Here is a 144,179-nt window from a genome sequence, read left to right on the forward strand (position 1 = left end):
CCAAATAAACAACAAATCACTTAAAGCAAACCGCTCAACCATAAGCTAGACCAACAGCTCAAAATAAGTCTTGCACCACAATTTCAAAAACCATGGAACTATATGATAGTTCCAAAACAAAGCTGTTCTTAGTTTAGACACAAACTAAAGTAATTTCATACATAATTCTTCATTATGGAATTTGGTGAGGATTGTGAGCATACTCTGAGGCCTGAACCTCATATTTCACTTGCATGTCCCTTTCGTCTTAAAAGTAGACAATACTATTTGCAAGAGACTTCTGTGCTGTAAATTAAAGATATTTATCATGAGTGAATGTTCACAAATATGTAATCATGTTAATTTATTTTAGTGAAATGTTTTACAGCTTTTTATTGTTGAAAAGTAAAAGACACTAACCATATTAATTAAAAAATTGCCCTTTTAAGACTTTATTTCATTTGTTTATAAAATTTATGTAGTGTATGTAAACTTATGTGGAACACTTATTTAAATTAATACCTGGTATTTCCTTGCCATCTACAAGCCTCTTGTTTTTGCCTCTATTTAAGTTCAGGTTTGTTTTCTTTTTTTCTTTTTGTTTTCGTTCCCTGAAAGTATGGATAAACACGTTCACCTTCGCATTGTATTAACTATTAATTTAACAAAGTTAGTTATGGTGTGAAAATATAATAAAAAAGATGAATGACTGGTATAGTTTATCGTGACAAAGATTAACCAGATTTGGGATGAACCTGGGTTCTTAAAATGAACATAATGAACCAGTAAGCATTTCCTTGTGGCGATTTATCTCGAAGTCTGGCTATCTGCAATCGGATAACAATAACAATACTATCACTGCCCAAAACAAGGTATCTGATTAGGTTTGCACAAATGAAAATGGTACTAAATCGAAGTTTTGAAGAATAAAGTGCATTGAGTAAGTCGGTAAGCCTACTAAGAACGTGTATTTATTTCACGAGATATTTTAATATAGACATAATTTTGATCTAAAACAAGCGTTATTGTAAACAAACAATTACTCATCATTCGGTACACAAGGTCTTTAATAAATAAATATATCGTTGAAACATATAGAAAACAGTGTTAATATCGAGGACGTTTTTCAACCAAAACAATGTACCAGGAAACCTGGACGCACCTGACATTACTGCCTTTGTATGACATATGGGGGGGGGGGTACTGCACACCTAGTGTAACAGGGTCCGTTTGGACCTGGCTTTCGATAAACTGTCGGTGACTCAGATAAAGAGGCGACATTGTTCAATACTTTTATTTAACTGTAACTAACAAATAAGTTTCATAAGTATTTAATGTCTTTGGAAGCGATTATTCCAAGTAGTTCGTAGTTAATATCAAACAGTCCATAACGTTTCCCCCTAAATGGCTAACACAGTTCTTAGCATATATCGCCACAGTGACGTCTGTTGCGTTGGTGTGCCCATGTGCGGTTGACTTATATCAGGTTGCGATAGAACCCGTCCTGGTCGTAAGTGCTGATATCGTACAGTGTTCCTTTATTGTCCAATGATAATATATATGTATGTAGGGCCGGCTTATGAGTGGTCTATCAGATCAGGTTAGATTTGATAAACGATGAAATACACCAGATCTGGTAAGGGTTGAAGATTCCAGATCTGGTAAACAGCTAGGTGGTTGGCAGTTAATTTGATTACACTATGTTGTAGATAGTACTGATCTGTTAACAATGTTTAGTTGTCATTTACTAGGTATGGTAAAAGCACTTATAACGTTGAAAAACACTGTTATTGATAAGTAATCCACTTCACTGTAGGTTTGGTATGACAATTACCAGATTTGGTCATTACACTAAAACACTGTTATATAGCAGTTTCCAGATTTGGTTATAACACGTAGACACCGTGGTATGATATTTACCATTCACATATGTGGTTATTACACTAAAACAGTGTTAGTATAGCAATTACCAGATGTGGTACTTTGTCTTCACTAGATATGAAGAAGTTACCATATTTGGTTATTACACATAGACACCGGGGTATGATATTTACCAGATGTGGTGATAACACTTTAAAAACACTGTAAGTATAGCATATACCTGATATGTTTATAAGCACTTTGTCTTCACGAATAATGAGAAAGTTATCAGATTTGGTTATTACCAAGTTAGATAAAACGTCAGTCAGTTGGTTTTATCTTTTGAGATTTAGATCAATATGGTATTCTCAGGAGATGGGTACTCGGTTATTGGTTAATGAAACCAAAATGGTTTTCGACAAAGAACTGGCACTGGGGATGGAGGGGTGCTGACGTAATACCATGTTTATTGCTGGATTTCTTCACTAACTTTGTCAGATAAGTTCGATGAATTATTGGAACATATTCAGTAGTGATTTTAGTTAATTTAAGGATAGTTATTTAAATCCAAATAAACTATGTGGGGTTGTTATTCGCTGATCGTACTGATCATGTTGTAAACCACGATGCCTTATCATATTTTGTTTATATATGATTTCACATTTTCTTCCATAAAACGCAAAAATAGGTATTTGTCATCTGGCCAAACAGGTTACTTTGAAATGCGATAACAACATTATTTGTACTGAAGTCATACTTCATATGGTTAATTCCCTGCTTTTATAATTTGGTACTTAACTTTATTCTACGAAATGTACTTGTTAACATATAACTCTTATGAGTGTTTAGCATTATTTAATATCATAACTGAGGATGTTACCATATGGTTAAATGGTTTGAAAAATACAACTTGATAAATGTTTCATAATGCTACGACAGTAATAATCCACAAAATGCTATTATTTTATTACTGTTTGACATCATTTGTTAGATCGAATTGATTTATGTCACCAGCAGGTTTGGCGAGACTTTTCAGAAATCAGTTTTCTATCTGTAAGTAGAGCTTTGTTCTAAATGCATGTTAAAACATAACTAGCTTAAAGACACAAACAGGAGATGAAACCTAATTTATTGACAACCTGATCGAAAAAACAACAAAAGGGAGTCTTACTTAAAACATAAATCGCGTCGTGTTAAGAACTTTAAAATTTACCACCTTCAAGACGTCCGGCCGATAGGATAGACATTGGACTATATATATCTGGGACTTTACATGCGTCTCCCTGTATGACAAACATTTGTCCTTTTTACAGTTCAAAATTTGGATATACATTGAACTCTATACAGTTAAATTGGACAAACATTGGACTCGAAACAGCTACCAAAATTTGACAAACATTAGACACTATTAGTACAGCTTCAAATTTACATTAGATACTGACCGTTCCAAGTGGTACCTAACAATCCTTTGAGTTTAATATGTCATTGGCGTTGACCCTTTGCTATTAAAGGGACTGTACACCAGAATGGCACCAAATGGTAACGAATCTCAGGACAATTATCCAATAAAATGTGTTATGCTTTAATATCATTATTGTACCAAAATGTGAAGAAATAATTGTGTCGGAGACCGGGTTCGAACCCGTGTCGCTAAAATGGCAGTCCAGCGTCGTATCCACTGAGCCAAGGTGGCTTACTCTAAACGGGTGACATATTTAAGCTATAAACCTACCTCGGTAATATCACGTGATAACACCGACTAGCCAATCACGCATAAGGAATGAATTCTACCTGGTAGACATACCCAGTAATCTTTTTTTAATGGAAAAATACGAAATAACTTCTAAACAAAAATAAATTGTAAACTATATGGTACTTCAGTTAGTAAGTATTAATGCATTGTACACATCGATGCCAAGTTGATGTCAGTTTTCGACAATTCTGTTTTTTCGCTATTTATCATACGGAGTACAGCCCCTTTAAACGGGTTGTTTAAACTTTCGACTACTGAACTATAATGTTTCTGTAAGTTTTTATATAAAGATTGGACATAATTGGACTATATGCTATTTCAAATTCGACAGACATTTGACTATATATTGTTACAAATTGGACAAACAATGCACTCTATACAGCTACAAAGTTGGACAACATTGGACTTAAATTTATACTGCTATAAATGGACATATATTGGACTCTATACTGTTTCGAAATCGACAGATATTGGATTCTATACTATTACGAATTTGACTAACATTGGAGTCTACACAGCAACAATTAATATTGGACAAACATTGGACTCTATACTGTTTCAATTACGACAGACATTGGACTTTATTCTATTTTAAATTCGGCTGACATTGCATTGGACTCTTTACAGTATATGGCGTCATTCACAGAAAATGAATTAGTTGCAGCCATTTACAACGATTACTGGTACATCGGCAAAGTAGTTAAATACAATCCTTCCGATGATGAACTTCCCTTACTATCTTACTTTATGGAACAAGGGAAGGGCAAAGCATGTCCAACATTCAAATGGCCAACAAAGATGACTTAATGTTGAAGAGTTTTGATGACATTCTTTGATTTGTCGATGAACCAATGCCTTTCGGTTCTAGAAAAATGCACATTAGCGGAGTCTGACATTATAACAGTGATGCAGTTGTTTGACGAGTTTCATAAACGAATTTAGATATTTATGAACAAAGACTATCATTATGAATATAGAATAATGTTTGAAGAACATTTTACGAGAATTTAGTTTAGTTCAGTTTACTCATAATGTGAATTACGTTACCAATAAACAATTGTGTGTATATTGCCACCATTATAGTTGCAATTGACTGTTTGAATTTTGAACGTGTGTTTGCGTCATTATTCTACTATGATTTTCTTAAATAACAAATTAAATTTTTATGAATTGGAATTAAAGCAAATTGTTTAATACATTACATGGTGTTACTTTTAATGTATATGCTTTAAATATACTGCTCATGATTATGAAATTAATTCATTTGTGAATAACGTTACCGGCAAAAGGCGTGATGTGTGAGTAAATTTAGCAAAGCTTTAACGATTTTTTTGTCAACATTCATGTAAAGTTAAGCCATTTATCTATTAGATAGTTAATTTAACTTGGTATTGCAAGATTGAATATGAAACAATGTAGTTTTTATCTCTTTACATTTCGGCTTCAGAATTGAAAAACGACCTATATATCATCTATCTGTGATTCATTATGTCTGTTCAGAAATGTTCTATACAGTTCACTGTTTTCTAAATGTATGCTGTTTAATAAAACTAAATGTTATAAATATGTGTTTTTCATGATACAATTATTCATTAAACTTTAATAACAATTGATTATACCATAAAAGTAACGTACATCACGAGGCAAAATCAGCAGGTACTTTAGAGAAATGATGAAATTATGAAAAAATGGTTTTCTTTTACCAATTATGTTGTTAACAGTGCCTAGACATATTGGAGAAATAACATAACAAGTAAATATGTAATTGTAATATGTAAATATCATGACACAATTTTTGGCAACAATTGTTAACAGTTTACTCGTTTTGGCTGTTCACATTTATTTCAGAAAAACATAATAATTTTAAATAAAAATACCTAAAATACAAAGAAATGCGTATTTTTAATGGCCGTCAACATGTCTTTTGACGGTTTTGTTCAACTACTGCAGACTCGTGAAAGGGAAACGTAAGAAAGGTCAAAAATAAAAAAGTACCCCTGATCGTTCATTATGTAGCTAGGAAATGATCCGGACCAGCAAGTCTTTTAAAATATACCCTACCGAAATTCCGAAGACTTCCATACGAACCTCCAGGTTTTATACCCGCTTATTCCCACTTGCCGCAAGTCCGCAGTCAACAGCTCAAAGGTCTGCTACACGATTAACTTTCTAGCTGTACTGTATAGAGTCCAAATGTCAGTGCGTGAGTTTGTATAGATTTGAACGCTGAACTTATAACCGCTCATTTGCGACATCATACACGACTTATTTACGGCAGGTCACGAAATTGAAGAATTATTTTAACCTGTTTTCATATTTTTTCGCTTAACTAATTCATTCAGTTACTTTCTCTGAGCTACCCTTTGCAGGAAGTCACACGTTGCGTAAGTCTTCGAGTATTGCCTGTTTTCATATTTTTTTCGCTAAACTTATTCATTCATTCTTTCTTCTCTAAGCTACTCGTGGTATAGCTAAGAACTTCAGCGAACACGTTATATTATCTTTTTGGACGTGTTAATGTTTTGTAAACATAAAAAAAAATAATATCAACATTAAAGTTATAGAAGCCAGAACTACTCGTGGAAGGAAGACACACGTTGCGCTAGTCTTCGAGTCTCCGTAAATGTAGCATAATCAACATAATATAACCTTTCTAAGTCGACTTTGCTAGTACAAGTGTTTGACTTCATCAGTTCATGAAGTTCATAAAGCGTGACGTTTTGATAAAAAGAAAGATGTTAGTCTATACTTGTCACAAAGACAATTACAGTAATGATATGTTTAAGTGCTGGGTTGGACTGTGATGATGGTAACTTAAACTCGGCTTGTAATTGAGACTATATGGTTTGCCAGTAAAGTTTGAATCATCAAGTTGTATATGATATTTATACCTCCAATATCACAGGCACCTGGCTCATTTGTTTGTGTCTAAAATGATAATTTTGTTTGATTTTTGATACCAATTTTAAGGGCGTTGACTCCTATTTTAGTGGCAACTCGGTACAAATGGATTGTTTCTTTGTTGATTAAGAAATTTGAAAAAACAACAACTGAACTACTGTGAAATATGGTAAGTTTGAGTTACATACCTTGTTTCTTTCTTGTTTATTAAAGGCATTAACTGTAAGAGTACACTCCACGCGGAACTACCACTTTCCTCGGTCACTCTGAGTTATTTTTCATTTATCGCGGACATCCACCGAGTACATAACCGCTTTCCTCACTAAAATGTGCAAAGTTTTGCTGAGTTGCTCATTTTCCGCCGAGAGTTTTATTGCCAGAATCGCTGGTGATCGTGTTGTTTTATTGGTCTCAAAGCAGAACTCCGAGTTGTATGCTTTGCCACTACCTTACTACTATTTTCTCGTAAAGAAAGAAAGGATACTTATTCAATAAACCAATACATCTTTATCTCGTTTGGTTATTAATTCACCTTTCAACTAATATTCGTTAATTGCCTGCTGATATCCACACATTTTAGATATAACACCACGTAATAATTCTTGGACAATATGTTCCTTACTGACATGTACATATGTATATATTGTTGTTTTATTATGTTGTGATGTTTTTCAGAATGTTTAAAATAGAATAAAAAATCAAATGTTTAATGAATAAAATATTCAATATGTGCTATGTGCTTATATATTGATACCAATAAAATAATATGCTAATGTAAATTGTCCATTGTATCGAGTATTGTTTATTTAAAAATAAAGAATGAACACTCGTTGTGACATTGTGATTTAAAATAATTTATTATGCATTCTGATACTGTATATTGTAGCAAAATTGCTATTATGGCTAAACTGTTTTAAAACTTTTTAAATAAAAAATGGGGCCAGTCTAGCATTTTCACCAATTATCACTTATCAACTCTATTGTTACCACAAACAATACATCCCCCAACCCCACCTACAATTTCTGTAGGAAAAATTATCGGCTGGCAAAGTGGGAACACACCGTTGTTATACAGTTTGTTCACCATAATTACGTCATACAGCTTTTGTGTTGTTGAGAACAAAATTGGATTGAAGTATTCAATATGCAGGTGTTAAGTACCATGTAGTGTGAATATTTTTACTGTCACTATTTCTTTTGTGATACATATCAGTTGTTTCCGCATTCCAGATATTATTTAATTGCATTTTTTAATATGACGTTAAAAAAGTATGAGGGTAACTCATGTTCTTTGGTTTAAAAATTGCCAATATTGTTGTAATCTATTTCCTACTCTAAATGAATATAATTCAGCTTTCAATTGAACTATTTTTTATACCCCCGACAAACGAAGTTTGAAAGGGGTATATTGGAGTCACCCTGTGATCGGTCGGTCGGTCGGCCGGTCGGTTCGTCGGTTTGTCGGTCGGTCCGTTGCAATTTCCTTGTCCGGAGCATAACTTAAAAACTACTGAATGGAATTGAATTAAACTTCACAGAATGATAGAGCATAATGAGAGGAAGTGCAGTGTACAATAACCATAACTCTATTTTTGCTTATTACTGAGTTATTGCCCTTTGTTACTTTTGTTTGTCCGGAGTATAACTTGAAAAGTACTTGATGGAATTCATTGGAACTTCATACAATGGTAAAGCATAATGAGAGGAAGTGCAGTGCACAATGACAATAACTCTATTTCAGCCAGTTACAGGCTTCATACAGTGATAGATCATAATGAGAGGGAGTGCAGTGTACAGGAACCGCAATTCTGTTTCAGCTAATTACAAAGTTACTGCCCTTTGTTACTTTTTCTTGTCCGGAGCATGACTTGAAAACTATTGGATGGAATTTAATAAAACTTCATACAGTGATATATCATAATGAGAGGGAGTGCAGTGTACAGGAACCGCAATTCTATTTCAGCCAATTACATAGTTACTGCCCTTTGTTACTTTTTCTTGTCCGGAGCATAACTTGAAAACTATTGGATGGAATGTAATAAAACTTCATACAGTGATATATCATAATGAGAGGAGTGTAGTGTTCAGGAACCGCAATTCTGTTTCAGCTTATTACAGAGTTTCTGTCCTTTGTTGCTTTGTCTTGTCCGGAGCATAACTTGAAAACTATTGGATGGAAGTTAATAAAACTTCATACAGTGATAGATCATAATGAGAGGAAGTACAGTGTACAGGAACCGCAATTCTATTTCAGCCAATTACAGAGTAATTGCACTTTGTTACTTTTTTTGTTCTGAGCAGAACTTGAAAACTACTGGATAGAATGTAATAAACTTTATACAATGGTACAGCACAATGAGAAGGAGTTCAGTGTAGATGAATCATTACACTATTTTAGCAAATTACAGAGTTATTGCCTTTTTCTGGTGTTTTTTTGGCAAACTTTTGTCCGTACAGTAACTTGAAAACTACTAGATGGAATTTCATAAAACTTCATACAATGATAAATTATAATGAGAGGCGGCGTTCGGGGGTATTAATCACCTTCAGTGATAGCTCTAGTATGAAAGTTACGGTATGAGTATGAATATTGTGTTTAAAAAATATTGAAAAACATAACTTTTTAATTAATAATTAGAAATTATTGTTATGAAACGCAATCTAGTATTTTTGACAATGTGAATTATGCAAATTTCGTAGTGACGTATTGTGTGCTAATTGAGACTACTTTTAGTTATCTAGCATGTTTGTTATTGTGAAAAATGCATATATTTTTATCAAACTGCAGTTTCAAATGTAAATTAGTTAAGAGAAATTTATTTTATATATATAGCAAACAGAATGTTTACATAATTTTAAGTACCTGGGACTGTTGGAAGTAAAATTTAATTAAAACTTGGTCAAAAATGGACATCGACATATATTGCATTTTTGCACCGGCAAAGGAATACCAGTCGTATTATGTGCTAGTAAGTCTGAAAAACATTGAAACAACACAATTAAAGAACAGTATATTCAAAATAAAATAATTAACACAAAATCAGATACATGTACAGTAGGAGATTCTTATTGGTTTCCCCGGAGTTTCGCGTTGTTTTCACTCCTGAGTAACGCGGCGATTGTAATTATACGGTCCACTGATCAGCCTCGGAGGGTGAACGAGTAAATACGCCGAGGAAAGCGGATAATGATAAATAGGATGTTGTGTACGCGATGACCAAAATCCGCCGAGGAATGTAACACAATGCGGTCTTGCATATGTACGTGATCATAATCCTTGGGAAATACCTATGCTACGAAGGTAGCTAGGTGAGATCACGTGGATATGACGTAGGTTGGATTGAGATGCAGGCCGATCGCTCGTAGCTCAGGGAGTCTGGTTCGGACTTCCAAGCTATGAAGTCGTATAGTTGTTTATGAGTTGAAATCTGGTTTTAAAATTCCACCATTGTGTTGCTTGAAAATAAAATGTAGAAATTTTGCAAACTTGTTTAAAAACATATTGTGACCATGGACTATTGTGTCACAAGGAAAACAGAAAGTGGTAGTTCCGCGTGGAGTGTACTGTATCTTCAGATGTGTCGTTTATCTCATTATATGTAACCAAAATGATATAAATCAACATTTTAAACACAAACAATGAGCCAGGCGCCTGTGGCCAATACTGTGTATAAATGTTAGTGGGCAACTAGGGTGGTGGTTATAAAATTGGTAAACGTTTTCTCATTATTCAATGATGGAACAAATTCAAAATCAGATAATGTCGTAAAATGACTCATTTTTAAATACTTGGTTAAAAGCATGCTATGGGTACAAAATTACTTAAGATTATAGATGCAGGGTTCAAATATAGCAGTCGCTAACTCATTAAATGCGAGTCAAATTTAGAAAATAAGAGTAGAATATCATGCCCACTCGATATTTTTCGTACTTCAAACCATAGTTATTTAAAAAGAGATTGGTATGTTAACAAAACCTCCCATAATTATTTCAATGATACGCACAAGTGACGTCAAACTCCCGGAATACTGAGATTGTCTGTTAAAAATCATGTAGATATTTTAGATGGTGGCCACTTCGCTATTTTCGAAGATCAAATCCGAAATTTACGATGATCATAGAGCCATTTGCTCTGCGATTTAGCGCCGCAATCACTGTAATGAATGTTAGTTTATTCAATAAATGTTAGTTTTTCTAATTACTGTTTCAATGTTTAAATTCAATTTAAGTATATGACCACATGTGAAGAGTAATCAACGCCCGAAATGAGAAGTGATTATTGATCTGGTTCGGAACAGTAACTGTATCAATTAGCGGCAATGAAACTCAATGACGTAAATAGCTCCGCCCATTATGCTAATTAACAGATACCTTGGGCAGTTTTCGCTAACCACGATATTTGATATTTTATTCATTTCGGTCAGATATGATTTATTTCTCAGCTAAAATTATAAGTAAGCAAAAAAACGACACTTTTCACACATCGTCTATAAAGACGTGGGAAACAGGTGCCTGTTTGCTTCCTCTCAATTTTAATGAAAGTGAAAGGAGAACTGTTGGACATAATTAAAAAAGGTTCAGTGTATAGAACAGTAATGCTCTATTCTATAGGGGATAGAAGCGGAAATCATGGGCCATGTTTTTACCTTCCAGGTGGCCCCGCAGTGAATGCGGTGGTTTCATTTTCGCGTCGAAAATAGCGGGAAAGGGCCGTGGTTTTGTGCCTGGAAATATTTGTTCTTTAAACTGGATTTGTTCTCGTTTTAGCCAAGCCTTTCCCGGAGTTTTACGAGATCGTGTGAGATATTTAAAAAAGAAGGCGCCTCATCATGATCCTCTCCAAATATGAAAGAAGTCAGTTTCAAATTATAGGATGTCCCAGGGGTGCGGGGGCAATTGGCGGGGATTTTACCACTATTCCCCAGACCTGGGGGCCTTGGTTACATTTGAATGGTATATAATATTGAAAGTCATGCGATTTGATGATTTAAAAAAAAGCAAGTAGTTTTGACAATTTAGCAAGTACGTTTTAAGGTCACTTGTTTTTTGTAGCAAGTGGCAAAAAAAGTAAAATTTGATCCAGTTTTGATATCTCTTAGCCGAGAACACTATTGAAACATGCAGTTGACTAAAAGGGATCCAGTTTTGGTTAAGAAAACATTTTCCGTGCTACATATATTGGATCCAGTTTTGATTATAACTCAACAAATGTATAGCCATCTTAACTGATTAAAAGGGATTCAGTTTTGGTTAATTGCATTGTCTATAGCGTAACTATGTATGGGATTTTTAGCATATTGTAAATCTGTCAATCAGCAAGTATTTGGCCAGTTACACCAGTCAAAACATAACAGTAAGCCATTTATAATTGGTATTCTCCTAATCCGATAATTGGGTCGTGTTCTATCCAATTATCGAAATATACAGGGATTCCGGTAGTCTGGTGATATCATTGTTATCGGCAATCCGACCTGCAAATTACCGGTATCCTTGAAACATTCAATGTATCATTATGGATATGATTACTATTTTAAACTTTTATCAACTTGAATGTACATCAAGAAGACCCGATCAAATGATAAATTTCATTAAAATGTGATAGAAATAGCGAAGGAGTTATGAAAATGTTGTCCAGGGCTCAAATTTAAACTTTTTTCCTAATTTTTAATTTAGGTTAATTTAGCATCCTATGTCATATAATAAAGTAACAAAAGTCAATACAAGTCACTTCTAGTTAAATGTTTAATGAACAAGTGTCAAACAGTACTTTTCCATAAAAACACATGACAATATTCTTGAAATCAATAGAACAATAGACTTTATTCTGACATTTAATAGTTTATGTATATCTGCAGATGACACATTCAGGAAAAAAACAACAGAGGATTTTTCTTTGCTGTACTTACTTGTCTGCTTGTCAAGGGAAATCACTGTTGGAATTTTGTTTACTGCAAATGTGTACTACGTCATCAAAATCGGCAATCGGGATCAGCGTCACAAAAGCATTTTATGCTTACCTGTAATGAGTTGTTAAGCGTCTATGCGACATGACATTCCTTGTGTACTCATAAGTGTTCGTACTCTATTATTTTGTTTTGAAATATGGGACTTGCAAATTTTAGCATGTTGATTTTTTATGAGGTCGCTTTCACTAAGGTCCATTCCCCGCTATTTTTGACACGAATACATAACCACCGCATTCACCCGGCCCTGCGGGGCCACATGGAAGGTAAAAAAACGGCCCATTTCCCCCGGCTATACCCTGTATACCCCCCAGCCTGGGGGGCCGTGGTTACAATTGACTGGTGCATAACTTGAGCTATTTTGTCAACTTGTTAATTTATTTCGCAACAAGTCTTAAACTTGGGTTCAAGAGAAACACATTTATTTTTTTATTGTCTTTTAGATCCTTTTCGCATTCACCCCTCGATATACAACTTATAGTTTGTCGTATCCGGGTTGTAACTTTGCCATGCAAAGTGGGATTTTAAAATAAATTGGCACTTGTGTTTAGTTATAACAGCTCTTTCTGAATGTAGGCATATTAGTATTTGCATAATCCATTGAACTAGGTGGCACTTTGAGGGCATTTGTCACTTACTGTTACAGCTCTTGTTCTGATCTGTAATATTTGATAAAATTTTGTCTGATTCCCAACACAATTCAATGGCAGCCTACAAGCAAAGTAAAATGTATTGAACACTGATAATCTATTTTCATAGAAAAACAACTTTATGTTCATTATGATTTCAACAGTTGTTTTATTTACAGGTTTGTGAGCATCGTTAAAATGGGTCAATGTTTTATTTACAGGTTTGTGAGCATCGGTAAAATGGGTCAATGTTTTATTTACAGGTTTGTGAGCATCGTTAATATGGGTCAATGTTTTATTTACAGGTTTGTGAGCATCGTTAAAATGGGTCAATGTTTTATTTACAGGTTTGTGAGCATCGGTAAAATGGGTCAATGTTTTATTTACAGGTTTGTGAGCATCGTTAAAATGGGTCAATGTTTTATTTACAGGTTTGTGAGCATCGTTAAAATGGGTCAATGTTTTATTTACAGGTTTGTGAGCATTGTCAAAATGGGTCAAACATATTCAATTCAACACTGTGAAACAGTAGTTGTTGGAACATACTCAAAGAAAATGGGTAAAGACCAGATCCGTGATAAAAAAAGCACATTTTCAAAGTTAAAGAAAAAAATAAAGCGTAATAAAAAAGGAGAAATACTGATGAACATAAATACAGAGATCATAGAAGACACCCACCCACATAGAAATGAGGATTTGTTGTATGATCCATACACAGGCAATCAAATAATTTGTCACAACAGTTCAATGCAAAACGGAAACTATTTGGCATTACAATATAAGCCAGATGAATGTTCTTTCCCAGTGCAGGCCACACAAGACAGTGGCATGGAAGGATCTGAATTTGCCATTTCGAGATCAATATTCGATCATATTGTAAAGATCCATGTGAGTGAAAGCGTAAGTCCATCTCCTTACTATTTAAGCATTGTGGGATCAAAAGTATCTTCTGATATAGATGACCGAAGGCTTAACTCTCACAGTGACGAAATTCATGATGTACATTGTCAAGGTCAACTGAATGATTTGTCAAGTAAAAGCAAAATGGATACAACTAGCTTGAATTGGGATTCAGATTCTAATGATGAAGAGACAAGATTGAGCGGAAAGAAAACCAGTAAAACAAAAGCAGGTAAAATGCCATGTCACACTCTTCAAGAAGACAGTATGAACTCTTATACTGGTGATATTACAATAATTGCTGATGATTATTATCCTCTAAATGATTCTAAAATAGGAGACAGTTCGTTGGATTTAGGAAATGGGAAAATGCATAATATGTCAGATGTTGAAGAAAGTAAAGAAAACAATAAAGTTACGTCGACTCTGAAGCTGCCTGAACCCACTGTCCATAATAGTGAGGAAACAAATTGTAAACCTATAGTGGGTGTTCCAGGTTGTAGAAAAACTAGCTGTTTATCAAGTGAAGTATCAAGTGGCTATCCTGCTGCAACAAATGCAAAAGACTCGCTGTCTGTATCATGTGAACTTAGTGAAAATGAGATTTTGAATAATTTTATAGAAGACTACGTTCAATTAATCAATGTTTCTAGTTCATCTGGAGAAGATGATGAAGGGTTTGAACAGTTGGAGAGAAAACGGGTCCCCAAAATGTCTCTTTTTGATATGATTTGTCAAGTTATTCAGATAACCATGAAGATGTTTGTGAAAACGAAGAAGAAACGACTAACCAGTCAAATGAGATTAAAGCTTCCCACATTTTGGTAAGTTGCATGAATAAGACTAAAAGTATGCATATTTATGGATTGATGAAAGGTAAAAGCTGTAGTGATATTTCTAATACATTTGAAGGAAACCGCAATTTAAAACAACAAAACAAATTGATACAGTATTCTTTATGGTCCAGATCTAAGCTTAATGAACTGTGCAGTCAAGAATTGGAAAAGATTGCACTAAAAGATATTGCAAGAAGATTTTATGTGAACCACTTTTCAAGTTACACAGTCCTAGGTTTGAGAACTGACTTTGATATAGTTAACACAGGCATACCATTATCCGAAGAAGAGCAGCACCAATTTGAATGGTTGAGGTTCAATTCCTTTAAGCATTATCAGGGCAATGGAAATGACATCGTTTTGGCACGAAATGGATTCTACCATCATCCAGAAGATGGGCCGAACTCGACAAGATGCTTTGCCTGTGGTTTTAGATATAACGAGTGGGAGATGTTTGATAACGTACATAGTCAACGGTCCCCAAACTGTCACCTTCTCCATTGCAACATTGGTGAAGGCACTCGTCGGAATATCTCCATTGGGACTGACGATGTTCCCCGGCGGAGACCAGCTCAGCAGCAAACTGCAGTGACCTCTGAACCGACTGGAAGGAATGTGCAGGACTCAGAGCCTGCGAGGTCCACCTCATCATCATCAGCTGCTGCTGCAGCTACCTCGGATGCTTCATATGTATCCTCAGTTGCAGCTACTTCACCTCTGACCTCCACTATCTCATCTGCAGGCAGTTTCATTGACAGTCATCTCCCTTCTCAGTCCAGAAACCCAATAGCTTCCTCACTGACGCGTGTAAGTGGACTGGGAAACTTTGGTCGCCCAGTTCCCACCACTACCCAACCAGTTACAGTAGCCTCTTCAGCCAAACCCCAGTCTCAGTTTAGTGCACCCTCATCCACAGCATTGACAATAATTTCCCCGGCATCGGCAGGAGGTGGAATAGCTACCAGTCTAGCCAGTGTCCACATTAGCACTGGAGAAGGATCCCAGCATAGCGTTAGTGTGGTATTTTTCATTGATTTTACTTCTAACTTTCTATTTTATCAGGGTCGTAGTATTTACTTAATATTAAAGTTTAGAGGTTATTTTATTAACTGATTACACATTATAAAAATGTTTTACAAATTTAATCATTTAACATTAACATTCCTTAAGTATTTTAGCAATGTTTAATTATCCAGCATTTGACCAGGTCTTGTTGCAATATACAAATGCATATACAATTTTACCAAATCTCAATTTGGGCTTGCATTTTGTCAATCCTGATGTCTTAACAATTGTTAACCCCTGTGAAATGTTAACCATTTTTTCAAGATTAAATGAAAGCAAGACCACATTTTTAAATTCCTGCTGTTTGACAGGGCTTTACAAGTATGCAGCCAACCTCAGACCCGAAAAACACGGACCGGATATACCTTTTGAACCCGACCACTCTGATTCTTGTGATGGGGATTTTGGATTAACCATACAATGAAATATCTGTACCACCACCTCAACAGGGCATTAGTGGTAAACCACAAATGATTTTTTCTTTAGATCTATAGGTTACTGAGTAGATCTCATTTTATCCCCGCCATATTGGTAAGTGGTGAATATTATTGTTCTCTAAGAATTGAGTATCTTTTGACTGTGACTTGTTTAAATATGGTTTATTTATTATAACATTATGTTTGCAATTGTTTGATAGTTTGTTAAGCCTAATTGTATTTAATTCAGTTCAAGGACAAAAATGTATATATCCAATTCTGATGATGTGCATTTAGATTAAGCCCTTTTGAATGATAAATTGAGGCTCTGCATGATTTATTTTTGCCTTTATCAGCATTATTTTGTCTGATGATTATTTTATTTAATATGCTGACTTGGCATTTTTTTAAGACACATTGATTGCACTTATTCAAATTTAAACTAGGTCCAGGAATTTGTACATGGCATTAGTGGCTGTATTTTAAGAAAAGGAATTCAAAACAAATATATTTTCATTCCATGAATTGATCTTATGGTTGGTTTTCCAACAGCAACGTTTAAATTATTTATTGCTATTTAGTGTATCAAATAACACTCTAGTCTTAAGTTATTGCATTCAAATGGCACCTTTAATGAGTGTCACATGTCACTAAATATGTTTGACATGAGTGAAGGATCACAGTATGTTTTCATTCAACTGAAACCATTTCAGCAAAAAAGTTATTTCTAACTATCAGAAGTTTAATCTTTCTTTTTCAGTATCTGGAAACCATCCTTCATCAGCTATGTTTGGTGGTGGACCAGTCGGGGCAGGTGCTTTAAGTGAAGGTGAGAGGCTTAAACCTGCCTCTAATTTGAATACACCTGTGAATATAGAAACTTTATCAGACACATATCTTTATTCATTAAACAAGAGTTAAACATGACTGTCCTTTTGTGTCCTATTTTTGGAGGCCACGTATGAAGATCCTATCCTCTGTTTGTATTCTATTTCTAAGTTATTTCCTCTGTTATTTTAGAAAGCATTGCTAAATAACTTCAGTGTCTGCCTGTTTTTTGTGACTGCTTTAATTGAGTCTGTATCTATGAATTATCATTTTGGCAATGATAACGAGTAAAAATGTATCTATAACCAGCTTTACAGTTTAAAGGGAAAAAAACATTACTCCAAAATCAACAGCAAGAACAAAAAGCATTAGCGTGTTTTTCATTCTTAGAAGTTATCTTATCTGATTTCATTTGCACTCATACTACTTTAAAGGGAAAGTAAAGTAGTTGAAAAGTAAACAATGGACTTCCTCTTTTCCGTGAAGTTGTCAAAAATTATGATAAATTGGTATTATTTTCGATATACCAGGAAGAAAAGTAATCATGTGTGTTTATATCAGACCTATTAAGTGTCACATTTACAGAGTCTTGACTTCCTTTGTTATTGTTATAAGAATTTAATAAAAATATACTTTATTTAACATTAACAAACTGTAAGTCATATTGCAGTGACATGTTGACAATGCCTCTAAAGGCAGACTATAAAGTTTGGTTGTATAATTTGTTAAGTATTATCATGATATTCAAGGCCTAATATCTGAAAAAAAAACTGTATAACGCCGATTTATTGACTCCAGATCATGAATCTTGCACATTTGAAACAGCCGATTCGAAATTAAAGTTGAAAACAATATATTTGTTGTAACATGGACATTATGCTGCAAAAGATCGACATGATGCTAATGGAGAAAAAGGTACATTGTATTGTGCTGTGAAGATTTTTAACATAATAAATTTGACATAAAATGGTAGAAATTGGGTTAAAATAAAGCTATCTATAGTTTCAACTGCCATAAATATGTGGGTTAAATGCATATATAATTTTATTATAATTTTCAATCAAATGAAAGAACTATTTGACAGTCTTGAACATTAACTTCTATGGGCCTGCTGGACTCCATGAGGGCAGACGGGTGATAACAAAAAAGGACTGGTGCAGCAACCTTCCATATCTCTTTAGCTAAAACCATAATATAGAGAAAATCAGACAAGCAATGTTTTAGTTGCACAATCACTATTGATATACTATAAAATTTATTACAAAATTGAGAAAATTATGTCCAATTATTGCACATTTGAATATTTAAAACGCGAACCTGAATTATAAAATGAGTGTTTTCAATTCTTACATTATTACAGGTCAGCCCCAGAGCATGCCTGTCAGTGGACACACTCAGGTCAGCGAACTGTGTAACTCTTCTGTCCCACTCCTCCAAGGACTTTCAGGCTCCCCCAGGCTCACCCCTCACCAGGAGGCGAGACCACCCTCACCTTCCACACAGCAGACATTGTCCTACCAGGAGAGGGCCCTGGGAATAGGAGGAGGTTCTGGTTCAGGGGGTGCCCAACCTGACCGGGCTCGTGGTCCAGGCATACCCGGGCTTGACCCAGATCTCACCGCCGGTATACACATTGTGAGCCCACGCCGACCAGACTATAACACCCTCATAGCAAGAATCAACTCTTTCAGTGGATGGCCCACCCACCTTGATCAGAACCCCCCGATGATGGGGGGGGGGCGGATTTGTCTATGTTGGTAGGGGTGAGACAATACATTGTCTGTTCACAATCACTGATCTTACCTGTGAAATGAGTTACGGTACTAATCTTACTAAACTTTGGCACGTGTAGGGTGTTAAGTGATTTCCATAAGACACTTTTTGAACTAAAAAAAGGTCAGAAGCTCTTCCAACATTAAGTATTTTTCTATAACAATATTTTAAACCATCTACTTTTTCATACTCTGCCTTAAATATGTTGCCTTTTTGTTAAATTTAGAGGTTCCTAACAGCTCTGTAATTAGTTATTACACAGTGTGCACTACCAGATTGTTAATTAATACTTTACATAATTGATCAATCCAATTTTCAATATCTGGTAGGCCATCTGGCAGATGGCAGTTTTATTACCCGTTGGAAAACAACACTGATACTTATCAGATGTACATTTAATGGAAAAACATTTTGCAAATTTTGATAGATATTCTAATCAATCCATATAAGGGTAAAAACAGAAATGAACGAGTTTTAAAACTACATCTTATAAATTTCATTGTATTTTTATGAGCTGGATATCATTTTGAAATATAAGTCCAACATGTTCAAGAGTGGCATAGTTTTAAGGAAATAGTCACTGAGGTTATTAAGTAATTGATAAAGAACTAAAATAAGTATAAGATCATAATATTATAAGAACTCACCAGTATTGCATGTCATCTTTTACAAAACATCAAATGTTTGGATTGTCAAATTCCAAATCATAGTCCATGTTCATCTGATCTTATGATAGTTATATCATAAATTTATTTAATTTATCCCTTTAATTATCAATGGTTGATATTTGTGTAAATTCATTACTTCCCTTAAAAACATCCAACCCTTCCTGCTGAACATCCAACAAAATGGCCGCCTCTAATTCAAATTTGGTTCTGAGATTCTGATTGGTTGTTGTACAAATATGGCTTATCATGGGAATGGCTTATGAACAAAGCATTAAGATCTATGGTGATAACATGTATAACAAGCATTAAAATAATATGAATTCTGTGAACATTCAATAAATAACTGTTTATTTGGTAAGTGTATTATTTTGCATAATATTATAGAATTATGATTTATTGCATTGATTAATTAAAAAAATCCTTTTTTATTTCATTTTGAATCATTAATTGATAATTCATTTATTCATCCATTCATTTAAAAGTAACTAATTCAGTAAATTAATTAATCAATTTATTGATTATTTATTAATTTATTTATTAATTCCTTTATCTAATTATTTATTCAAATCTTTATTCATTCATTCATTCATTCATTCATTCATTCATTCATTCATTCATTCAGTGGATTAAGTCAATCAATCAGTAAATCAATCAAACATTCACATTCATTCATTCATTCATTCATTCATTCATTCATTCATTCATTCATTCATTCATTCATTCATTCATTCATTCATTCATTCATTCATTTATTCATTTATTCGTTAATTTATGCAATCAATTAATCATTCAATCAATCAATCAATTAATCAATCAATCAATCAATCAATCAATCATTCATTCATTCATTCATCCATGTATTAATTCATTTTTGGATTCAACCCTTTTTTTCCATTTTTCATTCATTCATCAAGAGATTGAATACTTCATTCAATCAGGAATAGAAAGTATGAATTTGATGAATGACTGAATATTTTTTTATGTTATTGTAGATTTACACATAGATAAACTGAAACAATTAAATTACTGCTGATAAAAGAAATCCTTAACTTGTACATGAATAATTGAGATGAAATGCAGAATTTTTGATAGAAAAAAATCTTCAGCGAAGAAAAAGCACTTATTATTTGAAAAATACACTAAAACCGCAAAAAAGTGCACCTACAAACCAATAAATACAAAACAAGTAAGCTTCGTCTTTTCTTTTAAAGCTTCGTCTTTGGTTGAAAGGCTTCGTCTTTTCCAATCGATATTGGTCATCTGGAATTTCAAAAAGACGAAGCTTTTTATGTAAAAGACGAAGCTTTTATGTTAAAGATGAAGCTTTTGTTTAAGAAAAATATGTATTAAACAGAAAGACGAAGCTTTTTCAAAAGACGAAGGTTTAGCGAAGCTTTTTTACAAAAAGCGAACCTTTCATGAAAAAAAACGCAGCTTTTGCGCAGCTTTTTAAAAAAGCGAAGAAAAAGCACAGCTTTTGCGAAGCTTTTGAAAAAAACGCAGCATTGGAGAAAAAGCGCAGCTTCAGCGAAGAAAAAGCTTCGCTAAAGCTGCGCTTTTTATGAAGCTTTGTTTTTATTTGACACGGGGTCAACTTAGCACACATATTAATATCTCAGCAATTACTTGATGTATTGTTTTCAGACTTTATCAAACTAAATTGAACCACCCAGCACACCTTTTTCATTAGGTGTGGTAACTTTATTTTGCATATCATGCCTTTTTTGTCTGATGATTATGTCATTTAATATGCTGACTTGGCATTTTATTTAGACATATTGATTGCACTTATGCAAATCTTAGCTGGGGTGTAGAAATGTGTACAATCCATTAAAGCTGCACTCACACAGATATAATGTTTTGACAACCTTTTTATTTTTTGTCTTGGAACAAGCCATTTTTTTGCGAAAATTCATTGAAACCAGTTATATAAGATTGCTGACAAAAAAATAGATCGCAGATTTTTATATTTAAGTTAAAAAATGATGTTTTATGCATTTTTCTTAACCCGTTAGTAACGGTTTAAGCCATAAAACATTAATTTTCGAACAGAAATATGAAAATCTGCGATATGATTTTCTGTCAGCAATCTTTTATCATTGGTTTGCAGATATGTAAGCAAAAATTTCCTCTTTCCATGACAAAAAATAAAAAAGTTGTAAAAATGTTATACCTGTGAGGGTGCAGCTTTAAAGGCTAAATTTTAAGAAAAAGATATATTATCATTCCAAGAATTAATCTTATTTGTCCAAGCTATTTATTTGCTATTTGGTGTATTTAGGGCGTTTTTGTTGGTAATAAACTGGTTTCGGTTTTATATCAGTTTCACGAACTGCGTATTTGTTGTAACAGTTTCAAACAAAACCAAAACCAGTTTCAATCTTTTTTTAACGAAAACCGAAACCGGTTTTTGAAACTTTCGAAACCTCTACCGGAGGCGGTTTCATCGGTTCGTTCCATCCGAAAACTAGTTTACTTCGAAAACAACATGGCGGATAGTAATCAACCTCGTTTGTTGAAACTCAATCTTTTTGATAACAATGTCTTACAATGGGCTAATGAGCTAAATGAAAAGGGTTATATCAGTAATTGTGTAGCTCAGTAGCTACAGTAGCTCAACCATGTTGTTAAAAATGTACACAAAACCATGCACTTGTTACTTCAAGCAAAACTATCAAAACCGGTTTCATAACTGCTGAAACCATTGAAACCAAAACTGAAACTGGTTTGGTATCAACAAAAACGCCCTAAGTAATACTTGCCTAGAGTAATTGTGTCCAAATCACACCTTTAATGAGTAGCACATGACACTTAATATGTTTGACATGAGTCAAGGATCAGAGTGTTTTTGCATTCAAATGAAACTATTAGTATCATTAATTATAAGCATTTCAAATCATACTTTACAGAATTTCCACACAACCGTCCGTCACCTATGATTGGTGGTGAGCCTGTCGGGGCATGTGCTGTTACTGCAGGTGAGAGACTTTAACCTGCCGTTATATACCTGGGACTAGAGAACCTTGATAAGTGGCTACATGTACAGATACATATCTTTATTTGTTAGACACATTTAAACATGCCATTTGTGTCATATTGTTCAAGGCCAAGTATGAAGATCCTATCATCTGCTTGTGTTTTATTATCAAGTCATTTCCTCATTTTTTTTAGGAAGCATTGATCCATAACTTTACTTGCTGTCTGTTATTTTTTAAATTGCCTTAATCATGTTAATTGAGCCTGCATCTTTAATTTATTATGTTGGCAATGAAAAAGAGTAAAAGGAGGTATATTTAACAAAAGCTACAGTTGCTTAAAAGATCAATATTACTACAAAATAAACAACAAGAACAACAAGCATAGGCGTGCCTTTAAATCTTCATATAATTTCATTGGCATTCTTACTGCTTCAAAAAGGAAAAAAGTAGTTGAAATGTAAGCAATAGACTTCTTTCTTTCCGTTCTGTTGTCAATAAAATAATGATAAACTGTTTTATTGGTATTGTGTTCAATCTACCAGGAAGGAATAATCATGTGTGTTTTTATCAGACCTATTTAATTGTCACATTTATACTGGTTTGACTTTCTTTCTTACTGTTATAATAATTTGAAGAGGAAAAATATACTTTATAAAACATAAACAAACTGTAAGTCATATTAAAGTGACATGTTGACAATGCCCCTAAAAGAAAGCTATGAACGTTGGTTGTTTATTCTTGTTAAGTATTATCATGCAACTCAGTTATATGTCTCTTGGAAAAAAACATTGTCTAAAGCCATTTATTGACTCCGGATAATGAAGTGATTTTTTGTACATTTAAACGAGCCGATTCAAAAATGATATAACAATAAATTGGTTGTAAAATGCATATTCTGCTGCAAACGAGGGACAGGGTGCTAAGGGAGAAAAGGGTACATTGCATTGGGCTGTGAAGAATTTTAACATTATAAATACATCATATAATGGTAGATAGTGTGTTTAATTAAAGAGATATTAAGTTTCAACTGTCACAACTATGTAAAATCTAAATGTATTTATAATCATAGTGTAATTTTCAATCAAACAAAAGAACTATTTGACAGTATTAAACATTAACTTCTATGAAGGCAGAATGGTTGACATGCTGGACTCTATCAAGGCATAAGGGTCGACATGCTGGACTCTATGAAGGCAGAACGGTGCTATCAACAATAAAATGTTGCAGGAACTTTCCATAACTGTTTGGCTAAAACCATAATAAAGAGAATATCAGACAAGCAATGTTTTAGTTGCTAAATTAATATTTATATACTATAACCCCCCAATACAGCATTGAGAAAATTATGTCCAAATCTTGGACACTTAAATATTTAAAATGCGTTCCTGATTTATAAAATAAGTGTTTTGATCTTTTACATTTTTTGCAAATACTTAACAATTATCAAAACCTTTTGAGACGACCATCTTTATGATCATATATTATACTATTATTACAGGTCAGCCCGAGAGCATGCCAGTCAGTGGAAATACTCTGGTTAAGGAACTGTATAGCTCTTTTGTCCAACTCCTCCAAGGATGTTCAGGGTCCCCAGGGCTCCACCCTCATCAACATACCATTATAATCCTACCTTCCACACAGAATGCACTGGTCTACAAGCAAAGTGCCCAGGGATTAGGAGGAGGTTCTGGCCCAGGGGTTGCCCCGCCTGACCGGGCTCGTGGTTCAGGCTTACCTGACCAAGATCTCAACGCAGGTATAAACAGTGTGAACCCACGCAAGCCAGACTATAACACTCTCCCGGCTATAATCAACTCACCTTGATCACCTAGAATGATGGGGGAGGCCTGGTTCTTATATGTTGTCTGTTAACAATCGCTGCAGTACTGTGATGTTGGGATTGTTTCATGCTATTTGGTATTTTAAATAACATTCCAGCATTGGGTTATTAAGTTCGAATTATATTTATAGACAAAATCAACGCATTTTTTTGTGATTGATAGCACCAATCATGGCAGAAGTCATTCATATTTCTTTTGTACATACATTCTAAAATAAATTATTGTGCATTATTCACCATGTCAGTCTAGACTTGCCTGGCAAATCATTAATGTTGCCATTTGAGAGGAAGGCAATAGTTGTGTGTTCCTGTGTTCTTTACAACACCTAAAATAATTTGTCACAAGTATTTATTAACATTTGTTGAAGGGTTTTAACCATCAGTTTCATAACTTTAATACTCCTAATGATTTGTCTCACTTTATTTTATCATAAAAATGGAAATTGCATTTTACAAAGGCTAAACAATATTTCTGTTTTCTACATTGATGATATTCATTTCTCTGAAATGATTTATTATTTACTCAACATGATCTTGGTGACACCCACTATTGTAGCCGAGAACAATTCTCACGACCCACTTGACTGTGAGACTGTTGCATACTGTTTACATTGCACTTTCTGTCTGTTAAAATAACGTAGATGGATCTTTCCACAAAGATAAAAGGCAATCATTGCACTGTTAGCCATGCAATAGGTTTTGCTCAAGTCATTGACAAAGCATGCGTTAAAGCCGTTAAAACTGTATGATGTAAAAATACAGCATCGAACTGGATTCGGGTATTGATGTTTAATCAAGAATGGTATTTAAAGTCATCTGATTCGTCGTTATTTGATCATTATGGCCATCCATTACTCGTCTCAGAAGTTCTGTTGAAGGTTATGCATGTTAGCACATATATTCATATCTCAGCAACAACTATTTGATGAATTGCATTGATATTTTATAAAACAAAACACAACCACCCAGCATACCTTTTTCATTATCAAGTGTGATTACTCTATTTAGAGTATGTATTTTTGTTTGGTTTTCCAAAAGCAACATTGAATTATTTTTTTGCAATTTGGTGGTGTATTAAGTAACACTTGCCTAGAGTAATTGTGTTCAAATCACACCTGAGGGGCACATGACACTTAATATGTCTGACATGAGTTAAGGATCAGAGTGTGTTTGCATTCAAATGAAACTATTACTATTGTTAATTATAAGCCTTTCAAATCATACTTTACAGAATCTCCGTACAACCGTCCGTCACCTATGATTGGTGGTGAGTCAGTCGGGGCATGTGCTGTTACTGCAGGTGAGAGTCTTTAACCTGCCTATATCTTTAAAAACACCTGGGAATGGAATAGAGAACCTTGATAAGTGCCCTACATGTACAGACACATATCTTTATTTGTTAGATAGATTTAAACATGCCATCTGTGTCATATTGTTATAGACAAAGTATGAAGATCATATCCTCTGCTTGTATTCTATAATCAAGTCAGTTCCTTAATTATTTGAGAAAGCATTGATGCATAACTTGAGTTGCTGCCTGTTATTTTTGAAATTGCCTTAATTGAGCCTGCATCTATAAATTATCATATTGACAATGACAAAGAGTAAGGTATATTGAACCAGAGAAACAGTTCTTTAAAGGGACAATATAACTACAAAATCAAGAACAAAATGCATTAGTGTGCTTTAAATTTAAAAGTAATCTTAATATGATTTCATATACATTCTTATTGCTTCAAAAATGAGGAAAAGTAGTTGAAAAGTAAGCAATGAACTTCCTCTTTCCGTTCAGTTGTCAATACATTGATGATTAATTGTTTTATTGGTATTAAATTTAATATACCAGGAAGAAAAATGTGTGTTTTTATCAGACCTATTTAAGTGTCACATTTATACTTGTTCGACTTCATTTCTTAATAGTAATTTGAAGTGGAAAATATACTTTATCAAACATTGACAAACTGTAAGTCATATTAAAGTGACATGTTGTCAATGCCCCTAAAGTCAGACTACGACGTTTTGATGTTTAAACTTAATTCCATATCTCTTGAAAAAACACACTGTCTGCCATTTATTGACTCAAGACCATGGAATAAATATTGCAAACAAATTCAGCGCTCTTAAGAGTCTGTCTCCTTACAGCTGTATTACATGTTTCGAAAGGAATATTTTACAAACACTAGACTCTTTTTCTTATCAGGCAGAGATATCAGTTCAACAAATTTCCTTGTATGGTTTGATTTTTAGTTGGGGCATCTAGCCAGTGACAATAAGCAAATGTATAGCAAGACAAATATCTATGGCTTAAATAACTGTCTAATTATGCCCCCCCCCCCCCGTAATACTGTTTGTGTTTGTGTTTGCTCTACGGCGCTTTTTTTGTAAACCTTATTGTACGTTCAAATTTTGTACCATACATTTAGCATTATACAGTTTTTGTCAAATAAAACGCAGGAAACTGTTGAATTTGAGATTTTTTTTAGGAAATTTAGGATATTGTTATAGATTAATACATTATCATAAATTTTAAATTTAAAACAATTTTTTTTTATCATTTTCAGACAATGGAACACAGATACGACAAGAGAATGAAAAGCTTCTCAAAAAACTAACATGCAAGATATGTAAGGAACGACAGGTGGACACTACACTACTGCCCTGTGGTCATTTGGTCATTTGTGACCGCTGCGCGAGTAGGCTTACAATCGGACAAAAATAAAATGGTCCGTTAAGACTTTCATGACCTGATGTTGAAAGGCGCCAACTTCTGATATCATCCTAAGGAGCTAGCCAGGATCTTTTTTGACTGGCTAAAAAGATCCTGTCTAGCTCCTTAGGAGGCTCCTTGCCAGTCAAGATAACTTTATTTCAAAAGAAGCTTTCATTACTTTTGTTTAAAAAAGTAGCTTTACCAGACTTAAAATGATTGAGTTAAATTTTCAAAACCTTTGTCAGTGACAGCTGAATCCCCCCCCCCCCCAACAAAAACGGCTGGCCTAAATGTAATAAACTACTGTCATTCAACAATTCAATATACTAATAGTCGCATTATAATTCAACAACATATATCAGCAACTAGTTGTACATCCAACTGAGTACTTTAACAACCTATCAACAAGTGACGAGGCGGAGAGAGATTCAGTATTACTGTTACACTATATTCACTATGTGTATTTTTGAAGTTGTTCAAGATCAGTATAGGCATTTGGACTCATAGATGCGCAATTTGATTACACTGTTATGTCATCACTAATGAAGTCAATATCACTTATATGTCATTCGTATAATGCCTTGTGAAATTAAGTTTAAAAATATGTATGCCACGGTTTTCTATTCAATGTGACGTTATTTTGAAGGCTAGAGATGATAGTTGGTAAAGCATTATTCAACTGACTCGCAAAAAATACTCGCTTCCCGAAAGTTATTTTAGGCTCTCCGATGGTCATTTTTATACCACAGGCAAACACATTTTGAAGGGATATATTGGAGTTACCCTGTGGTCAGTCAGTTGATCGGTCATTCAGTTGCAGTTCTCCTTGTCCAGAGCATACTTTGAATAATACTGTATTGAACTTAATAAAACTTTAAACATAATGAGAAGAAGTGAAGTGTACAGGAATTTTTACTCTGTTTAAGCTTATTGCAGAGTTATTGACCTTTGTTACTTATCCTTGTCCGGATCTTAACATGAAAACAACCACATGCAATCGAAACTTAAACAACCTTCATACAATGGTAAATCGCAATGATAAGAAGTGCAGTGTGCAAGAACCCAAACTCTAGTAATGCAGTTAAAAATAAATTGCCATGTGCTTTATAAATAAAGGCGATGTATGCTTCAAAGTTTGAGCTCAAATTAAGAGTAAAGTCAATATGGACTATTCCTTCTATGCACATAGATAAAGTTGGTCCTTTATTATGCACGGAGAGATGTAAGCGCATTAAAGTCAATATCTCAGAAAAAAATCATATATTGCATAGGAGCTTAATACAAGTGCTCACAACCATCCAGCATATGTCATTAATCAAGTGAAATAACACCATCTTGAATATAATGCAAATTATGGCCTTTTATTATTCCACTTATACATTCTGGTCAAGGTTTTACATGTGAACATACATAAGTTAACATCTCAGCAAATTCGTTATGTACAGCATGGAGACTTTATACAACGGCACACAAAACTCGAATCTACTAGATAAACAAGTAAGATCACACTTTTGTGCATTTAGTGCAAATTATAGCCCTTTATTATTTGAGTCAATTTCTCATTAGGCCCTTTTGAATACGCTCTCGTGAATAATGTATGAGCTAACTCAGGCTTAGATGGGTCAGATGTAAACACAGCTTATAATAAAACACAGTTAGCTATAGATAGAGATGTTAGTCTCATTCAACAAATTGATTTCTCTTTTGTTGAGAGTTATATAAAAGTAAACAAGTTCTCATCATGTAATAAATCCATTAACAAAGGCGACAAGTTCTTCAGTAAGAGCTATATTAATGATTTGAAAGGTAAGACCAAACGTTTAATTCATATTATTAAAGTACACGTACATTAACCTAAATTGTCATATTATTGCCATATAATGTATTAGTCCCTCCTACTATAAGTAAATAAACCGTATCTATAGTTTCTCTCGACCACTCATAATTGAAAGGCCAGCACATTGAGCCAATGATGCTTTAAATTATGTAGGTTTACTGTATATAGTAAGGTCTTAGCATCTTAGCATATTGTAAAGCACAATATTAAGCTAGATGCATGTCTCCGAAACAAACAATTATATACAGTTGGTCACTAGGAGTAAAACTGACCTGTTGTCAAGATATCTGAACTTCTCTCACTTTCCCACATTATGCTAAATAAGTATGGTACCATCTAATTCAGTTGCAGACAGTCAGCAAAATATCACAAGTCTCAACGAAAGAATGAAGAGCCATACACTGTGCAGATAGACCGATTTTTTTTATAAATTTTGAAATATTCTTTATGAAACAACATAAATTATTTTCTTGTTCGCTTGATTATGCATATATTAAGAGCATGTAATGTTCCATTCTGTATATTTGTGTTATCACCCAAGTTCGAGAGTCAGATGTGCGTTTTTCACATCCTATACCAGCAAGCATACAGTCTACCCTTTACCATGCCGTTAGAGAACCAAACCATGTTTTGCCAGCTCTTCAGATGTACACATTAACAGCCATGGTTCCATCCAATATTTTGGTTTAGTTCCACATGGAAGTCTTTTGAGATACCATCGAAGGCAAACTGATGAATATATAATGAACATATTTGACGGTGTAAATATGATGGCTGAAAAGTACAATCGTGTTTGACTTCAGCTGAAATCGTCAAATTAGAAGGTTTATATTTGCCTTTAAATGTAACTAGGCAGTCCAAAGTACGGTTATCTATCCCCCTCCACTTTTTAGAACATTTTGTTTTTGTCTGAACCTAACTGGTACATTGAATCTGACCAGAGTTGTTCGCTACCACTGGTCAAGAGTGGGAACATAGAAAATACAAGTTGTTAGATCGGTAAACTAAATATTCTTGGATATATGAACATATATGGATATTTTAAAGTTATTCAGATTGTGTGTAGTATAGTAAGATCAATGTCAAGGTTGTTTTGGCTAAAAATAAGAAGGAGTCTTTGATTCATAATATCGATGAAATAGCAAGCCTTATGTATTTTCGATAAAGTCATTCATACATATTTTTGTGACGTCATAACATTGTTTTACTTTTGAAGAAAAAACACATGTAATAAATATATTATCGCATTTGTAGGCATTGTTTATTAAAAAAATTAACTTGTCGCACATAATAATAATAATAATAATAATAATAATAATAATAATGCTTGGCAGAGTGTGCGAAGTATTAATCTGTGGATCTTGTTTAAAGCTTTCAATTAATAAACACTAATGTACTCTAACTTATAAATATCTCATGTGACCTTGACCTTTGAGGTATGGATCCCGGTCAAGGACACTGCACATCGTCTCTATAAGGAAAACATTTGTACCAAGTTATATGGTAATTCATCAATGCATTAGTACGTAATAGCCCGGACAAGAGCATATGTACTCTGACCTTAAAATGTCTCGTGTGACCTTGATCTTTGAGGTATGGATCCAGGTCAAGAGCACTGCACACCGTCTCAATGACGACAACATGTGTACCAATACTTATGTAAAAAACTATATTGTGATCTATCAATGCATAAGTAAGTTATAGCGCTGACACCAGTTAGTGTACTCTGACCTTTAAATGTCTCGTGTGACCTTGAACTTTGAGGTATGGACCCATGTCAAGGTCACAGAACATCGTCTATATGAGGACGACATTTGTCAAATATGGTTATCACTCAATGCATAAGTAAGATATAGCGCTGACACGAGCATGTGTACTCTAACCTTTAAATGTCTCGCGTGACCATGACTTTTGAGGTATTGACCCAGGTCAAGGTCACAGAAGATCGTCACGATGAGGATAACATTTGTACCAAGCTATATGTTTATCCATCAATGCATAAGTAAGTTAGAGGCCTGACACGAAAAGTTGCGGAAAGACGACAAAAAGATATTGAATGCTTAGTAAAACAGCTGAAGTCAAAACGACGAGTGATAACTGACGCTATGAGAAGAGAAATTGCCAATGAACCAACAGCAGCTATTGCCTATTCAAAGGCAATGGGCAAACATCGGATGACACTTCCATATAAAAGTGTGAGGCGTTCAATAAAGGAGTACTGTCTACAATGCCGAACCATGCAAAAATGTCAAGAAGCTTTGCTGGTTCTCTGGCATTAAAGACACTGCAACTGAACAACTCACTAGAAATGTCTGTCAGAAAAAAGTAACAACTATAACTGGGCAGTCTTTGTCTCCCAGAGCATCTAGTTACTTGTCAGCAGCCTCAGAAAAGTCTGCAAGTATCAAACACATATTAATTTCCGCACAAAGCGCAAAATGAGGCGGGCAAAAATGAAGCGAAATTATTGGACAGTAAAGAAATCTGGAAAGTATGTCGAAATATATGCCAAGGGTCAGCTTGATAATTTGGGTCTAGCCTAATTAAAGGGTTACTGGGATACACGGCGTAGTTAATCAAATTAAACAACATCAAAGTAACAGAGAAAAAGAATGAAACTCCGTCACATTCATGGCACAATGTCTGATGACGGTCTGATATGCCGATCAAAATGGAGAATATGTGAAGCTAGCAGCAATATTGCAGCACACGCCCACACTCACATTCACACTCATCTTGTTCGGTTATCATACTTATTCACTTGCACACACTCGCACTAAATAAATCAATCATCAATCAATCAATCAACATGCACAACATGCATTTGTGTTTTTGACTTTTCATCTTTCAATACGTGCCGAAAACTGGGAACAGTCGCATTTGGAAAAATCTTAAATGTTTTAAGTAACTCATTTCCGTCGGTTTTAATATTAAACAAGCCTTAATGAGATTTCTTGTTCTATCTTGGAAGATAAGCAAAGGAGACATTATTAAAAATAGAATAAATATATATCGTATTTCCTAAAATCTTCTTCCGAATGATATACCTTAGTAAACTATTGGTAAATTTTGACGTGATACGTTGAACCATTTCAAGTAAACTTAATCGCTTAAAATAACTGTTTTAAAGATAACGCAAATCTGCAAATGACTATTTGATTAAAAAAATGGAAAGCTAAGTTTTGTTAACACGCTAGATTAAACGTTATACTTTTGTAAGGAATTCATTCTCAAAAATCGGAAGTCAAGTACCCTTGAAAGTATTGCTATTACTCTAAACATATTTATTTTACAACGATTGTGAAACAAGGTATTACAACATTATATTGATCACTCTCTTTGGCACGATTTTACGCGAGAGTGTGGTCTTGTGCTGTGGGGGAAACCGGAGAAAGAATGTTTGGCATGATTATCCCATTCTGTGCATCTCCTGTGCATTGCACTGGTATCACAGTAGTGGCCAATTATCTGTAGATTTGGTTACTGGCTCAGGGCCATTTAAGGTTGGCACTTTTGGAGACAATAATCTGATTATCCCACTAATACATGTAGTCAATTGCATACGCTAATGTAATTATTAATTGAAACGATTTGAAAAAAAAATCATAAACATATCAGAGTAATTAGTTTTTTTAAAAGTTTTATAACATTTATATTTAAATCCACTTTAAATGCATGGTCACTATTGTTATATCAAAATGTGAAGCATCATGGTAAATCATATAAATGGGCTATTATAAATAACATTACTATCTTTCTTTTTCTAATGCATTGTAATAATAATGTTATTATCATTTGAAATTGACAACATCAACTAAAAGACAATATGTATTGTCCATTTATATAATAAAACCTCTATAACGTCACAGTTGGACACTCAGATCGGAGATCTGATAAGCAGCACCAGGCAATTTAGATAAAGATCAATACACATAAGGCCTTTAAGCGTAAGAATAATTAGAGGTTTCATTATATAGGCCGATTTTGTAACCTATGTGTTTTGTTTTTCCAACGCAGTTCAAGTTTCAATAAACCTTTAAAAAAGACTATAGGTTTGCTTCAAGCTTATAAACGAAGCGGTATTTTGGTAAACCCTTTTGATATATTCATATTGGCAAATATACAAGTGTTAGTTATCGGCTTTATTTAAACTCGTAGCTCAAGTTTCAACAAATATTAATGATTTATAGGTTTGCTTCAAGCTGATAAACGAAGCGTTATTTTGGTTTGCCATTTTAATACATTCATATTGGCAAATACACAAGTGTTAGTAATTGGCTGTATTTAAACTCGTAGCTCACGTTTCAATAACATTTCTATGTTTGCTTCAAGCTGATGATCGAAGCGTTATTTTGGTATGCTCTTTTAATACATTCATATTGGCAAGTGTTAGTTATCTGTTATTCGTAGCTCAAGTTTCAACACGTATTAATGATTTATAGATTTGCTTCAAGCTGATATACGAAGCGTAATGCCTTGGTATGCCTTTAACCATTTAACAAACTGAAAGGTTGCGTTCATTGCTGGATTATTAGACTTTACTGTTGGATTGTTTCATGTTATACATAAAGAAGGTAATGGAATATAATTAAAAGAAGATCTAATTGGCAGCGACTATATTCATCGTGGATAAGTACAAGTAAGAACAGCAAACTACTTATTGTATACAACTCTATAGATCTCTCTATATATATGAAACAGTGAATTACCAATTTTATTTGATTATTGTTGTTAGTTTTGTTGTTTTCTAGTAAATAATAAAATAATGATAAAAGTAATAATTATGATAAAAAGATGTGACGTAACGTCATTTCAGGAATGAACTGCGTGATTGATATCATTATCGGAATATGGACGCAGTTGGGCTGGTCAACGTGTGTGGCGTCCGAAGGACTCCATGCGTACTTTAACCAGCCCAACTTCGTTTATATCCCCTAAAATGACATCAATCAAGCAATTCATTACTTATATTTACACCAATAGCTCATTATATATTTCCAGAATTTTTGAAAAAAAAACAACCTTTATATTATTTAAGAAAATCTTTCAAAAATGTTTTCTCACCCATTGACGACCCGACCGTAACCGGAAACAGTTTGTCATATGACGTCATACCAACGCAGAACAATATAATAGTTCATAGTTCTTTTTTAATGTAACATTGAAACGCTAGTGACAACAATAATTTAACAATTTATAATTTTCCACTTGTAAACATGTTGATTAAAGTTTTTTGTGGCCTGTTGACACAATAAAAACAATAATAGTTTAAACAATTTCCAATGTACATGTTTACTTATACGCGATCATTAGCGATCCGTGCATACACAAAGATGCTGCGTTCATTGAAATTGAGGTGTAAATAAATATTGATAAAGAACGTTGAAAATGGCCGCTTTATATAACGACGTTTCATGTTTTTAGCGATGAAAATTGGCATAAAAGTATGTATGATATAAATAGAATAAAACATTCGCGGTCATTTACTTTAATAAACACATCTACTAAGATTGTAAAATAAATACCATTGCTCGTTTTTAATCGATTTTAGAAAACTCGTTAAATAAATTCCGTATTAGATGACCATAAGAGTGAGATCCACTATTTATTATATGCTTTTCGGCTGTTAAAAGTTTCATCAGTGAAATAGAATTGATATTTCACTGCTTCAAACATGTTTTATCCGTTAAAAAGTTCAAGCCTGGTTAAAGGACAGATCAAACACCAGCGCAAACAGGGCTGGGGGAATGACGAAACGTTCGATACAATTTGGAACGTTTTTTTTCTATAAAACTATGATAAAATGTCATTTCATATCATTTAAGGCATATAATAGAAAGAAATATTGTTTTATTTTTGTGAACGATCGCAAAATGGTTCACCTCGTGGACACCCATGGGGGGCTGCTTTTGGTGCCCACTCGGGGAAATATATTGCGATCTTACACTGAAACAAACAATTATTCTCTATATTTTTTCCATCTCCGCTCTCACTTCCCAATCAAACGTCAGAGCAGACAGCACCGGGACACATATTAAGCGGCATAATGTCGACATACGATACGTTCTCATAAATTGGCTGTTATTTTTGAAAAGCTACTCTTAACTGTCATAGTGTATCACTTTTTGGTATGTAATACACCACAATTATGTGATTAAAGATCGCTCAATGTTTTACCTCGTGACCTATGCTATCTACTGCGATGTTTTATTTTACCGTGTGCAAACGTCTTCTATTTATATACCATTAAGTATTCTCTATTTAAATTGTATTTGGGATTCCCATGGAAAAACCAAGTCATAATTCAAGCATGGTTTGTAACTTAAATCGATAATGCAATACAGCGTTATAATATAAACTGTACGATATTATATCTTTTAACATTTCTTATTTCGAAACAATAATACACACACGTTATTTCCATCGCTTACATCCTAAATTCAATTCCTATTTTCCTCATTTAAAGATATCCGGGTTAGTTGAACAACTGCGCTTTAAGCTTAGCGTTATGTTCTGTAAATATACTGTACATTTACATTTTTATTGCATAATCATGTTAAGGCCAAAGAAAATTATTAATTGTTTATTACATTAAAAAATGTAATGACATGATTCCCCCACATCCTCTCTATATGTTATAAATACGAGCCACTCTCTGGGAAAATATTCATTTTAGATAGCTATCGCATGTTCTTTTGCGACCCATATATCTAAGGATTGTTACCACGGCAGCCGCCATATTTGACTGTTAAAGCAGGTTTTCTGTACAGGAGAGTGATAGAGGGACAGGGTTAATATCATTAAAGTTACCATTTTTATTAGACCAATTGTTTAGTTCCTAGATTCAAACTGGCAAAGGAGAGTAATCAAGTATAAGAAGCTTGTTTTGTAAACAGTTGTAAAACAGGGGCGGGCAACCAAACATACCAACCTATGTATTTAAAGATGCCCTCTGGCTCCCAAATAACAATTACCACAATTAATAGAAGTGTTTTAATATACCAAAGAAATGAATACATATCGAAAAAAATCAGTAATTAATATTTTCCATAAATACGTTTTTTAGTATGTAGTTAAAGATGTATCACTCAAAAGTCATATTTGTTATACATGTGTATGTATTGACTTTGATCAAGAGTGTCACTATAAGCGTAAGAATAGTTTTAGGTTTCATTATATGGGCCGATTTTGTAACCTATGCGTTTTGTTTTTCCAACGCAGTTCAAGTTTCAATAAACCTTTGAAACAGACTATAGGTTTGTTTCAAGCTGATAAACGAAGCGTTATTTTGGTATGCCCTTTTAATACATTCATATTGGCAAATATACAAGTGTTAGTTATCGGCTTTATTTAAACTCGTAGCTCAAGTTTCAACAAATATTAATATTTATAGGTTTGTTTCAAGGTGATAAACGAAGCGTTATTTTGGTACGCCCTTTGAATACATTAATATTGGCAAATACACAAGTGTTAGTTATCGGCTATATTTAAACTCGTAACTCACGTTTCAATTACATTTTTATGTTCGCTTAAAGCTGATGATCGAAGCGTTATTTTGTTATACCCTTTTAATACATTCATATTGGCAAATACACAAGTGTTAGTTATCGGTTATATTTAAACTCTTAGCTTAAGTTTCAACAAATATTAATGATTTATAGGTTTGCTTCAAGCTGATAAACGAAGCGTTATTTTGGTTTGCCATTTTAATACATTCATATTGGCAAATATACAAGTGTTATCGGCTATATCTAAACTCGCAGGTTGCGTTTATGTTGGATTGTTGGACTTTTTCGTTGGATTGTTGGATATGCATTTGAAATCAACTATGAAACTATGAAACTATTTATAAATTTGAAACAGTTAATTATTAAATCATACAATCCAACAATGAAATCCAACAAGAAACACAACCTACGAGTTATATTTACAGTATAAAACGAAAACACTGGTATATAGGGGATATATTGATAGGAGCTTTTCTGGTGACCTGTATCAAGTCGAGTTATGTGTGTATACACATATCGACGGATACATGTTTACTCACCGAACGAGACGTAATGCAAAAAGGCGTTTAATCGTTATATTACATTCATTATATACCTGCCCATCTGATTATTTCTTTTTATGTTTCGTTTTCAATTCCATATTGCATTTAAATCTACCGCCATCTGTCAAATGTCAACATATGGATTGGCTTGCGCGTATGAGTGTGTTACGTAGTTTTGTGTATTGAAGTCAAGGAAGGCTACTATGTACAGCGAAACGAAGTCAGAAGTTACAGAATTCACTTTATTTAGCAAAATAAGAAGAAAGTATTTTATATCTTAGCAAAATAACATATTGCTAATGATAAATTGCGGCATAAATGCTCCATCGGAAGGCAACTATTTGCTTCGAATAAAGTCTTTAAACAAAGATAACTTCACTATTTCGTCATCACTTTTATTGAAACAAAGCGCAGTGTACGCCGCTTACGGAGCCCCGCCATCGGTCTTTTACCAGTAATTGATTGAAAGTTGAGTTTCTTAAAACACTTCGACAAACCTTTTCACAAAACGGCCGTCTGACGGAGCACTGTCAAAACATTATTTCGGAAAAAGGTTTGTCGAAGAGTTAGGTGAAACTAATCACCTTATTGAACATCGGTAATTAAACGAAGGCGGGACTCTTTAAGTGGCATAGACTGCCCTCTATTTCATTTAAAATGGTTAAGTAAAAGAAAGGTTATCTTTGTTTTGAGTCTTCATTTTAAGCAAAATATTGCATTCCGACGTAGCATATATGACGTAATTTGTCACGTGGTATACACACACTGTTACAAGTATACACTTATCGTCAATTTTGTAGACGTAACGCGGCCATTTTTAACAAAGTGTATATTCGTGAGATTTTTTGACGATCTTTATATACAGAATTGAGGGAACTTCGAGAGTCAATCGCTGTTTCTATCGTTGACGCGAATTCGCCATCTACTTTGTATTGGCTCATGTTAATGAATATGCTACAATTTATGAAATGGCAAACAACTAGTTGTCTAGATAGATTGGAAGTGTTCTCTGCTTCGTGCTTATCCTCATATTTCTTTAAATAACCATGTTCCTTAATATTTACATGCTTCTTGGGCGCGAGTAAAGTTAGATAAATTTTATGTATTTAAAATTGACAGGTTTTACCAGTTTTTTTGTCACGCTATTTTTAGCAACGCGAAAGTAGTTCCGAGACAACACATCGTACTCGCATGATACGGTTTCAAAAAACGACAGTACGGTGATATGGGTTTTTCAATACGGCGTGCTGTATATCATATGGTACGAAAACAATCTCTGTTTGACGTAGCGTGCTTCAGTATTTTATCATCGTATGAATATATTTTTGTTGGTTTATACTAATTTATTTTAGCTCGATTGAGACGAAAGCTGATAGCAACACACCTTGGACATTGTCAGCGTACTTGGCCTAAATAAGTCAAACATAATAAATACAATTATTCTTGTTACTTGTATCTATTTCACCAATAAAAACCAACATTGTGGTTAATTTTTTATTTAACGAGTTAGGCTACACCTACTGTGTATAAACTTTTTGTTATTTTTTTGTATATATACTCGTTTGTAATACATTGTTTATTACTATTATGTTGATATTGGTCATTATACACATGTGTGTTGTTGACTATGTAAATTGTACAAGTCCAAACTTGTCTAAACTGTCTGTCCGTCCGCTGTCCTCCGTCTGTCCGTCCGACCGACCGACCGTCCGTCCGTCCGTCCGTCTGTCTGTCAACTGTGTGATACGTGACCCCTTATAAAGTGTCCTATGAAAAATACGCCGTAGCAGGTAGTACAAATCGGAAAATTTACTTGACTATCACATAAAAATAGCATGGGTAGGGGTAAACTGTTACATTAAAAGCAAGAATAACATTAAATTAGTTCATAAGTATTCATTGAATGCAATGTATGAATCAGGTAAAACTATTTTGATGTCTAAACTTTAAAATAATTTATTTCTAAACAACATCGGAATTTGTTGCAGTTGAAAGGTAGTCTCTTTTTTGAAACTCAAATGTAAGGAAACAAAAAGTGTATTAATTTCCTTTACGAAAGTCAAAACAAACAATGTTTGTTGAGATCAGATGTCAAAACTCAATGGATTTCGCTGTTTCTCTTCCTTTCTCCATTAAGAATAACTTGTTTTATACAGGTTTAATGCATTATTATCCTTATATCAATACTTTAAATTACCTTAATGCTTCTCTCATAATGTATTAATATCCGTATAAAATGAAATGCAAAACTGTTCTTTTTTGGTGACCTAAAGTTATATGATATGAGATCTTTAATAAAAATTTCAAAAAATGTAACTCAAACCATTTTAAACTGAGTTTTCTTTTTCTCTCAAAGTATGTCTAACCAAAATCAAAAGCAAATGTATATGCTTCGGACTTAAAACTTAAAACACAAAGGGGAGGATCGTCATTACCATACATTTCATGATACTACTACTAATTACTATTTATAAAAGACTAAAGAAAAATATACGTGCATTATGTACATTAAGAATTAATGCATTAGGAGGGTTTAAATAGTCTTCTTTAAGTTCACTTTGTTATATAAAAAATGCATAATTTGAGCAACATTTATAAGGGAAAATGTCAGTATTTTGGCGTTCATAATTAACTTAACTTTCTCTCATTTATGGGGAACACATTTAAACACATAGAAAACAACGAAATTAAACAACTGTTGATAAGTGCAGATTGTTGGAAGCCATGGCGGATAGCAACAGGCAATGATAAGCCCCGCCTAGTCTGGAAGCTTATAGGTCAGTCGGGTATCGACCGGCTAGTTTGACTGACAGGCCGCGTAATGTTATTTTATGGAAATCGATTTAAAGCAGTTTTACGTTGTTCAAGACATCGACACTCACACACTAGAGCGCACGCGCACGCGTTCACACACGCACACACACACACACACACAATCACACAATCACGCACGCACACATTTATGTATGTGTCCTTCATTGCAACATAAACTATATACAATGTATATCATTACGTGTATATCGCCCTGTTTGAATTCGTAAGGGCCTTGTCCCTTGTTTATTGCTCTTCTGTCACAACATAAGGCGAATTCCATGTGTTATTGATTCTAGTTCTAGTTTAAGCCCTCTTAAGTGCCCCCCACACCCCCTCCCCACACCCCTCAACCTAAAGTAACAAATAACAAATTGGCCATAAAACTTTATGACAAGCGTGATGATTTTAACTTTAAAATTGTAAATTATCCGTCTTTAAATAATATAGTGCTGTTCTTATGTACCAGTCTTATGGTGTATTCTTTTCGCAATTAATCATAATCGCTATAGTATGTTCGGAAGTGAGTTAATTTTGTTCATTCTTATCCATCTGAGGTTTGATAATGATAAGATGATAAATCTGACGTTGTGAGCACATAGCACCATCGCATTGGTGTACGAGAATGTGTAACTATCGCATGTTATTTTGCGTTCCATATACCGTAGGCTTGTTACCATGGCAGCTATCACATGCAGGATTCCTGCCATTGAAGGCTCATTTCAAAAAGAAACATAGTTTCCATCCTTATTCAAAGTTGTACTTTGTTTCTCTATATATATCAAGAGCCGAAGACATGACTAACCCAGACCTTAAATTACGTATAAAAGTATATCAAAGAGTACTGGAGTAACAGAGTTCATAACCAGGATAAAGCCAGACTTTAAGACAAGGCTATAGGAGAATTTCACGAATTCTTGATGCCCAGTTCGTGATAGAAGCGTTCTTTAAACAATATAAATTTGATCGCGTAAAACAGCAAATAATATACAATTATCATGCTAAACGGATTTTTTTAACAATCCTAGTATATTTTTCAATATGTAATGGGAATCTGCCAAATTCACACTTTAAATACAAAGTATTGGTAGATTGTTTCACAACTTCTTATGGACGCTCTCTGAAACATCCGAATTCAAAAACCACCAAACTTTTGACAGATAACACGTAGGAATCAAAAGGTTAATTTAAACATGATATTTATTGGAATTTTAGAATTAAAAATCTAAGCCATCACAGAATGAAGAAGTCTCAACCCTTTCCCTGCAAGTGTTTCTGTAGCTTGTATGAAAGAACCTGTACTGGTAAACACAACAGCTAGTTAATTGAAAGAACTAACCTTTTCTACGTTCTGGTTATTAATAAACCATTTAGCAATACCTTTCAAACTTCCACCTTTCTTGAACGCCATAACCTTAGTTAAATCAATATTACTCGTAGGAGTCCATTTGCAGCGATAGAAAAATAATCTATTACGGGAATTCCTTGTCTCTGAAAACAGCATCGTCTGCAAGAAGCGATTGATATATTTTTTTTGCCATACATATAAATACCAACATCAACATTTTCAGGCAAGTGCAGCTCAATATCGTTCAGAAAAGAGAAACACATCGGTGAAGATATCTCCCCTCGGAAAAGGCTAAAGTTGCTGCTAGGTAAATTAGTTATTCACATCATTTTAAAACATTGTGTTATGGCAACATTAATTGTATATTGCAAGCAATATTCAGATCTTGTTTAAACTGTCATTTGCTTCATTTTATTTATGACCTTTCATTACATTGTAAACAACCTTAGTATTAATTATAAAATAATGACACAGCAACATAGATAAGAGTTCGATGATAAACAAGAGCATACTACTGAAAGGAAATACAACAAAAATATGCAATAATAAATATTTAAATTCAACGCTGGTCTCGAACTCGCAACCGGCAACATGTCACCCCATTGATATACTTACTAGGCTATCCGAGGGTGTTGAAAATATATTGATGATATATTGATTTCGGATCATTTTTTATTATCCGTAAAGCGAACGGAGGGTAAAGATGAGGATCGATCGTGAAAATATAATCAATATAATGCATTACGTACGTGTGTAATGTGCATCAGGGAAATTAAAGTAAATTGGACAATAACAGCGTCAAAAATGAAAATTTGCGCAATGACTAAATTAAGTAAGTAAAATATTACTAATTTAAATATCAGCCATTGAACTTTTATATGATCGCACAAACTTCTTTTCGCCGTAATTTGATTAAATGCTCCCTTGTTTCAGGCAATTTATTTATTTTTCTGCTTAGAACCACACATTGGACATAGTAAGCCCCCACTCCTAGAGAAGTTAGAAAACAATAAAATGTAACACTCGATTAACGTTCGGTCGTTTCAATACGCGAACTTTTTTGTGATAGCACATTAAACAACACAGAATTTGACCTTGCAACAATCCTTTTGATTGATTTCTTTTAGATATTTTCATGTTTATAATATAGAAAGAACATCAGAATTAAAATAATTAACAGGCTGAATACCCATCAGTATGCGACAAGTCTGAAATAGATAAAATTTACGCATGTAGCCTCATCATAGAAAATTCATGCGTTAAAGCGCTTTCGTATTTCGAGTCCCTGAGCAATTACGGAGTTAAAGATGTATACAATCAAGGGTCATAATTGACAAGGCGCCAAGTGCCAATCAAACTATAGGTTGACCAAAGAGATTATCATATTTTGTATATATATTATTTCACATGTTCTTCCATAAAACGCAAACAAATAGGTATTTGCCATCTGACTAAACAGGCTACTCTGAAATGCGATATAGCATATCGACAAGTTAATTTGAGTTTCATCCGTTATATAAGCATGCGTTTTTAACATATTCTTTGCATTTTTTGCAATCATTTCTTGTTAACTTGTGTAACGTAATTGTAAAGTGCATGCTAGCTGGTTCAATATGGTTGATGAAACACCACAAGAGGAGTATAAATAAGCAAATAAATTGGGAAAGTTTTCATCAGTTTTGGTTGATATTCAAGACACAAGGTCCGCCGACCTCTTAAGTGATCTAGGATCTGGAGTGATAATTTTAAGTTAGCCGAACAGTTTGGTTTTTATAACTTCGTGCACTAACTCTGTATATTAAGTCGATCTCCTACACACGTTCCAATGCCTCCTGGGGATTGCAATAATTGGCAACCGTATTTCCTTTGCGCCTCTCGTGAAATTTTACAAGAGGATTTAGTGCTCCAGATGGAGAGAATGCTGGGTCAACTGGTCTTCCATTTATGAAAGTTTCATCATCGTATTGAGAAAATCTGGATGGCAATACTAGTATGTCTTTCTTTCTAAGAAATTACTTAATTTGAAATTATAATCTCGTCAAAATTGCCCGTTTAATGGTACGTCGCATGGTTTACATACCACGCAATTTCACTTTATAGGAGGGATTTACAACTACGTCATTGCTTTCTGCTATGTTTACCACGTGGTACACAATTTCCAGGAAGGTAGTACAAGAAATGTAAACAATGGCTACTTCTGATAAGGTTTTTACAGTAACATCTACTGAAAATGGTCTTCCTGGTGCCAAATTTATCTCAGAATTTGTTGAGATAAGTAATGGACACAGTGCTGCCGATGTTTAACTTCATCGGGGAAAAGACCAATACTAATTAACAGGCAAGCAAATTATGCAATCCATGTATATATATACATTTAAGAAAACATATACTATTGTGATGATATGGTATGATGTAGGTTTAACATATAAGATTTAGTCTAACAGCTGCATTGGAATTCTTTAATATATTGTAATATTGTTTCTAGCCCAGAATTAAGGTAAAATGCATATGAAATGGATGTATATATATCAGTTGCTCAGAAACAGGTACACTTTCTCTGTCTAGTCATACAGCTGATCCTGTCTGTGTGTCCTAATGTGTATTTGTGAATAGATGACATATAACCAGATACTAAATGTATAAAATAGTTTTCGATATTTTATGATTAAGAAATTAATTGCATTTATTTTTTTCAGATGCAGTGACTGTATTAAAGCTGAGGAAGACAAGGTCATCATAGTGTCAGCTGATAACGGATTATGCCAGTTGAACTTTAAATGAATCAATGAAAAACAGTCCACAATGTCATGATTTATACAGAAAAGTGTGTAACAAAGCTGGTACACACATAGTACAAATAAATAAGTATTATATATATAAATATATACATCGATGTGTTGTCAATACAGATATTAAACCATAATACTAAATACATAAATGCATTCTTGTGTTTTCTTATAGTGTGTGATTTCAATTTCAATATGTCTCTGCATGCCGCTTAAAAATGTGCAATTGCACTGTTTTACTGAAGGATGTCTTAAATCCCCAATAAGCAATTACTTATTCGCCAGGCTCTAAGATGTGCGCAAACTGTGATGTCACTGTCACTCTTGCTCCCTTTATCCACATCCGACAGAAATGTTATAGCGCCAGAACTGGAATGCCCTTTCAAAGTTGCTTTATTTGTGTACAAAGAATACAGATTCCTTCACCGAAAAATGTAAACTCTGTGTAAGGGATTGGTATAAATGACTAATTTGATGAATGGTGGTGCCAGTGTAGGATTTAAACAGATTAACATCATTCCGAAGCTGCTCAAACGACATATATTATCTTTGTTTTACAGTATTTTCCCCTATCTCTTTTTTGGACTCTCTTCAGTGGAATCTGGTTCACAGCTGGTCGCTGCATTTAAATTTAATTTAATTTGGATTAATGAAACACGTGAGCAAGAATGTTCACACGTAATTGTCTTCCTTAATTGTATAAGTTATCATATATATGCAAACACGCATATGGCACATTTCCTGCAAGACTTGATCAATCTGAATATTGTGTGTTTCTGTAGTAAGGTGAGTTGAATGGCTGTTTGTCATACTGCAAGAGAGCCTTTGAAACTTCAATGTATTCTTAGTGATACAAATATAGCTATAAGCGTTTAAGGCCTATCTGTTTTGGGAATATTTATCAACCTGTCGTAAAATCTTCGATATATATTGCAATTACCTTCAATAGTTCTAGTAAAATTCTATCTTATTTAATACCACAATAGTATGTAATATCAATATCTATTCAGTTATAAGGTTTCTATAAATTTAAGCAAAAAAAAAAACACGAAAATATTTTTATTTTGAAAAAAAATCTATCTGGCTATATTACATTTAGTTTTCAAATTTCTAATGTATATGTTGCAAGCTTAGGGTCTGGATGTTCCTCAGGGGGTCCTTTTCCTCTAATAAAATGTTTACTGCATTTGTATGTCCACTTTTTCATTTAGCAACTGTGAAATCTTCTTGACCACGCGCACATATTAATCCTTTACACTTAAATTTCATTTGTTTTAAGTTAAGGGAAAGGTCTGAAAAAATATTTATTTTGTGTTATAACAGAGTGTTGTTTTTTAAGAGATAAAGGCTCCAAGTCCATACCCAATCCAGTGCAAATCTATGTTAAACAGAGTCCAGGTCGTACAAAGTTTGTACTACCTGTTACAGTTGCTATGGACTGTGCTTATCAGTAAATCTATTTTTAGCATATTGACTGATTAGAAATCCCTCCTATATGTTCACATATTTACGGACAATTCAAGCTGGAAATGTTTTATTTATATTTATCCTTATTTCCCTAATATAAACAATGCAACGAAACAAAGCTTATGCTAAGCGCATAGGGATAAGGCATTCATTAGCCCATTTAAAACTAAACAGTAGCTCAAGCGAGAAGGTAGCACGAGCAAATGTTGTGACACTTTTAACATGATTGTCACACTCTGATGCTTAAAATAGACAATGCTTTTTAGAAAGCATGTGCTCCTTACAACAACTGAACTCATCTCGCATCTACTGTGTCACATTGAACAGCTTTTGGGTCATGCAATAAGTGAACAGGCATAACTATGCATGGGATAAGCATCAAGTTTCGTTTCTATTTGGATGTTGCGTGAGTCATGCACTTATTTGGGACTGCTGACACCGTTACTTACATGATCTAAAGATCTGCTTGTTTAATTATGGAACTGAACTTTTGATCTATCAGATTTTATTCGATTTCATCAAACCATATTAAGAGGGACATCCTCGGCTTTAGCGAGTTCATTTGTTTACATCCAATAAGGACAAAACGATTACCATGTCAAACTTAGGCGCCTCTTGAACCTCCTTTTGTTCTTAATATAGAATCACAGTGTTCACTTCACCAAACATACAGCAAAAGGCAAAGCAGTAATAAAAAGCTAACATGCCAGAAATTGGAAATCAACTTCCTAAATATAATTCTGTGAGCCATATGGTGAATAAAAAAACGAGCAAAACAAGCCATACCTTGCTTTTGTATTTTGGTACTAAATCTATTTACGAAATGTACTTGTTCATATATAACTATTATGAGTGTATAGCATAAAATTATTATACATTATACCAATATTAACATTTTCAGGCAAGTGCATCTCAATATCGTTCAGAAAAGAGAAACACATCGGTAAAGTTATCTCCCCTCGGAAAAGGCTGAAGTTTCTGCAAGGTAAAGAAATTATTCACATCATTTAAAAAATATTGTTTCATAGCAATATAAATTGCATATGGCAAGCAATATTCAGTGACGTATTTAAACTGTCACATGTGCATTTTATTTACGACCTTTCATTTCATTGTTATGGACCTCACTTTTTATTATGAATGAATCACACCGCACCATAGATAAGAGTTCGATGATAAACAATTAAGAACATACTACTGAAAGGAAATACAACAAAAATGAACAATAATAAAATTCAACGCTGGTCTCGAACTCGCAACCGGCAACATTTCACCCCATTGATATACTTACTAGGCTATCCGAGGGTGTTGAAAATACATTGATGATATATTGATTTCGGATCAATTTTTATTATCCGTAAAGCGAAAGGAGGGTAAAGATGAGGATCGATCGTGGATAAAATCAACTAGTGCATTGTGTGTGTAGTTATTCATCTGTGACAGTTTATAAAAAATAACAGCGTCAAAAATGTAAATTAGCGCAATGATAAATAAACTAGATAAAATATTACTAATTTAATTATCAGCCATTTTCATACAAAAAAAAAACGTGAACAGAGTAAAAAATTTAAATTATTTTACTGTGTTTGAAATCGTAATGTAATGAATTTTTGTATGTACTGTAACGACTCTTTTATGACAAGGGCAGTAATGTCAGGTGCGTCCAGGTTTCCTGGTTCATTGTTTGGGGTGAAAAACGTCCTTGATTCGGTGAGTTTTAACACAGTTTTCTATATGTTTCAACGATTTTTCTTAAAAACGACCTTGTACACCGAATGAAGAGCAATTGCTTGTTTACGATAACGCTTGTTTAAGATGAAAATTATGTCTGTATTAAATATCTCGTGACAACAATACACGTTCTAACTAAGCTTACCGACTCACTCAATGCACTTTATTCTTTTAAACTACGATTTAAAACCATTCTGTTTCGTGCAAACCTCATTCGATACCTTTTTTGTAAATGGCAGTATTGTTATTGTTTTGCCAGTTTTGGTAATTAATCGGCAAATTTAAGGAAATGCTTACTGGTTCATTCTTTACATTTTAGAACCTAGGTTCATCCCAAACGGGTAAATCTATGGCACACTAAATAACGATTTAAATGCGTCGATTGTTTTCCTAATCCATATCTGTTAACTATAACACGTCTACGAAGGGTCATTTTGATCAGAACTCTCTGTTTAAAGTAGATTTGTCATTATATGTTGGAGGTAATATAGTAAGACGAGACACGATTAGGTCTTGAATTAAAATACTGTTTACAGACTTGTGACAAACATTTAAGACGTTATATTGTTGACAGTTTTCTGAAGGTTGTCTCTCTTTTTAATTTGATTGTCATATTTAAACAATATGCTTAGAAACATCTGCATAATCTATAAGGTAAACTTTTTGTTTCCTTTTATTATTTCCCCCAAAAAGACAATTTTAAATAATCCACACTTTTATGATGAGTGATAAGAGTTTAGTCTATATCAACTCGAATGACCAATACGTAGCAATATAATACAAATATTTTGAATATACTTTTAACAACATCTTCCAATCTTTTCAATGTTATCATCAATTTCAGTTCAAAATAGCAGACATGCTAGGAAAGAACGCTACAAGTGTGTTATATGCTGGCAGGAAAAAAAACCACGTTCATCCCATTAAATACACATGCAGCAAAATCATCATCCAGACAAGTGTCATGTGTGTAAAAGAAATGGAAAGTCATTTTCGACTAAGCTTGATCTAAAGAGACGCAAAGAAAAGCGGGATAAAACAATATTGAAGTACTATTGCAAGTTTTATGAGAAGTAAGAAGCTGGTCTACGTGTAAAATGATAAGGCACATCATTTAAATTTGCTTTGTTTACCTTGTTCCAGCCATATTGTTTGTGTTAGTTGTTTAGCTTCGTTTACCATGTTTGATGAGTTCGTGATTGATCTGTGATTACGAATTTCTGCGAAAATTGTTTTCAAATAGACGTTTAATATTAAGTGTCTGTCTTATTATAACAACTCCAGCTAATTCGAGTATGAACAAATTCGTTTAAAAATTCGTGTAAAAACAACATCGTTTATTATGTTAAGTTATAACATACGTACATAAAACATATTATAAAACTGAAGTGAATGATATTACTATTGACGATATCCTATCGATATTATGAAAATAATATGTAAGAAATAACAAGTACATTTAATGACACATGTGTATCTTAAACTATAGTATGTGCATGTATGTGTATATGACGAAATACAAGGGGACGTTAACAGTAAAGTAGACCTTGAACATCAATACAGAGAGTACCAAATACCAGCAAGAATATAATTATTGGCAAAGGCAAAACAAGCAAAAGCAGTGAAAATACAGCTTACAATGTATAAGTTTTATAGCAATCGTCCTTAAAACTCTTTGAATTCAAGAGAAAAATATAAAGCTTGTCGTGCTTCCGAGACCAAATCAAGACGCACAAAGTTTTAACCGTTTATTCACACATTAGCGTAATGTATGATGATGATGTTAGTAAAAAGCTAAAAGTATACAAAAACACCTGTATAAGACTAATTATTACATGTTAAGATGTTTGGTCCAGAATATGTTTGAGGGTATAAGCTTTGTTTTAAAACACTGAATACGTTCTGGGAATCTTACTAAACCAGCATATTGCGGAGGAATGTTCCTCGTAAAACAACTAATGGTTGCCAAATAAACAAAACATCACTTAAAGCAAACCGCTCAACCATAAGCTAGACCAACAGCTCAAAATAAGTCTTCCTCCTTACTATGTAATAAATGTATATAAAAACTAGTTACATTGTAATTAGATGGTCAATCTTGACTTAAATTGCAAAAATGTAACAACCTTGAAATAACCAAGAGTACGAAGCTATTGTAAACGAATAACATAATCGCGAAAATATATGACATTCGTTAAAATACTACTTAAAGTTTGTAAACAAGACAAAAACTAGAAGAAATCAATCTATACAAGTTCCATACTTATGGCAATATAAGAAACTTACACTATGAGGGGCTAAAGGACTAGATATTTAGGTTTGATGTGCGGAGCGCACACAGCATACGTTGGAACAACGTCGAAACAAAAGAAACCCCGTCAAAACGTGAACAAATACCAAAGTCGAATTAACAACTACCGAGGTCAAAACACATAAGTATACATAACAATTTCAAAAACTATGGAACTATATGATAGTTCCAAAACAAAGCTGTTGTTAGTTTAGACACAAACTTAAGTAATTTCATACATAATTCTTCATTATGGAATTTGGTGAGGATTGTGAGCATACTCTGAGGCCTGAACCTCATATTTCACTTACATGCCCCTTTCGTCTTAAAAGTAGACACGACTATTTGCAAGAGACTTCTGTGCTGTAAATTAAAGATATTTATCATGAGTGAATGTTCACAATGTATGTAATCATGTTAATTTATTTTAGTGAAATATTTTACAGCTTTTAATTGTTGAAAAGTAAAAGACACTATCCATATCAATTAAAAAATTGCCCTTTTAACACTTTATTTCATTTGTTTATGAAATGTATGTAGTGAATGTTAACTTATGTGGAACACTTATTTAAATGAGTACCTGGTTCCTTGCCATCTACAAGCCTCTTGTTTTTGCCTCTATTTAAGTTCAGGTTTGTTTTCTTGTTTTCTTTTTGTTTTCGTTCCCTGAAAGTATGAATTATAAATACGTTCACCTTCGTACTGTATTAACTATTAAATTAACAAAGTTAGTTATGGTGTGGAAATATAATAAAAGAGATGAATGACTGGTAATTTGCATAGTTTATCGTGACAAAGATTAACCAGATTTGGGATGAACCTGGGTTCTTAAAATGAACAGAATGAACCAGTAAGCATTTCCTTGTGGTGATTTATCTCGAAGTCTGGCTATCTGCAATCGGATAACAATAACAATACTATCACTGCCCAAAACAAGGTATCTGATTAGGTTTGCACAAATGAAAATGGTACTAAATCGAAGTTTTGAAGAATAAAGTGCATTGAGTAAGTCGGTAAGCCTACTAAGAACGTGTATTTATATCACGAGATATTTTAATATAGACATAATTTTGATCTAAATCAAGCGTTATTGTAAACAAACAATTACTCATCATTCGGTACACAAGGTCTAATAAAATATATCGTTGAAACATATAGAAAACAGTGTTAATATCGAGGACGTTTTTCAACCAAAACAATGAACCAGGAAACCTGGACGCACCTGACATTACTGCCCTTGTATAACATATGGGAGTTTACTGCACACCTAGTGTAACAGGGTCCGTTTGGACCTGGCTTTCGATAAACCGTCGGTGACTCAGATAAAGAGGCGACATTGTTCAATAATTTTATTTAACTGTAACTAACAAATAAGTTTCATAATTATTTAATGTCTTTGGAAACGATAATTCCAAGTAGTTCGTAGGTAACACCAAACAGTCCATAACGTTTCCCCCTAAATGGTTAACACAGTTCTTAGCATTTATGTATTGTTCAACGTCAAGTACTAAGTGACAGGCCGGGTCGAACTCGTATGGATGAAGGGAAAACGTAACACAAGCTTTGAATGAAAATAGGGCATTTATTAATGCCATAAAAGTGTTTTTACGAAATATCGTAAAATAAAACATAAGTGTCAACAGCATGTGTATAATAACATTTCCCGAAATACATCTGGGTGGAAAAACCGCCACAAGGAGAATCCTCCGCCGCCGTCCTGGTCGTAAGTGCTGATATCGTACAGTGTACCTTTATTGTCCAATGGTTAATATATATGTATGTGGGGCCTGCTGTTGAGTGGTCTATCAGATCAGGTTAGATTTGATAGATGATAAAATACACCAGATCTGGTAAGGGTTGAAGATTGCAGATCTGGTAAAACAGCTAGGTGGTTGGCAGCTAATTTGATAACACTATGTTGTAGATAGTACTGATCTGTTAACAATGTTTAGTTGTCATTTACTAGGTTTGGTAAAAGCACTTATAACGTTGAAAAACAATGTTATTGATAAGTAATCCACTTCACTGTAGGTTTGGTATGACAATTACCAGATTTGGTCATTACACTAAAACACTGTTATATAGAAGTTTCCAGATTTGGTTATTACACGTAGACACCGTGGTATTATATTTACCACTCACATACGTGGTTATTACACTAAAACAGTGTTAGTATAGCATTTACCAGATTTGGTACTTTGTCTTCACTAGATATGAAGAAGTTACCAGATTTGGTTATTACACATAGACACCGGGGGTATGATATTTACCAGATGTGGAGATAACACTTTAAAAACACTGTAAGTATAGCATATACCTGATATGTTTATAAGCACTTTGTCTTCACGAAGTATGAGAAAGTTATCAGATTTGGTTATTACCAAGTTAGATAAAACGTCAGTCAGTTGGTTTCATCTTTTGAGATTTAGATCAATATGGTATTCTCAGGAGATTGGTACAAGGTTATTGGTTAATGAACCCAAAATGGTTTTCGACACAGAAGTGGCACTGGGGATGAAGGGGTGCTGACGTAATACCATGTTTATTGCTGGATTTCTTCACTAACTTTGTCAGATAAGTTCGATGAATTAATGGAACATATTCAGTAGTGATTTTAGTTAATTTACGGATAGTTATTTAAAACCAAATAAACTATATGGGGTTGTTATTCGCTATGACGTACTGATCATGTTGTAAACCACGATGCCTTATCATATTTTGTTTATATATTATTTCACATTGTCTTCCATAAAACGCAAAAATAGGAATTTGTCATCTGACCAAACAGGCTACTTTGAAATGCGATAACAACATTATTTGTACTGAAGTCATACTTCATATGGTTAATTCCCTGCTTTTATAATTTGGTACTTAACTTTATTCTACGAAATGTACTTGTTAACATATAACTCTTATGAGTGTTTAGCATTATTTAATATCATAACTGAGGATGTTACCATATGGTTAAATGGTTTGAAGAATACAACTTGATGAATGTTTCATAATGCTACGACAGTAACAATCTACAAAATGCTATTATTTTGTTGCTGTTTGACATTATTTGTTAGATCGAATTGATTTATGTCACCAGCAGGTTTGGCGAGACTTGCAATCAGTTTTCTATCTGTAAGCAGAGCTTTATTCTAAATGCATGTTAAACCATAACTAGCTTAAAGACAAAAACAGGAGATGAAACCTAATTTATTGACAACCTGATCGAAAAAACAACAAAAAGGAATCTTACTTAAAACATAAATCGTGTCGTGTTAAGAACTTTATAATTTACCACCTTCCAGACGTCCGGCCGATAGGATAGACATTGGACTATATAAATCTGAGACTTTACATGCGTCTCCCTGTATGACAACCATTTGTCCTTTTTACAGTTACAAACTGAGATATACATTGAACTCTATACAGTTAAATTGGACAAACATTGGACTCGAAACAGCTACACAAATTTGACAAACATTAGACACTATTAGTACAGCTTCAAATTTACATTAGATACTGACCGTTCCAAGTGGTACCTAACAATCCTTTGAGTTTAATATGTCATTGGCGTTGACCCTTTGCTATTAAAGGGACTGTACACCAAAATGGCACCAAATGGTAACGAATCTCAGGACAATTATCTAATAAAATATGTTATGCTTTAATACCATTATTGTAAAAATGTACCAATATGTGAAGAGATAATTGTGTCGGAGACCGGGTTCGAACCCGTGTCGCCAATATAGCAGTCCAGCGTCGTATCCACTGAGCCAAGGTGGCTTACTCTAAACGGGTGACATATTTAAGCTATATACCTACCTCGGTAATATCACGTGATAACACCGACTAGCCAATCACGCATAAGGAATGAATTATACCTGGTAGACATACCCAGTAATCTTTTTTTAATGGAAAAATACGAAATAACTTCTAACCAAAAATAAATTGTAAACATAATGGTACTTCAGTTAGTAAGTATTAATGCATTGTACACATCGATGCCAAGTTGATGTCAATTTTCGACAATTTTCTGTTTTTTCGCTATTTTATCATACGGAGTACAGCCCCTTTAAACGGGTTGTTTAAACTTTCGACTACTGAACTATAATGTTTCTGTAAGTTTTTATAGAAAGATTGGACATACATTGGACTTTATGCTATTTCAAATTCGACAGACATTTGACTATATATTGTTACAAATTGGACAAACAATGCACTCTATACAGCTACAAAGTTGGACAACATTGGACTTAAATTTATACTGCTGCAAATGGACATATATTGGACTCTATACTGTTTCGAAATCGACAGATATTGGATTCTATACTGTTACGAATTTGACAAACATTGGAATCTATACAGCAACAATTAATATTGGACAAACATTGGACTCTATACTGTTTCAATTACGACAGACATTGGACTTTATTCTATTTTAAATTCGGCTGACATTGCATTGGACTCTTTACAGTATATGGCGTCATTCACAGAAAATGAATTAGTTGCAGCCATTTACAACGATTACTGGTACATCGGCAAAGTAGTTAAATACAATCCTTCCGATGATGAACTTCCCTAACTTTATGGAACAAGGGAAGGGCAAAGCATGTCCAACATTCAAATGGCCAACAAAGATGACTCAATGTTGAAGAGTTCTGATGACATTTTTTGTTTTGTCGATGAACCAATGCCTTTTGGTTCTAGAAAAATGCACATTAGCGGAGTCTGACATTATAACAGTGATGCAGTTTTTTGACGAGTTTCATAAACGAATTTAGATATTTATGAACACAGACAATCATTTTGAATATATAATAATGTTTGAAGAACATTTTACGAGAATTTAGTTCAGTTTACTCATAATGTGAATTACGTTACCAAGAAACAATTGTGTATATCTTGCCACCATTATAGTTGCAATTGACTGTTTGAATTTTGAACGTGTGTTTGCGTCATTATTCTACTATGATTTTCTTAAATAACGAATTAAAATGTTATGAATTGGAATTTAAGCAAATTGTTTAATACATTACATGGTGCTACTTTTAATATATATAACAAATGTGATCACGCAATACCCACATGTACAGAAAAGTGCAGTCATAACACGTTTTTTCTAAAACAAGTTTACGATGCATGATGGTTGAGTATAAAACGTATTAATTGTCAAGCAATTTGAAGTATATGCTTTAAATATACTGCTCATGATTATGAAATTCATTCATTTGTGAATAAGTTACGTTTTTGGCAACGATTGTTAACAGTTAACTCGTTTTGGCTGTTCACATTTATTTCAGAAAAACATAATATTTTTAAATAAAAATACCTATAATACAGAGAAATGCGTATTTGTAATGGCCGTCGATAACGTTCTTCACCGACGTCACTAACGTCGTGCCCCTCGTCTTCTTCCGTCCTCTTCCCGTATCGCCTTCTATGGAATCTCGCCCTTCTCTAAAACGTTGATGCCAGTTGAATACTAATGAACGACACACAGGTTGCTTTATTTTTGCCTTGGCCATCATTTTCATAGTCTGTGTCGGTGTTCTCTCCAATCAAACGCAAAACTTTATCACCGCTCGCGCTTCTACAAAGTCCTATGACGACATATTGTGCCACAGACTGTGCTTGTAATCAACTCAGAAAATAACAACTTAAAAACGGAAATGGCATCAGAAATTTGAACAGTATATTAGTGTGACGTCAGCGTAATATGTGACGTAATTTGGCGAAATTTCGTGGATAAACATGGAAGGAAATCGTGTCATGAAAGATACATTAAAAGTTTGTAAACGTAGGTTTTAGACGGTGCGCCGACCGTGCGTTCCTTTAATTTTAAATCCCGTAAGTTTTCAAAACTCATTAAATTTTCAGACCTAAAAATTGTATCGTCTATGGCAGATTTCACGTTTTGTAGCTAAAGAACTTCAGCGAACACGTTATATATTACCTTTTTGGACGTGTTAGCTGAAGAGAACGCCGTATCAAAACCCTACCAGTTATTTCACTTGTATGCATTGTACAGACAAAATAGCTGTTTCCTTAGGTTAATGAAGTAAATGTAGTTCACAAACTCATTTTCAAAACCAGAAAACGCTTTAAAGATAGTTGATTTAGCATGTTGATAAATCCTATTACAAGCATTCCTTATCTAGGTCATAGTTGTGTTCAAATTTAATCACGTGACACCAAGATTTTCAGAAAATACCCATGTGACCTAATGTTTAGTTTTCTGTTATTTTTTCTATTTCGAATAATTAATAAATAACTAAGAACAAATTTGGAAAAATAAATAGTTCTTACTTATCAAAAGGTATTTACAGCCTTACTGCAATTGGATTCAACTAAATGAACAATGTGAATTCGATGCTATAAATAGAATCCATCGACGTCATCATGGTCATGTGATTGCATTGCATCATCACACTCAATTGATTCTGGTTGACTTTACTATGGGGGTTACTTTCCAGTTGGCCCCGCATGGCCGTGTGAGTGCGGTGGTTTTGTCTTAGTGTCAAATTTAGCGGAGATATTGACTTATATAGAGTCTCTGGGGTGCGGGGGGGGGGCATTTGGCCGGGGTTTTACCAACAGTTCGTCACCGCAGGGCGGGGATTTTACCCGGGGTTTGCTGGACTAGAAGTCAAAGTTCCCGCTATTCCCTGGACCTGGGGGGGCGTGGTTACAATTGACTGGTGCATTAGATTAAGATCAATTTACAGAGGTTGTGTACAAATACACAGTGTCATAAGAAGAGGTTGATCAGAAATCTTTGCCCGGAACTGTATATGCCTAAAGAGTGACATGGACACTGATCAAAAGATCTTATCATAAAAAAGCAAACAAACATCCAGAACTTTAAAACCTGTAACAATAACCACCCCGCCTGCAGTAACCTTGCATATAATCCAACCCGACACAGCGAAAGACAATTCTTATAAAATAATGTTTAATGTAAGTAAATTGCAACTGTCAAACAATTCAGACGATTTACACATCATCTTCTTGTCTTCAAGGGTATGGTTCTGAAAAAGAAATTAAATTATTACATACTTTCTGTTGAGATATGAGAGTGTTCTAAGTTATATATGTCTGCCTCTAACACAAGAAGTTGTGGGTTTGGTTTGATCCCCACCAGGGGTACTTTCTCATTGCCTCACAAAACTAACACAATACATAATGTTTTCTACCAAGGGAGCAGATTTGAGAGATTAAATTCACAGAGCTGTCTTCACAATCTTACAAACTAAAACAAAACACTCGAACGTAAATGCCATAAATTCAAAAATTTTAAATTTTTAGCAACAGATCATTTTAGATACTACTTTTACTAACACTTCTTATTGTTTCGCTACATTCAAAAAACCGTTTTGTTTGAAATACTACAAGAATACAACGTCAATTTATTATCTGTAAATCTATTCATCAGACTCCTTCAACATAGAACAACATTTAGTTCGTCAACTTGCGCCACAATACCACTGGTCATAATGCACCAGTCAATTGTAACCACACACCCTAGGTCCAGGGGTGGGGTTCAGGGAAAATAGAAAAGGTCTTATCAGATCTCCAGGAGTGGGGTTCAGGGAAAATAGTCTCATCAGATCTCCAATCTGATAAGACCTGCTGTGCAGTTTTCAATGTTTTATTATGAAAATGGACCTAAACTAGGCCTTTAACTAAATTTTTATTGTATATATACTCTAAGGGGGGGGGGGGGGGGTTCAAACAGGATTCCAAAAGTAACACCAAGGGAGATGTCCTATTGTCATGCAATAGCACACATTGTTCTGTCCAAAATGTAACACTAGCATTCAGGTGACGAAAATAAGGTAAAGATACAATATATAACACAAGTTTGTGTCAAAAATAAGATTTGTCAAATAAGAAACACAATGAATCACAAAATGAGCATACAAATATTGACTTTCATCTCAAGCATTCTCTCTTGTTGATGTCAAACTCTGCTTCTGTCCTATGTAACATTAGGGGAAGAGTCATTTTGTCACATTAGCAAACATATTTCAGTCCCAATTATAACATAAACATTCAGCTTACTTAATCAAATTCAGATTAAGTATTAAACAGTTCACCTTGTATCAAAAGCATACAATGGATCACAAAAAAACAACAAAAAAACATAAATATGTGTTTTATAAAAAAAAGAAGGTTTCTGTCCAATGTCACATTTGGAGTTATGTCCATTTGTCACGTTATCATCTATATTTCTGTCCATTTTATAACGTTTGCATTCTTAATTCTGTCCAATAAATAACGATATCAAACAAAAAAGCGGTATGAATTCAATATAAACTAAGTACCTAATGAATGAATACTTACAAACGATAGTTTACAGACGACATTGTTATGTTCGAATAATTGACTCGGGAAAGTCATCAAATTTCAACGATTTTCTCGCTTTATTAAGCGCTTGTCTTAATGCTAGCGTGACTAATGTTAACGTTACATCGAAGGACAGAGTGAGCCAAACTTGGATTAAGTTTTTATCAACGGTATTCACCACTATTTTTATCATTTCAATGTCAACTGTGAACCAGTCCAATATAAAAGTAATCGCTACCCGGATGTTAACCCTCAGTCGGTGTAAATTATTCACGAATAGAAAAGGTGCTATCGTCATGCTAAAATGGGACAGAATCGATTTTGCGTAACATTAACACATTTTTAGACCTAAAAAACTTTATGATCGGGAATGACCAATTTCTTGTTACATGCAATACTGTTTTTATCCGACACGTAGTCTTTGTTTTTATCAACGGTATTCACCACTATTTTTATCATTTCAATGTCAACTGTGAACCAGCCCAATATAAAAGTAATCGCTACCCGGATGTTAACCCTCAGTCGGTGTAAATTATTCACGAATAGAAAAGGTGCTATCGTCATGCTAAAATGGGACAGAATCGATTTTGCGTAACATTAACACATTTTTAGACCTAAAAAACTTTATGATCGGGAATGACCAATTTCTTGTTACATGCAATACTGTTTTTATCCGACACGTAGTCTTTGTTTTCAGTAATTTAATAAAGGTGTGTTTAGGCTTAAAACAGTAAGCAGAGGATCATGTCTGCTAATGTTACACAACAATTGGAGGACAGATTACCGTAACGTTATCACCATGCGCAATTACCGAAAATTTAGGTATATTACGAACGAAATGCAATCATTTTAGATATATTATTGTTTTAATTAACATTTCTTGCAAACATTATTCAACAGACAAGAAAAAAATACTTACCAGATGTTACTGAAAAGCATCCTCAAAAAAGTGGTATATTGGTTCCGGGAAGATTTTCAGTCTTTTTTGTCCTAATTATCGGCATATTTTTACATTTTTTTTACCTTATTTAACACAATATTTTCATTATTTTAATACAAATCACTTCTATAAGGTGTTCTTATTGGGTTGGGAAAGGCAATTGCTGTATAAATGACGTTGACATGCAATAACAATAAATGAAAGAAAATGGGCCACATAATTGCCTATTTTGTGAAATCTGCCCTATGCAGAACACTTTGAATAAGATATTCATGACTTTTTAAATGATTTAGCCGATAAATATAGAAAATATGTAAGATGTCCACGTAATTCTGGATCACTCCTCGTACACACTAAACAGTCTGGATTTAGGAAAAACCATTCCTGTTGTACAGCGTTAACAAGTTTAATAGATGAATGGGTAAAAGATATTGACAGTGGCTAAATTGTTGGTGCTGTCTTTCTAGACCTAAGAAAGGCATTTGATTTAGTGGATCATGAAATTCTACTACATAAATTAAACTTGAATCATTTTTCTGAAAATTCGATAAAGTTTTTTTTAAATCCTACTTATCTAATAGAAAACAATTAGTTAAAGTCGGAAACATACAGTCTGGCTTGCTTCCAATATCATCAGGAGTACCTCAGGGATCCATTCTTGGTCCACTGCTGTTTCTTATATATATATCAATGACATTGCGCTTTGTAAAACGAATATGAACATCGATTTATTTTCAGATGACTCAACATTGCATGAAACCGGTAGTAATGTAAACATCATTGAAAGTAAACTACAACGACATCTAAATCTCGTTGTCTATTGGTGCCAAATAAATAACATGTCATTGCATCCAACTAAATCCAAGGGTATGGTTATCGGAACTATATATAAAACAAAACAAGTTAGTAAATTAAATCTTACAATCGATGGAACAGCATTAGAAAATGTGACTGTGCAAAAACTACTTGGAATCTATATTGATAATAACCTAAAATGGCGTCCGCAAACAGAAATTGTTTGCAAAAGAATCAACTGTAAAATCTCACTTTTGAAACGTCTATTGTTCTACCCCAATGATGAGATGAAACGATTGTTTTACAATGCATATATATCCTTCCAATTTTAGATTAGTGTTGTCATATTTGGGGCAAAGGAAACTCAAGTTACTTATATAAAGTTAAATCCTTGCAAAATAGGGCTGCAAAAATCATTCTTAAAATTCCTAAACGGTCATCTTCAAACGGATTGTTACAAGAACTTCTGTGGCTAACGTTTACAGACAGGTGTAAATATCACTGTGCAACCCTTGTCTATAATATCCTTAATGGAAAGGCTCCGATGTATATGTCTGAGTTGCTAATCTTTGCAAATAATGAACTCTATTCTCTAAGATCAACTTCAAAACAAGATTTAGTTTTGATACAAACACCGCGAACTAACTATTTCATGGATTCCCTTTCGTACTACAGTATGAAGGTTTGGAATACTATTCCGGATGAAATACGAAATGCGAAAAAGTTAAACACATTTAAGCATAATTATAAAGTGCACCTCTTGAAATGTGCATACCATTAGTTTCAAAAAGGTATATCATCTTTCATTATCTTAAAGATTGAAATAACTGTTGTTTTATAAATTGTTTTGTTTTATTTGTAGACATGTCGGTGTGTACATGATGTATATTCAAATAATTGTTATGTTAATTAAACATGATTTGTATAGACTAATTATATTAAAAACATCAAAAGTTCTTGTATAGGAATGTATAATTAAGTGCGATGCAGATGTTTTTTGATTTACCAAATGCATTTTGTTTTTGTTTGTTTGTTTTTCTTCATAGAAGGCCACATTGTAAATATGATGTTGTTATGGTTGAACCTGTAATTTTGTCATATATATGTGTTTGTACATTCTCTAAATAAATATATTATTATTATTATTATTATTATTATTATTATTATTATTATTATTATTACTACTATTATTATTATTATTATTATTATTATTATTATACAAATGTGTTTGCGTTTGCTTGTTGCTTGAATTCATTAATATTTCTAACTTATATGTATTAGGGTGTCTATAGAAGTAAGGTTTGAGAAACTGTCTTCGTTCGTCATTATTTAAAATGGTTACATTCAAACAAATAGACTACGATACATTATTAATAAAATGACACCTTCAATGCAATTAATTACTTTCTTTTGCAATTATACACGTATTGTTTTGTTATCTAGAAAACAAAAGTTTGGTCAAATACATCTTTAATTGTATTTCAATAACAATGTGTTAATTGCTATAATTGACGTGTGCTCTTTTAAAAAGCATTAAAATAACAAACACATTTATTTCCAAATGAATGAATGTGTTAAAGTTTAAAGGAAAAAAATCAAATAAAAGGGGTTGAAAAGTCTTTGATTTAGGGGTAGAAAAGTCTTCATTATGGCTATTAGAATAATTCAAATAGGGGTTGAAAAGTCTTTGAAATAGGGGTTGAAAAATCTGAGGGTTGAAAAGTCTTCGTTTTTTGAAGGGGTTGAAAAGTCTTGGGGTTGAAAAATCCTGCTCCCATTGTGGCTAGGAAATGGTCCGGACCAGCAAGTCTTTTAAAATATACCCTACCGTAATTCCGAAGACTTCCGTACGGACCTCCAGGTTGTATACCAGCTTATACCCACTTGCCGCAAGTCCGCAGTCAACAGCTCAAAGGTCTACTACACGATAAACGTTCTAGCTGTACTGTATAGAGTCCAAATGTCAGGGCGTGAGTTTGTATAGATTAGAACGCCGAACTTATAACCGCGCATTTGCGACATGCGACATCAAACACGACTTATTTACGGCAGGTCACGAAATTGGAGAATTATTTTAACCTGTTTTTATTTTTTCGCTAAACTAATTCATTCAGCTACTTTCTCTGAGCTACCCCTTGCAGGAAGTCACACGTTGCGTAAGTCTTCGAGTTCTCCCTGTTTTCATAATTTTTTCGCTAAACCTTTTTGAGACGCTGCGCCACCACCACGCCTAGTCTCGTTGTACTTGCGCTCTTTGAAGAGCTCAGTATATGGAAGAAGAAGAAGAAGAACTTATTCATTCAGTTATTTTCTCTTCAGCGAACACGTTATATTACCTTTTTGGACATGTTAATGTGTTGTAAACATAAAAAAAAAATATCAACATTTAAGTAATAAATGGAAGCCAGAACTACTCGTGGAATGTCCAATGTATCTACATGACTTAGTGGTTATAAAAGAACATTCCTTTAACTTTAGATATAAGATGATGGCTGCTATCCCAACTGTAAGAACTACAACATATGGGTGCAATTCTTTCAGCTCCGGTGCCCCTAAACTCTGGAACTCCCTTCCGCAACATTTCAGGGAAGAAACTAATTTTAATCATTTCAAGAGTTTAGTCCGGGCATGGAGCGGAGATAACTGCAAATGCTCATTTTGCATATAAGAATGCTGTCATATATCATGCTGTAAAATGTCTTAATCAAAGATATGTTGGATGGGACCTAGCGAGCTTAGACTGCCTAGGCAGCTGGTCTCTTTCAATGTGTCTTTGATTTAAATAATGTTAATTAATTGTGACTTCTTTTGTTTTATTTCCATGGTAAATGCATTGTCGTATTACCTTGTGATTAGTATTTTCGATTAACTTATGCTTTAAATTATGCTAATTTACCTACATTTTATATATAGCCTAATGTCTATCAACTGCCAAATATGTTTTTGTGATTTTATTATAAGAATTATTTATTTGTTTCAAGTGTACATGCTGTACTGAATATTATTATTTGCATGCACTGATGTGTGTGATATATTAGTTACATAAATTATGCTTTTTTATTATGTCGGTCAAAAGCTATTCATAGCTTATGTTAAACTGTTGATGCTAGTACTCGACAATAAATAAATATTGACTTGACTTGACTTGGAAGGAAGACACATGTTGCGTTCGTCTTCGAGTGTTGTCTCCATAAATGTAACATAATCAACATAATATAACCTATCTAAGTCGACTTTGCTAGTACAAGTGTTTGACTTCATCAGTTCATGAAGTTCATAAAGCGTGATGTTTTGATAAAAAGAAAGATGTTAGTCTATACTTGTCACAAAGACAATTACAGTAATGATATGTTTAAGTGCTGGGTCACGGACTGTGATAATAGTAACTTAAACTCGGCTTGCAATTGAGACTATATGGTTTGCCAGTAAAGTTTGAATCACCAAGTTGTATATAAATATATGATACCTCCGTGTCCAATATCACAGGCACCTGGCTCATTTGTTTGTGTCTAAAATGTTAATTTTGTTTGATTTTTGATACCAATTTTAAGGGCGTTTACTCCTATTTTAGTGGCAACTCGGTACAAATGGATTGTTTCTTTGTTGATAAAGAAATTTGAAAAAAAACTGAACTTCTGTGAAATATGGTAAGTTTGAGTTACATACTTGTTTCTTTCTTGTATATTAAAGGCATTAAAATACATTAAAAAAAGTATGAGGGTAACTCATGTTCTGTGGTTTAAAAATTGCCAATATTGTTGTAATCTATTTCCTTTTCTAAATGAATATAATTCAGCTTTCAATTGAACTATTTTTATACCCCCAACAAACAAAGTTTGAAGGGGGTATATTGGAGTCACCCTGTGGTCGGTCGGTCGGTCGGTTTGTCAGTGTGTTGGTCGGTCCGTTGCAATTTACCTTGTACGGAGCATAACTTAAAAACTATTGGATGGAATTGGATTAAACTTCATACAATGATAGAGCATAATGAGAGGAAGTGCAGTGTACAACAACCATAACTCTATTCTTGCTTATTACCGAGTTATTGCCCTTTGTTACTTTTGTTTGTCTGGCGTATAACTTGAAAAGTACGGGATATAATTTATTGGAACTTCATACAATGATAAAGCACAATGAGAGGAAGTGCAGTGCACAAGAACCATAACTCTATTTCAGCCAGTTACAGAGTTACCGCCCTTTGTTACTTGTTTCTTGTCCGGAGCATAACTTGAAAACTATTGGATGGAATTTAATAAAACTTCATACAGTGATAGATCATAATGAGAGGGAGTGCAGTGTACAGGAACCGCAATTCTATTTCAGCCAATTACAGAGTTACTGCCCTTTGTTACTTTTTCTTGTACGGAGCATAGCTTGAAAATTATTGGATGGAATTCAATAAAACTTCATACAGTGATAGATCATAATGAGAGAGAGTGCAGTGTACAGGAACCACAATTCTATTTCAGCTAATTAATTACAGAGTTACTGCCCTTCGTTACTTTTTCTTGTCCAGCGCATAACTTGAAAACTATTCGATGGAACTTTATAAAACTTCATACAGTGATAGATCATAATGAGTGGAAGTGCAGTGTACAGAAACCGCAATTCTATTTCAGCTATTATACAGAGTTACTGCCCTTTGTTACTTTTTCTTGTCCGGAGCATAACTTGAAAACTATTGGATGGAATTTAATAAAACTTCATAAAGTGATAGATCATAATGAGTGGAACTGCAGTGTACAGGAACCGCAATTCTATTTCAGCCAATTACAGAGTTATTGCACTTTGTTACTTTTTTCTTGTCCTTAGCATAACTTGAAAACTACTGGATAGAATGTAATAAAAATTTATACAATGGTACAGCACAATGAGAAGGAGTTCAGTGTACATGAATCATTACACTATTTTAGCAAATTACAGAGTTTTTGCCTTTTTCTGTGTTTTTTTTTTGTCAAACTTTTGTCCATACAGTAACTTGAAAACTACTCGATGGAATTTCATAAAACTTCATACAATGATAAATCATAATGAGAGGCGGCGTTCAGGGGTATTAATCACCTTCAGTGATAGTTCTAGTATGAAAGTTACGGTATGAGTATGAATATTGTGTTTAAAAAATATTTAAAAACATAACTTTTTAATTAATAATTAGAAATTATTGTTATGAAACGCAATCTAGTATTTTTGACAATGTGAATTATGCAAATTTCGTAGTGACGTATTGTGTGCTAATTGAGACTACTTTTGGTTATCTGGCATGTTTGTTATTGTGAAAAATGCATTTTTTTTTATCAAACTGCAGGTTCAAATGTAAATTAGTTAAGAGAAATTTATTAAATATATATAGCAAACAGAATGTTTACATAACTTTAAGTAACTGGGACTGCTGGAAGTAAGATTTAATTAAAACTTGGTCAAAAATGGACATCGACATATATTGCATTTTTGCACCGGCAAAGGAATACAAGTCGTATTATGTGCTAGTAAGTCTGAAAAACATTGAAACAACACAATAAAAGAACAGTATATTCAAAATGAAATAAATTAACACAAAATCAGATACATGTACAGTAGGAGATTCTTATTGGTTTCCCTGGAGTTTCGCGTTGTTTTCACTCCTGAGTAATGCGGCGATTGTAATTATACGGTCCACTGATCAGCCTCGGAGGGTGAACGAGTAAATACGCCGAGGAAAGCAGATTATGATAAATAGGATGTTGTGTACGCGATGACCAAAATCCGCCTTGGAATGTAACACAATGCGGTCTTGCATATATATGCACGTGATCATAATCCTTGGGAAATACCTATGCTACGAAGGTAGCTACATGTAGGTGAGATCACGTGGATATGACGTGGTTTGATTGAGATGCAGGCCGATCGCTCGTAGCTCAGGGAGTCTGGTTTCGGACTTCCAAGCTATTAAGTCGTACCGTTGTTTCTGAGTTGAAATCTGGTTTTAAAATTCCACCATTGTGTTGCTTGAAAATAAAATGTAGAAATTTTGCAAACTTGTTTAAAAACATATTGTGACCATGGAATATTGTGTCACAAGGAAAACAGAAAGTGGTAGTACAGCGAGGGGGGTACTGTATCTTCAGATGTGTTGTTTATCTCATTATATGTAACCAAAATGATATAAATCAACATTTTAGACACAAACAATGAGCCAGGCGCCTGTGGCCAATACTGGTGTATAAATGGTGGGCAACTAGGGTGGTGGTTATAAAATTGGTAAACGTTTTCTCATTATTCAATGATGGAACAAATTCAAAATCAGATAATGTCGTAAAATGACTCATTTTTTAAATACTTGGTTAAAAGCATGCTATTGGTACAAAATTACTTAAGATTATAGATGCAGGGTTCAAATATAGTAGTCGCTAACTCATTAAATGCGAGTCAAATTTAGAAAATAAGAGTAGAATATCATGCCCACTCGATATTTTAAGCGAGACACTTTTTTCCTACTTCAAACCTTAGTTATTTAAAAAAAGATTGGTATGTTAACAAAACCTCCCATAATTATTTCAATAATACGCACAAGTGACGTCAAACTCCCGGAATACTGAGATTGTCTGTTGACAAATCATTTAGATTTTTTAGATGGTGGCCACTTCGCTATTTTCGAAGATCAAATCCGAAATTTACGATGATCATAGAGCCATTTACTTTGCGATTTAGCGCCGCACTCCATGTGATGAATGTTAGTTTTTTTAATTACTGTTTGTTTAAATTCAGTTTAAGTATATGACCAAATGTGAAGAGTAATCAACGCCCCAAATGAGAAGTGATTATTGATCTGGTTTGGAACAGTAACTGTATCAATTAGCGGCAGTGAAACTCAATGACGTAAATAGCTCCACCCATTATGCTAATTAACAGATACCTTGGGCAGTTTTCGCTAACCACGATATTTGATATTTTATTCATTTCGGTCAAATGTGATTTATTTCTCAGCTAAAATTATATTTAAGCAAAAAACAACATTTTTTACACATCGTCTATAAAGACGTGGGAAACAGGTGCCTGTTTGTTTCCTCTCAATTTTAATGAAAGTGAAAGGAGAACTGTTGGACATAATTAAAAAAAGTTCAGTGTACAGAACAGTAATGTTCTATTCTATAGGGGATAGCAGGGGAAATCATGGGCCATGTTTTTACCTTCCAGGTGGCCCCGCAGTGAATGCGGTGGTTTTATTTTCGCGTCGAAAATAGCGGGAAAGGGCCGTGGCTTTGTGCCTGGAAATATTTGTTCTTTAAACGGGATTTGTTCTCGTTTTAGCCAAGCCTTTCCCGGATTTTAACGAGATCTCGTGAGATATTTAAAAAAGAATGCGCCTCATCCTGATCCTCTCCAAATATGAAAGAAGTCAGTTTCAAATTATAGGATGTCCCAGGGGTGCGGGGGCAATTGGCGGGGATTTTACCACTATTCCCCAGACCTGGGGGGCCTTGGTTACATTTGAATGGTATATAATATTGAAAGTTATGCTATTTGATGATTTAAAAAAAAGCAAGTAGTTTTGACAATTTAGCAAGTAAGTTTTAAGGTCACTTGTTTTTTGTAGCAAGTGGCAAAAAAAGTAAAATTTGATCCAGTTTTGATATCTCTTAGCTGTGAACACTATTGAAACATGCAGTTGACTAAAAGGGATCCAGTTTTGGTTAAGAAAACATTTTCCGTGCTACATATATTGGATCCAGTTTTGATTATAACTCAACAAATGTATAGCCATCTTAACTGATTAAAAGGGATTCAGTTTTGGTTAATTGCATTGTCTATAGCGGTACTATGTATGGGATTTTTAGCATATTGTAAATCTGTCAATCAGCAAGTATTTGGCCACTGTTCCACCAGTCAAAACATAGCAATAAGCCATTTATAATTGGTATTCTTCTAATCCGATAATTGGGTCATGTTCTATCCAATTATCGAAATATACAGGGAGTCCGGTAGTCTGGTGATATCATTGTTATCGGCAATCCGACCTGCAAACTACCGGTATCCTTGAAACATTCAATGTATCATTATGAATATGATTACTATTTTAAACTTTTATTTATTTTTTGATGCCTCCAAAGGAGGGCATAATAAAATCACACGTCCATGCTTTGTTTGTGTCCAGACGTAACTTAATCATGCAGAATGAATTTTAAGATTACTTGGTGCATGTGCTCAGTACATGAGGACTTCACGTAGACCCACATTCCTACCTCAAAAAGCAAGGTCATACTTACAGGTTTATCATAACGGAATACTGCTTAAAAACAGTATATAGTTGTTAATGTTTCGGCTGTAATTTTGTCTGTAGAAAAAGCCCTGCACTTACAGGTTTAGCATTATGGAATGCTGCATATGTATATCATGGGGTGAAAGCAGAAAGGTTATATCTTCTTTTTTTAATGTCTTTTAGATCCTTTTCCCATTCACCCCTCGATATACAAGTTTGTCGTATCCGGGTTGTAACTTTGCCATGCAAAGTGGGATTTTAAAATAAATTGGCACTTGTGTTTAGTTATAACAGCTCTTTCTGAATGTAGGCATATTAGTAATTGCATAATCCATTGAACTAGATGGCACTTAATTTGGGAGCATTTGTCACTTACTGTTACAGCTCTTGTTCTGATCTGTAATATTTGATAAAATTTTGTCCGATTCCCAACACAATTCAATGGCAGCCTACAAGCAAAGTAAAATGTATTGAACACTGATTATCTATTTTCATAGAAAAACAACTTCATGTTCATTATGATTTCAACAGTTGTTTTATTTACAGGTTCGTGAGCATCGTTAACATGGGTCAATGTTTTATTTACAGGTTTGTGAGCATCGGTAAAATGGGTCAATGTTTTATTTACAGGTTTGTGAGCATCGTTAAAATGGGTCAATGTTTTATTTACAGGTTTGTGAGCATCGTTAAAATGGGTCAATGTTTTATTTACAGGTTTGTGAGCATCGGTAAAATGGGTCAATGTTTTATTTACAGGTTTGTGAGCATCGTCAAAATGGGTCAATGTTTTATTTACAGGTTTGTGAGCATCGTTAAAATGGGTCAATGTTTTATTTACAGGTTTGTGAGCATCGGTAAAATGGGTCAATGTTTTATTTACAGGTTTGTGAGCATCGGTCAAAATGGGTCAATGTTTTATTTACAGGTTTGTGAGCATCGTTAAAATGGGTCAATGTTTTATTTACAGGTTTGTGAGCATCGTCAAAATGGGTCAAACATATTCAATTCAACACTGTGAAACAGTAGTTGTTGGAACACACTCAAAGAACATGGGTGAAGACCAGATCCGTGATAAAAAAAGCACATTTTCAAAGTTTAAGAAAAAAATAAAGCGTAATAAAAAGAGGAGAAATACTGATGGATATAAATACAGAGATCATAGAAGTGAAAATTCTGAGTCGTCAGAAGATGGATATAATTCGACATTTAGGGTGAGGAATAGTAGCATAGAAGAAACCCACCCACATAGAAATGAGTATTTGTTGTCTGGTCCATGCACAGGCAATCAAAAAAATTGTCACAACAGTCCAAAGCAAAACAGAAACTATTTGGCATTACCATATGAGCCACATATGGTATATTCTATCCCAGTGCAGGCCACACAAGACAGTGGCATGGAAGGATCTGAACTTGCTATTTCCAGCTCAATATTCGATCAATTTGTAAAGATCCATGTGAGTGAAAGCGTAAGTCCATCTCCTTACTATTTAAACAGAGTGGGATCAAAAGTATCTTCTGATAAGGATGACCGAAGGCTTAACTCTCACAGTGACGAAATTCATGATGTACATTGTCAAGGTCAACTGAATGATTTGTCAAGTAAAAGCAAAATGGATACAACTAGCTTGAATTGGGATTCAGATTCTAATGATGAAGAGACAAGATTGAGTGGAAAGAAAACCAGTAAAACAAAAGCAGGTGAAATGCCATGTCACAGTCTTCAAGAAGACAGTATGAACTCTTATACTGGTGATATTACAATAATTGCTGATGATTATTATCCTCTAAATGATTCTAAAATAGGAGACAGTTCGTTGGATTTAGGAAATGAGAAAATGCATAATATGTCAGATGTTGAAGAAAGTAAAGAAAACAATAACGTTATGTCGACTCTGAAGCTAGCTGAACTCACTGTCCATAATAGTGAGGAAACAAATTGTAAACCTATAGTGGGTGTTCCAGGTTGTAGAAAAACAAGATGTTTATCAAGTGAAGTATCAAGTGGCTATCCTGCTGCAACAAATGCAAAAGACTCGCTGTCTGTATCATGTGAACTTAGTGAAAATGAGATTTTTAATAATTTTATAGAAGACTACGTTCATTCAAACAATGTTTCTAGTTCATCAGGAGAAGATGATGAAGAGTTTGAACAGTTGGAGAGAAAATGGGTCCCCAAAATGTCTCTTTTTGATACTGATTTGTCAAGTTATTCAGATAATCATGAAGATGTTTGTGAAAACAAAGAAGAAAAGACTAACCAGTCAAATGAGATTAAATCTTCCCACAGTTTGGTCAGTTGCATGGATAAGACTAAAAGTATGCAGATTTCTGGATTGTTGAAAGGTAAAAGCTGTACTGATATTTCTAATTCTTTTGAAGAAAACTGCAATTTAAAACAAGAAAACAAATTGAGCCATTCTAGTGATTCTAGTTGTTTTATTTCAAACAATTCAGATAGCTGCCCCCAAAAAGAAAATAGCCCAGTTATTGATGACAATGCAACAAATCAGATAAATAATTGTTTGCATTCTAATGTTATTATTGATCTGGTAGACAAGATGAAACCTGAAAAGAAGGTTGAACTTAACTGTAACAGCAAAAGTATTCCTGAAAACAAAGACAATGTTTTTCAAATTTGCACTCTTGTAAAAAGAAATGCAGAAGAAGAAAAATCAAATGAAATGAATGTCATACAGATAAATCAAAAAAGTAGCACAAGAATTCCAACAAAAAGTTCGGAAGACTCTAGAAGACAGTTAAAGAAATACTGCAGCAATGTTTCAGATCTTAATTCAAAATCCGTTTCAGAAAATGAATCCATAAAGGTAGTCATGACACAAGAAAGTGCCGAAGCTCAAGATATTTTTGAAGACTCATGCAAAACATGTAACAAACCAGTAACTGTTGAAACAAAAGAACTGACATCAGAGCATTCTATTGAAGACAGTGGGTTGTCAAATGCTAATGGTGGAAAAAATATGTCAGTCTTTGATGATAAGATAACACAACTAAAAGTGATGGCTCATTCAATTTTAGAGAAAAGCATATGTGAGATGAAGATTGAAGCTAAATCTGAGAGCAATAACAACCCTGGAAACAAATACTTGCTACTTGACTTATGTCCATTGTCAGGTCATGTCTCTGATGTTCGGGATGTGGTCAACAAAATAACTTCAACAAATGCAAGAGTGGGAAATTCAGTTGGTAGAAAAAGATTTCCATCAGAAAGTCTAGAAGACTCTGGATTTATCAGTAGAATTCCATTAGAAAGTTCAGAAGACTCTGGAGTTATCAGTGGGATTTCATCAGAAAGTTCAGAGGTCTCTGGAGAATCAGTTTCAGAAAATGAATCCATAAAGGTAGTCATGACACAAGAAAGTGCCGAAGCTCAAGATATTTTTGAAGACTCATGCAAAACATGTAACAAATCAGTTGAAACAAAAGAACTGACATCAGAGCATTCTATTGAAGACAATGGGTTGTCAAATGATAATGGCCGAAATCTGTCAGTATATAGTGATAAAACTTCATCACAAAATCTGATGGCTGTTTCAAGTCATGACAAAAGCATATATGAGAAGAAAGTTAAAGCTAAATCTGAGAGCAAAAGTAGTTCTGAAAACAAAGATGTTTTACTTAAATTCTGTCCATTGTCAGATAAAAGTCCTCTAGATGTGACTAGGATAAGCAAAACAGCTTCAACAAATGCAGAAGTGGAAACTCCAGTTAGTAGAAGAGGTAGAAGAGTCTCATCAGAAAATTTAAACGACTCTTACGATATCAGTGGAATTCCATCAGACAGTTCAGAAGTATCTGGAAAATCAGTTTCAGAAAATGAATCCATAACGGTAGTAATGACACAAGAAAATGCCGAAGCTCAAGATATTTTTGAAGACTCATGCAAAACATGTAACAAACCAGTAACTGTTGAAACAAAAGAACTGACATCAGAGCATTCTATTGAAGACAGTGGGTTGTCAAATGGTAATGGTGGAAATCTCTCAGTCTGTAATGAAAAAATAACAAAACTAAAGCTGATGTCTGTTCCAAGTGACAAAAGCATACTTCAGAAGGTTGAAGCAAAATTTGAGAGCAATAGTAGTCCTGAAAACATAGAAGGTTTACTTAACTTCTGTCTTTTGTCAGGTCAAGTTCCTCAATTTGGGACTGGAGTAAACCAAACATCTTCAACAAATGCAGAAGTGGAAAGTCCAGTAGGTAGAGCAAGAGCTCCATTAGAAAATTTAGAAGACTCTGGAGAATCAGTTTCAGAATGCTTTGATCAACAATCTAAACTAATAGCTACTAAAGTTTTCAAAAAATCTGATGGATGTTTTACCAAGTGCACTGTTAATAAACAAGCCCAAGGTCATCTTGCACAGTATTCAGAGTGTATTGAATCAGTGAATAGCGGTCAGTGCATAGACACAGACCATGGATCAAGTAAACAGTCACTTGACAGTAAGGATGTACCTTTAGAGGTAAATGCTTTAGCAGATGCATTTCAGTTTATATCAAATTATAGTAATTTGCCTCGCTTTAGTTTTCTTCTGCCAAGCATTGATGAACACACTGACACTTCGCATGAAGATGGTAATGAAGAAAAACCATCCATTACAAATACTGATAATGAATCTTTAAATATTGATTATGCTTTTAACCAATCAAGTGTAAATAAACATTCTGAGAAAGAGGATAATCAGAGAGACACATTGAGCATTGTCAAAAGAAAGAGGTACAAGTGTTCCTCTTTCCATAAGAAAAAAATGGAACGTTCAACACATGCATCACAATATTATTCATCTAGTGAATCAGAAATGGACGTAAACTACACCTATGTACCATCTTGTATAAAACAGTTTTGCAAGTCATGTGGCAACAATTTGATGATAAGGAATAGAAAATGTGATAACCACAGACCAGAAAGAAACCCATATCCCGAGAGCTTATATAAGTATACTTTGAAGCAAGAACACAATGGAAGTACTGGGTACAAGTTAGATGAAGTAAATAATTGTGACTCTGGGTTACCAAGTTCAATGGAGCATTCTTTATGGTCCAGTTGGAAATCTAAGCTTAATGAACTGTGCAGGCAAGAATTGGACAAGATTGCACTAAAAGATATTGCGAGGAGATTTTATGTGAACCACTTTACAAGTTACATAGTCCTAGGTTTGAGAACTTACTTTGATAGAGTTAACACAGGCATACCATTATCAGAAGGAGAGCAGCATCAATTTGAATGGTTGAGGTTCATTTCCTTTAACCATTATCAGGGCAATGGAAATGGCATTGTTTTGGCAAGAAATGGATTCTACCATCATCCAGAAGATGGGCCGAACTCAACAAGATGCTTTGCCTGTGGTTTTAGGTATAACGAGTGGGAGATGTTTGATAATGTTGATGAAATACATAGACAACAGTCCCCAAACTGTCCCCTTCTCCATGGCAACATTGGTGAGGGTACTCGTCGGAATATCTCCATTGTCTCTGACGATGTTCCCCGACGGAGACCAGCCCAGCAGCAAACTGCAGTGACCACTGAACCCACTGGAAGAAATGTGCAGGACTCAGAACCAGTGAGGTCCACCTCATCATCATCATCATCAGCTGCTGCTGCAGCTACCTCAGGTGCTTCATCTGTATCCTCAGTTGCAGCTACCTCCACTGCATCATCTGCAGGCAGTTTCATTCACAATCATCTCCCTTCTCAGTCCAGAAACCCAATAGCTACCTCACTGACGCGTGCAAGTGAACTGGGAAACTTTGGTCGCCGAGTTCCCTCCACCACTCAGCCAGTAACAGTAGCCTCTTCAGCCAAACCCCAGTCTCTGTTTAGTGCACCTTCATCCCCAGCATCGACAGTAGCTTCCCCAGCATCGGCAGTAGGTGGAATAGCTACCAGTCTAGCCAGTGCCCACATTAACAGTGCAGAAGGAGCCCAGCACAATGTAAATGTGTTATTTTTTCATTGATCTTTGTAATTTATCAGGGTCATAGTATTTTACTTAGTGTTACAGTTTAGACGTTATTTTATTAACTGTACACATTTTTAGAATGTTTAATCAATTTGATCATTAAACATTAACATTCTTTTACTATTTTAGCAATGTTTATTTTTTGCCTTTGTCTTGTTGTAAGATACAAATGCATATAAAAAAATTACCAAATCTCAGTTTGGGCTCGCATTTTGTCAATTCTGTTGTTCAATCAATTGTCAATCCCTTTGAAATGTTCTGGTTAACCATTTTCAAGATTAAATGAAAACAAGACCACAATATTAAATTCCTGTTGTTTTACAGGGCTTTACTAGTATGCAGCCAACTTCAGACCCGAAAAACACAGACCGGATGTACCACTTTAACCCGACCACTCAGATTCGTGGGATGGGGATGGTGGATGAACCGTACAATGAGATATCTGTACCACCACCTCAACAGGGCATTAGTGGTAAACCACACATTCTTTTGGCACTAGAATTGCATTTTATCTGACCTCATGGTTTTATATCACACAGACCATTTGCTACAAAGCAATAGTACTCATCTTACCGTGACCACAGTGGTAAGCCACAATGGCTTTAAAAGAACATTGGGTTGTACCGGTGGTACCCAAGTCATATTACTTTTAAAGTGAACAATTTCAAAGTATTTTTCTGCTGTCTCAACGCATTTTTCAAGCATTACAAGGGATTGTTTTGCAGGGACTTGAATAACAAATACTGGTTTTCATGCATGCTGTATGCATATGATACTTTGTACTACATAATTAATTATGTATCCAAATACAGTCAAAGGGTCTTAAAAAGAATTGGTTTATCTCATGTAAATAGCTTTTGAACTTGACTGCTGATTATATTACCCGGGACCTTGGGTTAAAATTTCCTTGTGATACTTTATCATGGAAATAATCCTAGCATCAGTGATAACTTTGATACAGTTGAATTTTTATTTAAACATGTAATGAATAGGGTGTTAAACCAAAAGTGATCATACATTTTATCATTATAGAGTCTTAAATCTAATGTTGACTTTACAGTGATCAACATTAATAGTTAATGGGAATGCTGAGGACAACAAATTTCATTGAGTGATTCCAGGATCTCTAAAGTCGGGTGTTCTAGGACACCATATTTTTTTGCATTGGAAAAAATTCTTTAAAAAGAAAATAATTTATTTTTAAAGTAAAGATTTGCAATAAACTAATTTTATATCATAAAATAATGTCAGCATCATGAGATAGCTTCCCAATATATATTTTTTATATATAACTGCTTAATAACTTTTAACAATATCATCAATGAAAAGCATTCACTTGTAAATTGACTGCATATAATATGATAAAAATATATGATAAAAATAGTTCTTTCAATAATAGTCATGTCATAAAAAAGGAAGCTATCAAATTTTGCAATGTAGTTAAAGGTTTATGATCCAGGTAGTTATAAAAAAAAGTCAGGCACATATAAGATATCACACTTAAATGCATGAATTGACATAATTTTTAGCTGGCAATAAATAAAGCTATATTTAAATGATTTGAGAACTGATACAGGAAGATAACAAATGTTTAGTTTCTCAAGCACTTCCTTGAAAATCAGACGTTGGAGGTAATATTTCATTATTCAATAATTTCTTTTACTTCCATTTTTTCTTTACCCAAATCACAGAGGCAAATCACAGAAGCAAACTATTTTAATTTTTTTGTATTATATATAGCACAAATTGAGCATTAAAAAAATAACGTAATTGGCAAAAAAACCTTTTTGGGGTTATCAAGGGGTTAAAAAGGAATTTAGTGGCGACTGAGAATAGTACTAAAGTTATTTTCATGGAGGGGTCCAACAGTTTTTTTATATTAAAGCTTTCCATTTTAAAGCTTACCATTTTATTCTTTCAGTATCTGGAGTCAACCGTCCATCATCTATATTTGGTAATGAACCAGTCGGGGCAGGTGCTTTTACTGCAGGTGAGAGCCTTAAACCTGCTCCCATATTTGAATACACCTGAAAGCATAAATCCTTTGTTATTGCTTTAAGCACTATGTAGTTTTTGTGATTTTGAAATCTAAAGCTTTTGTTATCTCTTTTCACTTTTATTAGACGGATTTTTCATTGAAAAATTATGGGTTATAGAATGGCGAAAACCAGGCGGGCGTGAACAATTTTGCGTTAAACTTTTCATTTTATGTAAAAAAAGAGTTTTTTATCCAATGGTTATCAAACTTGGTCAGACTATTTGTCGGCATGTTATCTTGAATATATATATATGAATATGGATCATTTCTGGTCAAAAACTAGGTCACTTGATCAAATCTTTAGAAGAAATATTTCACGGTTTTAAATTCAACAATTGTTATCAAATCTTGATGAAACATGGTCAGAATGCTTGTCTGCATTATATCTTGCATATTTTTTAATATGGGTCAACCGGGGACAAAATCTAGGTCACTAGGTCAAATCTTACGAAAATTATTCCCACCTCATAAATTCAACATTTTTATTTCATATCTTGATAAAACTTGGTTAGAATATTTGTCTGCATAATATCTTGCTTATTTTTTATATTGGTCATCCCGGGTCAAATTCTAGGTCACTTGGTCAAATCTTAGGAAAATCTTTCCAAGTCATAAATTCAACAATATTGTCAAATCTTTATGAAACTTGGTCAGAATATTTGTCTACATGTTGTCTTAAACATTTGTGAATATTGGGTCACCTCAGATCAAAAACTAGGTCACTAGGTCAAATCTTAGGAAATATTTTCCCGATGTCATAAAAAAAATGAAATCTTAGATGATAAAGTGTGTCATCTAGGGTCAAAAACTAGGTCTCTGGACAGATATTATTGGAAAAGCTGATGTATTTATAAAATGTTCATTTTTCCTCACACAAATGGAATAGTTTCTGTTGATCACGATATCTCCGATAAGTATAAATATGGGTCTTTTTGGTTAAAAATACAAGGGCACTAGCTCAAATCCTAGGTTTGCAAAATTGCATCATCCAAAAAAAAATCCGGCTTTAATGCGGCGTTGCCGCATGGGCGTCTTGTTTCAGTATTTTTGTTGATTGAATAACAGTTTAGATTTATTAAGTGGATTGTGAATACTGCAATATCATTTTTCCATGAAATTGTTATTTATATAATGAGAAATGAATAATTTGAAAAAAATTTGCCCTTGTACAACAAGTACTTCATTAGAGAATTTATCTGGAAGGAATTTGAAATATTTATGATGTGTTTCTTCTTTATATAACAAGTTAATTCTTTTAAAACCAGGATGAGAGAACCTAAGTATGGCAAACAGTCATGATAGTAATTTACATTCAAATCAAGTGACATGTTTATAACATCCTTGTAGACAAGAAGGAACCAAATATGGAGAATGTGATAAATATGCCTATATTTTTGTAAGTCTAGAGAAACTTTTTGTTTAGATTCCAGACCCCACCTGCCCTAGCAGGACGCCAGAAGTAGTACAAAATGGGAAAATGAAGCCAAAAACTTAAACATAACACATATTTTTCTATGAGAAAAATAAAATCTATCACAAGAATATTTTTCTTCATGAGAATCTAAGCAAAATATTCTCTGGCCTCCAAATTACAAGGATGGCGTGCCTATTCCATATATTGAGTAAAATATTACCACAGGAAATGACAAACATCCTGATCATTGTTCATTTCCATTTAAGCCATTATAACAACAATGAAACATCTCAACAGTGAAACATGAATGACAAACATTTGATTAAGTACCGGTACCCGGTATCTGAAAATAGAACAAATTGCTTTGCTGATATGGTATTTAGTCAGTACCTTTACCTACTAACATTATAATGTAACTCCTACACTTAACTAACAAGCAGCATAAAATACGTGTATACTGCATTGGATGCATGCATGACCATCAAAACATGACATCTTTTTTGATGATTGTGAAACTCAAGTCAATATTAGCAGCTCTCTTGCTTTTGTGTGATTATATGGACCGAAATGTTTGGCTTAAAGCGGATTTTAATTTACAAAATATATAGATAAACAGTTTAAAACCTTGAGTTTGAAATCAGAGTCAAGACGTTTCATAAACATTGGCCTGAAACCAACATATCATCACCTTAGTGCATAACCCAATAACTGCATATAGAAATAAAAGCAAATATGAAGTTCTTGCATAAGGTAATGATATGAGTGTTATTATTATTTTGTCATAGGGTATATTTTAATGTTTTTTCACTGTTTGGATTACAGGTCAGCCCCAGAGCATGCCAGTCAGTGGACAAACCCTGGTCAGCGAACTGCGTAGCTCTTCTGTCCCACTCGTCGAAGGATTTTCAGGCTCCCCAGGGCTCGCCCCTCACCAGGAGGCAAGACCACCCCCACCTTCCACACAGCAGGCACTATCCTACCAGCAGAGGGCCCAGGGATTAGGAGGAGGTTCTGGTCCAGGGGGTGCCCCCCCTGACCGGGCGCGTGGTACAGGCTTACCCGGTCTTGACCCAGATCTGACCGCTGGTATACACATTGTAAGCCCACGCCACCCAGACTATAACACCCTCACGTCTAGAATCAACTCTTTCAGTGGATGGCCTTCTCACCTTGATCAGAACCCCCGGATGATGGGAGAGGCCGGATTCTTCTATGTTGGTAGGGGTGAGACAATATATTGTCTGTTTACAATCACTGATCTAACCTGTGAAATTTGGCCTGAGTGGGTTGTTAAGTGATTTTCATAAGGCACTTTTTGAACTAAAAGCAATTCAAAAACTCTTCCACCATTAAATATTTTTCTATAACAATATTTTAAACCATCTATTTTGGGCCTGAGTGGTATTTTTATTACTAAGAATATTTGCTGCAAATTGAGTTTTTATTTTAATCTTGTGATGTAATTTAATGGTTAAATATAATAAGTATATGTTAAATTACTAATATTTACCTTCGTTCAAGGTGTGGCTGACTTCTGTCGATGTTATGCCTGTGGAGGTGGATTACGCAATTGGCAACCAGGTATACACGTCATGTTCATGTATCTAATTATAAATAAATCAATATCATTTTGGTTTCCCATCGGTGAGGTTTTGGTTATTTTAAGTATTTATTTTAAATGACACATAATTAACAAAAGCATAGCAATTATGTTTGGATTGATCGCACCTAACATCTAAGGTTTCATTTAGATTTTATTGTACATACATTCCAAACTAATTTCACCTCCGATCTGTCTAGACTCACCTGCCAACTAATAAATGTTTGGCATTTGAGAGGAAGGCACTTGTTGTACCTGTTTACGGTACTTTACGACACTTAAACTATGTTGTCACTTCACTACTCTAAAAATATTTTGTCACAAGTTTAACATGGATGAATGTTTTTTCAGCTTGTCCCATTGAGCAATTTATCCTTTGAAATACTACTTGATTTTTTTAACTCTATACATACATTTTTCAAAAACCTCTGATTGCGTGTACATGCTATTTTAAAACGGATAAAGAGCAGATATTAATATGTTTCTCTCTGATTTTGTTTAAATCACATGTGCATATAACGTAATAGAGCTACATTTTTGTCTTAGACTTTATCATGACATTATGTTGATGAAAAAACTTTATTTAAACTAGATCTATCATACATTGTGTTATTTTTCAAGTGAATAATGCTGGCCATGTAAGTTGACCATTGACTGTCTTGGAAAGTGATTGTCTAAGGCTGAATGATACAGCCTTTAATAGACCACAGAACTAATGATTTTACCAATGATTTAAAGTGTAAAATTGCCTTATAAATGTAAATTTAGTTCATGGACAGTCAATTATTTAACAGTATTAATATAAACAAGGCCAATATCCTTAAAATACATGTAGGGCTTTATAATATTGAAATACTTGCATGTATTTAATTTTATAATCTGACAAAATGTAGCATTTTGAATGGTTTAAAATTGCAGGAGATGACCCAGTTTTGGAGCATGCTCGATGGTTCCCACAGTGCGAATACATCATCAAGCTGAAGGGTCAAGCGTTTGTCACCGAGATCCAGAGACATGTCTCAAATTTGGTACTGTTTTAGTTTGATTTTCAAAAAAGTAGAGGCATTGTTCTAGTCTTGTTGCTGTCTGAAGATGGATGTGCAAAAAGTTCGAACAAAACTCAAACACTATTTAAGATGGTATGAAGATTGCCACGGCATATTTATGAGAATTTTGGTAATATTTCAGTATTTATCATGATGCACAAAATATTGGCCAGCAAAAATAACCATGACCTCAGTATTTAAAGTAACATATGACAGGGTTCCCGCCAGGCCTTTATGACCTATTAACGACACATGTTTACCTCACCGACATGCCTTAATTCCCGCAGTGGCGAGCCTTATCAAATAGTTATCAGTATTGACAATAAACAGCTGATGTTTTCGAAATAGATGATCAATAGCATGAAGGCATGTCGGCCGTTTAATTGCTTGCTGATCTGCTATCTTAATGGTTTGGTGATCAAAGAAGTCATGTCGGGAATATATCACTTGACACATCATCCAGTCGCATTCGTGGCTCTCTCCAACTCCTCCCATAATAAATTGGCATAAGGTGTGAAATACATTAAACCTCCATCTTTCCAATTAATAATATTATTGGCATTTGACTTTAAATTAAACAGTCAATGATATAGTAATTTGTGTACTCAATTTGTAATTTCATGCTGCACACAGATTTGCATAGTTCTTAAAAATTATGTCAAGTTGAAATTTTGACATGGCATTGCATCTTTAAATTACAATGAAAATCTAAAATATTTTACACATGTTGAAGCAGTAAATAGCATAGTTATTTCTAGACTGAGATTCATTTTTATATCTTTTCTGTGAAAAAAGTTATTTAGAAAGTTACATCATTTCTTTGTTTGTTCACGTCAGTGTTGACCCATGTAAGAACCCAGTTGAAGTCACGTTGTTCCTCACTCTGACATTGCAAATGACAATCAGAAATCAAGAACGCCAATTTGAATTAGATCATTCCGTCTAAGAATTTTAACATGTCTAAACACGAACTCCTCATGCATCCTATGAGTCAGGCAATCTCATTGTCATTCAAGCAAATACATGCATGCGCATGCATGTGATGTCAGCCCATATGAAAGTGAATGAAATTGTGATATTGTTGTAATATGATGTATTTTTTCCTACTTGAATGACTGAGTGTTTGATGTATTACTTGATAGCAATTAATTTTGATATTTGTGTAAGATAGCATGATTCACGGGAACCCTGCTTTTTATGTACAAGGTCTGCAGACTCCAGGGAGGCGGTGTTTTACCTGACAGGTCTCAATATAAATATAAACATTACTACTAGCTACCATGTGAAATTGTTTCATACAAATTCCAAGCAATACCAAAAAATATGAAAAAAACCATCAATTTTATTGTTGGACTATATAGCAGATAAGTTTATCGTAGAATGCAGGAAATCGCACCATGTTCATTACAATTCTAAAAAATTCCTCCACGTCACCCCATTACAGAGCCCTGAATAGCCTTTGGAAAATCCTGGGGGAAACCCTCTATGACGTCTGTTTTAAAAGATTTGCCATTGTCAATATCAATTTAGTCAGATTTGTTATTTGAACATTTTATTATGATATATTTCAGTCGGCTTCCAACAGTACTCCAGCTGAAACACCCAGGCTGTGTAAGTTGACCAGATGTCAGGTTCCCATACCCTTCTTGATCCCTGTGCAGTGGGAAGAACTGTTCTATGAATCATGGATAATGAAGCTCAATTAAAAGCTGATAATAAAGCTAAGGAAATGGTTCTTGCATGATATCTGAGATAATGATAATTACTTTGTGCATGTTCAGGTTTCCCATAGTTTAATATTGATTATTCGGCACTCCTGATATTATCTTTTCATATTAAATGGATAATTTTTATAATGAATAAAAAAAATTTGTTTCAATTAAATTCAGTACAAAGGTTGTAATGTGAGATTTGCATTGTAACTAGGCATAACAAAGGCACACCGAAGGACAAAATTGTATCATGTAGAAGTCATACATTATTGATGTTGCATGAAGCATATCTTTGAGCAGAAGGAATCAATCTAAATGTACACAGAAGATCACAATAAAATAATAAGTTGTCCGGTTATGGCAGTGGTTAAGGCACTCGCTTTTCACCTAGGCGACCTGGGTTTGATTCCCGGCTTGGGCGCATATGAGTTTGGTTAGTGGTCACCAAGCCGCACAAAAGGGTTTTCTCCGGTTATTACAGTCCCCAACAAGACTACATCTCTCAACAACATCGTGCCAACGAGAGTGACTTAGTATAAGCTATCATTGCTTTCTTCACAATCGTTGTAAAATATACAATGGTTAAAGTAATAAAATAAAATTATATAAAAAAAAAATAAGATTAACCCAGAAATTGCTTAAAGGACAATCACCTTTACCAATCATCCATTGTGATACAAGTTTGGCATTGAGAAGTTCATATCATTAAAGAGCATATTGCTTGATATTTTTACCAATTAGATAGTGTTTTTTCCTTAAAGGATCATGATTTTTTCTCTCAGGGTACCGAAATGCACAAGAAAACACTTATGTTATAATTATTTTCAACTTTGATACTGAGAATGCAGCAATGCAGAAAAAAATACAATTAAAGTATAAAAATGTTTTTGGTTTTAGTGGGGAGTGAGCTTATGCCGATTCAAACGGGAAAATAATAACCACAAAACCACTCCCCCACAAGAACATAAGCTTAGGAATGATTTAAACTTTAAGCCTTTTGATTTGCCTGAATTTATTTTATCACACAAAGGCTTATCAGTATTTCTGTTTTGTGCCTATTGATTTTCTTGAAATTATTTTTATTATACACCATTTCTCTCTATTATAGCTGAGAACAACTCTCAAGACCCACTTGACTGTGAGACTGGGCGACAGCTAATGAGCATGGGCTTCCCCCAGGCCCGGACTCGGCGCGCCATCAGGGCGCTCAGGAGAACACACGGTAGGTTTGGAAAAAGTTATTTAAGAACTACTAAATTGACAGGTTGGGACTTTGTTCACCTGTTTAATTATTGTAAGACGAACAATATGGTGCCAGATATTTATCTCTAAAATTGTCTGCAGACTTCTATTAACTAAGGAAATGAGTAATTTTGTTGCATAACTGCTTACATTGCATATTCTGTCTGATATATGAATGCAACTATTGCGCTGTATGCCATGCAATAGTACTGTTCCAGTCAATGACAGAACATAGCATGCTTAGAGCCATTAAGCCTGGATGATGCCAAATTGAAACATGGATCTTGATACTTGTATTGATTCAGAATCTAGAATGGAATTATGAGTCATCAGATTCGTCATTTCTTTGATCAGCAGATACATTGTCATAGCTATGGAATTGTTGAGTTCAGCATAACATTTAATAGAAGCTTTGGTGATGGTCAAAACTTGGTACTCATTTTGAATTTGACACATATAGGCAGACAGCACCATTAATCTGGTTTTAAATAGAGCATTTCCACTGATGATGTGTTTGATTGAACATAATATCCAACAATAATAAAAATATTTTAAACTGTTAAAGGTCGTGACCCCACACCTGATGAAGTGTTGGACTGGATGTTGGAGGATCATACTGACTCTGAGCCAGGTACGGTCTATAGGAACAAATGATATGTAATCTGGGGCCATCACTGCAAACAAGGCTCAAGTCTGAGTCAGACACAGAAAAGCACTTGAAGTACAGTATATTAAAATATTTTTTTCCCATTCATTTTGCAAGTGTAAAGGTATGAAGTTGAGCAATTTAAATTAAACTGATGTAATGAAAAACGCTTCAGTGGTGGCTGTATTTAATTTTTATTTGTTTTATAAGTTAGTCATAATGCCAATAGGTAAAATTTGGTGCTAATTATGATCACCTCCACATTGTCAGTATCGAGTATGACCTCCACGATTGGCAACAACTGCATCAAGTCATAGACCCACATAACTTGCATACAAGATTCATGTGAATGCAGTCCCACACTTCCCGAAGAGCAATTGTTAATTCATGAATGTTGCGTGGCTGCTGCGGAATGAGACGTAAACAACGACCGAGGACATCCCTTATGATTGTGTTCTATTGGGTTGCAGTCATGTGTGACAGATGGCCTCGGAGAAGTATCTACGCCGTTAATGTGTAGAAATCTTCTGGTAAGCACGTGCATCGTCTTGCTGAAATATTGACCAAGGGCATTGACGTACCATAGGCACATATACCGGTTCAAACGATCTGATCAAAGTATCTGTGCAGTCAGACAATGAATTTGTGATTGATTTCTGCACATAGAAACCACACAACTTCCACCATAACAGTTATAGTGCGTTGCTTTCATGATGCGGCCTGTATACACACAGTCTTTTGTCCGCCTTGGAGAGATTAAACCGTGATTTATCACTAAATATCACAGAATGCCTTCAACAGCCACAATTGTTGACCACCAATTGACGTTGAACTTGACGGTGATATTCTGTGAGAATCATGCAGTGATACGTCCTCTTCGAGGGGAAAGTAAAAATGAAGATTTGCAGTTTTGCCTCGAGTCTGAAAGGGGAATCACAACAAGAATTCACCCTAAACCCTGACAGGAAGCTTGGAATGAAACACCTCAACTAGTACCATTGAGATCGAGTCTTTCAAAAATTTGAGAGCTGCACTTACCTTGATCATCTGGATGCTTGCATCTGTTCATGATGGTCCTTGGGGCATTGAATTGAGCGGCTAAGTGATCGAGATCAGTATTTCATTACATAATGTCTGCAGACAAGATGATTGTGTTTCTGTCTGAGGTTTTCCATACTGAAAACAATTTCTCTATTTTGCATTTGGTTTGAATCTGTTGGAGGTAGGGTACACATTATCAATAATATCTGCTCTTGGTTGTTTTTATTAAGATATTATGTTTCAGGTTAAATCTAGATGTCATTTATCTGCTAGGTGATGATAATCATGTTACGATGATGTAGCATTGAGGAGCACTGATCTATCTGAGACAAAATTTACAATTTTTAGAACATTGAGGAAGATAATCTAGAACAGAATTGGAATTGTAACAGTCAATTACAAATTGGTGTTGCTGAGATTCATTTTAGACGGTCTCTGAAATGTTCACAAATATAAAGCATGAAATTTCAGAACAAGATTAGAAGGTCCTTGAAATACCGTATTAAATGTGTTGCTGAGATGTATTTTAGAAGGTCTCTAAAATGCACAAATCCATTTTCATGTATTTGTTGAATAGTTTTGTATTCAGCCCCGCAAAAGAAATTGAGGTGCCCTATAGTAATGGCCCTGTCTGTCTGTATGTCTGTCTTTCCATTTTTCTGTTCAAAGGTCTGTCCACACTTAAAACTCTTTTAAAATATTAACTTCATATTTATACACTTGTTCACAGTAAAAATACACTCAATTATGACAGTAATGTAACTCCAACTTAATAATTGTCAGATATGTGGCCCACCCTGTCTAATTTACCCAAGAAATTTATTCAAGAAAACACTACTTGAAAGGAATTGAATGAAATTTAAAGCATGAATATATGGAAATCAGAACAAGAACCATAACTCTTTGATTCATTGTAATGAAATGATCTCCATTGATTTGATAAATAAAAAAAGTGCAGTATGTTAAAAAGTAAATGAGAATTGGAGTATAGATGAACAGAAAAATATATGATGTGCACATTTCAAGAACCGTCACTGTGTTGGCTATTGTTCTTTAATTGCCTCCCTTTTGCATAGATGCTATCATTTGAAGGCCCAATCACATCATGTGATGGTTTTTATCTGAATATTAATCAGACTTATGTTTATCATGATAATTTTGAGCCAGGTACCATTCAGATAGTATGTACTTAATAATTAAGATTGTATGAGCAGGGGCGTAGCTAAATGCATGTAAATTTTTTACTCCCATAAGACTTGTGTGAGCTGAAAAAGAAAAAAAAGACTTGTGTGAGCTGTCAACATGTGAAGTTATTTGTTAGTTTGGCTTGGAAAAAAGAAAGGATATGCATCCCATGTGCAAGAATAAATTAATGAAAGAAACATTTTCAAGCATTCTGAACACCAACAGGGAGTGAAATTGAAACAAAATATAACCAGTTAAATAAACTATAACCAATTATAAACATTGTATGTAACAGTTGAAGAGTACTTCTTGGACACTTTTTTTTATTTCAAGATGCCTTGCTGGTTTGTTCAGATATGCACCCCCTTAGCCTTCAATATCCATTTTGAATTTTGGGATGTAAGAACTTGCCATTTTAGGGTTATTAAAAATTGATGTGTTTGCACTGCTGTACAGGAATATGGCTAGGTATGACCCTAAAGGTTATGTGACTATGGATAGATTTACATAATGATTGTAAGTTAATCACTTGGAGAATTGTATATGGTGATAAAATATGGGTTATCTGTTGGACTTTATATGGGTTATCTGTTGGACTTTGAGAGAATTGCGTCAATACCATGATACATATTAATGAAGCCATGTATGTTATCTGATACAAGCCTATTTGACACAAGGAATTGAAGCTATTCTATCAGCAATTATCCAATAATGAGGCCGTATGTTACAATATATTATGTTATAATTTTGTTGCAAGATAATGGGACAATTACCATGTGACATTATAGCAGATCATGTGTTGTCCTACTTAAATTTTTGTATGTCATTTATTTATGGCCATTATCATGTTTGTGTTTTATTATGCATTGTTATACTTTGTTTGACAGCTGCATGATAATGGTATGGCATGCTATACATTATCATAGTATGTTCAATCACATATTATGGTCTTGATGTCAATTTGCTTTGTAGTAATTTGCCATTTGGTTATTTCAGAGGACTCAGAAAGCGTGACCCCAGCCGCTATCTTGCAACCTACTAGCTCAATTCCCCATTCTTCCACGACCACCACCACCACTACCTCCAACCTCACAACAGCCCCGACTGGTTCCATCAATGTCTCTGTCACTTCCTCTACCTCATACTTTAGTAGAGGAGCCAGTCAGGAGAATACAAAAAGGGAGGCTACTCCACCCACTGTTACCAATCAAAGAGAGATAAGTCCATCCGGTGGTAAAATAAGGGAGGCTAATACGGGTGAAGGGAAAGATTCGAGGATGGAGGATGATGTACGGGTGGGAAATTCTGATAAACAAGGTAAAGGGGTTACTCCAAATATGTTTTTTTTAATTTTATGTTATGGTGCAATGCTACTTTCAACTCCAAAATATATTAAATATTGTCATAGCCTTGACATTTTTGTAGTCAGCTCGAACAATATGGACACCTGTTGGCATTTGCTTTCGTGCTTTCATGTTTTTATAACCCGGCAAACAAAGTTCGAAGGGTTGGTGTATTGGAGTCACCAGTTGGTCGGTCAGTTAGCAATAAGTCTGTTAAGCGAACTACTTCCGAAGTTTTAGACATATTGTTCTGGTTCACATGATCATAAGTGCACAAATTACAAGTGCATTACACAATTTCCTTAAATTGCAGACTATCCTTACAAAAGTATTTAATTGAATATATCTGATTGGGACTGTTGATTGAATTCATTCCAAAGTTTATTATACCCCCGACAAACGAAGTTTGAAGGGGGTATATTGGAGTCACCCTGTGGTCGGTTTGTCGGTCGGTCCTTTGCAATTTACCTTGTCCGGAGCATAACTTAAAAACTACTGGATGGAATTGGATTAAACTTCATACAATGGTAGAGCATAATGAGAGGAAGTGCAGTGTACAATAACCATAACTCTATTCTTGCCTATTACTGAGTTATTGTCCTTTGTTACTTTTTTTGTCCGGAGTATAACTTGAAAAGTACTAGATGGAATTGATTGGAACTTAATACAATGGTAAATCACAATGAGAGGAAGTGCAGTGTTCAAGAACCATAACTCTACTTAAGCTCACTACTGGGTTACTGCCCTTTATTTGTTTTTTTTGCTGTCATTTTTTCCCAGACATTAACTTGCTAACTACTGGATGGAATTTATTAAAACTTAATACAATGGTAAAGCACAATGAGAGGAAGTGCAGTGCACAAGAACCATAACTCTATTTCAGCTAATTACAGAGTTACTGCACTTTGTTACTTTTTTCTTGTCCGTAGCATAACTTGAAAACTATTGGATGGAATTTAATAAAACTTCATACAGTGATAGATCATAATGAGAGGGAGTGCAGTGTACAGGAACCGCAATTCTATTTCAGCTAATTACAGAGTTACTGCCCTTTGTTACTTATTCTTGTCTGGAGCATAACTTGAAACCTATTGGATGGAATTTAATAAAACTTCATACAGTGATAGATCATAATAAGAGGAAGTGAAGTGTACAGAACTGCAATTCTATTTCAGCCAATTTAAGAGTTACTGCCCTTTATTACTTTTTCTTGTCCGGAGCATAACTTGAAAACTATTGGATGGAATTTAATAAAACTTCATACAGTGATAGATCATAATGAGAGGAAGTGCAGTGTACAGGAACTACAATTCTATTTCAGCTTAATCTCAAAATCAGTTAATTTTGACATCACTGCCTTCAATTCAGTCATATAAGATCATTTGTCTAATTGCTTTAGTAACGCCGTTAGCTTTTAAACATTAATTTTCAAATGTAAATATAAAAAACTGTATTTTGATCCTTAGTCAGCAATATATAATTGTTTTGTTTCCAGACATTTACACAAAAATTTGCTCATTTCTTGACAAACAATAAAAAGTTGTTAAAACAGTAAATCTGTGAGAGTTCAGCTTTAAGAGGGTTCACATTCTTACACTTTGTACACATGATCAAGTGTTCTTGTGTCTTAAATATTATGTTTTCATCAATTTTTGCTTGAAACTCTGGAAAATACCTTGTTGTTGTTTTTTAAAATTCAAGTCGTTCCCAACTCATATGTTTTCTTTGATCTTGTTGCAAATAGGATATAGATTCCTTGAAAGTTCATAAAACTTATTGTTTTATGATTTTCATATTTAATATTTAAATTATTCTGCTTGAATAAATCAAAAGCGTCCTGTGTTAAGGCTACACGCTTGGTTAAGTCATTACTTATTACAGCTTTAGTGAACAGTTGCATGTATCTAAAAATAATATAGTCATGTTATATGACATACTTTCTTTTTATAAGAATGGCTCTTGGCCAATTTCTGTCATTTGACTTGAATGACAAATAGATATTGATCTCTGTTTACTCAATCAATACCAATGACATCAATAGAAGGTAATCACATGTATATATTGAAGATAAAATGCATGATGCACTTGGATATCTTTCCTTTAAGATAATTGTATACAATATATTGTATGCCATTACCGGTGTATTAACTATAAATAAGATCTTACATAAGTTGCTATTTAATACCCCAAAAAATGAAACAGTTGTTGGCAGGCTCTATAAATTCCATAACATGAAATTTGTATTGAATGGCAACAAATATAAGTTAATCATACGACGCATATGTCGCCAAAAATGAAGATTTTATACATCTTTTATTAATACATTTTTAATAAATATGGTGAAATGACGTTAATGTCAAGATGTATTACACAAGTGAAATATATATATATATAAAAAATTAACGGTTTTATTACACTCGCACCAAGGAACGTTGAGTGATAATATGGTTAACAAATGCAATCAAACATATCAACAGTTTATTGGTTATCGATTTTCAGAGCCAAAGAATGGTGGTGGCAAGAAGAAAAAGAAAAAGAAGGGTAAGGGAGGTAAATCTAACCAGGAGGTGGAGCCAGGGTTCACAGAAGGGGCCAGTGGAGGACCAGAGGAGGAGGAAAATAATGGTTAGTCTTGGTTTCCTTTTACTTTTTGTGTCGCCTAGTCAGGCAACATTTAGGGGTTACTCTTGCCCTCATATTTTTAGAGTTAATGCCCTTTGTTAATTTTCATGCTTAAAGTTTTGTCTGGGGCATATCTTGTAGAATATAAGAGTTGTCAACTTGAAACTTCATAGCTAGACAGATCTTATTGTGGGCAAATGCAGTGCACAAGAACTGTAACTCTTGCTTTCTAAGTTTTAGAGTAATACTCTTAAGTTTTGTCCGGGGCATATCTTAAAGAATATAAGAGGTATCAACTTGAAACTTCATAGCTAGATAGATCACATTGAGGGCAAGTGCAATGCACAAGAAAGGTGCAGTGCACAATAACAGTAACTCTTGCTTTCTAAGTTTTAGAGTAATTGCACTTTGTTAGTTTTCATGCTTCAAGTTTTTTACTGGGCATATCTTGAAGAATATAAGAGGTATCAACTTGAAACTTTATAGCTAGATAGATCTCATTGAGGGCAAGTGCAGTGCACAAGAACAGTAACTCTTGCGTCTTTATGTTTTGAGTCATTTCCCTTTGTTAAATTTCAAGCTTAAATTTTGTCAGGGGCATATATCGTAAACTTTAAGAGGTTTCAACCTAAAACTTAATAGGTAGATAGATCTCATTTGGGGCAAGTGCAGTGTACAAGAACTGTGAATCTTGCTTCCATATTTTTAGAGATATTGCCCTTTGTTAATTTTCGTTCTTTATTTTGTCTGGCTGAATGTTCTTACCTTCAGTTCAAAACCACCTAGACTTGAAAAGTAAATGGCAACATCATTGTCTATAAATGAATAAAACGCCAATCTAACAGCTATAATCGCGACTGTAATAACTCGAGGAGTTCTAGTTAGACTGAAATAAAATCATACATAATTAATTATATTGCTATATATACATCAAGTTAGTTATATAAGACCGTAATAGAATATAATTTATATATATTTTTTACAATTATGATATCAAAGAGTAAAACATTATATTAAATAATTGTCTGAGATTTGTTACAGAATTTTTTTTTTTTTGTGCCTATCTGGTGTAAAGTCCCTTTAAGAAAAGTACAAGTATTTTAACTGAAGTGTAAGCTTTTAAAATATAACTTGACTTAAACAGTTTAGACTGCCTTAAAAATGCTTTTTCATCATTATCTTATCTGTTTATGGAAGAAAAAGAGTTCAGGTATTGTCATAGCCTTGGTGTTGTCGGTGTCACCATTGTTGTGCAGAACTTTAATCAAAAACTGGTATACATGTGGCCAGAGAAAGAATGAATATGTATAGCATGGCAGATAACTCTTGTTTGTGATTGCTCCACAGTGCTCTTGTTTTGTAGATCTTTTAGTAAATTCAAATTTGCTAGGCTCCATGAAGCATTTTACTATCCTGTGAAATAAATTGTTGAATTTGAGGAAAAGATGAAATTTTAGGATATTTTTTATAAATTATTACATGATTTTAAAGTTTCAAATTAAAACAAAAAAATACTTTTCAGATAATGGAACACAGATACGACAGGAGAACGAAAAGCTTCGAGAAATGCAAACATGTAAGATATGTATGGAACGACAGGTGAACACCACACTGCTGCCCTGTGGGCACTTGGTCAGTTGTGACCGTTGCGCCAGTAGGCTTGCGAAATGTCCAATATGTCGAACTAAAATAAAAGGGTCTGTTAAAACCTTCATGACTTGATGATCAAAAAGCTTAAAAGGAACCATTAAGGAACCAATTCAAAGGGTTATAACTCTCGTGTTATTACAGTAGAATGACTGGGGTTTTTTTTATTTTCTGGAGAGAGTATACCAATACCTATTCTGACCAAATTTGGTAGTGGTTGGACAGAGGTTTTTAAAGTTATTGAGCGTATAACACTAATTTTATGTAGTTTCTAGAATTCAATAACGAAAACTCTCGAGTGACCAAAGCGATATGACTGTTTATCCAACTTGTCCAAGATATTACGCCAATATGCATTCCGACTATATTTGGTGATGATTGGACAACTGCTTCAAAAATTATAGAGCGGACAACATTATGAAGTCCGTCCGATAACATACAAGGTAAAATAAAGTAAATTATTCTGGGTTTTTACCCGCTCAAGTCTATGAAATGGTGATTGGCCCCGACCCGGCGATCGTAGTTTTAAGGCTTGAGCGCCGCAAATCGTAATCAGATATCGTCAGATCTACTTTTAACTTAATTAATTAATGCATGCGTACTTGTTACAAAATAAAACGTATGAGGTTACGCGGTTTAAAATAGACCGAATAGAAAGATCACTTTATTTAGTTTAAACATATTTTATTCAGTTCGTATATACAAAAGTAACAGTACAGCAATAGTATGATGAAATGGATCGGAAAACAAGCAAGATCACTTTATTTGAATACGGTCATAAGATTGCAATGTTAATGTGAATTTAAAAGAACACCGAAGGATCATAAATAAATCTTGGCGAGGAACCTAGGGTCATAGATAATTATATTAAATAAATAACGCAGAAAATGGAAATGTGTTGACTAAAAGACCCTGCCTCACTTGAACTACTTCAAATAGTAAAAACATCCTCAGCCGATATCAGGTTTCATTTAGTAACTTTACAATAGCAATAAAGTCGTAAGATGAAAGCAATGTTCATATATCCTAGTACATATAGGTTTACCAGTTACTGTTATGAAACTAGTAACACTAGACGTCGCTGCAATATTGATTTCGGGTTACAGTTGCGTGTTTTATACAGTTGAAAGGAATTTACCGTTCTTTAAAGTGCTATAAATTTCATCTTATTATAACGAAATTACGCAAAGTTGTGAATCTTTCAAAGTGGAAGTTTCTTTATGGACATCCTTTACATACAACAAATAACAGTAAACTGCTGAAAACTTAAAGGTATACGCAAAGGAAGAGTATAACTTAATGTCAATACCTTTGACATTCCGATAGACCTATTATAACTGATCCTTAATGAGCACAGACTGAACCCCCAAAAATGATATCAGCCAATTCGGTTGTATTCAAACTGCTTTTGTTTTCCTTTCTTTCTTCCGTTTTCGCAGTAATAGTAGGTACAAAACTTTCAACACCCACTAGCACCACCTCAACTATTGTCTTGCTTTCAATACGTTTAGCCCAAACTGTTGACAATGCATGAAGCGGACCTTCCAGTCACCATACAACACGTAATGTCAATACATCTTAGATGAGATGCAACAGGCTAGCAATTAACAATGATTTCAGACGATAAAAATTGTTGATTATAGATGGGAAAAGTTGAAATGAAAAAGTATTGAAGATTCATTTGTTGACATTGTCTTAAAATAAGCTAATGTTCAGGAGCATTATACACAGCATTTGCATCCATTAATATCAAAGAAACATAATTTACATAGAAATTAAAATCTAAAAACACTTTCACTAAAGTATTACCACCATGTATACTCCATGTAAATTTACATAGACTTTATATTCAATCATAGATGTCAAGTTTGATTAGTATCGAAATTTAGAATGAGATATGGACTGGGTATTTTATTTGTAAAACAGAACAAGATGTTTTGAATCACTGGATGAAAAAAGTAAAACCTATAGATGTTTGGAATGGGGTTTAATTTGTATATTGTACAATGATACTATATAAAAAAGGCAAGACAACCAATTATGTAAAAATATCAGTGATAAAAGGAAAACACTTTTACCTTAACAGAATCAGGAAAATTCAGAAAGAATTCACATTTGATATACAAAATACCCCAAGAAATAAAAAAAATAAAAAAATACTCAACTTGTTAACTTCGTTGTCTAAGAAAAAGATTAGAAACATTAAAATACTATATATAACCATGTCATTGAAAAAATGCAAAACAATACAAAAAACTCAATCTGTTGAATTGTTTTGTTGAGAAAATAGTATTGAAATATTTGTGCAAAACATTTATTATAATCTATATAAGACATGAAGGTGATGAATATAGGATATTCGGTTTTTGTAAGTAGCTATGGATGTTTAAACATGTATATATATCTAACTTAGATATTAATATCATGTTATTTTTTAAAGGAAGCTTTATGTATATGTATATGTTTAAAGGCAAATATTGTTGAAGCCTTTTCTCTTTCTTATTCTAGTTCACATGCACTGTAAATATCACACCTGTAAAACTTGCTGATGCTGTACATGTAAAAACATGGAAGTTCAATGCAAAAGTTATTTGCCTAATTATGATATAATATGATTTTTCATCAATGCTTTGTTTTTCTATTAATGAATACACAATTATATGTGTAGGGTTTGCAGATTTGTCATTTTAATGTGAACTTAAAAAAGTAAAAAAATATGAAAAATCATAAAAACACCAAAAAATTATTTCAGTTATATTGAAATAAGAAAAAAAAATGTTCAGCATATTCATTCTTAAGTTTGGATGTATTTATAGAATATCTGGTTTACTGTATGTATGAATATCACCAATCATTGAATTTACCTTTTCTTGCCACATTGTTAATGTGATTGTATATGTTATTTGTCTTATTATAGGAATGGGATAAATAGTTTGTTTTCAATTAAAGTTAGTTTCTGTATTTAAATTGTCCCAAACTCATTTTGCATTTGTATAAACATCATTTTCCTTAGTTCACTTTTAAATTATAGGGCATTATATATATATATATATATATATATATATATATCTAAATTACTAGTAATGCCATAAAGGTATCTTGATAATGATTATAGTTACTTCACTAGTTATTATGTTGTATTTACTGTATTATATTATTGAAAAGAAAAATCAGAATAAAAAATAATAAAATATATATGTTTTGTGAATGTTTCTTTAAAATTTTGAACGCTCTTTCTTGTTTCTGTAATTTTGCAAATCCGAAGACCCATTTCAAAGCAAGTGCTTTTAAGATACATGCTTGACTCATGTATGTAAAAACATACCTATGAATAAGGTTAATGCTTTGCTTATATTAGTGTATGTGCTTATGCGATTGCTCTGTGTCCATCGTCCGTCGTCAACAATTTGACTGTTAACACTCTAGAGGTCACAATTTGGGCACAATGAAACTTGGTCAGAATGTTACCCTCAATAAAATCTTGGACGAGTTTGATATTGGGTCATCTTGGGTTAAAAACTAGGTCACCAGGTCAAACTAAAGGAAAAGCTTGTTAACACTATGGAGGTCACATTTATGACTGTATCTTCAGGAAACTTGGTCAGAATGTAAATATTAATGATCTCCAGGTCAAGTTCGAATCTGGGTCATGTGCGGTCAAAAACAAGGTCACCAGGTCAAATCATAGGAAAAGCTTTTTAAGGCTCTAGAGGTCACATTAATGACTGTATGTTGATGAAACTTAGCGAGAATGTATATGTTGATTAGCTTGAGGCCAAGGTCAAATGATGGCCATGTGCGGTCAAAAACTAGGTCACCAGGTCAAATTGAAGGAAAAGCTTGTAAACACTCGAGAGGATACATTTAATGCTGTATCTTCATGAAAGTTGGTTAGAATGTTTATATTAAATATCTTTAAGTCAAGTTTAAATCTGGGTCATGTGCGGTCAAAAACTAGGTCATTAGGTCAAATCATAGGAAAAGCTTGTTAGCAATATAGGTCACATTTATGACTGTATGTTCATAAAACTTAGTCAGGATGAATATATTGATTAGCTTGAGGCTAAGTTCTAATCTGGGTCATGTGCGGTCAAAAACTAGGTCACCAGGTCAAATAAAAGGTAAATCATGTTAATACTCTAGTGGCCACATATATGACTATATGTTCATGGAACTTGATCGGAATGTTATTTTTGATGATCTTTAGGTAGATTTTTAAACTAGGTAATCAGAGGTCAAAAACTAGGCCACCTGGTCAAATCATAGAAAAACTTTATAAACACTGTAGAGGTTACATTCTCTCTTTAATCACCATGAAACTATGTCAGAATGTTTTCGTTTATGAAGACTATGTCAAGTTTGAAACTGAATAACCTGAGTTCAAAAACTAGGTCACGAAGTCAAATCATAGAGAACATTGTTAAAACACTGTTGATGCCATATTTTCTACTTTATCTATATGAAACCTGGTCAGAATGTACTTATAACAGCAAGGTAAGGTTTGCAACTTGGTCATCTGTGATATTAAAAAAAATCACAAACCTGGTCATCTGTGATATTAAAAAAATCATTCGTGATATTAAAAAGTACAACTTTGGTCACTAGGAAGGATCCTAGTAATATATTTTTAATTCCAGCAGGTATAAATGTTTGGATTCCATACTTTATGATTATATTTGGATGTGAATGAGATGTGAAACCCAAATCTTTAGTCCTGTTTGGCACCATATAACCTGAATTGGTATGCGGTAAAGCCCATATAACCAATTCACCATCTTACTTTAACTTATATGATCTAAAGTAGCTGAGATGAAGATGATCCTTTAAAATTGTGGTCTAAGGCTGATAGGGAAGAGTTTTGTCACAATTGCCCTCACCCTGAAAACACTTATTTCACACTTGAATTGGATCAGGTGAGCGATACAGGACCTTCAGAACCCTCTTGTTTTGTGTTTTTTCTACACATGAATGCAATACTTAATGTAAGACAATACTTATGGCCTGTGGACCCCAGCCCTGTAATAGTAACTTGTAAACGCTAAAAGATAGTTGCGGTCTGAATAAGTATTGTGATTTATGCAAAGAAATGTACAGACAATAATGTAATGACATATTGATGATTATAACTGGTGCTTGTACTGTACCTGTATGCCTTAATTATGATGACAAAAGATTCAAACAATGATTAAATTGATAAATAACCGATCATTGATCGGTTTCATAAACCGATTATCGATAGTTTTTTTGGGAGGATGATAGGTCATGTCCGGAGATTACCCCTATTGGTGTTGAAATGTGTATTTCGAAGGTCACGCTTGCGATGACTTTGATCACAAAAAGCTCGTCCGATTGATACCCAGAATATGCAAGGGCATACGGTTCCAAAACTTGTTAGGAAGTTGTCCATGTCATGCAGATGACCCATAGTGATTTTGAGGTCACAGGTCAAATTCACACTATATTTTAATATCTTACTATAGAAATTCGTTCCCGCAAAAATGATTATCTTTTTCACCCGTTAGATTATCACGGCACATGCGGATGATTATGGCATAATGGACCCTGTTAATTATTCAAGCGAATTGGCTAGGGTCATTCAAGCCGAGGTTCGTATGAAAGTGCACCTAGGCTTGAACGACCCAAGCTGTGATCACCTGCAATCAAATGAACGTCACAATCAGCCGATATAAAACAGGTCAAAGACATATATATGGCGTCGATATGTACTTAAAAGGTCATTTAAGGTTTTCATCTATTCTGGATTATGTCTAAGGCAAAATACTGCCGAAACCGCTTTTGGAAAGTGATCAATAGATAGTGACTTTAAATTTTTCATCGTAAACATGCATTTTCTTTTAAAGTTTGAATGTTGTTGTGCTCATTAATAAACAGGAAACGTTATCACAATGTAGAACGTACTCAGTATTTAGTTAGATGTCCTATCTACATATGGCTACAGACAGTATTCGGCACGGGATGGTCAAAATTATTAAGTAGGCATGGACAAGAAATTAGGCCTTCGTGGATCAAAGACATCAAATGAGAGCTTTTTTGTTCACAACGTTGGCTTGATTGAAAGTATCATTGAAATGTACAGTCTTAAAGAGGTTATATAGATTATACAGGAAATGCTTTTCATCTTCAATTGATCCAATGGTCACACAGTCTTCCTGTTCACCGACAACCCGACTTGTCTCTATTCTTAGTTTCAACATTCCACATTTGAACTGACACAAGATCAAGTGTTCGTTTTTACTCAAATTCAGACTTCTTCAATGAATCCTTATATAGTCTATATTTTCTTAGTCTAGAAACATTTTGAACATTTATTCGCCATATTTCTGAAGGGAGTAAAAGCCACTGAGGTCATCATCAACTTTAGATAAGTATTTTTTATTTCGAAGACAATCTGACATGCACTCGCTCTTGGAAAAAAAAAACGTGGAAATACGGTGTTTCTGTGAAGGCAGCGAATTTAGCAGTAAGTATTGATAAACCTTTACAACAACTTGTTCATGAACGTGTCCTCTATGACCCAATACAAGCCAAAATAGTTATAAAAGTCGAATGTGTTATTTACATCATATAACGATATGATATGAAATTAATCGTATGCCACTTTCAATTAAGACAGAATGGGGGATTTTCTCAATCACATATGGTTTTATGTGTGGTAATACAGATGTTGAATAATTATAAGCGTGTTATTATTTTAATGTGCAAATGATACAGCTGTATGATCATTCTGACACTCCCAGGATAGATTTATGACATGCTTGTCAATGTTTAATTTAGATTGAAATTTAAGCTTAAAACCCAACTTTTATTAACTTGCATAAATTATTATCAAAGAGTTAATATATATTATAAAATTTACATGTATCTCTAGCTGGTATTTTCAGAAATGGGGAAACCAAAACAACAAACCCCAGCTGTGAAATAGTCTAAATATAATAAAAAGTAGTACACAATGTAAATGAAAAATTATATACTAGTACATGTAAATATAATCAAACTTTAAAACACATATACTAAAAGCTGTTTGTTATACTCAACTTCAATTTCCTATTAATATTTATGCGAAAAGCTGCAGAAACAAGCACAGTAGCAAAAAGTTTAAACATAAACCCGGTTTAATGGCGCTGGGTAAACACCAAAGCCAAAGACATAGAATATAAAATCATAAACAAGAAATTTGGAAGAACAGCACAAAACTCCACAAGCAGCACAGTACATATATACTATATATAAAAAACTAGGTATGTTTATCAAGGATTGTTAGGTACCGCCTTGAAACGGTCAGTAAAATGAAAATTTACTTGGGGTTTAAACCAGTTTGTGTTCACAACCTCACTCTTATCCCAACAATCCAGAATAAAGAAATAACGTAAATTATTGAGCGTCAAATGTTCAGGTGTTTCTGAACTTTTGCATTCCGTCTTTTGCCAAAATCTCGTTTAGATAGGACTTCTGTAATGTTCTATTCATATATAAAAAACATGCGTGTTTATCAAGGATTGTTAGGTACCGCCTTGGAACGGTCAGTAAAATGTAAATTTACTGGGGGTTTAAACCAGTTTGTGTGCACAACCTCACTCTTATCCCTACAATCCTGAATAAAGAAATTACGTAAATTGTTGAGCGTCAAATTTTCAGGTGTTTCTTAACACTTGCTTTCCGTCTTTTGCCAAAATCTGGTTTAAATAGGACTTCTTTAATTTTCTATACATATATAAAAAAACGTGTGTTTATCAAGGATTGTTAGGTACCGCCTTGGAACGGTCAGTAAAATGAAAATTTACTGGGGTTTTAAACCAGTAAAACATAAACATCACATTTAGTGAATATATTTAATTGGATATTGATGAGTTAAATACTTTCTGATTCAGGTAAGAACTAGTGAGGCAGTTCCGGGTCCTTTAGGCATAAATTGAATGTAATTATCGAATATCATTGTGTTGGAGAACTGCGCTATAAAGGGATACAATGCCTACCAGATCAAGCCACCTAGTACAGATCATCCAACCTAAGGACCGCAAATAACATTGAATACAGAGGCATGTATTGTGTGGCTGCCTGGCCTTAATACGATATATGGAAGTATTCATGACATGGTGAAAGACCAACGTAGACAATTGAAATTATCGGATATTGCAGGCCTCCCCACTCCCTCACCAAGAATATTAACAGGGTTTTTCAGAAGTGTCCTAGATGAAGCATGTATTGCATTTATGTCAACTTATGAACCGTGCAGTAAACGGGAAAGAAAGTGGTGCTGTTATCCCATACTCATATTTCAATACATGTCCACCAAGTACATTTGAAATGTCTTTCTCCCTACTACACTCATCAATGGAAACGATGCAAGAAGGTGCCGCTTGGAGGGTGTCATTTAGAAGTAAAAATAAATATTGTGTTGTTTGATGCTTAGTGATATTGGGTTAATACTTTGAGCGTGTAATAATGTTCATATAGACAACATTCAAATAACATTACTATTTGTAAACAACATTGATTGCATTGTGCAGTTGTGGGTTTATGGTGGTGGTGTGAGCTAGTCGCCCTGATCGCTTTAGCAGTTGATTGCCATCCATGCTCTTCAAGTCGACAAATAGTACCTGTTCACGGCAGATCATGCTTCACATAGAGCTCAATTTCCCCTTAGACTGTGGATAAATCCATACATTGAAATTTTCCGTACGCAGTATATTTTTCTAAATCGATTATTATTTATGTGTTCCATTGTAATTAGTTCTTCTTTATGAACAAAATTGAAACAGCTGATGGATACTCAATTGAACATTTATCTTTTGTAATGAAATCCTCAAACATAAAATAAAGTGAGGTTACTAAAGCTTTCGTCAATTGTAGGCCACACCTTTTCACATACTTCAATATTCCTTAACAAGAGGCATATTTTGAAAAATAATTTATCATTGTTCCGAACCTTTTGATCACTTTCATACAAAATAAAACTTTGTCTGACTCCATAAAATGCAAACGGGTACCTCCAGCTTTGATGTTTATCATTACCATAACCAGTTTTATTAAGATCAACATGTCCCTCAATTTTGTTTTAAATATAAGAAAAGAAATACATGAGGCGTCTGTATGCAATCCAATGGATTATTATTTTATTATTTATGCCAAGTCCATTTAAGATTGAGTAGGAGACTTCACAATCTGTTTTATGTTTAACCCCCATACATGACATTTGCCACTACAAATTCAAATGTCCATGTGCCGGGCTTAAACAGTAAAATTCACAATAAGATAACTAAAGCCTAACTATAACAGTCATAGTTATGGACGTTTCTATGCACATGTAATTGTCAATGCTGTTTACATTTTTTGTCTTAATATAGTAGATTTAAGAATAGACTCGTATTTTTTTTAATAAATGATGAGGCTGCACGCGAATTAACTAATGTAAGCACTCATTGATATGTTAGGGTAACCAGTTCAAAATCTCGTTGGCTATGCATTGTGCTCTTTGTTTACTTGGCTTGACCTTATTTTTTAGCCAGGTTTTCAACGAATATTAGGTTATAAGAGTGGTAAGTAATGTTGTTCGGGCGGGCGGGCACCAAACATTGGTTTCCGCCCATTCCTTTAAACTAGCATTGATGAAAAGTAATGAATATTGGTGTGTAGGTAGTTTATTTGAAGAGCATGGGGATTGCTGTTGATGGGGATTGGGACAAGGTCAAGGTCACTGTTACTTAAAATAGAAAAATGGAAACTTAAGTAATAATTAATGGAGAATAATGACAGTTGGCGTGAAGAGAGTTGATATAAAGAGCTAGCTTGGAATCGCTTTTGAGGGTATGGGGTTAGAGTCAAGATCACTGTTTACTAAATTTAGAAAATTGGTTTCCGCCCAATAATTAAGCTTAGATTTGAAGGATAGTAATGGAAGTTAGTGTGTAAGTAGCGTATGTGAAGGGCTAGCATGGGATTGCCTTTGCGGGGTAGGGGTCAAGGTTAAGGTCACTGAAAAAAAATGATTTTCGCCCAAATGTATAGTGATGAAAGTTAGTGTGTAAGTAGTTTATGTGAAGAGCTAGATTGTGATCGCCTTTTAAGGGGTCGAGGTCAAGGCTAATGTCACAGTTACTAAAATAGAAAAATGGTTTCCGCCCAATAACTCTATTTGAAATTAATAGGTAGTAATGAAAGTTTGTGTGTAGGTAGCTTATGTGAGAACGTGAGTTGAATAAGTGAGTTGCGTATAACGAATACTTCTTTCATATATTTTCACACATTTTTAACAGAAAACAAAGAACAGTTTATTGACCTTATTGTTGTATACATAAAGTATACATATTTATAAACACATCCATTTCCCGAATCTATACATGTAATTAATTATTTAATTTAAATGGAAGTAAAGGTCTCAAGCAATAACATTTTATTATTAATTAAATACTCCACTTACATTAAAAAAAAAATGAAAAAAAGAAGAAAGAAAATGAACCAATCGAAAAAAAATAAAAAAAACAACAACAAGAAAATGGAAGTTCAAATAACAATGCCAGTGATGATAAAGAAATAATTTTGCTTCATCAGGAATTAGATATAATTACAGCAGAAAAAATAATGGAATGCTACTACGGTCTAAAGCACAATATGTAGAACACAGCGAAAAAAAAAGTATTTTTTTTGCAAATCTTGAAATACGTCACAATGAACAAAAAATAATAATTACAAAACTTAAAGAAAAACAAACTATTTTAACCGATATTAAAGATATTTTAACCGAACAACGACATTTTTTTGAAAATTTATACAAAAAAAAACAGACGCAAAACAATAGTGAAATCAACTTTTTTGATGCTCCTCTAAAATCATTTAAAAATGAAGAAAACTAAAATGTGAAGGTTTGTTATCTGATTCTGAATACACATATGCATTAAAAGATATAGACTTAAATAAAAGCCCTGGTTCAGATGCACTAACAGTCGAATTTTATAATGTATTTTGAGATATATGAAAAGAGCATATTGTATAATCTGTAAACTTCTCCTTCGAAACTCAACCACTTACTGAGCTCCAAAGCAAGGTCTTATTTCTCTTATACCTAAGCCAGGTAAAGATCTTGAATTACTCTCAAATTGGCGTCCAATTAGTCTTCTCAATAAGATATAACTCATCTGCCATTTCTCATAAGAACAAGCCAAGGAATTTTGGTACCATACTAGCTGTTGTCCTCTAGAAAAACAAAATATGATTAAAATTTAAATGTCTGCCCTTCATGGGCACACAGCAAATGTCAGCAGTTTTCCTGCACAACCATGTTTAAGCATATTAACCATATGTCCGTGGTTTGAAACATCTAATAATAAGTAAGGACGTTTATAAATATAATATACTGAGTTAAGAAAGTCTTATATATTATCAGCCTATGTTTAGTCAGATTCAGACTTCTTTGTACATTTGTATTTAAAAGAAATTTAATAAAGGATTTGTGTTCTTAATATTCCACTTCGCACGTGTGATTTTTAAAAACAAAAATCTCCGTATCTGTCAAATGGCAGACCAAACCAACGGAAATAAATGATAAATGATATAAATGAAATAAATCTCCATTTAGTTCAACATTATTAACCTTTTTACTCCTTCGTAAATTTCTAAAAAACCTTTCAAGTAAATAAATAACGCGTCACATAAGCAAGTGGTAATAGTAAGCCCATCATTCTATATTTGGTCTAACATATCCCTTTGTTGTTTGAACATCTCCTTGGTCGGCCATTATTGATTTTTTTCTAGAAAAACGTACTAATTCCAAGGTCAAACCTGTTGGATTTCCGATTGAAATCATTATTCTCTCAAATGCCCCTTTATTGAATAAGTTTATGAGAATATGGCAAAAGGCGTAGGATTATAAATTAAATGCAACAAATGTGTGCTCCGACTTGTATATTCAATGTGAAATACATTATATACCAATCAAATTTAGTGACTGGTAACCCTTTCTACAAGTTCACTAACTGCTTTGAGAACACCCCTGCTTTGATCAGAAAATGATTAAGGTAAACGGAATTGGTGAAGTAAGTCAAGAAGACAACATTTTGTTACAAACTGGTTTTGTTCAACTTAAGAATTATTTGATATAAAAATAGTATTCGTAGCAATTGTTTTGAGCAAATATGCGAAAAGGTTGTTACTGTTTCGGAATATTCCAAACAAGTGTAGCAGGAAGTCAGAAAGGTAAATTAATTGAGACCTAACGAATTGTTTTTGAATGGCTATTGCTTGTAAACACGAGTAATTGGAAGTGAAATAAACAATTCCTTTCTCAAGTGTTTTCTGAATTAGACGGCACTAATTCCATTTTTTAAACATTTCTTGTTTCAACATCGAAAGTGAAAACGACGTTAGGGATGTCCGTGCTCGTCTTCGTCGGACAATTAAACAGTAATCGCCCTAATCTGCCGTGATAATCTCACGGGTGGAATCGATAATCATTTTTTGCGGGAACGAGTTTCTAAATTAAAACGTTACTGTTAATGAGTATTATTTCTAATTATACTGTTTAAGGTGGTCTTCACAAGTTCAGTAGTATTTACAAACAATTAATTATTAAACATACCATCACAATATAGATGTACAAATTATTTTATATTTTGTATAAGCCAGTGGTTGTTTTACCTGCCAGACACGGAACTAAATTAGTGATATTTCATGGAAAAGCTGACATTTTTCTCGCTAGCTATAAACTATTACGCAAACAGCCTTGATTAAATAGATTGTATAACTTATCTTGGATTTTGGATATATCTATGTTTGTGTTTATATACATGTTGAAGATCAAGGTATTGTTATCTAGGAATTTCTAACTTAATTAAGTATGTGGAAAGTAAAATATGTATATCTTATGTGTTTTTGTTTAAACTTTATATTGAACAGGCAGTCTTTTTTCTCAGATTTTATGTAATACATAAATATTGTTATAATTAACTTACAAACTGAATGGTTTGATGCGACGCATCGATATCTAGTTTTATTGGTCTACGTGATATGTTCTAAACTACCCACAACTGGGTCATTCACCATATAAACACATTCACCTGGTTAAAATCAATCACGGCTGATTGCTTATTTACTGCAATAAATGTATTGGAAAACTTGAAAAATACTGCCTTCTCATTTAACAAACTATTTTGTTGACCACTAAGTTTTGCTTGAGCTTCTGACATTTTAACACAGCTAAACTAATGCACGAGTCAATTGTAACCACGGCCCCCCAGGTCCGGAGAATAGCGGGGACTTTGAGTTCTGGTCCAGCCAACCCCGGCTAAAATCCCGTCCTGCGGGGACGAACAGATGGTAAAATCCCCGCCAAATGCCCCCGCACCCCAGGGACTCTAGGTAAGGCCCATTCCCCGCCATATTTAAAGCGAAGACAAAACCACCGCATTCAACCGGCTCTGCGGGGCCACCTGAAAGGTAAAAACACAGCCCATTCCCCCAGCTATCCCCGGTATACCCCCGGACCTGGGAGGGGGGAGGGGGCCGTGGTTACAATTGACTTGTGCATAACAGAGGCGAATCTTTCTATAGGCCATGTAGGCGCACACCACAGGAACATACCTCACAAAACATTTTCATATATATAGGGAATTTTCTACATACTAGTGTATTACATTTAAATTGTATCAATATGATATCATTTAAAAACAAAACATCACCTATAAGTTGAATTATTATATTACATCCTTGTCTTTTTATTTCTATTTCAGATGTTAAAACAAGTTTGACATAACTAACAAGGCGAACACACATATAATTATATAAATGTATATATATATATATATGTATATTTATAAACAAAGAAACGAGGTGAAAAAAGTAAAGAAAATATTTACAGTATGTTCTTGTACAAAGTATATTAGTTTTTACTGTTTTTAAAACGTATGTGGTACAGATAAACAATTTTACAACTGACCAATTATTAAGTTCTTTATCTTTAATATTTGATTTTTCATAAATATTCCAAGCAAATTTTAAACTACTCTTTAACCCAATAAAAGACGGTCTTATTTTTCTCCTTTTACAGAGATAAATGTCTTTTTTAATTTCATAACAAAGTATATTATATTTTATTGACTATTTACAAGTTGTTCCCAACAGTTGGTTTTTACTTAGTCCGAGTGATGGTAACCTTTGTTGTGCATTGCGCATGTTTCTAAATGTCTTTAACCCTAACAACATCGTTGCTAACAAGTTGATGGTGTGCTCCTAAATTCATATTAAACTTGTTGAACTGAAGCAGTTCACGCCATTCTTGTTAGAAATTCTACAGATCACAATGGTTTTCATTAAACTTCATGAACAATTAGTTTGAAAGTTAAACACGACGAAGTTAGTTCATCGTTTCCTATATATGAAATATTTTTTTATACTAGATAATTAAAAATAATAGCGTTTCTTTAAACCACAGTATTGTTTTTTACGTTTTAAATGTCATTAAGTAATTGTGTTAAGGTGTCACAACGTGTCCAGTGTACAAAAAGAAATTCATGAAAATATTAACATAAATTATTTGCCACCGAGATTCTCAAAGTATGCTATAATAGTAATCGGTTATGATTTAATCTATCAAATACTATATAAGTTTTTTATTGTGAAAAAATTAACTTTGACAGGCATGGAGACAATTCAAAATATGCTTATTCTATGCAAAGTAGAACTCCAAACACATATAATATTAAGTTCTTTCTAATATGAACATTTTGACAATGGAGTCTTTAGAGTTTTATGTTGTTTTCTTACATAGTAATAAACTGAGAGACAAAACCATTAACTCCACACACAACACATGTAATCTGATAAATAACATTATCCGTACGTTGTATAAAGAGTGTACATGTATTGGAAAGGCCAAATAAAAATATTTTGTGTTTAGGCATTGTTGCAGTTATTTTTATTGAAGAACATGGAGCTTTATTTCCGTTTGTTATTTAATTAAGAATAATTCAAGAGAGATTCATTTTAATTAAATTACATACGTTCCGAATGAATTGTGTACAAATATGTATAATTTTGTAAATTATCTTTATTCTTAAAACAAATGCCTTAAAAGCGAAACATTTACTTAATCTTGCCCAAATCGTGATAAAGCCATATTCAAAATTAAAACATCTGTCTAGTACATTTATATATAAAATAACATATTGGCTACATAAAATGAACATTTTGAAAGGACTCCATTTTTTTATTATTCAAAAGCAAGGGGATGCTTTTTCACAACCTCAGACTCTTAGCAACGCTTTGTCCTTATGCACAGGCAAAATGTTCTTGATAGGATTTAGACTTCCAATGCAGTTTAAGTCATTTATCTCAAAAAATACCTATGCATATCAAAGTGTTTTTACCATAAAACAAGATTTTAAAACACATGTCTTCTCTACGAAAAACTCCCACCCAATTTCTTGTTTCGATAGTGTTATCGTTATATACTGAAAATCTAAAGTTAAATATTGATGTTAATCTTTTGTATCAACTACATTTTCACTATCAATACGCTGTCTGTGGTGACACCTTAATATACTCGTATAACTATCGTGTGGGTAGTCGGAATTGAAAACAAAACTTGTTCGGTTTAAGCAGGGTTTTTCCCCGCAAAAAAAAACAGTTAGATATTTACGCAATTAACTCAGGTAAACACAGGTAAGCTTAAATGGAAAAATAAACATTTTATTGGTTGTATGCTAATATATTAATTTCTTTAATTGACTTAGCACATACATTGCACAAGAATGTTTATATCATTTGCACATCGGATGGCTCATTGGGCCATAGATTGCTTATTTGGACATTTTTAATGCTCCTAACCTCGTTATTGGGGGCGTTATTTGAACATTCCTAATTTTTTGAAGTTTATTTCTGTGGTCTGGGCCTTTAAGTCCCAACACTAGTAAAGAAGTCAGTATAACAAAAATAAATGGTCTTTGAGCTGTACATTACTCCAACCTAGATACTTAAAGCGAAAAAAAAACCTGGATTAAAACGGGCATACTTTGTAGAAGCTTTGTAGAGGGTGTGCATGTGCTACATACTTAAGAGTAAAAACCTGTGTCATATATCTTCCATTGGAATACAAACATTGTTTTGCTGACAATCAGTAAAGGCATTTAATGTTATGTAACAAATAAAATACTGACACGTTTAGACTAAAAGCATTTCCATTTTATTGTCTTATGGGTATATACTTATTTACAGAACAAATGTGACACATGAAAAAAGGTATGTTTTTAGCATACATGGTAGTGGCCCTAGTGGATATCTAGATTATAATGCTTTACATATATAATTTATCTCTAAAACTCTATGCACATGAGCATGTTTGGCTATGATTGGGAATTACTATTGCCACAACTGGGAACAATTTGGTACCGAATAGGCTTAATTAGAGCTCCACATGCATATTTTGGCTCTGATTGGCCTGTATGGTTGCCAACCAGTGGTTAATTTGGCACTGAGTAGGCTAAATTATAGCTGCAAATGGGCTTGTTTGGCTCTGAAAGTACTTACTATTTATCAAAATATGACCTATTTGGTACTCAGTAAGTTTTATTAGATTTGGACATTGGTTTAATGAGCTCCGAATGTTTTTTCATTTGGCACTAAGTATCCTTAATAAAAACAGCACAATGGGTTGTTTGGCTTTATGGTTTCTATAATGTGGTTTATTTGACATTTTTCGCAATGCTTCAAATCAAGTTTAATGTACATACACAGTTACATTCAAACAACAAAAGGGAACAATGGAGATAATGTAATAATAAAATGTAAAATAATTAACTCAAATAAGCACTTGTCTGACTAGACTTAGGCATATAGAAATTCAACTTAGTACCGACAGTATACCACTATATAACCATTTACAATTAAATGACACTCATGGCAACTGTGCATATATAATGCAGGAAAAAATATATAACTTATAATTTGACGAATTATGACGTGTCAATAAATGGGATTTGTCTTGATAATTACTGTTACTTTGTCGTGTTTACTATTCTAAAATGTAATAGTCAATACCTACCAGTACTTTTTATCGGCTGATCACAAAAAAAGTTGCATAAAATAACAAATCAATGGTTAGTTTGCTTATAGCTGCAGTTGTGTCTGACTAAAACTTCGAATGATTATGACTCAGTAAGTATAAAACAACAGCACCATGTGTAATAACACTGTATCAAACAATGTTATTTATCCCATATTACAGATTTACAGAGAAAATTAATTTCATTACAATTAATAACAATGATTCGGACAAAGCAACAGGCTCTGCAAAAACATGCTGAAAACTATGGTGTTTTTTTGTTCTCCTCGTTTGTCTTATCACTTGCTTTCTCACCCCTGGCTCCATCCTTACGACTCACAGTTCCTCATAATTCATCTGTGACTGTTCCTGTCAGTTAGCCAGCACACGTGTCGCATTGGTCTGAACTCAGTTATGCCTACTTTAGGTTTTTTCTTGTCTCAATTTCTGTACACATCACGAATGCACCAATCCTCTGTCTGAAGGTAGTTCATGTCGGAGTCTATCGGACAGTACTTAATGAGATGATAATTTAGGAAGCTTTTGAATATACTCCTCTGTATTACACTCATCAACTTAAGAAGCTGTTGAAATTCCGCGTGTACTATCAGTTGAACTTGTCCTAAACATTATGTGTTCTTTGTCACAAGACTGTACCGAAGCGTACATCATGTTTTCCTACAGGCCATAAGTTGATAGAAAAAGTGACTTGCAAACCTTTACCTTCTCTGAGTTAATATTATAAAAAAAAACCTGTAAAGTTGGCCTTTTCTTACTCTTATCTGAGTTAACTATACGCATCGGGACACCTTTCTTATCAACTAGACTTACTAAATACATTTCGTTCATCTACCAATTCAAGTCAAGTCAACAGTTTATTGAGTAATTAAAGGCCACTGGCCCAAAATACATAACATACAAGAAAGGCATGAGTTGTGTCAGGGTAATTAATCCATACAAGCAAAGTGTAAATAAAAATCATGATAACTTCCCCTTAACAATTAATGTTTAGAAGGAGATGGTATACATAATAATCTAGTTTTCGTAAATCTTCAGATTGATTTGTGTTTAATAACCTATAAAAATCTTCTAATTCAGTACCATTAGAATACCAATTAAATAAATATTGCGTTCGTATATCATTATATTTACAACATATAAAGAATGCATGGTATTCACAGTCTAAAACAAAAATGTTATTATTTTCTAGACAAAACCGACAAACGCGTTCTTCTCTTGGGATATTATTATGCCTACCAGTATCAATTAACAATTTATGATTTGAACATCTAAAAGCTATTTTGTGTTTGTAAGGTAAGTCTAAAGATAAATAACGTTCCACATTAAGCAAAGGTTTTGTATTCTTTATAATGAAAACACCGACTTGAACTGTTAATAGAATCGTGCCAGTTTTGGTTGAAACAATCAATAATTCTCCTTTTAAAAACACTGATAAATATAGATATATCGCCAACATCTTGAGATATCCAGATATAACCGAAGCCATACATAAAAAGCATATCCTTAATATAAGTTGCCCAGCAAGTGCGTCCAACTTCATCTCACGACTTGAGCATTAAGTAACATTGTTTAGGGTATCTATTATTAGAAAGTTGTAATAATTTGCAATAATATCTAATACAATTAGAAAAATAATTTATACATAAAGGCAATCTTCCTCATTCACCAAGAATCATACATGTATTAGTGCTTTTATTAACACCAATATGCTTCCTACAGAAATCGTTTTGTACATATTCAATCTTAGGACAGAATGTATAGCCCCAAATCTGGGACCCATAACATAGAATGGGTTTATCATAGTGTCAAACATTTTAAATAGTTCTTTTGTTGGAAAATAACCAAAAGGTTTCTGGTAACGTTTAATAGCAAAAATAGCTTTTTGAGCTTGATCTGCTAGTTTGTCTTGTGCTGGCGTCCATGACAACTGTGGACTAAACAATATACCCATGTATTTATAAACAGATGTTGTTTTTATATTTACGCCACGAAAGAACCATTTCTCATTATTTTGTAAAGGGCCACCATTTCTAAAAACAATTATTTCAGTCTTATCAATATATATGCAAAAAGCTACAGAAACATGCTCAGTAGCAAAAAGTTTAAACATAAACCCGGTTTAGTGGCATAGGCAAAGACATAGAACACAAATTCAAAAACAAGAAACATAGAACAGCACACAACTCTACAGACAGCACAGTGCATAAATACTATATATATATTTATAAATAATTGGTATGCTTATCAAGAATTGTTAGGTACCGCCTTGGAACGGTCAGTAAAATGTAAATTTACTGGGGGTTTAAACCAGTTTATGTGCACAAACCTCACTCTTATCCCAACAATTCTTAATAAAAGATAAAACGCAAAAGATAAATCTTATCAATGTATGCATTAACTTGAGGAAACTTATCAATAAAACAAATAATAATAAAAAACGAAAAGGTAAACCCCAAGTACTTCAATGATTAGAGATTCCAACTCTATCTGCAGACGGAGGGAAACAATTCAGAGCACCTAATGCAAATACTTTTCAAAGATACGATGCAGTCATCGTTAGAAACCAAAAGCTTCACACACAGTCTGCCTTAAAAGGTTTAAAACTGTGTGATCATAGAGTTTCATAATAAAACATAACATAATCACAGTACTAAAACTGTAAACAAATAAAGAAAAACATTATTAAAAATAAAAGCGACTAGTATATGCTATTCTCTCCTTCCAAATGATTTGAAAACGTAAAATATTTGAAGAAATTTAAGTCACAGCCAAAACACTCGGAGTCAGTCAACACGTGTTCGCCAAAAACGGTTTTAAAGATAACATGCAGTAGCAAATTCTTCATAAAAATCAAAGCACTGAAAGTTTAGTTATGAAAGGATGCTATATTCAACCCAATATTTTGTTTCAGGTATTCATCTTCAAATACAAGAAGGCAAGTGCTCTTCAAAATATTGCCTTTATATCCACGGTTTAAATAAAATCCAAGTAATTCATTAAGTCTATCTGCCCAACTGCCTGCTGGAAATATTTTAGTTTTACGAATTTTCTTTAAAACATCACCATAAAAATCGGGATGAGCAATACCATCAGCAATGAGCGATTTAAGACTACTATTGTACTTTGATATGAGATTATAATGACCATTAACAAATTTAGAGAAAGTTTTCCTTAATTTAAAATATCGGAAACCCTGTTTTGAGATTGACCTCCATACCGGTATTTGAACAAAAACTATCTATTACGTTTAATTGTTGTTGCAATTTAAAAACCGTTTCCGCACAATTAGCTACGTCATCTGCAAACATTAGGAAAATAATATCTGGCATGTCATTAGTAATGAAAATACAAGAACCACAATTTTCTCGTAAAAGGGCTGATAATTCATTAATGAACAGGACAAAAATTGTCGAACTTGACTTGCCTCCTTGTCTTGTACCGACATTACATGGGAACAAGTTTGTTGCCCCAACTGGTGTTTTAACACATGTAATTAAATCGTGATACATAACTTTGAGAAAAATTACCATGTATGCCTATATTTTGGAGTGATTGGAACGGTTTAACGTGGTTTATTTTGTCAAAAGCCTTACGAAAGTCTACGTATAAACAGTATAAGCGCCCTCCCTTTTTTGATAGATATTTTTGCACCATGGCTTGTAAACAGAATAGGTTTTCGACTGTCGAGTAATTACGACGAAACCCAGCTTGACATTCATCAATTTTATAGTTGTCTTCAGCCCAATTATATAGCCTTTTATTAATGGCACCTGAAAATATTTTGTACATTGTATTAGTTATAGATATCCTCCGGAAGTTCCCTGGTACAGTATTGGGTCCAGATTTGTACACAGGACATATAATACTTTGCCCCCAAGACTCAGGAAAAATGCCAGTCGACAGAATGCTATTAGATAAGTGTAGCAAAAAAGGTCCTATATCAGAACAAGTGTATTTATAAAACTCGGAAGGGATTCCATCTAATCCACAGCTTTTATTTTTAACAAGATTAGAAGTAGCAAGTTCTACCTCATTTAAGGTAAGCGGATCGTTAAGTGGGCTAACACTATGATCAATTGAATTGTGAATATTTTCAGTATTAGGATCAACTAACACAGCGTTATCGTCATATAGTAAACTTTTTGAAATAATCAAACCACACACAGTCTTTGGTTCCTTTATACCAAATTTCAGTTGTTTCCAAAAAGAGTTGGGATTAGGACTGTTTACAAGGTTCAATCTGTTTCTACGTTGATAGTCGTACTGTTTCATAAAGCAACAGGTCTTATACGCATTGCGTTTATCTTTACATATTCTTAAGTCATACATATTATTTGAACGGCGAAATGAGCGTAATGCGTAATTTTTGTGTTGTTTTAAGGTGAAACACTCGTCATCCCACCACGGAGGTTGATCAGACACGTATTTTGCTCTAAATTTCATACATTCCCCAGCTTCATAATATAGTGCTGTTAACTTGTTTATATATTGGTTAACACCCTCATTCAAAGACTGTAATATTGCATGTGCGTGCAATTGTAGTAAATGCCGGACATTGTTAGCAAAAATATCCTTAAACGAACTCCGCCAACAGTATGATTCTGTTTTCGTTCTACTACTACTTCTACTACTTATATCATCTAGCAGTTCTCTTCTTTGTACCATATCTTTCGCTTTAAATTTCAATTTACATGAGATAGGAAATTGATCAGATTCGTCCTTATTCAAGACTGAAAAATCCGTAACATATTGAAAACCCCCAGAAGAGGCTATCATATAATCAACGGTACTAACTCCGTCGTTTGAAAAGCAAGTATATTCTCCCCGTATATCACCTGGGAATCTTTCATTGAATGGATGCACATCATAAATACAGCAAAAGTTCACTAATGTTTTACCAACATTGTTCCCTCGAATAATATCTGTGTTGTTTCGTGGAATTTCAAAATTACTTCCCTCGTATTCTACGTCACAAAATATAAAGTCAAGATTATCGTTTGGGATAAAATCTAAAAAGTCTCTCGTACGTGAATTAAATTCCCCGGACAAAAACAATTAACTATCCGGATAGTCAAGCTTAATGGTTTCAAAATTGTCAAACAATTGCAAAATACCATTTTTCTCAGTCATTCGATTATAGTTTGTGGATCCTTCAGGCAAAATATATGTGAAGTACATAATAACATCTTTACAATCATGCAATAAAGACAAGTTTATATGTAATACAACACAGTCGTTATAATGCGTATATATACGTTCAATAATATTCAACTTAAACAGAGCACTACTTATAAAAACGCTGATTCCCCCAGTGTTTCGTACAGCATTATCGGTCATTGTTCTAATACAATCAAAGTGAAAATGTGACTCTATAAAGTTATCAAATTCGCCCTTAGTTTTACTCCAAGTTTCACAAATGCAAATAACGTCAAATGAGCTTAAAAAATTCTTCAATCAAATATTTTCACAGTGTTTGTTTAGCCCAGCAATGTTTCACGTTACAATTTTTATATTCGTGGTTCTATATGAGTAGTCATTTGGTATGCCTTGGCCGAATCCCTAGTCGGTTGACGCATCGGAGAGTAAGTCATATCCGGGGGTTTCCGTCTCATCGCTGATTGGTGCATTCTTACCATGGTATACCATGTGCTCCTATGTCACGACCCTCGCTCTGACTTTCGACCAATCGTCTGCTCTCGCCGTCATTGTTTATGTGACCACGTGTTGTTTGAACATGTGGTGGCTGATCACGCGGTCTATATTATATCTACCATTGCCAAAACGCCTCATGTGTTTGTGCTCCAGCTTTTTGTTTACCACCACGACTATTTCTTTCTGCAGTTCTTTTTGCAAGTACTTGCTCGTTTCAATAATCGCTGAATTCTTCTTCCTGCCGATAATTTTCTTTCCTTTCATTCAAGTACGTTTAGCCGACTTCAGCTGAATTGTACTCTTCTTTTGAGTCGTTTTCATGTATGTGTTATTAACAGAAATGTGATCTTCATTGTCACTTATTATCTGGTAGGCACTTTATCAGTTGTCCTCGTCCGTTTCAAACTGACCATTTTCGCGATGGCTGAAACAGTCCAACAGCTATGAAATGTCAATGATTGAATGTTACATTTACTAAGAAATGAGTGACCGACTGTGTGGTCAATGAATAATTTACTATTATTAAACAACTTCGATGATATTGATCTATAAGAATCTGCAATGTGACGCGTTTAACATAGTTCACGTAAATTACCAGCTGTTCACCTACCCTTGGCTCTGCATGCAAAGTACAATTATCTTACATATTTCACGGAAATTCATGTTAGTCTATGTTTTCAAATTTTTATCAGCTGAAGAAAATCGCTTGAAAAGGAAAATGACGAATTATACATGTTTGCTACGATCCACAAAGTAGTTTAAATGATGTTGGCATTTCCTAATTTTGACAGACTAATGGTTATTAAATGCGATGAAAAACAATTATTGTATATTTCTAATTTTTGTTTCAAATTTATAATGTGTTTAAACTGTTCTTATAATTTCGGTCTTTCGTGACAGCACAACGGCACTTAAAACCTCAACCAATCATAAAAAAATACACAGATTTCAATCGAGTCATCAAAATGTTCTCGTAAATATGTTTTATAAGCGGCTTTTCGCGGATATTCTGCCCATTCAACTTTTCATAAACATCTGGTCATAACTTTATTAAAGGGCATTGCAATGATATAAAAACTGTATTCTAGTTATCACAATCATACAATTATAAAATTTGAGTTTTTCTGTTTATATACCATTTTGCTTGTATATTTGTCGGCTACTTTTAACATTTCTTAGCTTTTCGCGACATTTTGTGGCCGTAGCCATACGTTGCATTAAAATTACTAAATCGTATAAATTGACTTTTATAGATGTTTATGGTAAAGAACAAGTTGCAAATATTCGTTTGATTACTGCTTTGGCAAGATATATAAAAGTGAGGTCGTCTACATCGCCGATTCCATTATTAATGTTCTTAAACAGTACAACAAAAAGAATGTCAGACAATTTACCACACTTAAGCCGAAAGCAAGTGATGGTCGGTGATCTCGGTGTCGGTATTCACCACTTCGATTATTGTTAAGAAAGAACATATAGCAAACATGCGTTTTGTTGTGCCAATTTCACCTCGGGCGTTCATATTTGTGGTCACATATTTATCTGTTTCACAGGTAAAAAACCGCAGTTTTCAAGAATATTTTTTAATGGTTTTGGGTTTAACTAGAATTGCTATCGATAATCTTATATGTGTGGCGATATTGAAAATCTAGAATATGAAAAATAAGCCCTTTAATAAATTTGTGGCTTAATTTGTGAGTTTTAATATAAACTTTTAGTGAAGATGCTGTGTCCAGATTTTTGAAAAAAAAAATGATATGAAAATGTCATTAAATATTATGCATGGTTATTCATGACTATATTTATACACACTTAACTGATGAGATGTATACAACGATCATCAAATTATTCTAGTAAAATTCAGCGTGCAGGTTTCTGTTCAATGTTTAGTTCTTGTAAATTATGAATCTGAAAAACACCTTAACCAGAATCATTATGTATGAAAACCGTTAAAATATGGTCATTTGTTCTCCAGAATCAGCAAACCAAAAACACATATTAACGTGTATACGTCACCACAAGTAATACATCTGACAATCGAAATGGGGAATAATATCAGTATCGGGGACAACAACAATTTCGAAAACATCCATTTTCATCTGCAGCAAAATTCAGATGAAATAAAGTATGAGAACTTAGCATCTCAAAAAGACACCAGTAACAACACTTCTTCAGGCGAACACGATGACCAAACAGTCATTAAATCCATATTCAAACTAGTAAAGAATAATTTATCACAACAAAAAAATGTAGAACAAACACCAATTGAAATCGATGAAGAAACACACATTACTGAACCGTTTCAATGTAATGAAAAAGTAGCGAATATCAAAAATGATTTGGACGAACGTACCGAGGACAATTCCGGCGAAATGCAACACATCTATGCAAAGAAAATTCCGCGATATCCATTTCATTTTAAGGAAACAAAGGATCCATGCTATTTAGAGGTAAAAAGAAATTTAAACAATGTACACATGATCGACAAACATGAACTGCAAGCATTTGGTCTTTCTACATATTTCGACGCCGTCAACCGTGGGGAAATTCTCACTGAAGAGGAAAAAAATAAATGGCAATGGTTTAGGTTTATGTCCTTTTATGAATACAAAGGTAAAGGAAGTGCTTGCATATTAGCATTAAATGGATTTTATCACGAGGGAAGCCATGGACAAGATGCCACAAGATGCTTTTCCTGCAAAGTAAGGTACAGTAATTGGCAAGTAGGCGACGACGTGAAAGCAATCCACAGACAACTATCACCTGCGTGCAATTTCCATTCAGAGTTAGGTCAAGCTACTGTATCTGTTGCCGGAAACAATTCAGGACAACAAAGACCGCACACAGGTGAGCCAATACGGTTATTTCACATATCTAAAATCAGTCAGTTTTCCCATGAAACCATTTTTTGTTCTTCTGAATAAAAGAACTGATTAATTGTCCCTGTATTTGTCAATGGTAAAACAAACACTTTATGAGAGGTGTATCTCTTATTTATTTAGATCAAGCACTTTGTTCGGGACAAACCAGCGAAGGCTTAGGGAACTTCCCCATTGACGATCCAGCTGATTACGGTCCCAGTGGTGGACGACTCGAACCAGCACTACCGGGGCCTTTCAGAAATAATGACACACACGATGAAGAAGGGGTCGTTGGTTTGCCTTGCATATACGTAAGCTGTCCAATCTATCCTTAAAACACAAATTGTGGTCGTTGAAAACTTTCAAGTATGTTATACTCTAAAGGTTTCATGGACAAAAGTGAATTCCGTGGTACTTTTCACAACTATTTTTTTACTTAAACAAATTAGTTCATCATGACATAGTGCACCTTTAGAAAACGATTTCGTTAACAAGGTTTTTTAAATAAAGTTCTAAAAAACCGGCACTTTGTGTCTTAATGTTAGTGGACTGTTGAATACTATTCTAATAATGTTATCGGTATTGATTTCATGTAAAACACGTTATAAAATCATTATTTAATTAAATCATATATAACGTGTCTTAAAATAACATTGTTTTATTAGTTGTATCGCTTAATTTTAGCCGAGCGTGAATGCAGCGGACCACTATGGTAATACTTAAAAAATATCTTAATAAAATAGTTTCTGAAATAACCTCGTATGTATTAACCTCGTATGTCTCAAGATCGTATGTATTTTACATCATATATTTACAGATTGTGTGACATTTTCATTTATCACTTGTTTACAGATGACACGCTTTCAAGATTCAACTCTTCAACTGACGATGGGAATATGCACGGAAGAGACATTCGTGTAAACGAGAATGTGACATTGAATGGAAGCCGTAAGTTTAAATATGATATTGTTATGGTATTACTAAGTTTGCAACAATTGTATTTATCTATTTAATATATATGCACATGGTAATAATAAACATTTGTTTTACCCAAGTAGTATATTTCTTTATCAAAAAGAAAACTAGGCAATAAAATAGACGTACGTTCAAAATTGATGGACTAGATCAAGAGTCAGAGTCGATTTCAAGTTGTCCAAATAAAAGTAAAAATATGTTGAAATATGTATTGCTCTTGTAAAATAACGGAAAATGAATTTGTTTTAATGAACTCGTACATGCCTTTAATAACAGGTAGGATGTAGTAGATAAAATGTAAACATTTTGCTCGTATTATAGCTAATGCTAGGCTAGCTGACGCTAGGGAGGACGAACCAGGGTCAAATGCAATAATTGATGACCATTTTGACAATCCAGCCGACGTACAAAGAACCATCAGCGATGGCAAGTATTCTAATTAATTTGCATGTTTAATATTGGGATACTAGTACAGTTTAGGACAGCTTTAGTGTATTTAACCTCATAAAGATAAACATTTTATGCCTGGTAAAGCAATAGTAAACTGATTTCGCTTGAAGTGTGAGAAAAAAGAAGGATCAAAAACTTATTTTTCAGCATTACATTTTGGGCCTTGCAAAACATATTGAAAAAAAGTTATTTTTCATTTTTAGTTAACATATAGGACAAAAATGTACCTAAAACCTTTTATCAATGAGGTTTGGAGAATACTTTTAAGATCAATAGAAATCAAATTAATAATATGGTTAATGCTAACTGTCGAATACCTTAAACGAAACATGAAAACAATACTTCAGCACCCGTTGAAAGCAGCGGAAACATTGGAAGACAGAATCACCTAGTTGATAATGGCTGTAACAACATCGACCATCAAAGACCGAACAGATATGGTAAGACATGACAAAGCGTGGAACTAGCGCGAGACATGTTGTGATTGATCAATGTTGGATCTCGTTATCCAACTTATCTCCAGTGAAGACACACAACATAAATTTTATTTCTTTTACAAGCCATTTTCTTGAAATTAGTTATCTTTTGTTTAATTTGATTTGTTTATAAGACTAAACTCTCCTCGATCATTTACGATACAAAACTAGTTCTCGAAATTGTACTTGAATAACAATTAAAGTTTGGTTGTCATTTGTAAGGCGGTGACAGTGTTGTTCGAACATATGCGCATCTTCAGATGCACCAAGCACCCAACAACAATGAAGGCAAGTATTTTCGAGAAAGATATCTAACACATAAGTCACCCTTCTTATACATAATTACATTCAGCCTACGCATTTTGTTATTGCTTCGCTTACAGTTTTTCAAATAAAACGCTTTCATTTTTCAAAGGAACTGCTTGTTTGAGGAGCTTGGTGGCCAAAAAAAATAATAATAGGAAGTTAAGTCTATAAACACCGATGATATCATATGGCACGGAGACAACGCAAGTTTTTCAAACACTATTAAAACAACACACGGACATAAAACATTAAGTCAATGTTTATAAATTAGTTTATGATCCATGTGAATTTGAACTGAGTTATCACAGAAACTACATTAATATATATATTTGACCTTTGTTGGACTGTAGGTAGACTTACCGTCAACCTGGATGATGATAATTTGGGAAAAGAGAATGCCAGACAGTCTGAAACAGAAACAAGCGAAGCCAGCAAATGTAAGCAAACACTTTATGCAAATTAAACACATATTATAGGAGTATTTCGTGGGGCACAAGTGAACACCAACATACGAATACCAAACAAAGTACATTACTCCTGGGTGTATGTAAGCTTGGTTGGTGGCCACCAGTCACCGAGCCAGACAGGTGTTTTTTCTCCGAGTACTCCTGTTTCCCTCGCAGCACACAACCGAACTCTCGCGCAACATCATACCAGCAAGAACGTTAATATAACTTTCTTCTCACTCAATGTAAAAACACATTTTAACTAATCATTCTGCCAATAGAGCTTGGTTGATGTTGCCCATAATCTGTAAATGGTCCTATAAACTATTAAATAATATTTTTATGGAATGTCTTGAAAACAATTATCTTAACACACACCAATAAATGTTTCATCAGACCAGTTGGTCTTTACAGTAAGGAATTATCATACGAATTATACATAGGACATATATGATATTCATTTCTCAATATATTGTGTTTAATTTTATTATAGTACCTGTAGCCCAAACCGCCAGGTTCAACGGAGGTCACAACACAACTTCTCGACAGCATGAAAGTGGTAAGTCTTAGTGACTTGAGTCTGCCGTTATGACTAGTTATTGTTGTTATTTTGTTTTATCAATGCTTATTCAAAAAAAAAAGAAATTTGCGTGTGAGAGAATATTATCGCATTTACCCAAACACTATACACTCTTTATCATACATTTTCAAATACAATTTAAATTCTGAGTGGAGTGTTCTAAATCTGTGAAGTGGAGTAGAATCGTGTCCTTTTTAAAACATCAAACATCAGCCGCGGAATGTTCAAAATAAAATAAAGCATATTAGTATTTACTTTTTAATTTGATTTGCACATAGATTAACATTTACCCCCTCGAGTATTAACCATTACAATATGATTCTCGAAAGTAAACTTGAATAACAATTAAAATTTGGTTTTCATTTTTAAGTCGGTGACAGTGTTGTTCGAACACATGCGTATCTTCAGATGGACCAAGCACTCTTCAATAATGATGGCAAGTTATTTCGGATACAATCAATCTAACACATAAGTAACTCTTGTTATACATACATGTAGTTAAATTCAGGATAAACCTCGCTTTCATTTGGTTAAACTGATTACAACCCCGTCATTATCCAAATGAACTGCTTGAGTGAGGAGCCCCTTAGCAAAAACAGAAAAAAAACATAGGATGTTAAGTTTATAAACATCGATGATATCATATTGCGACGGAAAAACGCAACTTATACAAACACTATTAAAACAACACATGGACAATACATATTAAGTCAATGTTCATATACTAGTTTATGATCCATGTGTATATGAACCGAGTTATCATAGACACTACATTCATGTATAGTTGGCCTCTATTGGACTGTAGGTAAACCTACCATCAACCTGGATGATGATAATTTGGGAAAAGAGATTGCAAGACAGTATGGAACAGAAACAGGTGAATACAACACATGTAAGCAACCTCGTTATGCAAATTATACAAATATTGTATGAGTATTTCATGGGATACAAGTTAACACCAACATACGAATACCAAATAAGCTTCAACACTGCTGGGCGTATGTAAGCTTGGTTGGTGGTCACCAGTCACGAAGCCGGACAGGTGTTTTTACTCCTGTTTCCCTTGCAGCATAAAATTAAACTCTCGCGCAACATCATATCAGCAAGATTGATTTCGCTTACGTTAATATAACTTTCTTCTCAATCACTGTAATAACACATTTTAACTAATCATTCTGTTAATAGAGCTTGGTTGATGTTGCAGAAAATCTGTAAATGGTCCTATAAACTATTAAATAGTATTTTTATGGAACGTCTTGAAAACAATTAACTCAACACACACCAATAAATGTTTCATCAGACAAGTTTGGTCTTTACAGTAAGGAATTATCATACGAATTATACATAGGACATATATAATATTCATTACTCATTATATTATGTTTAATTCCATTATAGTACCTGTAGCCCAAGCCGCCAGGTTCAACAGAGGTCACAGAAATGCTTCTCCACAGCATGAAAGTGGTAAGTATTAGTGCCGTGAGTCTGCCGTATTGAATAATTACTTTTGTCATTTTGTTTTATTAAAGCCTATTTATAAAAAAGAAAGAAATTTGCGTGTGAGAGAATACTATCACATTTACCCTAACACTATACACTCTTTTTCCTAAATTATTCAAATACAATTTAAAATCTGTGTGGAGTGTTCTAAATCTGTGTAGTAGAGTAGAATCGTGTCCTTTTTTGAAACATCAACCGCGGAATGTTCAAAATAGAATAAAGCGTATTAGTATTTCTTTTTTTAATTTGATTTGTATATTAGATTAACATTTACCCCCTCGATTATTTGCGATTACACTATGGTTCTCGAAAGTAAACTTGAATGAAATTTGTTTTATTTTTTTATTTTTAAGTCGGTGACAGTGTTGTTCGAACACATGCGTATCTGCAGATGGACCAAGCACTCCATAATAATGATGGCAAGTACTTTCGGATAGAAGAAATCTAACACATAAGTAACCCTTGTTATACATAGTTACATTTAGGATAAGTCTTGTGTTTTTGCTTCGCTTTCATTTGTTTAAAGTGAATAAAACGCCGTCTTAATTCAAATGAACTGCTCGAGTTAGGTGCCCCTTAGCAAAAACACAAAAACATAGGAAGTTATAAACATCGATGATATCATATGGCAATGAGACAACGCAACTTATGCAAACACTATTAAAGCAACACATGGACAATAAACATTAAGTCAATATTAATATATTAGTTAATTGTCCATGTGTATATGAACCGAGTTGACATAGAAACTACATTCATATAAGTTTGGCCTTTATTGGACTGTAGGTAAACCTACTGTCAACCTGGATGATGATAATTTGGGAAAAGAGATTGCAAGACAGTATGGAACAGAAACAGGTGAATACAACACATGTAAGCAACCTCGTTATGCAAATTATACAAATATTGTATGAGTATTTCATGGAATACAAGTTAACACACAGCAACTTAAGAATATTAAACAAACTACAGTACCACTGGTCGTCTATGGACTTTGTTGGTGGCCATCAAGCCGGTCAGATACTTTTTCCGGATGCTCCTGTTTCCATCGCAGCACAAAATTAAACTCTCGCTCATTATGCCAATGAAAATGATTTAGCAGACGTTAATACTTTATAACTCTCTTCACATATATTGTATAAACATATTTTAACGAAACATACTGCCGATTGAGCTTGAGTGATGTTCTCGAAAATAAATTAACATAATTTATTTTAGAACAATTTGTGATCTGTGCGGAGTGTGTTAAATCTGTGTAGCAGAGTAATATCGTTTTTTTCAAAACATCAACCGCAGAATGTTCAAATTAGTATTGAACAGATACGCCAATCATCTTATTGCAGATTTAATGCATCAAAGGCAACATGGTCAACGCCCTCTGACCGATGAGAAACACGGTGATGGTTTGGATGTATGCATTCACCGAAGACCCAAACATGCATGTCAAATATGCCCCAAGAAACCACCATAAACAAAAACAACAACATGTCAGCTGATTGTAAAGCTGATGCGGCGTACCACTAACCACCACTGCGCCAAAGCTTTGTTGCATGCAGCTTTTAAAGTGATGTTCTATTGTAAATACGTAAATTGAAATAAGACAAAATATGAAGAAAATCAAATGATTTGTTTTATATCGTAATGAAGATATGGCTTATTTGTATTTGAAATTATTTTTGTATTTTCTGTATTTTTTATTAATATGAGTGATATGTTTTTTATGAGTGTAGTGTATTCGCTTTCAGCATAAACTTACTTTTCGATTTTGTTCAAGTTTTAGTTGATAAAAGCGAGATCTAATGATATGTGTTTTTTGAAATTTATGGCAGTGAGCTTTTTTCGATCTAAAATTTCAAATATTCGTTTAGATCGATTTATTGCTACTGCATGGGAGGAAAACTGCACATCATTTCCTTGATATTTAAGTTCATGTTTTTCTAGAAATGTTTGTTTGACATTGTTTCATTGATTGTGATAGAGCAAGTTTTATGGGGCATCACCATCTTTTGCTTATATAGTGTAAGGAGTTGTGAGCAGTTAAGGCTTATGATTTTTTTCAAATAGTGTTTTGTTCTTCGATGCAAGTTTTTGTGAACTGCATATATTATACAAATCTTATCTCTTCACTAAAAATAGTCCTAAATCATTTGCACAAAATACCAGAAAAAAATGCAATGCTATCGATAGTTTTATATTCATAAATGCTTCAAATATTTTTAAACAGAGTTTTAAAGATATTTTGGCGGATCTGTATCTATTTCAATAATACAGACTTTTGTCGAATTGAAAGTATGTTTTCATTAATAAGTGACAACTTCTGTTTATTTTCAAGTTAGATGGAATTGAGTTTCTTCTCCAATCAAAAGATAAAAAGGGTCAAACGATGTTGTTGCTTTTTGTTTATGTAGGACCCGGCTTTAGTCATAACTTAGCAAAAAGATCAATTTGAAAAGAACTAGAGCCCCGTACGCCCCTAACATTTGTATGCATGCACAGAAATGTTTTAACAGGATTAAGTAACAGTTGTATATTCGATTTTATTTCAACTATTTCAGTGATATAGTTTTGTAAATGCAGTGTATACGTTTTACACCGAAACTTGATTTTCGAGTTTTCACCAAGTTTTAGTTAGCAAAAGCGTTTTTCAATGATGTATGTTGTGAGAAATATATGGCAGTAAGCTATTTGCGATCTAATTGTTTTGAATTTCGAACGTTCGTTTAGATCGCTTTAGTATAAGCCCATATTGAATTGTTTTTATGTTTAGAGTTAAAAACCTTAGCTGAAAAATTTCAAGCTATCCTGAAATAAAAAACAACAACCCGATAACAAACGAATATTAAATGAGTTACATAATATGTAGAATATCGAAGCCAGAGCCCCCTTAGTCCATTCTGAACAATTCACAATTGTTAGATCGATTTCCATTGCAAAATGAATTAAACAACATATAAGTGTTGATCATGGAAATCTCACATAATGAATCCTTTGTTTTATATCAAAGGCTATCATGCTATTTACACTTGTGTTCTGTAGTCGGAATTATAGTAAAAAGAAATTAAAAGTATGCGGCAAGATATTTGATCATATAAAATGTGTTGTTCTTTTCGATCGGGTAGCCAAAAACCTATCCGACCGCGGACGTTTAACATAGAAACGATTCGGTATGACCTTACTGCAGTTAAGGAACACTGTGTAATGAACATTGTACATATTATGTTTGTTAATTTAGTGCATGTTTCCTTGAACAATTTGTTTCCCATATTTTGTATATTGGGATTGAGCACGTCGGACTTAGTGTCAACTGTTACGTATTATTTTCTTGAAAAAATCGCATGAATAAATTATTATTTATAGCCTTTTATGAAAAACATTGTACATTTTATTTGTAACACGGTTTAATTGTATTAAGGTCTTCAACGTAAGGAGTTAACATTTAGAAGAATGGTTGCACATGTTTATTATGTTTTGAAATGTAATATGATTTTTCCCTTATACAAATATATTATTATTATCATTATTATTATTATTATTATTATTATTATTATTATTATATATTATTATTATTATTATTATTATTATTATTATTCTTTCTTTTAAATGGTTCTATAATATTTGATGCGAGCACAACATAATATAATAATAATTTAAATCATCTTTGATATAATAGTTAATTGTATAAATTATACAACAATATTTTGTACGAGACATATTCCAAAACCGTTTGCACTTGAACAAAGAAAAACAGTATCGACATTTAAATGTTCACAAACGCTTAAAGTGTTTCTAATCAAAGTTTGTTTAGAGAATCTGTTGTCATATAAATAATACTAATTTTTTCGTTTTAATAGTATGTTTTTTATCAACATGTAACGACTTCTTCTCCGATCAAGAAACTAAGATTAGGTTAGAGCTGCACCCTTACAGATTGACAGTTTTTCTTTTAGTTTTTGTCTCAGAATCAGCTTTTAGTAATAAAACCTTTTTTTACGCAAATATGAAAAACTGCGATCTGTTCTTTTGTCAGCAGTCTCATATCACTGGTTTGCAAATAATCACGCAAAAATTGGCTCATTCCAAGACATTTGTTTTTTGGTCAAAACGGTAAATCTGTGAGGGTGCTGTTTTAAACCACGTTGTTGTATTTTGTTTAAATGCGAGCATACATTTTTGCATTAAAACTATAATTGTCCAATTCACTGAACCCTGGTATAAACTAAACACTTGTATGTAAGCACAAAAATTGACTTCATGTGGAATAGAAAAGTAATATAGTTTGGCATTCTTCAACCTAATTTGTATTGCTTGCATTCGTTTCGTTGTTTCATTTTGGAAGTTATTAGTATACGTTAAATGTCCTTTGTCCATCCTTCAATCGTCCACACTTGGTTAGCTTATACTTCTGAGTCCATAGTTGTCAAAGACACCGTTAAAAACCTTAAGAAACCGGCCCATGTGCAGTAAAAAGCTAGGTTACAAGATATATAAAAGGATAAGCTTCGTTACTCTCAAGGGTCACAAGTTTGGTCCATATGCAGTGACATTTGATCAGATTGTGTTTATTTCTACATAAATACATGTTTAATTTTGATACTTGTTCATGTGCTATCAAACATTCGTTGATTATGTCAAACACTTAAAACTCCTTGCTGGCTCACCAATTTCCACAATTTACACCCAATATTCATCCAATAATATTAAAAGGTTTGTTTCGAAGAGCAATGTTACTCAGGCGAGCAATATAGAACCAGTATGACCCTCGTGTTACACATTTGCTATTTTATGTTGTACTTATGGTTAGTTTTTAGTTAAATTGTTTATGTTTAGTTTTAGTGTTTTTGCTTGATTTTAATAAACTGTAAGGCAAATGTGACTTGATTTCTTCACATGTGCTAGGTTAAGACCTGAAGCTATTCATTGCCCTTAACAAATGAAGTATTTAATATAGTTATACTGATTTAAGTACGTGTCATACTTGTTTTCTCTCAATAACAAGAGATCTATAATAAGTTATATCCCTTGACCAATAGATTGGTAAGAACATTGAGCTTTTACCTAGCATTTTACTCAACGGTACATACACATAATCGGTGTTCGTAATTCTTTGTAGGCCAATGAAAATTATAAAGCTTTCGACTTTTACATGGCTTTATTCTATGTAGATCATTTATGTGGAAAAAGCCATTACATTTGTTCTGTAGAGAGATTTTTATCGATCTATATAATTTGGTAACCGTCTTTTTCTCCTAAGCCATTGGGCAATTAACTCTGTAACTGGCTAAAATAGAGTTATGATTCTTATTCACCATTATGTGAAGTTTCCACAAATTAAATCAAGTAATTTCAAGATATTGTCTAGACAAAAGTTCGAAAAAAGCACAGCAAAGGAAAATGCTCAATAATTTGCTTAAACTGTTATGGTTCTTGAACACTTCCATCCATTGTGCTTTATCATTGTATGAACTTATACAATTAATTAATCTACCATCTGGTAGTTTTTCAGTTAGACCCTGGACAAATAAAAACAAAACCCAAGAACGATTGCTCCGTATCTGGCTGAAATTAGTTATTGTTGCTGTACATTGCCCTTTTAATCGTAACGTTCTATCATTGTACGTAGTTTAATTAAATTCCATCCAGTTGTTTTTAAGTTAGGCTCCAGGCACGGACAATTGCGATAAACCGACCGACCGATCACAGGGCGACTCCGATAAACCCCTTTCGAACATCGTTTTTCGGGGGGAATAATTACATTCATGAGACGACTTCTTCAACTCTTGCCTGGCACCAACAAACAGTGTTATCAACATGTATCGGACGCCCAGTCTTAATAAGGCAGGACAAGAAATAACTCATCTATACTTTTTTTCAAATCTGGAGCGACACCATTCAATCTATCTAGGCAAGGAACATGAGACAACTGCTCGGTAGGAAAACATCTAAATGATTTAAACAATATACGTGGGACAACTTTCAAAATCTGGCTCGATAAGATATAAGTTTGACAACTTCTCAAACCACAAATACATATACACAATCTTATCAATGTACATTATACGACTTCTCTCAATCTGGAACAACACCATGCTAACAATATATATGATATACATGCGTCGACGTCTCCAAATATTAAACCATCTTTAAAATATACGAGATATTTTCAACCAATGGCGCAACACCATAAAATTATTATCTAATCAATGTACGTGAGACGTCTTTTTCGAATATGGCACGGGACTATCTAAACAAAATAAATAACATAAATGCGACGATTTCTCCAGGTCTGACAGGACTTTATCTTAACCGTCGAAACAATTTACATGAGACGACTCTTCCAAACATGGCACTACATCATATCAACCACCTCATCAAAATACATGATACGACTTCTCCAAATCCGGCATGGCACCATGTACATTAAATCAATAATGTATATGAGACGACATCTCAATGAATGAACATTTTAAATAATATACATGAGAAGCCTGCTCCAAATTTGGTGCGACACAATTTCAACAATAGGCCTGAAACGGGTTCTTAAAACCTGGCGCGACATCATCTAAACCGACTTTTGCAAATCTGGTGAAGACCTCCAAAACATTACGGTGTTACATTTTGAACGACACCATATTAGCCATCTTAACTATATACATTATATTACTTCTCAAAAACTTGCGCGCATCATCTAAAGATAAACCTACACAATAAGACTTGTCCAAGTCTGGTGTGACACCATATATACTGTCTAAACATTAAACAAGAGACGACTTTTCATTATGTGGCACAGCACCATCCAATTAATATAAATTATATACATACATGTGACGATTGCTCCAAATCTGGTGTGACACAATATATACCATCCAATCATGATACAAGAGATACCGTCTAAACAATCTAAACAATATACATCATACGGCTTTTCAAAACTGGCGCGACACCATCTGAACCATATACACGACAGGACGAGCTGATTAAAGCTGGCAAAACTTCAACTCCAAATCCGTCGCAAAATTCAAAGGTAGTCTATATAAACTCATGCTAACGAAAATGTAAACATGTAATAGAACGCGTGACTTAATGTTTACAGGTGCAACTTTTCAGGTCGTAAGAAGTCATTTAATGGATTTAAGAGCAATTTCAAGGGACATTTTAGTATGGATTTATATCTAAATGGGTTTCAACGTGGCAATTGGATTGGTTGGATCAGAAATATAGATAGTGATTTTCTGTGGAAGTACAGAACAGGTTTGGGGCTTTGTCCGAGCGGGAAAGTGACCCTTTATATAGACAATCATTTGCTAAGCAAGTTACAAGGCAATACTTTATGCAGAGTTCATACGACAATAAGATTGTGCTTTGTTTGATGAGCTGCGTTTTATAAAAAAAACGAGCAAATAAATTATAGTCAGGAAATAGTTAATTTTCACAAAACTGCTTTAAATGGCAATGAAAAATCGTGTCAAATCAAATTAATAACAAATTAACATTCGGACTTTTTAAAGACATTGGCTTGAGAGTCCAGTTTAAGCCAGAAATAATCTAATATTCAGGGGATTTATTGAGAGCAATGGAGAGAATGGTACACACATCTTGTAAGACGTTTTGATTTTTTTTTATATTGACCCACATATACAACGCCCGAGCTCACAGACTAGGGCAGAGACATCCACGACGGCATCACCCAAACAGGTCGATCATTGCTGATTTACGCTACTTTGGAAACGGCGATCTTGTTATGAGTAACGTCAGGCGACTGAGAAACATCCCGTTTGCTATTGATTTTGATTTCCCCATGAGATCCAGGAAGCTCGGGGGCTAAGGTACAAGGAACTTAAATATCGGGATTCGAGGTCGAGGGTGCAAATTGTGTACCCAGCCAAGCCGATCCGGAATGGTACCCTGGTGCACGACGAACAACCTGAATGGGGCCAATATATAGGGGCAAATGGAATCTCAAAATTGGAACACCTTAAAATGGAAGAACCTCAGTATATTCGTGATGAAAAGGAACCTGCTCAACAGACTAACTTATGCATAACATACTCACATTACATACTTTCCATAACGATCAATCAATATTTATGCAAGGAAATTAACTTAAACAATTATGAAACTATGCGAAATATGTTTACCTACAAAGGTGGTCACGATTAGCACTTAGGACCCTCCACCTATCAGACTTTTGGAAAATTATAAAGATTTGTTCTACTCAAATGACAGCATTTAGGGACATTCCGCACTCATCCGCGATGAATAAATTCTATGAATCAAACACTGATAAGGCAAACCTATTAAATAGCTTCTTCCAATATCAGACTCGTCTGAATGTACAGAATATACCTCTTCAGAAATTCTGGTGATTATAACGTTGCTTCGTTACAGGTAATCGATATTTCCCGTCAAGTCGTTCTCGAATCCATAAACATCCTGACCAATTGAAAAGCATCCGGGCCCCACTGTTTAAATAGCTGTGTTTAAAAAAAAATTGCATCGGAAGTTTCTACGCATTTTTGGGACCTCTTAAACTACTATCTTTACCTCGTTAAAGTACCAAAACAATGGAAATTGCTAATTCGTGTGCTATTTATGTCTCATCCCTAAGACGTTAGTTATTACCTTCCAATTTTGAGATTTTTGAGAACTTTCTCGCATACATATATTTTCAAAATTTAACACAATAACGATTTCCTTACCCCCTCTTAGTCCTGGCTGGTATTCAATATTGGTCTTCATTGGTTCTAAGAGCGATGTATCTAATTCGATTGCTTTTTTATAACTGACAAATAGAGTGAAACAAATCAATGATGCATGGCCAGAAGATTTACTTAAGTTGAATATTGAATACCACCCCAAGAATTCACTGTCGACTAGCGTGTATCGACTTATTACTTGTTTTCTCTCGCTTAAGATCGGGGAATAGTCTTCTTTTCAAGCTTCGTGAAAGTGGCATATCCGGATCCTTATTGAACTTGTTAAAATACCTGCTGGAGTTCCTCAAGGCTCTATTCAGTTCTTACTTTTCCAAATATATATCAATGAAATTGTTTGTAATATTCAATCATCCACTCGCCTTCTTGTGGATGACAATACCCTGAACAGATATGCAAATGACCCTCATCCGCAACTTAAGGCTGTAATGGAAAGGATTCACCCGTGGCCTGAAAGATGGCTTGAATCATTTAATCCAGCAAAAACAAAGAGACTTCTATTCTCTCGTGCCCACCTAATTATATAAATAACATGTTAATTTCTATATGAATTTTTATGAATAACTTTCAATAACAAAAGTAACAACGTATAAACCTTTGTGTGTCATAATTACTAACTGCTCATGGCATGAATATATCCATTCCGCCTGGTAGCGTATCTGCTTCATACGGTCATTTAAATACGTCCCTGATCGGAATTCTCTTGAAGTGCTTTACACAACATTTAACAAACCTTTGTTAGAATATGCAGACGTTTTCTAGGATAATCTTACTCAAGCTGACGAAAACGATCTAGAGAAAGTACAACACTAGGCGCGAATTATCTCTGGTGCTCTACGACTTGTCTTCATATAAAACTTGTATACTCAAGAGACTTGAATCTCTTAAGGCCGAAGCATAACCATATTCACAAGATGTTTCATTCGCATACAACAACGTATCTTACAACACTTATATCTTGGAAGTTCAACCTCGTACAATCTTAGAAACTCTATTAACCTTTGGAATATTACATGTAAATCACCATTACTATTGACCTCCTTTCTGCCATCTACTATATATTCATCAGAAGATGTGCATTCTTCTCCATCGTTGCTTTCATTCAAACATAATCTTAACAAGATGAGAACTAAAGAACCCCAATTATATTGTGATGGTGATCGCAATTCTAGTGTTGATCATGTAAGACTGCGTATGCACTTTAGCAGTCTAAACGGACATACGTTTCCCCATAATATGTCGATAACTCTCATTGCCACATTGAGATATTGAGGAAACATGCCATTTCTTCTTCACCTGTCCGCTACATAACGCTAAACTCTATCTTTTTACCAGTAGTCTAATATCAGGCATTGACTCTCAGAAGTTTGAACCAAAGGAAGCCATCCAGACAAACGGAATGATAATCAGACAATTAAGCAATGTATTCGCCAAACTTAATGTTCCTAATCTCCGACATAAATTAAAACAAATTTGAATCCACTATTGACTATATTAAAGTAATGAAATGTTAGTGAAATATGAATTTGTTCTATTCAAAATTATAAAATATTTTGATGGACGAGTTACACTGACAAGAGAGAGGTTCATAGTATAACATTGTATTGTGTTATCAACAATGCAAGATAATCTTTATGTAAGTTTATTTTCATAAATCGAAAACAAAAACCGTGGATTCTGTTCATGCTAAGGTGGTTGGTTAAAATAATAAACCTTAAGTGCCCAATCTTCCACTGAGGTTTGAGAAACAATTGAAATAGCTGAATAACACATGTTTAGAGAAAGAAGACAATTAAGGGGGAGGTGTTAATTATGAGTGGATGAATGTTGCTGATCACTGGCTCGTTTTAGACTTTTGAATACAGAGGTGAACTGAATCGAACATTGTCTAGTTTTGCTCTTCTGTAAAGGTAGTGTCACCATAATATGTTATAATACATTGCAGATAGATACGTCAGTCAAAGGCTTTCACAGATATGCTGATTCTTTTAATTTAGTTGTGTGTAAGATTGGCTATTCGGTAAAATCATTTTCTGGTAAAATCATACCACTAGGCTTTTATTTTCTTTCTACCGAAAATTCTAGTCCTATTTGGCCTTAGATGCTTGGACTTTCACAACAATGTATGTATTTTGATCTCCCTAACTGTTGTTATAAATGTCTTGCTTCATTTGTCTTGAAATTTTTATAATCGTTATTTTTCTGTCGAGCGCATTCGTACTCAAAACTTTCGTATCATTAGAAAAATGTTTATTTGTTAGATTTAATCTTTTGAGTGATATGGATTGAAATTAAGACGTTTTATTTTTATTGAGATGTTAAGTATATATTTTCAATGATAATTCTAGAAAGTTAAACTTGAAGACAAAACTATATGTGATTTTGTGTTGACATTCTAGTGATACAGTCTATTTGTATATTTACAGTTTTCACAAACGCACTTACATGTGTACACCAAGACTGGAATAAATGAAGTTAATCCACCTCTCGTTCTATATTTTCCACCTTGGGAAATTGTTATTATTTGCTGCGAGTATATTCAGCATATATTTGAGGCAGTACAGTAAGCAATTGTTTTCTACAAGTCAACGAAACAAGCCAGAATCGTCATTTGTTCAAGACGCATAAACGATTAAGAAAATGGACTGCCAAAACTATGGCTAACTACGAGGAAAGGGTACAGATAATGGAGTCAAGACTTCAAAGGAATGGGACATTTTAACTATAATTTTTGAAGAAAATGATACATTGGGTTCTGAATGTGACAAAACAAAACTAAAAACTATCAAAACCAAAGTTATTGAACAATTTAGTAAGTACGTGATTCCGTAGCGACTGAATTTCAGAGATATTTCGAACAACTTAGAATACCAGAGAGTGAAGAACGGTTAACAAACGTTGAAGAACGAGCGTCAATTAATAGAAAGGTGACACATGATTTTCTTAATAAATTACGCACACTGAAATACAAGACCTCATCAGTTGGTTCGAGAAGTCGTGCATCAATTTCGAGGTCTAGTAATCTCAGATTACAGGTTGCCAAAACCGAAATTGCCTATGCAGAACAAGCAGCATAGCTAGAGAGGAAAAAAAGCTGAACTTAACATTGACATTAAACTTCTTGAAGATAAGAAATAGGTGGCTTAAGCTGAAGCTGACCCTGAAGGTGACGTTACAGAGTTTGATAGTTTACCTAGTTCAGATCCGCAAGTGAGAACAGCTGAGTTTGTTCAGCAGTCTGCAAAACAACCACTTGATGCGTAAGCTCGTGAATTTGTACCCCCTCCCGAAATACATTCTCAGACTGCAGTGTCTTTACAAAGTTCTTACTGAAGAAAGATATACTTACATCCAGACTTTCCCAATTCAATGAACAACCAGAGACAAATCCATCATGTAAAGGTACATTCAAAGCTGTGTGTACAGACATAGGTGCTTAAGAAGAAATAGATCTGATAATCAAATGGCTTGGCTATTCTTCAAAGAAACAAGCAGTCTCATTGAAAGCAGCTTATATAAACAACCCAGCTTATGGTCTTCAAAAAATATGGAGCTGGATGGATGAAGGATTTGGATCGCCAGAGAGTTTCTATCATGCAACAATGGAAAAGTTGGAACAGTTTCCGAATATAACAACAAAAGATCCCTCGAAATTATAAGAACTGTCAGACATTCTTTCTGAAATTGAGGGACTAAAAGAAGAACCAAAATACTCTTCAACATTGTCTTACTTTGATTCCGCTGTAGGGGTTAACCCAATCATATGTAAGTTACCACACAACCTTCAAGAAAAGTGGACTTGCTACTGACTACAAGAGGAAACACAGCGTGCCATTTCCTCCATTTCAAATTTGTGCTAAGTTTGTACAAGACCAGAGTCGAATACGTAACGACTGAAGTTTCAACTATGATGCTCCGAAGAGTAAGACCACTTATGTGAATGAGAAGAAAATCTTTGTTTCTACAAGAAAAACCACCGTTGAAGTGAGATGTCCAATTCATGAAACAAATCACTCATTGGAGAATTGTAGAGTATTTACATGTAAGACTTTCCAAGCGAAAAGAAATGTGCTAAGAGAGAATAAGTTGCGTTTTAAGTGTTTGTCTGAGAAGCATATGGCTCGTGATTGCCAGAGCCAAATAAAGTATAGTGTTTGTTCAAGTAGATATCATTGTGGGGCTATGCATACAGCAATATCAGAAAGCAACAAGAGGGCTCCAGATTCACAAGGAACAGCCAACCATCTCGGTGGGGAGGAAGAAAGCGGCAGAACAACTGTTTTAGTTCTTGTACAGAGATTTGTGACAATGACTCTGTAAAATCATGTTCTCAAATTGTTTTAGTAAATACATACAATGTTGATAATCCTAGCAATGTCATAAAATGTTATGCTATTTGAATTGAACAGAGGAATAGGTCTTTGGTGAAACCAGGACTCTTTTCTTTGTTAGGTATCAGAAGTAAAAGTCATGAATAGATGCTTAAATCATGTGGAGGTACTGTCATGGCCTTAGGTCGTCGGGCTGAGCACTGTGTGGTTTAGTCGCTAGATGGAACTGTACGTTACAATTTGCCTTCACTGATTGAATGTTCAGAAAATCAGAAAGTGATAAGACTGAGATTTGTATACCAAAGCATGCACGTACCCGTAAGCTTTTGTGTACTATTGCTGATTGTATACCTGAATTTGACCAGAATGCAAACATTCTCTTGCTAATAGGTGGAGACTTGACTCAGGCTCACCATATAATTGATCAGGTTGTTGGTCCTCTAGGGGCACCATTTGCACAATGTGTGGGTCTGGGATGGGTTGTTATTGGGGAGTTGTGCTTAGGACAAATTCTGTACAAGATCCCATCTTTGTCCAAACCCCAAATGATGACAGGGTATCTATGTAAGTTGAGGATAGAGAGTTCCTTCGTGTTATGGATAGTCAGTTTCAGAAAAGTACTAATGGCAGTTCTGTTGCACCCCTTCCTTTGCGTCCTTTGTGTCCACGGCTACCTAATAACCGGCTGCAAGCACTCAAACGAGCCAACACTCTTTCCAAGAGCCTTGAGAAAAAAACCTTTTAAACCAAGAGCATTTCTTTGAGTTCAGGTCATGCTGAAAGAGCACCAGTTTTGAGTCCCACTGAAGAATGTCTGTATTAACTCAGTTCTTTTCCAAGGTCCTGACTTTGTAAACAACTTGCAGGGGGGTGTTGATGCGTTTCAGAATGGACAAAGTTGCTGTGATTGGGGATTTTGAACAAATGTTCTACTCTTTCAGTGTTCATGAGGAAGACAGAAACCTGCTGCGGTTTCTTTGGTACAAAGATTATAACCCTTTAAACCCGTTAGTTGAGTATCGCATGTGTAAGGATGTTTTCGGAAACAGTCCTTCCCCTGCTATTGCGACATACGGTCTCCGCAAGTCAGTGGAGAAATTTGTTCAAGATGTTCAAACATTTGTGTCTCAGGATTTTTTATATCGACGATGGTATGACGTCAAAGTCCACGGTAGAGGGCACTGTAGATTTACTCTTGAAAACAGATTTGAGCAAAAGTAGGCTACGCCTTCACAAGATTGCTTCCAATGTTCCTGAAGTCATAAAAGTTTTCCACCAGAAGATTTGTCAAAAGACTTGAAAGATTTAGATCTTGACCGGGAGGATTTGCCTAGTCAGCGTAGTTTAGGTATTGTCTGGAACATCAGTTTAGATAAATTTGTGTTCAAAGCTGATCTGTTGGTTCAACCTGTCACAAAGAGAGGTATATTGTCTACAATTAATAGCATTTTTGACCCTCTAGGTTTCCTGCCCTGTTGTACTTGAAGAAAGGTTAATTCTTAGAGAGGTGTTGTCTAGTAAGTTAGATTGGGATGACACTGTGCCAGTGGATATTTCAGTGAAAAGTGGAGAAAAGACTTCATGATTGGAGATTCTCATCATCTCTAGGAGTTACATTGATGGTTCACTTAGCCAGATGGATAGGGTAGAATTGCATCTATTTTCAGATGCATCTGTTAATGCCTTTCTGCTGTATTGTATGTGCAAGGGTACATTACAAAGGGAGAGAAATATGTCTGGTTTGTTGTTGGTAAGAGCAAACTTGCACCTGAGAAAGGTCATACTATTCCTAGGTTAGAGCTATGCGGAGCTGTTTTAGCCGTTGAATTGTTTCAATGTGTATCAGACAACTTAGGAACACAATTTGATGAAGTAAAATTCTATTCTAATAGCAAAGTTGTACTTGGCTACATTTGTAACCGGTAAGAGGTTCTATACTTATATTAGCAACAGGGTCCAGAAGATCATATATGTAAGCAAACCTGAGCAATGGAACTTTGTTCGATCTGAGAAGAACCCGGCTGACATTGAAAGTAGAGGAGAGAAGTGTTACACAATTGAGTGAAAGTTCTTGGTTAACTGGTCCTCTGTTTTTATTGCATGAGCAAACTTGGAGCACTTTTCCTTGTGGGCCCTGAGCAAGACCAAGAAGTGCACAAAGGGTCTAAGTAAGAGCGACTAATGTCGTAGATCAGAAATCTAGCAGAAGCATGTTTCAACGGTTCTCAACTTGGCAAAGTTTGATCCGAGCAGTGCCAAATCTTAGGCATACAGAAGTATCTTATCACAAGAACTTACCATGTAAAGGTTGGCATATCTGTTTAGACTCAAAAGATGTGGCTTGTCAACAAGGGGCAAGGTTTATGGTTCTGCAAACTGTTCAGCGTGAGGTGATTGCTAAGGAAATAAGGCTTCAGAGAACCAGAGGCTCAATAAAGACAGTAGTCTTCTGTCTCTTGACCCTATATTGCATAGTGATGGTTTGTTACGTGTTGGGGACATCTTGGCAGGAGTGAACTGCCTACAGCAGAGAAACATCCCATTATCTTACCTCGAAAGCATCCAGTGTCACTTTTGTTAGTATGACATAACCATATCTCTGTTTTTCATCAGGGTAGACTCTTCACTGAGGGGTCTTTGAGATCTGCTGGATTTTGGGTTGTTGGAGCTAAACGTTTAGTAGCCAGAGTTATTCACAATTGTGTGATTTGAAAAAGCTTAGAGGTCATTTTGCCACTCAGAAAATGTCAGACTTACCCATTGATAGATTAGAACAGGCTTCCCCATTCAGTCATGTTTGAGTGAATGTCTTCGGTCCTTGGAAAATTGTTACAAGTTTAACCAGAGATGACAGGCAGCATCAAAACGTGGGGGTGTACTGTTTACATGCTAAGCATAAGAGCTGTTCATATAAAAGTCATTGAAGATGTCTTCTTCTGAATTTACAAATGCCCTGCGGAGATTTGTATCTGTACGTGGTAAAGTTAAAGTTTTCGTTCTGATAGGGGCACTAACTTTGTCGATGCTATTGATAACATTCAGGCAGATGCGATAAAGGTTGAAGATGAGCTTACTCAGAGCTACTTGCGAAAGTCAGTGACAATTTGAATGTTAAACAGTCCCGATAGTTCTCATATGGGAGTGGCATGTGAGAGATTGACTGGTGTAGATCGTAGACTATTGGAAGCTATGATGTTAAATGTGAAAACGTTGAATCATGACATGCTTACTATATTGATGGCAGAGGTGTCGGCCAATATCAATACCCGTCCAATTGTTCCTGTGTCCAGTGATCCAGATGTACCAGAGGAACTGAATCCTTCTCCTTTGTTGACCCAAAAGTTGGAGTGTGATCAAACCCCACTTGGCACTGTTGACATTTAGGACTTGTATCGTAGTGGATGGAAACAAAATCAGTATTTCTCTAGTAAGTTTTGGCTTCGATGGAGGCTAGAATATCTGCAAACATTACAGGAAAGGCGCAAGTGGAATCAGGAGAAAACTCAGTTGAAAATTGGGGATGTTGTTTTGTTAAAAGATGTTGATGTTGCTCGTCACTGTTGGCCTATGGATAGAGTCACGCGGATTTCCCGAGTGTGAATGGTAGAATTCGCAAGGTCGAGGTTTGTGTTATTAGGGAAGGCAACAAGGTATTTTATACCTGACCAGCTGTTGATATGGTGCACTTGGTAGGAAACTAATGTTTCAGTATTTCCTCAGGATTAAGATAGTCTTATCTAATTTTCAGTAAACTGTCAGTTATGTTTTTTTGTAATTATTTGCAAAATCTCCTAGACTATAATTGTCTGTGTGAATACAGCATAAAGAAATGCTTTACGATGTTTAAGATTAATTTGATAAAATACTGGCAGTCTTAAGTAAATTTCAATGTTTCAAAATTAGTTAACATATAGATTATTTTTAATGGATCTGTAAGAGCCTTACAGTACAGTCCTTTTTTAAGTTATTGTATTTAGCGGTATAAGGAATTCATTAAAAAATGGGTTAGTCATCATTATTGATTTTCATTATGACTGTTGTATTTTTATAAGATCTCAATCATGCCTGTTAATCGTTTATTGGAGCATTTTCTACGTTGTACTCCCATTTCTGAAGGGCGTACATTGCAAAAATGTGGCGGTAGTTCGTCCAACAAGCTGTTTGCAAAGGTTGAACGACCGACCAACCGACGACTCACATAGACACACTAAAACACATGCCATCAGGTTCATATTGTTCAAGCTTACAAAGATTATGTCAAGGCTTTGACAATATTTCTAATACTACTGGAGTTGAATATAGCATTGCATGTTACCAAAATATCAAACAGAAAAGAACATTTGGAGCAGCCCCTTAACTTGTTTATCAGAATTTCCCACCCGTAAATCATTCTCCCTCCTTTAATCTTTCCCTTCACCTGAAGCTGCATTCCCTGCTGTACCACTGGATTGTCTTGTCTCCCTTTGATTGGTAAAAGTGGATGGAGTAGCCTCCCTTTGTGTATTCTCCTGACTGGCTCCCCTACTAAAGTATGAGGTAGAGGAAGTGACGGAGACATTGATGGAACCAGTCGGGGCTGTTGTGAGGTTGGAGGTAGTGGTGGTGGTCGTGGAAGAATGGGTGATTGCGGTAGTAGGTTGCGAGGTTGCTGCCGTGGTCGCACTTTCTGGGTCCTATGAAAGAGCCAAGTGGCAAATTACCACAAAGCAAATTGACATCAAGAGCAAAATATGTGAACATTATATGATAATGTATAGCATGCCAAAACATTATGATGCGACCGCCAAATATCGTATAATAATGTGTAACAAAACTCAAAAACGATAATGACAATACTTACAAAACATAATTCAAAGTAAAGTAGGACGACACACAATCTGATATAATGTCACATGTTAATTGTCCCATTATCTTGCAACTAAATTACTTCATAATATATCGAAGTTACATATGGCCTTATTGTTTGATACATGCTGATATTATATCTTCCATTCCTTGAATAACCAGAGGTTATACAAGATAACATACAATGCTTCGTTAATACGTATCATGGTATTGACGCAATTACCTCAAAGTCCAACAGATAACCCATATATTTATCACCATATACAAATCTCCAAGTGATTAACTAATAACCACTATGTAAACGTATTCAAAGCCACATATCCTTTAGGGGCATACCTAGACAAACTAGTGCACCGTAGTGCATACACATCAATTTTTAATAACTTTAAAATGGTAAGTTCTAACATCCCGAAATATGAAATGGAAATTGAAGGCGAAGGGTGTGTGTATATCTGGACAATCCAGCAAGAATCTTGAAAACATAGCAAAACGTGTCCAAGAACTACTCTTAAACGCTACTCTGATACGTTTTTAACTGGTTATAGTTTATTTAATTTTCACTCTATATTGGCGTTCGGAATGCTTGAAAATGTTCCTTTCATTACTTTTTTTGCATAGGGGACGCACATCCTCTCAAAACCCTTTTTTCTAGAACGAACGAACAAATAACTTGACATGTTGACAGCTCTCTCAAGTTTTATGGGAGTAAAATTTAAAATGCATTCAGCTACGACCATGCTCATAAAATCTAAATTAATCAGTACATAATTTCTCTACCTGGCCCCAAATTATCATGATAAACCCCAGAGTAAACCGATTACTATACAGACACAACAGAAACCATCAAATGATGTGATCTGACGTACAAACGATAGCATCTTTGACAGAGGGATACTTTTAAGACGATTTAAAAGTTTGAGAGGCTTACTATGCAAACGGGAGACAATATAAAACAATAGCCAACACAGTGACGATTCTTTAAAAGTCAAACAGATCATTCGATTACAATGAACCCAAGAGTTATGGTTCTTGTACCGCACACAAGTTCTGATTTCTATATTTTTATGCTTTAATTTTCATTCCATGTCTTTCAATCAAGTACTGTTTTCTTTTATTTGAATAATTTAAAATAGGGCCACATATCTGACATTATTTAAGTTGGAGTTAAGTTACTGTCCTAAAAGAATGTTTTTTACAGTAAGCAAACTTAAACATACGAAGTAAATATTTTAAAGGAGTTTTAAGTTCTAGAAAAAAACAGACCTATAGACAGAACAATGGAAAGACAAACAGATTGACGGACAGGGCCATTACTATAGGGCACCTACAATTTCTTTTGCGGGGCTGACCACAAAACGATTCTACCAATCCATAAAATGGTTTTGGGCACTTTCGACACCGTCTAAAATGCATCTAATCAACACATTTTGGTATTTCTGAGACCTTCTAAAATGCATCTCAGCAAAGGTTTGATGACGGACAATGCCAATCTTGTTCTGGAATTTCTCGTTTTATATTTTCAAACATTCTAGAGACCTTCTTAAACATTATTTCAGCAACTCAAACTTATGTCTGGCGGGGGGGTCATCGGGCCAAAGGTCAAGGTCACAGTGACCTTGAATGTTAAAAGGTTGTCCGTGTGATAACTCGACAATGCCTGCACCCATGGCCCTCATACTTGACATTGAGGTGGGGACTGACCAGTAGATGAACCCTATTATTTTGGGGGGTCATCGGGCCAATGGTCAAGGTCACAGTGATCTCGAATGGTAAAATAATGTTCGTGTGATAACTTGACAATGCCTGCACCCATGGCACACATACTTGACATGGATGTTGGGCCTGACCAGTAGACGACCCCTATTGTTTTGGGGGGTCAGTGGGCCAAAGGTCATGTTCACAGTGACCTTGAATGGTAAAAGGTTGTCCGAGTGATAACTCTACAATGCCTGCACCCATGGCCCTCATACTTCACATGGACGTTTGGCCTGACCAGCAGAGGACCCCTTTTGTTATGGGGGTCATCGGGCCAGAGGTCAAGGTCACAGTGACCTTGAATGGTAAAAGGTTATCCGTGTGATAACTCGACAATTCATGCACCCATGGCCCTCATACTTGACATGGACATTGGGCCTGACCAGTAGATGGCCCCTGTTGGCTTTAGGGGTCATTGGGCCAAAGGTCAAGGTCACAGTGACCTTGAATGATAAAAGGTTGTCCGAATGATAACTCAACAATGCCTGCACCCATGGCCCTCAAACTTGACTTGGAAATTGAGCCTGACCAGTAGATGACCCCTATTGATTTTAGGGGTCAAAGGTCAAAGTCACAGTGACATTTGAAAGCAAACTCGACAATTCCTGAACCTATGGTCATCAAACTTGACATGAATGGTGGGCCTGACCGGTAGATGACCCCTCTTGACTGTGGGGGTCATCGGGCAAAGGTCAATGTCACAGTTACATTTAACGCAAAAATGTTAACAAATCTTCTCCCAGTGATATCTCAAAAATGCCTGAACCTATAATCATCAAATTTGACATGGAAGTTGGGCCTGAACAGAAGATGACCCTTGTTGATTTTAGGAGTCATCGAGTCAAAGCTCAAGTTTACAGTGAACTTGAATGCGAAAAGTAACTCGACAATGCCTGCACCCATGGCTCTCAAACTTGACTTGATGTTGCGTCTGATCTGTAGATGACCCCTTATTATTTTAGGGGTCATCGGGTCAAATGTCAAGGTCACAGTGACCTTAAACGAAAAATTCTTGTCTGTGTGATAACTTGTCAATGCCTGCATCCATGGCCCTCAAGCTTGATATTTAGATTTTTTGTAACCAGCTGATGACTCCTTTGGATTTTGAGGTCAAAGGTCATGGTCATACCACACTCTTTCCTCACACTTTGAATGGTCATAATCTTAAATCTGCCTCAACGGCATCCAATGTCAGTGACAAACCAGCTGCCATTTCGGTCCTTGCATATTTCATTCAATTGTCCATATAATCCTGACAACATGGCGCTCAGGGGGGCATAATGTTTGACAAACATCTCTTGTTGAATAATGAAATAGAGTCTGCACTTTGAAAACTGACCGCAAAGGCATTAAAGCTTCGAAATACAGACGGTAGAAATGAATTATAATGATAGGATGTTCGGGTTGGAACTTGCAGCAAATTATCTGCGTTGCGCAAACAATAGTTATTAGAGCGCCGACGGTTTGTAGGATTAGGTCACGGAGATACTCTGGTGCAAGATGAAATTTCATTATTGCATTATTATATGTGGATTGTTTACGTTTCATGCATTACATGGGAGAAGAATAAAGAATGGAGTTGCCAGCATAACAATTATTAGCCCAAATGAGGGAGGAGCCCAATAAAAAAATGTCGCCATTAAAAGGGATAGAAACATAGAGAAATAAAGAATAATTGCCGATGAGCTTAGAATGAAACCACCAATGAAATTTATATAATGAAGAGTTATAATTTGTGAAAATAAATCTACAAATAGTTATGTGAGGTATTACATTTAAAGCAATTATGTAGTACTAAAACTTGACACAAAAGGAAAATGAACATAATAATTATTTACCTGGCAACCTAAGACAATGTTTAAGTGTTGTATACAAACTCTTATGTGTAAAAAAGGGCAGATACACTCAGTTTTAAGTGTAAATGTAATGGATATCATTCTCACAAATAAATAAAGTTAATATAATGTGCTTGTTAGTAAGTCTATGGTATGTATTACTGTAGATGTGTAATGCTTGCCCTTGCCCATTTGCTGCAGTATAGCTTGACCCCGCCGTGACGCCATCACGACTTAAATTGTGTATAAATGCCATAAGTGACATGAGATAGACATCTTGGTTCTTTCACGTGATCGATGTAAAACACCAATACACGGGATACAATTTTTCTGGGGTAAACCAGTACTGAGTACACCATTTTCCGAGTACTACCCTTAAATTACCGACTGCTGGGCAAGGGTTACTGGTACCATTGAAGCGCTCTTCCGTTGAGCTATCGGAGCAGCAATATCGATGGTCAGTGTTCAATAGTTAAATATGCTTATTAACGAGGGTTTAGATGGGTCAACGATGATATCAGGTAAATTATCTAGTTTCGCATTCAATTTTGCATCGATTGAATCAAAGGTTTCATTTATAATTATCATATTTCCGGCCTGTGATGATTTAGAATGGTGCGGTTGGGCTGGTTAAAGTGTGTGGGGTCCAAAAGACACCACGTTTACTTTAACCAGCCCAACTGCGTTCATAACCACAACATTTATTATTGACATTTACAGCAATAGGTTATTATTTAATTTCTGAAATATTAAAAACACTAAATTTCATATCAGAACACCTTGCAATAATTCTTTCTCACTCATTTTGTAAATCGAACGACACGACCGTAGCCGGAAACAGTTATCATTTGACGTCATAATAACGCAGGAGATACAAGAGATCCGGGTGATCTTTGCGAAGAGACCTCTTTGTGCTTAGCGTGCTCGATGTAAAAAACCGATACACGGGATACAACTTTTCTGGGGTGAACCAATACTGAGTACACCATTTTCCGAGTACCACCTCATAGTTGATTTATTAAATCACTTTTGAACGTAAAATTGGAACGCCAATGACAACAATTAATATTTACACTTTTTCAACATATTGATTGTTTAAAGTGGCCTACAGGCACAATACAAAATAATTACATAAATAAACACT

The 144,179-nt window shown here is 34.3% G+C and overlaps 3 protein-coding genes and 1 long non-coding RNA gene across 23 annotated transcripts; 3 read left to right on the forward strand and 1 right to left on the reverse strand.

The window, feature by feature from the left end:
• The first annotated feature begins 16,317 nt into the window (after nucleotides 1-16,317).
• On the forward strand, nucleotides 16,318-27,143 carry LOC128237131 (uncharacterized). Of its 3 annotated transcripts, none has more exons than XM_052952380.1 (7): nucleotides 16,318-16,345; nucleotides 17,063-17,131; nucleotides 18,491-18,893; nucleotides 22,481-22,549; nucleotides 24,048-24,305; nucleotides 25,621-25,689; nucleotides 26,951-27,143. In XM_052952380.1, the coding sequence occupies exons 4-7, from the start codon at nucleotides 22,507-22,509 to the stop codon at nucleotides 27,106-27,108; spliced, it is 528 nt and encodes a 175-aa protein (XP_052808340.1). In that variant the 5' UTR covers nucleotides 16,318-16,345; nucleotides 17,063-17,131; nucleotides 18,491-18,893; nucleotides 22,481-22,506; the 3' UTR covers nucleotides 27,109-27,143. The 3 variants fall into 3 exon arrangements, with proteins under 3 accessions (XP_052808340.1, XP_052808339.1, XP_052808341.1); XM_052952379.1 differs by having other exon boundaries at nucleotides 18,491-18,887; XM_052952381.1 differs by having other exon boundaries at nucleotides 18,491-18,883.
• A 5,991-nt stretch (nucleotides 27,144-33,134) lies between these two features.
• On the forward strand, nucleotides 33,135-94,416 carry LOC128237132 (uncharacterized). Of its 6 annotated transcripts, none has more exons than XM_052952385.1 (15): nucleotides 33,135-33,291; nucleotides 41,369-41,452; nucleotides 46,300-46,383; nucleotides 68,695-73,678; nucleotides 74,030-74,177; nucleotides 75,627-75,695; nucleotides 77,980-78,381; nucleotides 78,679-78,738; nucleotides 79,676-79,785; nucleotides 81,375-81,414; nucleotides 82,624-82,737; nucleotides 83,323-83,388; nucleotides 86,626-86,946; nucleotides 89,472-89,597; nucleotides 91,117-94,416. In XM_052952385.1, exons 4-15 carry the CDS (start codon nucleotides 68,714-68,716, stop codon nucleotides 91,314-91,316), a joined length of 6,621 nt encoding a protein of 2,206 aa, XP_052808345.1. In that variant the 5' UTR covers nucleotides 33,135-33,291; nucleotides 41,369-41,452; nucleotides 46,300-46,383; nucleotides 68,695-68,713; the 3' UTR covers nucleotides 91,317-94,416. The 6 variants fall into 6 exon arrangements, with proteins under 6 accessions (XP_052808345.1, XP_052808343.1, XP_052808347.1 ...); XM_052952383.1 differs by lacking the exon at nucleotides 33,135-33,291 and adding an exon at nucleotides 33,301-33,575; XM_052952387.1 differs by lacking the exon at nucleotides 33,135-33,291 and adding an exon at nucleotides 33,301-33,575 and having other exon boundaries at nucleotides 77,980-78,375.
• Nucleotides 65,083-78,694, reverse strand: LOC128237133 (uncharacterized). The gene is made up of 3 exons (XR_008261509.1): nucleotides 78,668-78,694; nucleotides 75,611-75,732; nucleotides 65,083-65,475 (listed from the first exon to the last, which is right to left on the reverse strand). It is a non-coding gene; the product is annotated as an uncharacterized LOC128237133 (long non-coding RNA).
• An 8,909-nt stretch (nucleotides 94,417-103,325) lies between the features above and the next one.
• LOC128238050 (uncharacterized) lies at nucleotides 103,326-126,426 on the forward strand. 13 transcript variants are annotated; one of them, XM_052953626.1, is made up of 18 exons: nucleotides 103,331-103,451; nucleotides 107,466-107,489; nucleotides 111,224-111,247; nucleotides 112,694-112,734; nucleotides 116,388-116,811; nucleotides 116,967-117,136; nucleotides 117,510-117,537; nucleotides 117,678-117,773; nucleotides 118,122-118,226; nucleotides 118,598-118,690; nucleotides 119,383-119,469; nucleotides 119,972-120,037; nucleotides 120,429-120,494; nucleotides 120,864-120,950; nucleotides 121,457-121,522; nucleotides 121,912-121,977; nucleotides 122,345-122,431; nucleotides 122,902-126,426. In XM_052953626.1, exons 2-18 carry the CDS (start codon nucleotides 107,480-107,482, stop codon nucleotides 123,027-123,029), a joined length of 1,644 nt encoding a protein of 547 aa, XP_052809586.1. In that variant the 5' UTR covers nucleotides 103,331-103,451; nucleotides 107,466-107,479; the 3' UTR covers nucleotides 123,030-126,426. The 13 variants fall into 13 exon arrangements, with proteins under 13 accessions (XP_052809580.1, XP_052809586.1, XP_052809587.1 ...); XM_052953618.1 differs by lacking the exons at nucleotides 103,331-103,451; nucleotides 112,694-112,734 and adding an exon at nucleotides 103,533-104,056 and having other exon boundaries at nucleotides 115,940-116,811; XM_052953627.1 differs by lacking the exons at nucleotides 103,331-103,451; nucleotides 107,466-107,489; nucleotides 112,694-112,734 and adding an exon at nucleotides 103,531-104,056.
• The last annotated feature ends 17,753 nt before the right edge of the window (nucleotides 126,427-144,179 follow it).

The sequence above is a fragment of the Mya arenaria genome, chromosome 6, assembly GCF_026914265.1.
Source record: "Mya arenaria isolate MELC-2E11 chromosome 6, ASM2691426v1".
Classification (NCBI taxonomy): domain Eukaryota; kingdom Metazoa; phylum Mollusca; class Bivalvia; order Myida; family Myidae; genus Mya; species Mya arenaria.

Excerpts from the sequence above, each read along its gene's own strand:
- LOC128237131 (XM_052952380.1), top strand. The coding sequence starts at position 22,507 with ATGATTGGTGGTGAGCCTGTCGGGGCATGTGCTGTTACTGCAG. Across the intron at positions 22,550-24,047 it reads GGCATGTGCTGTTACTGCAG|GTCAGCCCGAGAGCATGCCA; the intron begins GTGAGAGACTTT and ends CTATTATTACAG. Across the intron at positions 24,306-25,620 it reads TGACCAAGATCTCAACGCAG|AATCTCCGTACAACCGTCCG; the intron begins GTATAAACAGTG and ends CATACTTTACAG.
- LOC128237132 (XM_052952385.1), top strand. The coding sequence starts at position 68,714 with ATGGGTCAAACATATTCAATTCAACACTGTGAAACAGTAGTTGTTGGA. Across the intron at positions 73,679-74,029 it reads CAGAAGGAGCCCAGCACAAT|GGCTTTACTAGTATGCAGCC; the intron begins GTAAATGTGTTA and ends GTTGTTTTACAG. Across the intron at positions 82,738-83,322 it reads GGCGCTCAGGAGAACACACG|GTCGTGACCCCACACCTGAT; the intron begins GTAGGTTTGGAA and ends AAACTGTTAAAG.
- LOC128238050 (XM_052953620.1), top strand. The coding sequence starts at position 116,007 with ATGGGGAATAATATCAGTATCGGGGACAACAACAATTTCGAAAACATC. Across the intron at positions 121,523-121,911 it reads TTCTCCACAGCATGAAAGTG|TCGGTGACAGTGTTGTTCGA; the intron begins GTAAGTATTAGT and ends TTTATTTTTAAG. Across the intron at positions 121,978-122,344 it reads AGCACTCCATAATAATGATG|GTAAACCTACTGTCAACCTG; the intron begins GCAAGTACTTTC and ends ATTGGACTGTAG.